This window comes from Quercus lobata, chromosome 10 (genome assembly GCF_001633185.2).
Source record: "Quercus lobata isolate SW786 chromosome 10, ValleyOak3.0 Primary Assembly, whole genome shotgun sequence".
NCBI classification, from domain to species: Eukaryota; Viridiplantae; Streptophyta; class Magnoliopsida; order Fagales; family Fagaceae; genus Quercus; species Quercus lobata.
The window spans coordinates 1,064,713-1,208,891 of NC_044913.1; the positions used below are offsets into that span (position 1 = coordinate 1,064,713).

Below are 144,179 nucleotides of genomic sequence, written 5' to 3' on the forward strand. Positions count from 1 at the left end.
TTTCCAAGGATACGCTCATGGGAAAATCAGAACCATAAGAACTTACTATTATGTTGGAAAACTCGAATTGTAGCTCCTGAGCCCCGAGCACCATTTACAATTGAGTTGTGGTTTAGCGAATCACTAATTATCAACCCTCCCTGTTGGATGAAAGCAGTTAACAAATACAGCTCCTATTTGAACCTTATACACGGTGCTCTCAAATGGTTAAGTGCAAACCTTTCCCATCAGGACTGGAAGAATAGCAGAGTTTGTGACATAGCCCATGCCAAATACTATGGCAGCTGGCTTTTGAACAAAGTTTGCGACGCACTCCTCCAGTTCAGTATGCAATGTTGTAGTCCCTGATGGAAAAATGCATTAGTACTTACTGATATACATAACCAGGTACACATTGCAAAGGCATTTGCATACCTCCATCCACACGAGCACTACAAGTACTTGGGGAGAACCTTTTTAAAGACTCGATTGCACGGGGTGTGCAATATTCATCAGATGCAGCAAAACCTAGATAATTGTACGATCCCAAATTGAGACACCTACTTTTCTTTGTGGTTCGCCTGCATGTGATGTCGTTAGTAGATTATTCCCCGGGGGGGGGGGGGGGACTAGCATCTTAATAAATAGTTCTCAAGAAATTTATTGACAGCTGTGTTCATTGTAAGATATCAAAAAGTATTAGATGCAAAAGGTTTAAAAACAAAAACCCAACACACACGTGTGTGTAATAAAACACAATAGGATGCACATAAGCTAACAACTAATAGAAACGTATAAGCTTTCCAAACACAACAACAGACTCACTTTAGTGTCTTATTGTTGTCATTGGAATAACGCTCGACCACGTCAAACCAAGCATCAGGTGCACTTGCTATGGGTCGTCCAAAACAGTCCTGCAATTTGTAGAATAGAAGGAATATTAAATCCGATATTAAACTCCTCAGATAAAACCTTTTATAACAACGTAACAAAAACCCACAATTCTTTTGAGGAGCTAGTACATCAAGGCCACAGTCACGCAATTGACCCTATCTTGTTGTAGTTCAGAACAACAGTATCAGAGATAATACTTTTTTGATAATTCAATAGTTGGGGGTGAAGGGATTTGAACCCTGAACATCTCTGTTGAAAATACCAGGAGATGCCAGTTGAACTACAAGGCTCTTGGTAGTACAAGAGACAATACTGAGAAGGACATACTAAATTTATTAATAACCCAACCCAAGTCTTCCAATTGTATCTAAGAAAAATTAAAACTTGTGAACTACAGCTATCCAACAAGAGATACAAATGCAATCCCCAAATAACCGAATCCGAAATTCCTCAAAGACCTAACTATTCCTTTTGGGTCCGTTTGGATACAATTTATTTTTGCTGAAACTAAAACTAAAAACTAAAAACACAGTAGTAAAATAATTTTTTAATTTATGAATAGTGCCGCGAGATCATGAACAGTACATAAACAGTTTACTTGGTCTCCTGTACAGTGAATCTCTGTGATATTACTGTTCACACGGAAAAAAAAGAAAAAAGAAAAAAGGCAAACGCGTATCCAAACCCTCACTTTTAATTTAGTTTCAAAATTTCTTAATGCCTAAGCTAAATTATGGTTAATTTACTTCACATTGCACATAACATACACGTAAAGCAGCTAAATTTATACGAATCATTTAAAAATTAACGGTTTTTAATAGCAGTTTCAAATCAAAATTTAAAATTTCTTATGCTTAATCCAAATAAATTTGATTCAATTCACATTGCACAAAAACAAACACGTAAAGAAGCTCGATTTACACGAATCATTAAGAATCCAAAAAAAAAAAAATTCAAAGTTATTGAAACGAAACAATTCCTAACCTGAATACGAAGATAGAGACGACGAATGTAGAAATCTTCGAGTCCCAAACAGATCGGCGCGTATCCCTAAACACAAAAAACAAAAAACAAAATTCAACATTTTCGAAACGAAAAACGAAATAAATCAAATCCGTACACGATTCAAAAAGCAAAAGAGAGAGAGAAGAGAAACCTGAAGATTGCTAGCGCGGCACCAATCGAAGATTTTTCTGAAGAAGTCACGGAGCTGACCGAAAGCGAAGAGCAAGCCGTAGCTGAAGTAGGTGGTCAACGCGGTCAAATACGGTATCGTTATCATTTTTTCTTTGGCTCAGAGCTCTGTACCAATGGCGTCTCTGGATCTGAGGAATTAGATTGGAAAATCTGAGAGAGAATGAGAATGAGAAAGAGAATTGAGAGAGATTGAAGAAAGGATTGGATTTTGTTGACCAATCCTCTCTCTTTTAGATTTTGAATTTTTTCGATTAAATTTTTTTGACTTTTGTGTATAAAATGGTTTTTAACTTAAGATTCGATGTTCTTGGAAAGGTGAAGGAAGGTGGGAGAGGAATTTGTTATTGTCTGTGTGGGTAAGTTAATGGGCTGGGCTGAGAGGCCCACTTGAAAATATCAACTTGTTTTGATGATGTGGTTGACTGTTTGGGCCCACCTACATTCCTTTTTTTTTTTTTTTTTTTTTTTTTTTTTTAACGAAACAATAGTAGATCTTATTTATTGAGTATCATGTTGTACAATTAGAAAGAGAAAATAATGATGTTTTTCTATCCAAACAATGCCCTCTTTATTCTCTTTTGCTGCGTTAGCAAGAGCTAAAGCAGCACGCTCATATTTCATAGGAATAGATATAAATGATATACTAACAAATTGATTATAATTCACAAATAAGCTTAATATCCTCCAAAATCCAAGCCACTTCTGATCCTAACTATATATGTAACTAGCATTATACCCGTGCGATGCACGCTTTAATCAAAATTTATATGTAAATAATTTTTTTATTAATTTACTTAAAATAAATAATAAAAATAAATGAATGTTTTACTTTTAAGTTATATAATGAATGCATGTTGTGTGAAATTGAGGTATTATAATATGCATATGCATATATATATATATATATAATTGAATGGAAGATGGTAGAGGTACCTAAAATATATATATATATATTTATATAAAATGATTTTCAATAATACATTTAACTTTAAGGCTCAATTAATCACATATATTTAAATGGAAAACTCTTGAATTTAATAATTAAAAACTATTCGAAACAATAATTGAAATAATGTTTAAGTAAAACTTCAATTCAATAATTAAGAATAATATAAATTATTAGACATTTAAAAATTTGAAGTAGAGAGAGACTCACATGAGAATTTATTTTTTGTCCTTGAAAGCATGGAAAAAGGCATTGAAACTCAAGTGAGTTTCACCATACCAAGTTTAAGTTTAAACTTAAAGTTTAAGTCTTGTGCGTTGCATGCTATACGTGTGTGTATATGCATGAAAAATGATCTAAATTTAATATTTATTGTAGAAAAGAGGTGGTGTAGTCTTACCCCTGTTTATTTAATTTTTATTATAATTCCTTTGTGTAGCGTGTGAATATGCGTGAAAAATGATCTGAATTTGACATATATTGTAGAAAGAGGTGGTGTACTCTTATCTCTATCTAGCTAATTCTTATTATAATTCCTTTGTGTAGCGTGTGAATATGCATGAAAAATGATTTGAATTTAACATATATTGTAGAAAAGAGGTGGTGTAGTCTTATCCCTATCTAGCTAATTCTTGTTATAGTCCATTTGTTTTGCAAGGAGGTAGAAAACCCCTCTTATATATATATATATATATATATATATATATATAAGTTAGCGTTAATATATAATAGCTAAGATATTAATCTTTGGAAATGGTATCTCATAGACTCATACGGATTAGTATTTCAATTGTGGGTTTTGGTAGTTAGAAGTTAGCGCATAGTAGTTAATAATTAGAAAATTACTTTGCAATTTTTTTAAACCAACCCCTTAAAAAAGTTTTAGAAGAGTTTAAATCACGTTAATAAATTATCTCTCTATTCATTTTTTTTTAAAGCATGTTAAAAAAAAGTTACTAATAAAATTATTATTAGTAAACATTTCTTAGCCTTATCTATTTAGCTCTGTTGCCAAATTTATATAAACTCTTTTATTTTATTTTATTTCTTTTTTTCAGAAGAATATAACACAACCAAAAACCTATAAACGATAATTTACATTCAATAGAAAGAATATAATCAAAATTATTCATAATTTAAAATTATGAAATTAACACAAATTATAAATTAAGATATAAATTTAGAAAAACAATAAAGAATAAACCTGTTTGTTTTCTCTATCACTTTGAGAGTTTTTTTTTTTTTTTTTTACATGTAGTAATATAATTAAAAAAAAAAAAGATTAGATGAAGAGTTTGAATTGTAATCAAATTAAAATTTCTTATCAACTTATAAATTATAATAATAAAAGGATTAAATGAAGAGTTTGGATTGTAAACAAATTAAGATTTTTATCAATTTAGAAATTATAGGAGAAAAAGATAAGTACAAAAAAAAATATATTAATTTTTTTAAAATTCTAAAACAATTTCTGTAATTTAGTGCAGTCACTTGACACAACTACAGCTTCTATGCCCAACTTTTATTATATAATATATGATGCCCTTTCAATTTTTCAATTTATTCCTCACAAATTGAATCAAGTATTAGTCACAGTCACAGTCTTAGTCTCAATCTCAATTGGTATTTCATTTTGCAATACCAACTAAAAGGTTAGAAAGAGATAGGGATGGCAACTGGGTGAGGAAGTAGAATTTAGATCAAGGATTTTTCGCTTTTTATTGTTGGTTTTCTTTTCTTTTTTTGGTGGGGGGGGGGGGGGGGAAGGAACTCAATTAGATTGGATTGGGTTCTGCAAGATGGGTGGGACGGAAGTAGTATGTCATTTCATCTCTAACGAAGTGACATAGACGATTATGAAGTTAGAAAAAAGATGAGAGAGAAAGGGGAAGCAACATTGAGAGAGAGAGAGAGAGAGAGAAGCATTTTGAAATTCACTTCTTCTAGACTTTATAATTTTATCACTTTCTCTTTCAGTTTTCACTGCTTTTGGTTGACATATAAACTTCTTTGGTTTCGAATGTTATTTTTAGTTATTTGATTTGCTTTTAATCTTCATATCATTATTTGCTTTTTAAAACATTTTGAAAATTTTGACTATAAATACACAACTTACGCTGTAATTTAGATTGTGCTAGATTAGTTTATAAAAAGAAAAAAATTGTGCTAGATTCTTTTGTTTTCTTATTTTTGTCTTGAGAATAAAGGTTTGCTATGAATATTTTGGATTTGTTGTGCTATGCTTTGCTCTTTTGCTTTGGATAATTTGATAGTTGAGAGAGTAAGGATTTGAACTCTAGATATATCCATTAAAGATATAAGAAGTGTCAGCTAAACTATAAGACTCTTGACAAATCATATCACTTAATAATTAGTAATTGGAAATTAACAGCTAATAAACAATCATTATTGCTCAAAGTGGCAGTGATATGCATATAGGAATTCTAAAAGGATTATAATAAAAAATTATAATGAATTTTTTTTACAATAGCAACAATATGTCTTATAATTATTATTGCAAATATATATAAAGTAACATAAAATTACTTTAAAAAAAAAAAGTCTCAAATGGACAATTAACAGCTAGGAGGATATGACAAGAAGATCATCAACAATAACAACATGATACTGATTCCAAATGTGCAAATAAAGCCAAAGAAAAATTAAAATCCTAATATGCAGATTGCCTTGACTACATTCTCATTCAACTTATTATGTCACATACCTTTCTTGTTTGTCAGACTCTCAGTCGATTGCCTATATGTATGTAATGGAAGATGAAGGTCTAGAATGAAAGATAAGAGCCAGTCAGGCTAGCCGAAGGAGCTTGCCTATAAACCACGTAAGGGCTTTATATTAGGCTAGTTATTCACATTCATTTTTTTTTTTGAAACCCTGCAATGAATGTAGGCAAGTCATCCTTGGCTATCAGACATGACTCTTTCATCTTCATACAAGACCTCTCTTCCTCTCAATGAGCTCGATGCTTCAATGCTTCATTCCAAGGCCTATATTTATAGACATCCAAAAGTGGAGGATAGGTTCGAATAGCTGCAAATTCGGCTCCCTAGCACCATGTATTTGACTTCCCTTATCTCGTTTTAAAAGATTCAACTATCAATGTACCTATTACAGAATATATTCTCCCATATACAGTATTAATGGGCCAACAGCGCCCATCAATGTTGATCCTAATAGCTACATGTTGTTTGCTGCATGGAGGAAAATGGAATTATGAAACTTGGAAAAAGAGAGAGGGGGTCAAAAAGGTGCAAAAGACTCACTCTTTTACCACCCACCTAGCATTTTGGTGAAGCCACTTGTAATGAATCAGTTCATTTGACCATGTTCATCAAGTCTAATCTACTTATCCGCATATTTGTACAGTTTTATAATGTTTGTTCCTCCATATCTGTAATCTACTGGTGTTTGTGCATTTACAATTTAGTGAATTCCAACACCCGTTAGATTTTAATAAAACATGATTTTCTCCATTTGACTTCTATTTTACAGTTAAGATAATTTCTTCACAAAAGGTCACAAAACTTCAGAATTTTAAATGACATAATACTAGATAAAGTTTTAAGTTTATAACATTTAATTTGAACCATGAAATCGTTCCATTTCAAAATTATCTAATATATATTGTTTCTAGAGGCCATTTTCTGGTCTCTTAATTTGTAACTAAAATGTTAATTCAGATTAGTAGGTTTTGCAAAAGTGGTCCATTGCATGTAGTGTTGGTCAACTAGAACCTATCCAAATCCAACATTTTCAAGCTGCCTCGCTGACATTCTCATAACCCTTAATGGAAGGAACTTGGTACCTCACCTGAATAATATTCACAAAATCTCTTTTCTTAAATAATTTCAATGAAGTCAATATTTAAGGTTGGGTCATGTTAATAGATGCCCTTAAGACAATTGTTAATAAACCATAATAGGAAAATTTTGACATAATTTTTATAGGAAATATAAAAAGTTGTCAACAATATTTATTGTTTTATCATTTTCCCAATTAAATGTTTCTAAAAATTGTTCCTAAACTATTAGACCTTTTATCATTTCCCTTTAAGGTTGAAGATAATAGAAAATAGTAAGATGGTTAAGATTAAGACACCTATAGACCTTTTATTTGATCCCTTTCTAATGAGATAATTTATTCCAATACTAAGATCAACCGATGTCAAATGTCCACGTGATTAAATGTCAATCAATGCTTTTTAGAGTTTTACCACACCATCACCTCTAAAATTTTGTTCTGTTTGACTTCAGATGTGTCACCCTCACAATATGTCTTCAATTGTTGGATTGTCAATCACAGTGCTGTGAGGATTCTATATATATGCATTATTCCAATCTTCTTCATTCAAAAAGTAGTCCCTTGAATACCTATTCTCCTTCACTTGCATTCAACTTTATTTCATTTTGGTTCTCCTATGAGCTGATAAGAAGTATACAGTGTATATGACATGGTGATTGTCTAGAGTGGTTTTAGTTGGCAACCCCATTTTCTATTTTTGCATTTAAGAAAAACAAAAAAAGCCCATCGTTTATTTTCCTGACTTTCTTGTGTAAGAAACTTCTTGACTTTAACGTTTTTTCCACCCTTTTAGGTGGCAATATCTTCTGGGTGCTAGCTTTTGATGTATACTGTTGTTTCTTCACATTTGATTTTACAGCTGCACAAATAATCTAATTGTAGAGAAGGAATTGAGATAACACTTGATCTAGGCCAGGCTGTCAGCAAACTTTTGAAGATTTTAGATCTTAGCAATATTAGTAAATAAAAACAAAATAACACAAAACTTTATGTAGTTCGGCAATGTACCTACATCTAAGGAAGAGTATTGTTCCCATTTTATCAGATATTGTAGGGAATTTAACCAAAATCCCAATTTGTGAGAAACAAAAAAAATAGAGAAAACACACGCCAAAGAAAACAATCACAACACAAGACAATATTTACGTGGTTCGCAATTTGCTTACATCTACGGAGTTGCAGAGACTTCACTATTATCAGGGAAAATACAAAAGTGCGGCTACATTTTTTTTTTTTTTTTCTCTCTCAAAAAACACCGTAACAACACACAATAAAACCCTAATCACAAAATTGCGCTTTTCTACACAAAAACAGGCCAAAAAAAATTTCCAGGGCCCATTGCCCTCGGACCCCCAAGAGGCTTGTCCATGAGCACTCCAGCTTGGGTTTATCGGCCCAAGTCTCCGCTCCATGAATCAAGCCTCAGTAAATCTCCCATTAAAAACCACGCAACATTATTGAGTTGAATCGGGTCGTCAACCTGACCAAACACAACTAGACTCCACAAAACCCAACAGATATCCCGAAGGGACTACATCCAAGGGAGCAAGCAATAGAAAAATTCACTTTTAGAAGATAAAGAGGTTTACAAATTTTACATTACCTAATACTTATAAAGAAACCTTAGCCCTATACATTGAAATTTATCAAATGCGAAATTACAATGACTTTTCGTGGCTCAGCTACTCTCCATATACTTCGTCCATGAAGCCCCTAAACTAGAAACCAGTGTTACTTCTCATTCATAATATAAGCCACTATCTCTATAACACCAAGGTAGGGAAAATAATCATGATTCAACTGCTATTCTCATCATATAAGAATGAAATATGTGAAAATTATTTTGTGCATAAGTGCACACCATGAATTCTAAGGGCACACAAGTCATGTTTTATAGAATTTTTTTCTTGTCAAGGTTAACAAATATAAATGTGAATATAATATCATGTCATTTAAAATAATTTGTCACTTCTTATTTAGTAGAAAATAATTTTAAATTACGCAGTATCATGTATACTTTTAAATTCTGAAAACTAAATCAAACCATGAAATGGACCCCTCCATTTTGAGCCAAATGGAGAGGATCCTAATCCTTTTTACGTAGAGGCACGTTGGACTGAACACACTCTGGAAGCAAACTATTAAATCATTCTAACCATGGGCTAGCCTGTCCCAATATGAGCTGCATGTGTTGGATTATATGTGAAGCATGTTTCTGTTTCCATCAAAAGTATAAAACATAATTTATGGGAAGGATAGACTTTTCTCTCAAATTGGTTTCAAGTAAATTCCTTCAACTTAATAAAAGGACAATTTAAATGACCATCCATCCATATTTGCAATATATATCAACCTTGGCTCAATTCTTCAAGTGTTGTACTGTATTCCCTTTACCTAAATTCAAAGAGTAGTTGCATTGCCACCATGAGATGAATATTCCATGAGGAATGGCTCAGAGAAAAAGGTAAAGCAAGAACACAAAATATAATGGTGGAGGCAGAATGAGGATTCCAGAAGTTTTGAACCCAAATCCAAGGTGACAGGAGAAGATTGATTATTGGTTCTTACATATCCCCCTTTGTGCCACTTAGCTCCCTCACCTATTTGAGACAATAAAAATTACCTATTTATATGCAAATGTTCAAGCGAGGTGGATAGTTTATTAGTAATAAACATTACAACTTGTATTACATGGCTAAGTTATTACCAAAACACTTTCTTACCTCAGACCAAGTTAAAGCATGAATCAATGCGTTAGTTCTTTGAATTAATGTCTGTCTCACTAGCTAGAGTAACCTTTATCTCAATCCCTCCAAGTCATTGTTTTCATGTCATTCCATAGGTATTAGAGTGTGGAATCAAGGAGGCAATATCTTCGAGCTGCCTTGATCCAATATGTTCCTGAAGTCTAGACTCTTGGTAAAGAACATATGGTACTTTTCCTATTGCTGGCAAGCCAAAAGCATATAAAGTGTGCATTTAGATTTACATATGGTACTTTCTTATTTTGCTAAAAATGGTTAAAATTATATTTGTACCAAAAAAGTTAATGTTTAAAATATTGAACTCAACAAATAACCTAAATAAGTTCTAGAAAAAACTAAACCAAATGCTCATATAGTTATTATATGAAAAGCCATTGCTTGGAAATTCGAAAAATGTTGCCTTTTGAAAGAACGGTAAAGTCACAAGCATAGCCTTGCTAAGCCAGCAGCCACAACCCTTGATGGGTTTCAAATATTGAGCTGAACGAGTCGATGGCCCAGTTAAGTTTTCACTTGGGCTGATTTGAAACTTGGGCTGGAATTTTCAAATACAGCCTCCATAATCATTCCTACAAAACAGCCCAAAGCTTCCTATTAGTTGATGGGCATTACCCCTGCAGTACCTTTATTTTATTTTATTATTTTATTTTTTTAAGAAAAAGGAAAAGTGAGCTGCAAGTGTAGTCATTGTCTTGAGTCACTTAAACGCGAATTTGACATGGTGAGGGACTATTTAAGCAATAGTAGAGCTTGTCACTATTCGAACTCACAACTTTATACTTGCAAGGTGATGGAACACAAAAACTTCTTATCACTAAGTCATTTTCTCAATGAGGTGGCCTTGTAATGTTTATTATATATATATATATATATAAAATAAATTTTACTTCCAAATCAATTTAAATGAAAAGTCATTTTATTCATAATATATGACGATTTATAAAACCATACGCATGAATTTTTAGTCACATGATATATATAATGAATTATACAATTTGTTTAAATAATTTAATAATTGAGATATGTGATTTGATAGATATTGATGGTTTTAATGAAGACCACATAATGGGTTTAAGGAGGTTGTACTTAATTATGAAAGGGTCAATTAATTAATTCTTTGTATATTTGATGCACTAAACCTTTTATTTGTTCCCATAAAAATAAAAATAAAATAAAATAAACTTTTATTTGTTTCCTTTTCAACTTTTGGGAATGAGCTGTGCAAGACTTCTTGGAGTAAACGTTTCTAAATTTTCCAAGTCATTCTCAAAGTCGTTGAACTAACAATAATTTGATGGGGCAAATTTGACATCTGCTTCCAGAGCAGAATAAAATTAATTTTCATGGACATGATAACTAAGACCCTCCTAACCCCATTTCCTTGATCTACATATGGCATTACGTTCGCATCGATGTTGACTCCATTAAAATAGTAAACTGATATATCAAGTTGATTTAATAATTGCATTTGCATAATATAACTGGGTTTCACTCCAAGATATTTTAAATATGAATTGTACGTAGAGACAGCTTATTTTGCATTGCATGACGCGTAGTTTTCACTCCAAAAAGGTGTTAAAATATGAATTCTAGTGACTTAGTCCTAAGAGTATTCGCATTTAGTATTGCAAATGTTATATGTAAGAGAATTTTAGCACTATTCTTAAAAAAAAAAAAAAAAACTACCATTTTATTCACTTTATCAATTCATCTCTCTCTCACTGGTTTTTGAATTTTTGTTTTTATTTGGGTTTTAGGATATATTAATTTATTGTGTAGAAATATTATTTTAATGTGTTGTATTGTAAAATAAAAGTTGTGATGCTAAGAGTATTATGAAATGATATAGTATAATTGATAAAGTAGTTTTTTGAGATAGTAAAATAGAATGAGATAGAATTTTGGAATGTAAATGCTCTAAGGAATTAATTACATCTAATGCTTCTTAAGTTTCATATAATTTCCTTTTAACGAGTTGCTCCATTTTTTATTATGAAAATTTGTGTGTTAAGATAATTTTTGGTGTTATCCAATATAAAATATGATTTATTTTTAAAGAGTATTTTTCATTCATTTTTTTTAAAATAACTCTATCTTATATTAAACTAAATAAAAGAATTTAAATAATTATTTTTGAACTCATTTATAATTGCTACAAAATATAAAAAAAATAAATTAATATTATAAAAAATATTTTTTTAAAAATTAAATGACTTATTTTTAAAAAATATTATCACCGAAACAATTACGAATCTAGAAAGTAGAGGGTTAGGAATCTTATAACCAATAACTAGTCACTATTTTTAAGGGTTTTGCTTTTTATTTTTTTGGTTTGTTTGGATAATAAGAAAGTACTGGGGTGGGACGGTGGGCAGGTAGAAAGTTAGAAACACTCATTTTTCTTTTTTCATATATTCTCAGGTGAAAATGAAAAGAATCTAGAAAAATCAACCTCTTTGACCGAGTCACCACGTGTGAATATTGATGAGACCTTTTTCTCGTAGCTTTATTGTGTGATTGGATCTTTTTCATGGCTAGAACTAGAAGGTAGAGAGGAGCAATTGGCTTGTTTCTCAGACAGAAAAGTCTAAAAAGCATGAACTTACGAGGAAACCCCAAGCCCTCTGAAAGAAGCTTTCTTCACCTTTTTGCATTAAAAAATGTGCCCATATAGTGTCCACCAGCTCTCGTTTTTGTTCACACAGACACAATGGGCTCCATTCCAACCTTTCATTGAAGGTTTTGATGATAATGATGGAATGACTAGTACTCTTTGTAATAATAAAGTTGTAAGAAGATTGTACCTTGGTACCTAAGTAATCAGATATGCCCCAAACCTATCTTGTAGTGACATATTTAGTACATCCTACGTTAAAATGGTCATACAATATTTTACAAATGTCAATACCCAGAACAAAATGCTATGAAAAGATGCTATAAAGTATAAAGTTATAACTTTCTCAAAAAAAAAAAGTATAAAGTTATAAACTATATCAAGTACCAAAACCTGTCTATCACACACATCCAGCTTTTTAATTGATCTTCTTTTTCTTTTTTTTTTCCTGAAAATTGTATAAAACTTAAGGGTTAAGTTAAACAGCAATTACGCTTGAGTGTTGATTTTAATAGTGACCTACTGTTCACAATAATTATCTTCTACATCTTAATTATATGCATATTTTGAGTGTAGTGTCCACTTGTGAGAATGATGTATATATTTAATATATATTAGATGTATGAGATATTTTTTAATAAAAGAACAAAATTACGTCAGTTTTTTAAATCCAAGTCGAGAAAAAAGAGCACATTTAATTGAGATTAAACTACTGTAATTTTTTTTTCTTCAAATTTTATATATATATATATATTATTCGCTCACATGCATACATATTCATTTCTTTGTTATCAATCAAAATTTCAAAACAAAAAACTGCGAGGATAATGGATTATTTGGTCGGAACTACTTTGACAGAGTGGTGTGCAATATTCAATTGCCAGCATTATTGCCTTTTTCCTTTAGAAAGGAAGCATGGTTTTTTTTTTCCTTTACTTTGTCTTTTTGCAACTTTGTTTCATTATTTTTATTTTAAAGATTTGAACCTAACCCTTTTTCTTAAACTTTCTATCCCACTTTACAACAAAGCGTCCTCATCCGCCGAAAATGAAAGCTTCCAAGAATTACTTTGCATTACTGAGATATAATAATCCAATTCCGATCCACACTTAAAATCTTTCTCAATGTTGCTTTTACACCGTGGAATAGGCAAGACTCGTGCGTTTAGCACCTTGCTAGGTTTACATTTTCATAACTTATTTGTTTATTTGTTTAAAGTAATTTTATATCTCACTTTTAAACAAACAAAAGATAAACTAACCTAGTATATGCTCGAAGTTATGCTTGTGCATTTGGCCAAATATTCAATTTAATTTTGCAAAACATACTACTAAATAAAAAACTTATGCTCGAAGTTATTTTATTATGTAACGCCTTTTAAACTCGAGTTTGTTAAACTTGAGTTCCAAGTACATGAGTGCTCCCGTGGATCTTTGATTGAAAATACCACATCAAATGATCCGCGTTTACTTGAAACTCAAGTTTAGTAAATCCAAATTCTAAAAAAGATTACATAAATAAATAATTTCAGATATAGACTTTTCAGTAATATTTTTTTGCAAAAACTAAAAATTTGGCAAAAAAGTTACCCAATATATGCACTCCAGCAAGTTGGTTGCAAATTTGATCAAACATGAGAATGTGACATTTTGTTTTTCTCAGCTCACATTCTAGAACGATATCTCATGTTCATTAATAAATAAAATATGGTCAATATATAATTAATCTATTTGAGGAATACAACAGCAAATACCTCAACTCAAAGCTACCTTTTCCAATATAAAAATGTCTCATTTGGTTTGAAACAAGTAATGATGACTCCTTCATCCATAGAGAAAGTCAACTATTTGAACTGCCTCACCAATTGCACGTATCATGAAGTTTTGGTTAAAAATTTTATAATATATACTAATTTCTACCCTACTAACTATCTATGTAATAATGCATGAACCATAAACGATAGCTATCTATGTAATAATTATCAAAGCTTCTTTTCGGTACGTAAATAGTCCATACCATGTGATTAACTAATTGATAATTACGTTAGGTATGCATGCTACTACCACATCATGTGCCTAGCTAGCTACGTATTGATGAAGAAAGCTATTGTCAACAAAAAGTAAATACAAATGTTAAAACATGAATTCTAGACAACTAGAAATCCACTACAAAAAAAACGTTCTATAGCCACGTTTTTAAAACATGGCTATCTTTTTTCACGCACACAAAAGATATCATTTCATTTGTTTTACAAGTGTATAAAACTATTTTGGAAGTTAAAATACTTATTTTGAGGTGGACTTAGAGGTTTATATTTATAAGGTCTTTATTTACGTACACTTCTCTTAAAAAAAAAAAAACACCTAACATTTATAATTATGTTGGATAGTATATATACACCTGTAGGGGTAAAGTCTCCAGATCAAACAATGGGCCTTGGGCCCCATATTGAATTCGACCACGTCCGAGTAGAAGGTGTGGGCGCCAAAAGGGATCCCGGCCCAATTCTTATGCGCCCAGACTTGTTTAAAAGGCAGTCCGAGGAGAAATGTCTCCTCGGACGTACCAAGTATGACTCAAACATGCATCCTACCAGTAATAAAGAATCACTCCAACGAGTATTAGTAGCAGGGATGAGTCCCACAAGCCTGTGAGAGGGAAGAGAGTATAGGATGTCAAGGGAGAGACCACAACTGCCACATTAAATGCATGGCAGCTACTTTTCTAACCGCATTAATGTGAAGAGGATTGGCGAACAGTGTTATCTTGGCTACTACAACTCATGGAAAGATGGGGGAGATGTCCGATGGGATGGGCACTCAAGTGAAGGTCCAGATGATCAACAAGTGTAAGGATCTGATGACTTCAAGGGGGCTATATAAGAGAAGGGAGTCCCCATGAAGAGGGGGACTGGAAAAAAGGAGGAACATAGAAGAAGAAGAAGAGAAAGACCATAACCTTTGAACAGAGACAAGGATACGCCTCATACATCTCCGCGGACCATATACCTAATGGATATGAAGGAGATTTTCTTACTTTTGATTGTTGTATGGCCCAAAGTTAACTAGCACACACTTCGTTAGGGCACAGTTCTGTAACCTACTCTCTACAAATTCATTGTCTATGGCTTTTTGGGCCAGAACCCCATAACTGTTGGGCCCAGGTCCTGAATTGAGACTAGGGATGGCAATGGGGCGGGGCGGGGCCGAAGGATGGGGTCTTCGTCCCCGCCCCGCATGGTTTTATCTTACCCCATCCCCGCCCCGCCCCGCATGACAGGGAATACTTTCTCACCCCATCCCCGCCCCTTGGGGCCCCACGAAGCCCCGCCCCACCCCGTAAAACTCTACTTTTTGTTAATTTGCCCTACAACTAGTACAATTTTTTTAATGAAACCTATTTCATTAATAAAAATATACTTGAAATTACAACTAAATTTATCCCATAAAATCAAATCAATTTTTAGAAAAATTGAATAATATATCCAAGTGTTTATCAAGACAATCATTAAAAAAAATAAATAAATAAAAATCTCATAGTATAACACAACAAAATAAAGGCAGAGAATCACATTGGGTAGAATAAAATATGCTAATATTAATATGTTTGTTTAAATAGTAGGGTTATAGGGTATGAAAATTTTACAATTATAACTTTTAGTAACGCGGGGCGGGGCGGGGATGGGGAGGGGCGGGGCGGGGTGGGTCTAAAAAGCCTAAACCCATCCCCGCCCCGCCCCGTGGTGCGGGGCTAAAATCTTGCTCCATCCCCGCCCCACCGCTTTTGCGGGGCGGGGAAAACCCGCGCGGGGCGAAGCGGGGAGGGGCGGGTTAAGCGGGGCGGGGAAAAATTGTCATCCCTAATTGAGACCCTACAACACCTATCTATTCCTATTATTAGTTTCAGGAATCAAATTGAATCCCATTATTTACATTTAGTAAAAAAAAAAAAAAAGATAAACCATCATCTTGGGCGTGTTTTGTTTATAAATTTATAATTTCCTCTAAAAAATAAATATATAATCCGAATTATTGTATCATCAATATATGTATAACTTTTAAATTTTTTATTTATTTATAAATATAATTAATTGTACTTTTACTTAATTTATCTTTTAAATAAAATAGGCTAATAAAAATATGTTATCCTAAACCGATCTTAAGTGACTCATCATTTAGTTTTGAATAATGATTGTATCTCTTTCTATAAATTTAGGTTCGAATATGTAAGGTTTCTAATGTATCACGATAATATTTTGTCTACCAATTAAATATATCATTTCTTTATCACCGAATGGAAAATTGATCAATTACTAATTCTTAAGTTATTCATATACGAAATTACAAGTTTTATAAATTGAAGAGAAGAAAATAAACTTGTACATAATATTTCTAAAACGGAAAAATTATATTTTAACCTTTAAAATAATGCAATTTTTTTTTGTTTTTATAAATACAATAGAATTTGAGTTTTTAGTGTCCATTTCATGTTTTATTATTATTATTATTATTATTATGCTACAATATTAATAAATTTCTTTTTAGAGTACGTGAGAGTTATTATCAATATGTTATTATATATATCCTTAACTGTCAAGATAATTTTCAATTGAGTTAAGGTAAATCAACAAGGATAAGATAAACTTAAGTAGAGATCAATAGTTCAATAAAAGTCGAAGATTAATCATTAAAGTCCTCCGAAATGATCAAAAGTAACAAAATAACCTCCAATTGAGTTAAAGTAAATCATTTTTTTTTTTGGGATAAATACTGCTAAGATAAACTTAAGCAGAGCTTAGTATAATTGGAAGATTAAAGTCCTTCTAATAATCAAAAGTAACAGAACCCCGAACCAAATCAAAAGGGTGAGAAAAAAAAATAAAGAGAATTATCCATTGGTAAAAATCAAATTCGAGTAGACTTTGATATCATTAAGGGGAAACCCAAAAATTAAAAAACAAAAATAGATACTAGTATATACTATATATGTATTTAATATGATAGAGCCCCCTGGATGAAGCAATTTACATAAATGTATGGGATTATTTATTGTTTAATACTAGTGAATACACGTATGTATGAAACTCATAATAATTATTGTATGACCACCATGCTTCTCCCGCCAATTCATTATTGCTGCCGGGAAAATTAATTTATTCTTTTTTTTTTTTTTGGTAAGAGAAAATTAATTTATTCGTACGTTGGTACTGTAATTATAACTTTAAATTAAAAAAAGTCAAGTCATCAAATTTTGACGGCATTTACTACGTTTGTGTAAAATGAAGATGATGGTGCTATTGCCACGTAACGTGTTACCCGGGTCATAACTCTTTGTGACAAAGTATAGGTCACAGACCAATGATTAACATCATTTATAGCAATCTGACGATTGAGGATGGGCTGTGAGGAAGTATGGGGTGTGAGGTTAGGAAGAGAATAGGTGAGCCTAGGAAGTTTCGCTATCTGATAATCTATCACCGAGGATGGGCCAGTGTGATTGGCAAAAAAGGCATGGACCCCATTTCCACCTCTTAACTTAATAACTGTGACCTCTCTGACTTGTCTCTCGGCTCAATTTCCGATTTGCTTAACAACTCTCTTACTCTCACTTGCATTCATGTGCGTTGCACCATCAAGATTGGGCAGCCAGAGTACCACGTGCACCATGAATTGAACCATATATTTGTACAAAAATTATGCCACATTTTCCATTAAGAAATAAACATGCAAAGAGTTTAGGATCGCATTGTCTCAATTTAAAGGCGTAGTAAGCGATTTTTGGATTACTTTTTTCTAAATATTAGTAGTGAACTCATGTGTAACCATTGGAGGAAAAAAAAAAAAAAATTATGCGCCGGGTGCATAAGCTATCTCTTTCATTGATAGGTGGCCTCACACTTGTGAGATCTACTTGTCAGTGAGAGAGATGTCTCATGCGCCGGGTGAATGAGATACTCTCTCACCACTAGTGAATGTGACTTAACGGTAAGAAACTCTCCAAATCTCCATTTGCTCGATGATTTGAGTCTCAGTTTATAAAAATATAAGACACAAGTAGTAGTATGCCCTGTTATAAACTGGTGGTATCCTCTAACTTACTTAACCTATTCCTTGGGGCGTGGGGCAATGATTACATGCGCGAACCCTCTCTTTTATGGTTCCTCAAAAAAAAAAAAAAAAAAATCATTTGTAAATAGTGTAATTCAATTACAAGTTAACACTTATATAAGTTGTAGAAAAGTATATAATCTTAGAAGAGTACATAAACATGAGATAAATAATAATAAGATGATTAATTAAAAAAAAAGGAAAAGAAAAGGAAATTGAAAGGTAGAGAACGTGAGAAAAATACGTTGACTTGTGTCCGGTTAGCTCTCTTTATTATCGAAGGGAATAAACCTTATGAAAATTATATAGAGTTTGATTGTGTATTTATTATTTTCTTCATGGATTTCATTGTTATGATATAAATTTCTATTATTGAAAGAAACTTATAGAATTTCATAACCCCTAAAAGCCCAACCCCATTTGTATCTTTCCTCAATTTTGATGCAATTGGCTTTATCTTATGTTGGTACTTTAGCGGATGATGATATAAAATAGGAAGCATGATTTTTCAAGAATATTTCTTTTTGTTTTGTTGCTAAAGGATTGCAACTCCACGGCACTTGCTTGAGCTGTTGCTACTCAGTTTAATTAGAGCAGGCACGATAGTATGGCTTGAGGATTGTTGTAATGTTTTATTTACCTTATACAATGAAGCACAAGATTTTAGTGGGCCACTCTTCCAAGAACTGCATTGGAATATCTGTAATCCACAAAGAACCACTCAATTGGAGTGGTATTGATGTGATGCCGGCTAAAACTTCTTCAACATTTAAGTATAAACTCACAAATCTTGAATATTCAGTTTATAACTAGTACTAGGATTTTTCTCTTATAACTTTAAAATGGGTGTGACTTGATGTTTATATAGAACTTAGGTTCAAACATGATCTTATAAAAAATCCTCTATTTTTCTTAATTGGGGTGTGTGCGATGTAATGGTCTTGATGATGGGCAAAAATTTCAAGATTAATGCTCATAATAGGAGATCATGGGTTGGTGGGCGAGGATCTTGCCCCTTTACTCAATGAATTGCACATTTTCTATATTGGGGAAATTCGTCATTCTCTCATTGCACATTTCATCATAAATGCAAATATGCTAGATGACTAAAAAATGTAGGAACAGGTCAAACTAGATGAGTGATTCCCATCTGCTCATGTATCACTAGGGGTATATATTTCCATTTGAATTAAATAATTATTAATTTTTTTAAGATGAAAAAATTTGTCCCTTTCTTTGGAATTTAATTTTGATGATTAAGTCTTAGTCTGATTTAGCTTTTATATTTTGGACTTTTTGAAAGAGTGGCGTTTTGGAATTGTGACTTCCAGGAAGCAACGTGAAAAAGTGAAAAACACGTTTCATGAATCCTTAAACATATGACTTTTTTGGGTCTAAAAAGTAAAAACAAATAAGCAATGAATCTTCTTGTACATATATAACAAAAATTAACACACTTGAACAAAGAAGGAAGTCTGAGACAATCTTATAACATAGTAATTTTTTCTAATCAATAAAAGAAAAATTAAGAAATGAAATCCCTTAACAATAGGTGGAACAAGAATCCCTTTCCACAAACTTATCAAAAACAAAAATATCGACTTATTAGGAGATAAATATCTGTCTCCCAAAAAATCAAAACAAAAACAATCAAAACTCCCTCCAACAAAAATCATATAGATACGGCGGCAACCAACGGACCAAGTCAAAGGTGTCAAACTCAACCTCAAAACTCAAACCTCTGCGACAGTGTCCACCACGCTCCAAAACTCGCGTCTGAACCCACCTCCTCTCTCTCTCTCTGTGTCATTGATATTGTATTTCTTCAATCTCTCTCTCTCTCTCTCTTTCTCTGTCATTGATAGTGTATTTCTTCAATCTCTCTCTCTCTCTCTAGTACACTACGGTCTCTCACACAAACCCATCTATCTCTCTTTATCGCTTTCTCTGTGAGTTTCTCTGTCTCTGTGTGTTTTGTTAGCGAAAAAAGCTATGAAGGCTTCAGATAACGACCCCATAACCCTCTCGACCCAACTCCTATCCACACTCCTAAACCAAATCTCACAGACACAAAGCTTCAAAGGCAAATGGGGTCTGATCAAAACCAAGCTAAACGACCTCCAAACCCAACTCACAGACTTCACCGACTTCCCAAACTCTCGTTCAAACCCACTCTCTCTCGACCTCCTTTACTCCATTTCCCACACTCTTAACGATGCTGTTTTGCTCTCCGCAAAGTGCCAGACTTTGAGCTTATCGGAAGGGAAGCTCAAAACCCAGAGCGAAATCGATGCTGTATTGGCTAAACTCGACCGCCATGTCAGAGACAGTGAGATCTTGATCAAGAGCGGTGTGCTATCTGACGGTGTCGTTTTTGAGTCGAAGAGAGAGGCTGTGAGAGCTGAGTCGAGGAGTTTGATAACTCGGTTGCAGATTGGGTCTGCTGAGTCGAAGAACTCGGCGTTGGATTTGCTTTTGGAGCTTTTACAAGGGGATGACAAGAATGTGATGATCGCTGTGGCTCAAGGCGTGGTGCCTGTGTTGGTGAAATTGCTTGATTCGAGCTCGTTCGAGATGAAAGAGAAAGCTGTGAGTTTGATTTCGAGGATTTCATTGGTGGATTCGAGCAAGCACGTGGTGATTGCGGAGGGTCTTTTGCTTTTGAACCATTTGTTGAGAGTTTTGGACTCTGGGAGTGCTTTTGCTAAAGAAAAAGCATGTGTGGCACTTCAAGTTCTGACCTTTAGCAAAGAAAACGCACGGGCTATTGGTTCTCGAGGTGGGATTTCATCGTTGTTGGAGATTTGTCAAGAGGGTACTCCTGGTTCTCAAGCTTTTGCAACTGGGGTTCTGAGAAATCTTGCTTTGTTTAGTGAAATTAAAGAGAATTTCGTTGAGGAAAATGGGGTTGGTGTTCTTTTGGGGGTTATGAATTCTGGGACTGCTTTGGCTCAAGAAAATGCAATTGGGTGTTTGTGTAATTTGGTTTCTGATGATGAAAGTTTGAAGCTTTTGGTTTTTAGGGAAGATGGGGTTCAGTGTTTGATGAATTTCTGGGACTCTAATAGTAATAACAATAGGGCTCTTGAAGTGGCGGTGGAATTGTTATGTCACTTGGCTTCTTGTCAAACTATTGCTGAAGTTTTTGTTTCAGAAGGGGTTATAGGTAGGCTTATGGGGGTCTTGAATTGTGGTGTGTTGGGTGTGAGAGTTGCGGCTGCTAAAGCTGTTTATGAGTTGGGGTTTAGTACTAGAACTCGAAAGGAGATTGGTGAATGTGGGTGTGTTGGTCCTTTAATCAGAATGTTGGATGGTAAGGCTGTGGAAGAGAAAGAAGCTGCTGCAAAGGCTTTGTCAATTTTAATGTTGTATGCTGGGAATAAGAAGATTTTTAAGAAGGATGAGAGGGGGATTGTGAGTGCAGTTCTGCTTTTGGACCCTTTGGTTCAGAATTTGGATAAGAAATACCCTGTCTCCATATTGGCCTCGCTTGTGCATTCAAAGAATTGTAGGAAACAAATGGTTGCTGCTGGTGCTTGTCTGTTCTTGCAGAAGCTTGTTGGGATGGATATTGAGGGGTCTAAGAAGCTTCTTGATAGCCTCGGTCGGAGTAAGATATTGGGGGTGTTTTCCAGACCTTAGCAATGGAAAGTGAGCTCGAATTGGAACAAGCATGGTTATAGGAACATGAGGATGATTCGTTGATCTGTATGTAAAATTAGTTGTGTTTATTTGTTTTCAGTTTTTGTTTATGGTTTTATCTGTTTTTATGTTTACAATCGCAGTTCGTTTGCTGTAGAGAGGAAAATGTTACGAGCTTCATTGTTGATGCATACTTCTTTGTAGAGACATAATCTTAGGTTTGGTTACCTAACTCGGTTGGAGATGATTGTTTTTTTTTTTACCCAAATACTCAATAATAAGTGTTGGTAGCTAAAATGTGAGCTTATACTTTGCCCTGATTGATAAGGGATTAAGGCTTAAGATGAATTCTTTCAAACTAACAACTCACAAGGTTGGTCTTCTTGCTCTTTCATTCTCGTTTGGCTGTATTTTATCTCTATGAGATGTTTGACTCCCGAAACAATTATCATGTTGAACATTGGATGAATTTTATTATTGATGCCAAATGTTAAGATATTTTGCTAAAACTAGATTTCTACAAGAAAATATTGTGCCTTTGGCTTTGATTGTTATGAGTATCTAAAATTTTCCTTGCTGACCCCTTATATTAATGTGTATTTCATTGTGGCTTCTAGTCATTGTAAAGCATATCATTTAACTTATCTGGGTGGATCGAGTAATTAGTGTTTTGCCGTGCTTCAGAAACTTCTGAGTTCAGGTCAAGGATTAAAAATTCTTGGAATTTGCTTTTAGGCCATTACCTTAAATTCATGTTTCATAAGCTTCCCTTATGTAATAATAAACAAGTCTTTCTAGCTTTGAAACCAGGTAGATGCCTCTCATTTTCTTATTTCGCATTATAGTCTGGCCTCTAAAAGTGACTAAATTGATGTCTTAATTGGTTTGCCATGTAAGTAATAATTCAGATTGTCACATTAAATATATACTAGTTTGGTACCTTGATACATCTCTTTTTTAATGTCCACCTAATTGTGGGTCTAATGCATGTGCATTTGTTCTACGCGTTGCCCGAAATTGCAATCTTGTGTTGGCAGCAGCCTAAACAAGTAGGAGTATGCCTGAATCTATTTGCACTTTTAAGCTAAGTTCTTGTGTTCTAAAAAAAACTATTTGGTTGAAACCTCCCTCTGCCTATGGCAAACGAGAATATTGAAGCCCTTTCTTAATGTCATTACCTTAGTTGAAAGTGAAGACAGCTCAACCATAGAATTTATTGGTCACTTCTGGATTTTTGTATGATTTTATATTTTAGTTTAAGCATCTACCTTTTTCGATGGAACTATATTAAATTCATTAATGCTGTCTTTGGTAAAAGTGAACCTAAAGTTTCTGTATATGTCTGAGAATTACCCCACAGTTTATCAAATATCAAAAGTATGTATCCGAATAGATGACCCTTTAGCTTTAAGACAAAGAATGAAGCAGTTCAGTTTTTGGTTTACTTTTTAGCCTTGGATTGTTCTGTGGGTTAAGCAAACATGAAAGAGAAGGTTAGTGAATAATGGTCAATTTGTATAATATTAAATCTGGTACCGGCATTCTTTCAGTCAATCTTAGAGTTTTCATTGACATGCAATTAACTAACTGCATGAATTCCAGGTTCAACTTGTAGATTTACTTTGAGCTCCCATTCATTACACATGGAAGCAAGAGAAACAATAATTTTGAATCCATTAGTGCCTCCACTTAAGCTACCACTTCAGAAGACAACAGGCCTAGCATGCACAATTCCTGTTGTGTTCTCTATTTTTGTAGGCAAAGTTAAAAATTTAGTTGGTTGTAGATTGTAGTCTCTCTTTCTCGTAATTTAATCTACATGTTGAACCTGGAATTCATGCAGTTAGTTAATTACCAACTGAACTTTCATTTTTGATTTCCAACTCTCAATTTGATCTTCTTGATTTTGCTTGTATTTTTTCAAGGTGCTTTATGTTCATCATTATGCGCATAGAGTAGTCATTTTCATCTTCAATAAATTTTTTTTTAAGGTGCTTTATGTTCATCATCATGAACATAGAGTAGTCCTTTTCATCTTCAATAAAATTCTATTACTTATAAAAAAAAATCGGAAGAATTGAGTATATTAGGATGTATTGTTGGGGCAAAAATCAAGAACCAAAATTACCGATCAAGAAAAGCAGGAAAGGAAAAACAAGAAAATTGCAACAGAGTCACAATCCAAACAAAAATATCATGTAAGAAAAAAGATTTAATATCTAGTAAGGACTGTTCACATCCCTCAAAATATCTAGCATTCCTTTCACTCAAAATACATTGCATCAAGCAATGCGGCACAAGTCTCCAAAAATCTATTAAATTTATTATTATTATTATTATATACACACATACATGTACATATACATATGTAATCCCTTCTTTGTATGTTTGTTGATATGGTATTTTCAAAGAAAAATAAGATTTGTATCATCTATGGGTATATTGGCAAGGCGTTTCATATAGTTGTAACTTGTGTGCCATTGCTATTCTAACTAAGCCCAAACTTGTTTTGATGCTTTGAATTCTAGCTTGTCTAGAGTAGAGTGGGCTATATCTACACAGATTTAACTCATTCATACATAATATTAATGTGGGACAAAACACATACCTGTGATTTTGTGAACGTACAATCTAATTCAATATGATCCAACACAATTTGGGAATTACAAACATACTGTGTTTCTCTCATTGCCTTTCTGTTCTCTATTTACTAGCCCTTAAGAGGGTGGACGTGGCAACATTGGGCTTAGAATGGCCAATCTGCTGTGCAAAAAGTTAAGAGACACTACAAATTTCACGTACTCTCTCTCTCTCTCTCTCTCTGCCTTTGTAATGTGATGGATCTAAACAAGATGAATTGTGAGAGTGAAATTTTCAGTATAAATTTCAGGTACTCTTGCTAAGTTTTTTTTTTTTTTTTTTGATAATGCACAATATCATTAAAAGTTAGAAACACAAACATCATTCCTCCCCTCCTTGAACACTGAAGGAGGGAGGGAAAACATTTTACAATAGATATACAACTTTTTTATAAAAGCAAACTTAGCAAGAGCATGTGTAACACAATTTGCATCCCTTCTAACCCAACCATATGCACAGGAAACAAATCTACGACTAAGCTTTACAACATTGATTAAAAGTGTAGATATAGACTACTCTACATTAGGCAAGCTAGAATTCAAAGCATCAAAACACGTTTAGGCTTAGTTAGAAAAGGAATGGCACACAAGTTACAACTATATGAAAAGCCTTGCCAATATACCCAAAGATGATACAAATCTTATTTTTCTTTTATAATACCAAATCAACAAATATACAAAGAAGGGATTATATATATAATAAATTTAATAACATAAAAATGTTTCATAATTATTGATGTGACCCATTATGATTGGTGCATCAATAGTAAATTTATGTAAATATGATGTTACTCCAAACACAACATATCTCCTTAACAAGTTATAAAAAAATTGTGTAAACTTTTGACTTTCTAACATTACTCTTAGGCATAAGAAAACAAAGCAAAAAACAGGAAAAAAAAAATAGCATAAAAAAATCAAGAATTAGAAGCCCGAAAAATATGAATGAAAGATAGAGGTACGTCTTGTTCATTAACATCTTGGAAATATTCTGCCATGGTTAGGGCAGTTAAACCAACTCTCATACGAGCTCCAGGCGGTTCATTCATCTAACCATATACGAGAGCTATTTTCGATTCTGCAATATTTTGTTCATTAATTACTCCAGATTCTTTCATTTCCATGTAAAGATCATTTCCTTCACTAGTATGTTCACCTACTCCGCCAAATATAGATACACCCCCATGAGCTTTGGCAATGTTGTTGATAAATTCCATAACGAGTACTGTTTTAACCACTCCAGCTCCCCCGAATAGTCCTATTTTTCCTCAACAGCGATAAGGGGCTAAAAGATCTACTGCTTTAATACTCTAATATGGAATTCTAATTTGAGTTTCTCTCAACTTCACCTATTATATATATATATATATATATATATATAGAGAGAGAGAGAGAGAGAGAGAGAGAGAGAGAGAGAGAGAGAGAGAGTAGCTTGTAACCCCATGCATATGCATGAATCCACTTAAAGATGTAATACCACATCAAATGATCTGCGTTTACTTGAAACTCAAGTTTAGTAAATCCAATTTCTAAAAAAGATTATATAAATAAATAACTTCAGATATAGACTTTTCAGTAATATTTTTTTGCAAAAACTATAAATTTGGTAAAAAAGTTACCCAATATATGCACTCCAGCAAGTTGGTTGCAAATTTGATCTAACATGAGAATGTGACATTTTGTTTTTCTCAGCTCACATTCTAGAACGATATCTCATGTTCATTATTGATTTCTTGAGCTTGTGCATGCATATATACCTCATCGATTTGTTAATATATATATATATATATATATATATATATATATATATAATATGGTCAATAATTAATCTATTTGGTGAATACAACAGCAAATGACTCAACTCAATCCTACCTTTTCCTATATAAAAAAAATACTTATTTGGTTTGAAACAAGTGATGATGACTCCTTCATCCATAGAGAAAGTCAACTATTTGAACTGCCTCACCAATTGTAAGTATCATGAAGTTTTGGTTAAAAGATTTATGGTAATATATAATTTCTACCCTACTAACTATCTGTGTAATGCATGAATCATAAACGAGTTGGAAATTTTCAAAGCTTCTTTTCGGTACGTAAATAGTCAATACCATGTGATTAACTTATTGATAATTACGTTAGGTATGCATGCTACCACATTTAATTTGATGAAGAAAGCTATTGTCTAAAACAATAAGTAAATAAAATAGCTAGGTTAGCTATGTTAATTTGATGAAGAAAGCTATTGTCTAAAACAATAGCTAGGTTAGCTAGCTATGTTAATTTGATGAAGAAAGCTATTGTCTAAAACAATAAGTAAATACAAATGTACGTTAAAGCATGAATTCTAGACAACTAGAAATCCTATCTTTTTCCCACACACAACAAGCTATCATTTCATTTGTTTTACAAGTGCATAAAACTATTTTGAAAGTTAAAATACTTATTTTGATGTGGACTTAGAGGTTAATATCTATAAGGTCTTTATTTACGTACACTTCTCTTAAAAAAAAAAAACACCTAACATCTATAATTATGTTGGATAGTATATATACACCTATCTATTTCTATTATTAGTTTCAGGAATCAAATTGAATCCCATTATTTACATTTAGTAAAAAAAATGATAAACCATCATCTTGGGCGTGTTTTGTTTATAAATTTATAATTTCCTCTAAAAATATATATATAATCCGAATTATTGTATCATCAATCTATGTATAACCTTTAATTTTTTTTTTATAAATATAATTAATTGTACTTTTACTTAATTTATCTTTTAAATAAAATAAGCTAATAAAAATATGTTATCCTAAACCGATCTTAAGTGACTCATCATTTTTTTTTTGAGAAGAAAGTGACTCATCATTTAGTTTTGAATAATGATTGTATCTCTTTCTATAAATTTAGGTTAGAATATGTAAGGCTTCTAATGTATATCACATTAATATTTTGTCTACCAAACATATAATTTCTTTATCCCCGAATGAAAAAAATGACTAATGATTGTATCTCTTTCTATAATTTTGTGTTTGGGGTTTATCACTTGCTCTGCGACACTAACTGTTGCATGCAGTTTTGGTGTTTATCACTCATTCCCCTTCCCCTATATGTATGTGTGTTTCTCAAAAAAAAAAAAAAAAAAAAACCATATCAACAAATATACAAAGAAGGGATTATATATATAATAAATTTAATAACATAAAAATGTTTCATAATTATTGATGTGACCCATTATGATTGGTGCATCAATAGTAAATTTATGTAAATATGATGTTACTCCAAACACAACATATCTCCTTAACAAGTTATAAAAAAAATTGTGTGAACTTTTGACTTTCTAACATTACTCTTAGGCATAAGAAAACAAAGCAAAAAACAGGGGAAAAAAAAGAGAATAAAAAATAGCATAAAAAATCAAGAATTAGAAGCCCGAAAAATATGAATGAAAGATAGAAGTACATCTTGTTCATTAACATCTCGGAAATATTCTGCCATGATTAGGGCAGTTAAACCAACTCTCATATGAGCTCCAGATGGATCATTCATCTGACCATATACTAAAGCTACTTTCGATTTTGCAATATTTTGTTCATTACTTACTCCAGATTCTTTCATTTCCATGTAAAGATCATTTCCTTCACGAGTACGTTCACTTACTCCGCCAAATACAGATACACCCCCATGAGCTTTGACAATGTTGTTGATCAATTCCATAATGAGTACTATTTTAACCACTCCAGCTCCCCCAAATAGTCCTATTTTTCCTCCACAGTGATAAGGGGCTAAAAGATCTACTACTTTAAAACTCTAATTTGGAATTCTAATTTGAGTTTCTCTCAGTTTTACCTATTATATATATATATATATATAGACTAGTTTGTAACCCCATTTATATGCATGGATCCACTTAAATATATACAATAAGATGCATAATATATTTCCTATATATATAATTTAAATACTATTTGTGGGGCCAAAGAAAGTGTAGCCCCGGCCCAGGCCCAGTTTGTCCTAAGGTCCGCGGCCTAAGCCGAGGAGAACCATTGCCGAGGACGATCTCCTCCTCGGCACTTCATTAAACGCCCAAAGAGAGGAACAAAATGGGTGTAGGGGCAGGGCCAGGAAAAAGGCAGCCAACACAGTAATACGTAATTCGGCATCTGACAGGCCCATGTCCATGCCCATGTGCCTTTCCAGCAACTCCCAACCACTCTAGGTATGGGTCGACTGGACAGGCCTGCACCCAAAAGGATAAAATCAACACGTGGACACAGAAAAAAGGGGGGAGCACCAGTATAAAAGGGGGGGGGGGGGATCCGCCCATGCAGGGTCCCGGAGGAACTACCACCAAGCAGATCATCTATGCCCCAGGGCCATACCTTTGGAGCCCACTCTCTACAAATGATATTGTGAGGGCCTCTTTGCGTACGAGCCCAACACTGTCTTGGGATCGCAACAAATTGGGCACCTACACTATTGATAGTCATTTTTATATTTTGTTAACTCTTTAAGAAATTTTGTAAGGATATTATTAGGTATTAAATTTAAATTGTCCACGTTTCTTTTTTAAATAATTGGAAAGCACTTTTTTTATTTTTTATTTTTTTTATTCTAGCTAGACTCTTTGGTTTTTGTACATAATAACTCACTTGAATGAATATTTATGATGTGGTCCCATATTTGATTATAAAATTAAGAAATAAAATTCTTTAAGAATAAATAACTTAGGACACATGGCGTAAAATTGGAACTCTAATTAGGAATTTTAATTTGAGTTTCTCTCAACTTCACCTATTATTATATATATAAATATATATATATATATATATTAAGAAAAAGAAATTTTGTATAATGGCTATTGCCCTTTAATATTAACAAATCAACTAATTGAATGATTATTTTTCTTTAAAAAGAAGTAAACTATTTTTTGGTAATCAATATGTACCTTGATCATGGTCTCCAAAATCTTTAGTAATGAGTTTTGATAATGACACTTTATGGATGATCGTTTTTCTAAATATTTGGTGTCGTGTTAAATATGGGGAAAGGTTTGGCTAGATTGAGTACATGAGGTGGACCATGTGTTTTTTTTTTTGAGAAAGAGGTGGACCATATGTTGACTATGTGTATAAGTCTTATTGCATTTTAATGGGTACATACTAAATTGAATAGTAAATAGTAAATTTTTAATTAGAGCCATTAAGGACAAATCACCTTAATTTTTAATGTTCTTTTTCTCTCTTTTCCGGTTTTTTTTTTTTTTTTTTCATTTATTTATTTTAATAGTGTGAATTAAAAATCAATAGCAATACTGATAAATGATATTCATATGAAGATTATATTATAATGATGTTCTTAATGGACAGAAAATTTAATATAAATCTCAATTATGTTTATTTTGTTGTTTGGGTGATGGTCTAGAAAGACACATGCTATAGGTTCATCAATAGCATAATATGTGGACTCCACAAGTATGTAGGACCCATATATTGTGACAAGAATAATACATTTGCTAGATGCATAAAATATTTTTCCCTTTGTTGATGATCATTTTGGGAAGCCCAGCAACATGGGCAAAAATGAGTTGGTAATTGGATAGAAAAGCCATTAAGCCCAAGTGGCAAGAATAATGGATTATAGAGCCATAGAATAAACAAATGGGCCTTGAGAAAGCAAACAGGCCTAAACGAGCTTGGAAAGAGAGAAATAACAAACCCATGGACAGTATGTGATGTAGAAAAGTGAGAATGAGCCACAGCAGACCCAAAGTAATGAAAGTAAAGAAAGTAAGGGGTTGATGGAAAGTCCATGAACCCCAAGAATGAAGGATAAAGTAATTGGGACAAGAAAGCCCAAAGAAATTAGTAAAAGCCCATGGGAACACATGATTAGAAAGAGCCAATGATGCCCAAGGAAAGTAAATGGGCCAAAAATGCCCAAAAGGAAAATGGAACACAGGAGCCTGCAAGCAATGTAACCAGAAAGCCCAAGTGACAATACTAAGTCATTTAGAGAAGAATAAGCAATAAGCCCAAAGAGGCCCGACAGGCTTGGGTCAAATAATACCACAGCAAGAATAGTAGAACAATATGACAGGAAATGCATAGACTACAGAAAAGAGTAAGAGAATGGGCTGAAGGAGGAAAAGCCCACAATCAAGCAAAAGCCCAGTCGCCGAAGGGAGCAGGCCTTAAAGAATGAGAAGCCAAAAAATGGCTCACGCCATAAGAAACCAAGGATGGGCGGCAAAATGTGCAGACAAGCCTCCAGACCACGTCGAACGCATGAGCAGCAAGCATATTTTGGACATACATGGAAGTGAAGCACACACAAGACCTAAACATCACCAGCCTGTACCCAACCAATACAGGAGGTGGTGAGGTCATAGGTCAGAGGTAAGAGGGCATGGTTTGGTGGTGGGGAAAAGGGAAAACCTATTCTAGGGTTCCTGCTCAGGCTCTTTTGGGGGAAATGTTCTGCTGGAATGACATACCACCTAAAGGAAGCACGGATGAGTTGGGACCACTAGGTGTATGCCATGAGGGATAGGAAGAGAGAGAGCACCCACACCGTAACAGATAAGAGTGTCACGGCAAGCAAACAAACAAAATAGTCTTCTTTGTCTGGTGGCACAACCAGCACAAGTAAGTGGTGGTGGCTGAGCGACTGGCAAACTAGTAAGTGGTCGGCAAAGCACCCAGACCAAACAAAAATTGTTAAAGGCTAAAATGGTAAAATCCGTTCATGACAGGCACTATTTAAAGGACCTTTACCATGCACAGTAGAGTGGGGGGCATCACGAACACGATAATGGCAACCTCTAGGAGAGAATTGCAACAAATAAGAAAACAATGAGATAGAAAAGGAAGAGAAAAGAAAGAAAGGAAAAACTAGAAAGAATAGAGAAAGGGGAGTATAGAATGACAGGCATGTGCCAATAGATTGTCGCCTCTCTCCCTCTAACAGTCCTGCTCTCTACGAAAAGCTAAGGATTCTTTTGGGCACAAGCCATTCAGACCCATTTCCCTTAAAGTTATTAATTTCCACAGCAGGATTTTTCCTGGGAGATTATTCGCATTGAGGAAAAATGGTTTTCCCTCTTTGGTCTTGGTCCTGTGACATAACTCAGCACATTAGATTAATCTTTTTTCCTTTCTTTTGCTAACTCGTGCCTCACTAATTTATTCCCACTATTTTCTTTACAAGGTGTTCCTTATTATTGTGATTATCATTTTAATTGGGGATTATTTGTTCACTTTATCTAAAGGCAAAAGCACTTTCTTTTATTATTATTATCATGTCTACTTGCTATAACCCGTCCGAAGCAACTCTGCCTACTATTGGCATGTTCTTGGCAAACGAGGCATAGTTTGTATACAAGCCGGACCAAAGTGAGTTGCAGTTGGACCGATTTCAACTCCCTAACCTAGAATACTTAGGCCCAGTACAGTAGGAGGCAGCCCAACCCAACATTACAAAAAGGCCCTCCACACTCTTCAATGGATAGGCTTCAAAGTTCCAATCCATTCCTAGTTGAGCAATATTTCCCAATGTAGAATGTGATATTTTGTAAGTAATGAACAATTTGTTTGGGTATTTTTTTTCTTCTATCACTTAGAATCAATCATTTTGATAAGTTATGGCAAAATTTATATTCCTTGACTTTCTCTTATTAGAAATACCATTGATTATTTTCAAAACTACCATAAAAGCAAGAAGTAATACAACTGCCATAAAAACAATGCCCTTTTCCTTTGTCAAAGATATGCATAATGCATGCACAAATGTACTTTGAAGGTTCCAACCATGGTAATTCAAATGATCCACGCTGCTTTTTTTTTTTTTTTGGTTGGTGTTTCTCATTGGCCCCATGTTTACTTTATAGCAGGCTCAAGAACATGCATATATTTGTAACTTAAAAAAAAAAAAAAAATCCCACTGTCAAATGTTCTTCAAAGAGACATGAACCTTATAAAGTTTCTTTTAAACATTATAGGATTTGTAACTTAATTACCATATCTTTCAGATAAAATCCTTGAAGTTGTGTCCATCAAATTCCTTCAAAAGACAGGTTAAGAAGAAGTTTATTGACAAGAGAAATGACAAAATAATGTTCAACAAGAAACAAATACAACCAGGTAAAGTAAATGACAAATTTTTTGCTTGGTAAATAAGGGAGGTGTTGGTGGGGGGTTCGAACCCAGACACCAACCACCATAAAGATGTCGGTAGATGACTACCAAAAATTACCAATCAAAGACTTGGACTTGCATCATGTTGAACTCATTTTTCATTGCATATGGGGGAAAAAAAAGAGAGTAGAAGAGTCAAGAAAATGTTTCATCTAAAATGGGGATTCTTTACTTTCACTAAAGCAGAATCATAGCATTACATAATTTTATATTATACAATCATCAATATCATCATCATAAATTACATATTCTTCTTCTTCTTAGGATACATCAGCTAAATTATTTAAGAGTCTTAAACTTGAATCAGTCTAAGACTTGCTAGCAGATAAGATAGTAAGCATCAATAAGCAAGCGAAAGACAAGTAAGAAAGTATCACAGAAGTTGTCATCTTGTTGCAGAATTTGCTCACATATTCACAAATTGGCATCCAACCACTATGAGTGTTCCCATGTCGTCCAATGTACCCTTCAGCAGTTGCGGCCGCGGATCCAGCAAGAACCAACGACGTCATAGACTGTCACAATCAAAACCAAAAAAATTACACCATATTCATCACCTAACAATGATATATATCTAACATCCATGACATTTATTTTTGTAATAAAGTATTAAACAATTATTCGCATTAGATATTTACAATAGGAGACTTGAAAACAGGCAAAAAGATTAAAGAAAGAAGAAGAAAAGAACTCATACCAAATCATGAAGGAACAAGTAGTAGAACTTGGCAGGGTTTGAGCCTTGATGACAAAGGAAGAAAACAAGGAGCAAAGATAGGATAGAGAGGACACAAACAATAGCATTTGCAAAAGCAAAGAACCTGCATATAAAAGGTTGAATAAACAAATATGAGGCCCAAATTCAAGTAATTCTTTTTATCTTTTAATAAATTTTTTTTTTTGTATGAAAATTTAATCTTACTTTAAAGTAGAGGAATAGCTATATCGAGCTTCAACGGGGACACCAAAAGCCTTCGTTGATTGCCGGCTAGTTAGCACCACCCATGTTGCAGCCAATGTTAAGGCAATTGTCATAATTCTCAGCCCAATTTGGGCTCCAAGGACAAGCTTTTGGGTTTTCAGAGGTGGGTTTTGTGGAACCTTGGCTTCAAGGCTAGACATTGTGAGAAAATTGGGTGAGAGAAGAAAAAAAGTTGTTGGAGGCAGAGCAAAAACAGAGCAAGAGAAGAGTAATAAGGAGGAAAAGAAGTGCTTAAGCTTAGGGAAAGTATAGATGGATAGAGTGTGAAATTAATGGGAGTATTTATAGAAGAGAGAAGTGAGGAACCTCTGTAGGCCACAATGATGATGTGAGTATTAATTTCAAGCACAGAAAGTGTTGTGGTCTCTATTCTCTTAACATTAAAACATTAGACCAGTCAAGTGGATCTCATATTGCTATAAGGTCTTTGTATGGACAACTCAACTTGGGTTTTTGGATTATTAGGTACACATTATTTTTTATAATTTCTTTCACAACTTCTTAAACCGGCAAGTTGTGATTTTAAATAGGGGTTTAGGGTTTGGGGATAATTATTGTATAGCATTAGATTGACTTTATTGATTAAGCTTAACACTGGAATAGAGTGGACTATAGTTATTGTTATAAATTGCTTTAAAGGGAAATGTAAAACTAACAAATAAAGAGAATAGAAAGTGAGATTAATTTTTCTTCTAGAGGGGAGGTTGACATTAATATTTTAACGGATTTCCTCATGCAATTAAATGCTGAATTTATTCAATGCCCTTTTTGTATTGCACTTTTCATTTAAGGTAAGAGTGGATCCAAGATTATTTCTATGAATTTCTCAATAAAATAAAATAAAATAAAATATTTCTATGAGCAATAATTTAGAGTCACAAAATATTTCATCTAGTAAAAATTGCAAAACTTTTGTATGTGCCGGGCACATGTGACACGTCTCAGGACTCACATGTCAGTGAGACATATGTCCCATGCGCCTTTTACTTGTCAATTTAACTGTTTTGAAAATTGTTGTGTTTGTAGCATTACTCTTATGGACGAGAGAAGAGAAGTGTAGTTCTTGTACAAAATTGTTAGTAGATCTGTCAGCTTCTTTGTAAATTGAATTCAATTTGCTGCAAATAATTGGTGAATTTAACCGAACTCTGACAGTCAGTAGTTGGGGTAACAGAAGGCTAAAATTCTCGCAGGAAACTCTTAGAATAGATATATGTACTGGTAACAGGTTGGTATTGTAGTAGGTGCAACGCTTATACATTGATTTGCATAACTTGATTAGATAATAGCTGTGTTCCAATAATTAGTCTGACTCAAGAACTGAACCCATCAATCCTGTGTTTGGTTACCAGATCACATGCTAAGGTGACCAGTTATCTGGGTGTGAAATTGCCCAAATTCAAGATTTATAACTTGCTTCTAAAATGAGTTTGTACTCGATGACATTGCTACGATTTTTTTTTTTTCATTATTTTTGTGCTACAAAGTCGAGGCTTAAGAATTTGGAGCTCAACTTTTGAATTATTATATTCTTATTTCTTACGCAAGGCCACACTAATCTTCAATTATTGTGGAGTCAATGTCAGTTTAGTCTAAGAAATTTAGCCGTTATTTGTTCATGACATCTGATTCTGCGTAATGTACAACAACTATGGCAACTATGGCAAGTGCATTCGCTCATCCATCTATATCCAGTGACAGAGTCAGACTTCTTTTTGAAAGGGAGCCGCAATTAGTAAAATTTTATATATAATATATGAAAATTATAAGAGAGGAGATGAAAGTTTTTAAAAGTCAGAGGGTTTTCCCCCTCTCCCAGGCCGTAAATATATCCTTTTGAGTTGGGAAATTTAGGGTTGTAAATGAATTAAGTTGTTTACGAACAACTTAAGTTCAATTCAGAAAAAAACTTGTTTATATATGATTGTTTAGCAAACAAGTCAAACTCAATTTCAAACCTAATTTTAGGTTTGACTATTAAACAAGTCAAATTCAAACATAATAATGTATTCGTGAATAAGTTTGTGAAGTTAAAATATTTTAGTTATAGTTTTACTATATATGGGAAAATAATAAGCTAATAATCAAGTAACTTGTGAACAAGCTTGAGCTTGTTCGACAAGAAAATGAACTAAACTTGAATATATAATCTTGTTTCGTGGTGAACTCAAACTCGCCTTGTATTCAAAATAATATCAGATGAACATGTCTAAACTTTTAATACTAAACTTGGTTAGGCTTGTTTACAGTTTTAGAAGAAGTATCTCTTACCAAGTCACACGAGTGAATGCCATGAAATTTTATTTTATACTCGTTGTTTCCACCAATTTCTTACATTTTATATACTCATTATATTGTTACATAAATAATTTGGCATAATGGTTATAAGTCTAGTCACAATGTTGTAAAATCTCTTAAAGTCAAATAATGGAGCTAAATTTAAATTCTACATGCATAAAAAATAATTATTGTCTTGGCTAGCAATAAAGAACAATCATATATACATTAAAAATTCAAATATTCTTCAAAAAAAAAAAAAAAAAACACAAAACACAAAACAAAAAGAAAAAACATATTTTGAAGTGTCCATATCATAGTCCATATTGCTATATCCATTGCCAGATTTCGACAGCCCTCCAATCTCGAAGATTTCCAATAAATTGGTCACATATATGAAACTTGTATTAAATATTTCCAAATTTCCAGACGAAGATGCTTTATTTCCAGTGGTTCTTTTCAGAGGTTGCAAATGAAAGGAAAGGAGTCTCTAGCTTCTAGGCAAGTCTATTGGGCTCTGAATTCAATCCTTAGCCACATTGATTGTGGAATTGTGGAAAGTAACAAAGCTTGTAGTTGTGGTGGCCCGCTTATTTCGTTAACATGTGCAAGTTCGGTCTAATTTGTGGTACACATCTTAGTCAAGCAAATTTTCTTGTCCTTTTCTGCAGCTACATTTATTTCCATATTCAATTTTATTTTATCTTGTTTCTGGTGCATGCATTAATGGTATGAAACACTCTTGTATGCATGGCCATGAGATATTTACATTTTAGGGGCTGTTTGGTGGATGAGTTTAAACTTATATTTTCACATTTTAAATAATATTTTTACATATTTTTTTATCTACACGTATTTTAAAAAACTCCAAATAACAATTCTCAAACTACTCTATCAAACACCTTTAGATCACTCACTCACACTTTCAAGAACAATCTTTCATCTTAGTGGTTTTGAAACAAAAAAAACAGGTTCATAACCTAATCCAACAATGACTGTTATAGCCAGCCAGCTAGATGCTACAAAGTATGGCAAGCAATCGAATATAATTATTAGTTAGTATTATCAATATAAGATAATATTGTTGAAACAATATTTAAAATACACCACATGGACTTGCAAATGCCATGAATATAGCTATTTCCCACTTGACACTTAAAGACAGTTTCTTTTCAATATTGCTGGGAAAGTGATGGAGCCTCAGCCGCCTAGCACCATTCTTTGCTTAGTGATGATGAATATATATCTCTAACAATGATGATGACAGTGGTTCCTTTCAGAGGTTGCAAATGAAAGGAAAGGAGGTTCTTGGCAAGTCTACTGGGCTCGGAATTCAATCCTTAGCCACATTGATTGTGGAATTGTGGAAAGTAAAAACAAAGCTTGTAGTTGTGGTGGCCCGCCTATTTCTTTATTATGTGCAAGTTCATTCTAATTTGTGGTACACATCTTTGTCAAGCAAATTTTCTTCTTTTCTACATCACAGAAATTTATCTTGTCCTTTTCTGCCGCTACATTTATTTCCATAGGGGTGGCGCCACCTTAAGGCAGGGTGGTCCTAGACCACCCTGACCTGAAATTTTTTTATTATTATTTTTTTATATATAATAATTTTAAAATTTTTATTTGTCTACCCTTTAAAAACAATTTGGAAACACCCTTAGTTTATTTTTTTTATGCCAATAAAATTAAAATTTTCTCCATAATTTATTCTAAATTCAGTGGATAAATGATTGCTTAGTTGTGTACATTGAAAAAATGTAGCTTGTAGCATTGATAATGCGACTATCATGCACCAATTTCAAAATATGAAAACTCGTAGAAAGCAATTGTAAACTCTATGTATTTGTGTATTTTTTTTTTGTTATTATTGTTAATATATGAATTTTTTTTTATTAGATCGTATAATTTATGCTTTTAAGAAACACTCTGAGAAAAATTCCTAGAATCGCCACTGTATTTCTATATTCAAATTTATTTTATCTTTTTCCTCGTGCATGCATTAATGGTATGAAACACTCTTGCATGCATGGCCATGGACTATTTACATTTTAGATCACTCACTCACACTTTCAAGAACAACCCTTCATCTTAATGGTTTTGAAACAAAAAAAAACAGGTTCATAACCTAATCCAACAATGACTGCTATAGCCAGCTAGATGCTATAAAATATGGCTAGCAATCGAATATACTTATTAGCTAGTATTATCTATATAAGATAATATTGTTGAAACAATATTTAAAATACACCACATGGACTTGCAAATTCCATGAATATAGCTATTTCCCTCTTGACACTCAAAGACAGTTTCTTTTCAACATTGCTGGGAAAGTAATGGAGCCTCAGCCGCCTAGCACCATTTTTTGCTTAGTGATGATGAAGATGATGATGATGACATAGGAGCAAATAAATCGTGTCAAATACTCATAACTTACCTTCCAATGCTGTTAATCCTATAGCTATAAGAATAATATTTTATGGCAATTGGGGTTCATTCTTGATGCATTTCATTCGGAATTTCTTGTTAAATATTAGGGTCCATCCCTTGATAAGAAAATCATATTAGTTCTCTTCTGGATGTAACTTTATTAACTGGCAGTGTAAAAAGAGTATAAAGTCTACAAATTTCCAAAGCAACTTGTGGTACAAGCAAAAAAATGCAAAGCAACAAAATGCCCTTAACAACATTCAATTTGTGGTGATTCTTGATAGTTCTCTTTTGGTGCTCCAATTAATCTTCCATCAAGCAAAATTTCCAATCAGCTGCCTGAAGTGGCTGTGGTTAAGCATGTGCCTAATTTTCTTGTGGAGGCAGTTCTTTCTTCCAAAAGATACCCATACAACAAAGAATCAGTTACGGACAAAGTTTAGCTACAAAATTTGTTGTAGCCTAAGATTACAAAATTGGTTGTAACTTAAAAGTACAACATTACTCAATATCTTTTTATTGGAGGTGAATTTTGACAAATCCACCATTGGATTACATCTTCTTTTTATGTCTTCTATGCTTGCAAAATTTATAAAAAATTAAAAATCAATAACTATGCCATCAACAAATTGTTTAAATTGCATGTTTTGTAGTTTAAAATTATGCATAAAATATAAGCTTATAAATTATATAGTAAATAATATCTAATTGACACAAAATTTGACATGTATATTAAGAGTATAAAGAACATATAATTTAATGGTTAGATTTTCAAAATATATAGTAATATTTATTTTATTGAGTAAGGTTCTGGTCTTAGGCTACAATTAATTTTGTAGTTAAACTTTGTCCATTAATCATTTAATAAACTTTAGATCCAATAAATTAGTTCAAATTGGTAAAACTTCTCCTTTACTAATAGGTTATGGTTTCAGAATTTGTACTAACTTTAAATTAATTTCAATATTTCCTTTTTGTTACTATTTTTTTTTTTTTATTGCCAATGAGATCTTATACTACTCAAAGCTTATTATGTTTTAGTGGGTGCACATGGTTAAGAGAGAGAGAGAGAAATAGGGGAAAGAATTCTTTTTATATTTCTATCTGTTTTTATGTACAAATAAAGTCCTATATTTATCAGCACACTTAAAAGCAATGAAGAAAAAATATGAGTGCTGTACAAATAATAATATTGGGTCTAGCCTTTGGGTCGACAATTAACCAAACTAATATTCTAATAACAAACACTAGATATAACCATGCAAAATGCTTAATTTAGCTGGCGCATATATAATAAATATACATATATATATACACACACACCATCGTCACAAGTAACTGCAAAATCTATTTTAAGGTTGCAGTATCATGTTAAGATATCAAATTGTAGCTTTGGATAATGGGATTCTCATATCTTGTGGTAGATCAAAATATTTAAACTGGAATAAAGAGGAAGATGAGAAGTCCCAAAGTGTTGTACTCCACCCTTAATTGGAGCATATTAGTAGTGTTTTCATTTCATTTTATTATGAGAATGGATCTTCTTGTTTTCTAAATGTGATTTATATATGTGCCTTGATTGCGTTAACTTCATTCTACAAATTAGATTAGTGAGTGCAAAACTGCCAAGGGAATATATATATATATATATATATATATATGTTAGACATGTTATACTCCAAGACTTTCATATTGTGGACGTAAGCCATCAGACCGAACTACGTAAACCTTTATATTCGTTCTATTTTTCATATTTTCGCTCATCATTCAATTGCCCACTATCACACACTTGAAGCTGGTAGCATGGGACCGTAATGGCTGAATTTTGATTCAATTCAGTGTCACATGAAATTGAATTGAATTTAACAACCTGTGTTGGGATATTTGGTTCTTGTATTGTGGTGGTTCAATACATTTATACACATTCGCATTGTATTCACACGAAATGAGAACGATCACTCTTTGAAGTCCCATTTGGGTATATCTTATTATGGCACAGTGTACAATGGATTTAAATCACAAGTGCTTCGAGCTTCCAAAAAAAAAAAAAATCATATGTGCATTCAGCTTATCTCTTTATTTGATTGAAAACAATGGCAATGAAAATTAATCGTGTTTTGGAAGAGATAATGATCATATTAGCATATATATATATATATATATATATATATATGGGAAATGTTAAACAATGCTCTAAGGGCATTGGTCTAGAAGCTATTTTTAGAAATATTTTATTGAGAGAATGATAAAACAATAAATGTTGTTAACAATTTTTTATATTTCCCATTAAGTAATGTTAAAATTTTTCTATTATGGTCTATTAACAATTATCTTAATGGCATTTTCGTTCATAGGACTCTATATGTATATAGATATCATATGGATAAATACTAAATGATACCATGAACCTTGGATTCCATTCCAAGGACTAATTAATCCCCTTAAAATATTATATACTACAACAAAAAAGAAAAAAAAGAAAAAAGAAAGAAAGACATGCATAAATGTCATGCATTGGAGATGGTATCTTATGACAAGAGCAGCTCAATATACTTTGAGACCTAAGACAATAAATTTAAGTGAATTTATTTAAATATTTAAATATTTTTTTTTCATTTAATAATCATTAGTCTTTCTTTTCTTTTCTTTTTTGCGATTCAAAGTTTTTTGTATTTAGGTTTTATTTAGTTAACCCACTTAAAATTATATTATGACAAGCAGATAATAAATTTTAAAGTTTAGAACGATAAAATCTAATTTAATAAAAGCATTGTAGCAACTTCAATTAATAATATAATCTACCATGTAAGAGAATGATTTACAAAATTTAAAACCTCAAGTTGTTAGGAAAAATAGATTGTCAATGATTATTAGGCACATTCATAACAATTTTTTTTTTCAATATTATTTTAGTGAAACTATTTAAGGTTTCAATTGGTTTGGATTTTTATTGACTCAATATTTTGAAGGTCTTCTTAGTGGTGGGGGAAAAATAAAAAACCCACCTATATCTTTTTTCTTTAAAAAAATGCAATTATTATTCTACAATTTTGAGATTTTTGAGTACAATTTTGAGGGTCTTTTTGTTTATGTGATAAGGGATCATAAGATCCTTTCTAAATTTTTGGGGAAAAGTGGGCCTTAGGCTAGGCCTTGAGCTGGCCCTGTCCCATGACACCACCCTTTTACAATATAAGAGACTCACATATATTATAAGAGAAAGATCTCGTGCAAGCATTTCATATATAATTTTCTAACAATGCAAAACGCACATTGTTTCATATATTAATCTAACCATGTAAAAGGCATATTGCTAAATTTCTTTTTAATGGGTGGTACATTGTTAATTAAAGGGTATAAACAACACACGTTGGATTGAAAGGCTGAAAATGACATGCCTTTGGTTAGACAAAGAAAAGTGTTGTTGAATGGATGGCAAAAACAACACGTCTTTGATCTAGTAAAATAAATTATAGGTCTTTTTTTTATTTTTTATTTTTTATAATTTGAATATGGTTATTTATTTATTTTGAACAGAAGATTTTATCAAAACAAACACAACAAATTACAGCCAAATGGCCAAATATCATTATTTAACAAAATACGTAGGGATCTACCATTGTTTGCGAAATAATTAGAGATTTATCACTTTTTTAAAACTCGTGTTTGTGTTCCATGAAAAATAACCACCAATTTTTTATGTAACTCAATTTCTAGAAACTCGAGTTCCATAAAACATAGCATGGCAAACTTGAAGGTTTTTTTTTTTTTCAAAAAACTCGAGTTATACGATAAACTCGAGTTTCAAAAGAGTGGTACATCTATATATATTTCCAAAACAATGATAAATCACTACATATTTTGTCAAATAGTGGCATTTGGCCATTTTCGCCAACAACTTACAACAGAAACGACAAACACAACAAAAGGACCAGCGTCCTTCTCAAGAGAGCAGCCTCCAAGCAAGGAGGACAAGAACCAACGCCAATAGACCCCACGAAATTATAGCTCAACGACCATTTTACAAAACAATGAGCCGCACCATTTGCAACTCTAGAGACCCCACTAAAAGATACATTTTGAGAACGAGAAACCATAAGGAAAATATCTTGAACAATATTCCTAATTCTCCAAGGAACAGTGGAATCTGAAAGGCATAAAGCCTGATAGCAAATGAGTGAGTCTCCTTCCAAAACAATTGAGCCAAAATCTTTACCGATTGACATGCAAACCGCCCATCTCATTGCTTCAACCTCCGCTTGGAGAGGAAGGGCGGTTTCCACTCTTTCGGAGCAAGCGAAAACCAACTCCCCTCTTTAATTTTTGGTCACAACAATAGCAACTATGTGATTTGAACCCACAGCAACATCTGCATTAATTTTAATCACGCCCCTACTTGGTTTAACCCAAGTGGATTGAGAGGACAAATTGAGTATGATTTTATGATTTGAAATCCCTTAACAATTCAAATCTTATAAAAAAAATTATAAGTTTATGGGATGAAGATCTAGATTGTTCTTGATTTCATGGGTTAAAATGGCCAAAAAAATAGAAGCCCACATGCCATGTCAATGTTAATTTAAAAAAAAAAAAAAAGACTTATTAAAAAAAAAAGCCCAAAAAAAAAAGCATGCTCTATCTAATAATTTATTGATGAAAATTTTGGCTTAAGCATCTAGGATCTCTAATTCGACTATAATAAATTTGATCAGTTAAGCTAATTAGATCCAATGACAATCATAAAATTTTGTACTACTCTTTCAAGTCTTAGTCACAACTCACAGGTGACAAAGTAAAACCATTTTTTTTTTTTTAGCAAAGTGACAAAGTAAAAACTATGGGAGTCTAATATACTTCATCTAGAACCGCAGCCTCAACAATGACATCGGAGCTAATTGGTTTACTTCTTTTTTTCTTTGTTGATAAAAAAGCTTTGGTTTTATTTATTTTATTATATATATATATATATAAGCTTTGGTTTTCAATAGCACGTAAGTGATTGACTAACTTCTTCTCAAAAAAAGAAAAAGAAAAAAAAAAAGAAAGTGATTGACTAACTAACAAATTAATATGCAATAATCATCACATTATTATAATCAAATATCAATATGCAATAAAAAAGACAATTATATTATAATATAATATTATATTAATAGCTCTCTCTCTTTGAATTTCAAGTAAATATGTGATCCGAATTGAATGCATAATCATCGCATTATTATCTATTGATTTTAGTCGAATGAAACATTGAAACTGACATTTTTATTCTTGTTTGTTGAGATTAATAATGGTACTTTTACTTGAGAAACAATTAATAGTGTATTTAAAAAGGGGAATCATGATGGAAAACATTTTTAATATTTTTTGTTGAGATTATTAATGTTAGATTTTTTCCTTTTATTTTTATTTATTTATTTATTTTTTAGATTTGAATATGTATTTAATTGTTTAATCCTGAACTTTTACTTCATGTTTCAAAATGACCCTCATCCATTGAAATGTTTCATTTTGGCCCTTATACTTTTAAGTTTGGGTCAAAGAGGTCCCAACCATTAACTCTTATTCTAAATTTCTCTATCTCCAAATAGATATAACAAAAAAAGAGTAAACAAGTATTTGAATAAGTAATCTCTTCCCTCCTTTGTGGATTTTGTTGAGCAATCTCAACTCAAAATCATAGCAAGAGTTAATAGCAAGGACCTTTTTGACAAAAATTTAAAAGTATAAGGACTGAAATAAAAAATTTTAAAAGAAGGGACCATTTTGAAACATGAAAAAAAAAGTATGCGGACTAAATATGTAATTAAACCTTCTAATTCTTTTTTTTTCTTTTTTTTTTTAAGAATTTAATATCGATTTATGCTTTTGGTTTTACTTATACGTATTTAAGGGGTCTAAAATGAAGGCTTTACCTTGTGAGGTGCATCCCATTCACTTTATGGTAATAAATGCGCTAAAAATGTAATTCTTAAGTTTTGATAGGGTGTCTTAACCTATATATATATATATATATATATATATATATACATACACCATTCATAACTAATTTTCATATACCATAAAATCTTATGATTCTCAATTCAATTTTGAAGACTTCTTTTCATTCGAAGTAAGATCCTGATTTTTAACAACCTTACTTTTATCTGATAATGAAATGAAATGCTACATGCATTTGATGCTGCAGAACACAAGTGCACCTCACACAATATTAAGCTCACCTCTGCTTTGGCCAACAAAAGAGACTCTTCCAGTCTTCCCACTAAAATTTTTACTCCCTTGGTTTTGGATGAAGAAACGCCAACAATGGACTCTAGAGTATGATTAAGAACATTGAATCAACTAATTAATGAAAAAAGAATCATTTACAGATTGAATGGGGGAATTTACTCAAGGATAAGATCACCTAATTATATGTACAAACTGTGTACATAGGCTTCTCATCCAAAAAAAGAAGAAGATGTATGTACAGGTACTACATATATCTAACCATCTGAAGAGGAGAAAATGAACAAAGCAAATTTAGTTGCTGGCATCAAAGTATTTTGGGTCTGAAGGAAAATGATATTCCACATGTAACTGCAATGTAAAAACAACAACAACAACAACAATGTCATAAGGACATGCTAAAAGAAACATTCAACCTGACATATTTGAATGTATAGTCAAGAGCATTTGCTGTAACTCTTTATTCATATTTAACTCTCAATAAATTTTTATTGAATTAATATTTTAAAAATTCCACTTATTTATTTATTTATTTATATATATATATATATATATATATATGGAGAATGCTTAACCAGCACCGCTCGGTGCTGGTTAAGGGCAGAAAAGACAAAAAAAAAAAATTTGTCTGAAAAAGTCAAAAAAAAAAATTCAAACAGTACCTACAAAACTGAAAACTTGACAAACTGAAAAAAAGACAAAACTTGTGTCAGAAAAAAGTAAAAAATTTTGTGCTTAACGGGTACCTAGTGGGGAAGAGGGAAGATGAGATTCAAACCACAGACATCAATCACCACAAAAGATGTTACTACCACCTGAACTTTGTTCTTCTTAATATGCATGACAAATTACATGTTAATCAGAAGTTGATTACTGTTCAACCCATAATTTCATGTTCTATGTATAATTTTAAAACACAAAAAACTTGAAATTTAAAAATTTTATAGATGAGATAACCATTCATCACTAATCATCTTAGAAATTTTCAAGAATAAAGTTCAATAGTGGATTTTAATATACACATCTAATAAAATATTAAGTGGTGTAGCATAACTAAAAGTTACACCAAGTATTTTTGAACCTAATCCTATATATAAATGTATATATTTATGTTTGTATGTATGTATGTATGCATGTATGTATATATAGTACCTTGCCCTCATCAGCATCTGTATGGCGTTGGGGGAAGACCACCCTCAAATCATTATACAAGTAGAAGCGTCGCTCTACTTCGACACTCATATTCTTCATTGGTGGTTCAGATAAGGAATTGGTTTGGCACTTTTGGACTGACCTTGAACATTTCTTAGGTAAAGGGCAACAAATACGGAGCTGCAGAGCATAACGCAGAACACCAGTACCAGTGGCATTGTCATTGATCTTTGGAGGGCTGTGTTCAGATTGGCTTTCAGTTATGTGATTTCTATTTGATGGAAAGTTGTCCTCCCTGCCAGTCTTTTTATTTTCACCACTGTTAAATCCACTACAATGCAAGGTCACAGCATCAAACCCATTTGAATTAGCATCACTGTTGCTAAGCTGCGTAGTATAACTAGTGTTTTGGATCAACGAGGGCTTGGCATCATTTTTCAAGTCAGGACCTTTAGGTCTTCCATTCGCAGACACAGATGTTGGTGCAGAAGGTGCTAGAGAGATCTTTTGCCGCAGGAATGTCTTTCATTTTAATCAATGTGAAGAAGGAAAGGATCATCATAAGAATGTTAAGTCACAAATAATAAATAAGTTTAGAAAGAAAAGGCATATTCCACATAAAATTTGACATGAAATTTTAGATTCAGGTTTTCACCCTTTGTTTTCCTTTGACAAAAGAAAAGAGAACTCCTCGATTCTGCAACCATGAGGATGCAGATCTATATTATAGTCTTAGCATAATTTTATGATTAATGGAAAAATGCAGAGAGTGGGCTACTTAGGGTATGGGAAATTTCAGGTAGAGATCAACTCAGGATCAATGATATTAGTGATACAGCATATATCCTTTGTTAAGTTACTGAAATATGACATGACTTTATTCAAATCCACGTAAAAATTCCAAATACCTGTCAATATAGTTGTTACTTAAACCATGTGAAGATAATGGAAAAATTCAATAGAACTGAGTAGAAATCACATTTTTTTTGGTATTGGAAACTACCTTGGTACCAGCTGGCATGTCACTCAAATCATAATTGCATAAGAAGGTGTGGATGGGTGTCTTTTCCGGGTTGCTGAGAACCTGCCATAAACAATTCAGTTCAACAGTTTATGATGGTTTTCTCTTAAGCTGTACTGTCATCAGATATCATCCATTCTATGCATTAATGCGCAAATAACATAAAGAAGTTGACATTATGGTAATCAATTCTCTTATATTTCATGAATCTCATGTAAGAATAGCCATTGTCTTTTATGACATACATGGACACAAGTAGCTTGGCAATATATCTTGCTGGCAGACAGTTTTGGCACCAATTCTTGCAAATTAAATCATTGTGTAAGAAACTTCAATTTGGTGGGACACAAACAAAATAAGTGAGTTGCATTTAATCATATAGAAGTTAAAGCATTGGCCACAAAGAAGCTGACAGCATACTCAATTCTTTTACAATCTATAGACAAAGAGCCATGCTAACCAACCAATGTATTGTAATCAAGCAGGTCCTGCATGTGTCAACCTCAATTAAAAATCTTCGAAACCTCTATGCCTAGGTATCCATGTTCTTTTCCTTTTGAGAGACTTTGTTCTTCATGCATGGTTTTTACATACCATCTCCATTTGATAGCTGTTTTTCACACATAGAAGTCAGAGCTCCATGCAGAATTGACAAAGGTTTTTTTTTTCAGGGGTGGGGGGGAGCAGAATTGGAGGGATGAGAAAGAAATTTTCATGTCATTAAACAATGAAATTTCAGATGTAACCTAGGATTATGGTGGGACTTAATACCAACCTAAACCCAATGTTTCCAACACCGAGACTAAAAGTTCCCCGTCCTCTCTGCTGCAAATTATAAATATGATTGTAACTTTCTGCTAGATTAGGAACATATAGCTCAAAACAAAGAGATCAAAACTCTCTATGCCACATTGTCAACTATTGCCAATTTCCTAATAAATCATAGAGTATCAAAACTCTCTTAATGATAAGGAGCAATTCAACCTAAATTCAATGCATTGCTCTAGATACAAGTTCATATGTATAACTCGGTAATTATAACATTTTGAGGGCTAGCCACTTACTAGCTGTATACATCCTCTCATTGGTATACGTAGGCGGCTCTTTTCTGCTTGTGGTTCATCAATGTTAGGGCTCCTTTTCATTTTTGTGCTTCTGCACTTGTTTGCTGCTTTATTAGCAGCAAGATCAATTGTTGAACAATACAACAAATAGTTATCTCCTTCCACACTTGTTACTGCAAATGGAAGTTTTTGTGATTTTGGTGAGAAGTTCCCTCCAGTAACATTCAGAACAGCAAGGAAACCATCGATCTTCTGAAATTATAAATGAAAAACAAGGAACTAAAATTATAAACAGATAATGCTAAGTTATAAAGTATAGTAAGTCTAATATGAATCAAATGCAGATATAAGGCCCTATATTACAAGACTGAAGGTACAAAAGCCAACCTGACTAATTTTTCCAGATAATAACCGACCAGACAACAGAGACTCCTCGAATGAACCAACCAAAGACCTTCTAACTGGCTGTCCACTCAGAGATTTAACCAATTTCACATGGGAAGTAAATTCAGAATCCTGACCCCAATGCTGTCCCATGCCAGTGGTGTTCTGAGGAATAAACAGGTCAAACTTCTTCTGCAAATTATCAAAATCTTGTGATGATTTACTTGGCACCCTAAAATTGTTTTTCTCGGAAGATAAATGGCCTAAGACAGTTCCATCAAGTGACTGTTCCATGTCCTTGAAAGTTATAATGCCATCATCTATCTCTGTTGTATTAACCTTACATCCTCCTGCAGATTTCACTCTTTCATGGAATTTTGGACCAAGGGGAGACAAAGACAAGGGAGGTGATATCCCCTTTTTTGTATTTGGAACTATGGCTATTGCCCCAGTTTTGGACTGGACCTTGGTTGATTCTACCAAGTAATTAAGCTCAGGAGATGGTGTAAATTTATTACGATATTGTGGCTCCTGATTTTCTAGCAATGGGCCATCAGTGAGTAAAGTGGAGTTTGCTCCACAATTATCATCCAGTGAATTCTTCCACTGGGGGAAGCACGACAGAGACCAGATTGGAGAACTGAAATAATCGGAGTCGCCTTTATGAGCTCTCTTATGCTCTTGTAACATGGAAAAATTATAAGGATCATTATCACTACTGAAATTACTTTGATAAACACCACTGCCAATGTCTGGAGAATCACCATTGAATTGATCAGGTAGAAGCATTCCATTCAGAGGTGACAATAACCGCTTCCTGACCACTGACCCAGTGGTCTCACTTGGATTATTATTGACACTAGCGACAGTAGAACATTGGTTTCCACCAAGCGCATTAATAGGAGAATTTACAGCCCTTGATTCAAAACCAACAATCCTAGGAACAGGTTTCTGAATTTTCCTTTCACTTTTACCAGGAAACCAGCCATGTTGTTCCATAGAGTTAATCTTCAAATTATGCATGCTGCTTCTACCATCTTTATGCATGTTTAAACAATCCAGTTCCTTTGGAAGGTCTGCAATAGTTCTCCTTTGAGCCTCTCCAGAAGAGGTGCACGGAATATCCACTTGCATTCGATTTCCTCCATGCATCCCACTCAAGTCACAACTTCTCGTGCCAACAATTCTAGGTTGACTTTGCACAAATGTGCTCAGTGATGCTGCCACTTCCTCAGCAATACTGCCAGAGGACACTTGAGGAAAGCCCATTCTACAGTTGAGTAGATTTTTCTTCTAAATATTCAAGATGGTCTTCTTTTACTTACCCTTCCTACTTCTACACTCGTGTATCAACTTCTACTTTCAAGTTCCAGTGAACAGCTACAATCAAGTTGCCTGAAGCTACCGATGCCAACAAAGAAAATAAAACTTCACATTTTTTTTATCCCCACTAATAAAATAAGCAAACTTTGACAAATTTGATTTCATTTCCAGGATACCAGTGATGGAGACTATGAAATCTATTTACCAAATGCATCTGATTTCAATCATAGCACTTTGATCAGATTGTATAGATAAACTTGGTCAAAAAATCAGGAATCCCAAAAGTACACCTGGGAATCTACATTTTGCCTCCATGCCAGGAAGCAGAGCAAAGTTTTGTTCATGGCTTTCCAAATATCAATGCACCATCCTGCAATAATAGTCAAGGAAATCAAGTCCGTAAGTTTATACTGATAGACAAAACAAAGACAGCATGAGAAAAACTTAAGCAACTTCATTATCTATTTTTAAAAGATGGATACAGAAACTGACATCTTCTTTTACCTTATATCCATGATTATAAAGATAATTTAATAGAACTACAATAGTAATCACATAATTTAAAATAAAGGTTAAATGATAATATTTATTAGAAACGACTGTTCATCATGCATTTACTAACAATAGAAATCATCAAATTTGATCAGTTTGGATTCATAAAATGCAACACCCATCTACTATCTCTAAACCAACAACAAATTATGAAACACTTTAAAATAGTGGCTGTTCAACAACAATGTGACTATCTGAAAACACATTTCATGGCAACCTCAACAAACGAAACCCAGATCCCAACAATGTTCCTCGACACAAACACCAACCGCAAAGAAAATTAATTGAATTATGCAATTAAAGAACCTGATCCTCCACTTTTCAAGGTACCTTTAAACCAATGTAAATAACAAATACCCAACCAACTCCAGCCAGAATCTCCTTTAGGTCCTTTTGATTGGTTAGAAACTGTAAGAAACAACAAAAAATAAATGTTTATTTTTTCAAACTAACACCCTCCCCCCAACTTAACTAAGGTTATTACAACTATTAGTTTTCACTTTGAGTTGTTCATTTCTCTGAAACCAGAACAAGAAGAAGGATAAGACCCAGTTTCCATTTCCCTTCTTTTCTTATATTTCTCCCCAACCAAACAGATTGCAACATTAAACAAACCATATCCATAAAATTGCTACTTAAACAAATAATGTCCATGACATCAAAGCTGCCCAATTTTCATTCACAAATTAACAAAAACAACAAAAGGGGGAGTATTTGTAAAAAAAAAAATACGCACCAGTAAAGCTCGCGATCATACATAAACATAAACAATTATCAAGAAAAATCAAAAACCCATTTCTCTCTCTTTGTTGTTATTCTAAAGTTTTCAACTTTTCTTCTTCTTTCTTCTCTTTCCAGTCTCTACTGTTCCCTTTGAAGTTCCTCTCATTTCCATATATCTCTATCTCTATCTTTATCTAAAACTGTGCGTGTTTGTTTCTTTATATGCAACGAATGTTCAATGTTTTATTGGCATTGGGGTATTGGTGGATGCATGATTTGTTAGTATAATATAAGCCTTCCAAAATTGAAAATTTAAAAGAAAGAAAAATGGTGGGTCATGGTTGTTTTTGCTTAGCTAAAATTTTCTGGCTGGCTGCGTTCGAAGTTTGATTGAGTACCACACTTTGCAATGGGAAACATACATGTCCACATATGACAACATGCGTTTCTGTTTGTTGTCCCAAGTTGCGGCTCTCTTTACTTCTTTTTACATTTTCCCTGTCCACGTCAATTTCTTTTATATGCCATTATTTCACTTGCCCTTGCCTTCACCTAAAAACAACATGTAGTAATGCTAATGTACCCCTCTCTACCTGTCCTATATAGCTTTTACTTTTTTTACTTGTTGGAGAATCAAGAAAGGGAAAAAATTACTTTGTGGGTGAAGATTGCACTAACATGAATGATAAGGGTATCTACTAGGTATGATTGTTTTTAGTTTAAAATGACAGTTTGTTTTTACTGTCAATTTTTTATGTACCATTTTTTGTTTTTTTTGTAAGGATCATTTAAAAAAAAATTATTTTTATACTTTTTGACAGATTATTGTTAAATATAACGAACTTATCTAATGTTAGCATATATGGAATTTCACGAGTTTAAGATGTGAACAACTAAAATTGACACAGGTTTTAGTTGACTCAATTTGAAAAAACCAAAAATCAATTGGTATTTTAATTAAAGATATCATTATAGAAGGGGTAAGTTTATATCTTATTATATTATTTTAAGGGTGGCAATTTATCTTCATAAAAAAAAAAATTAGCAATTTATCCCATATGAATAAGGCTAAACCCTAAGTTAAAGAATATAAAAAATAAAGTATATTCAATTTCTTTTGAAGGCCATTACTTCACTTGCCCTTACCTTCACCTAAAAACAACAACGTGTGGTAATGTTAATGTACCCCTCTCTACCTGTCCTATATAACTTTTACTTTTTTTACTTGTTGGAGAATTAAGTAAAAGAAAAAATTACTTTGTGGGTGAAAATTGTACTAACATGAATGTTAAGGGTATGTTTTTAGTTTAAAATGACAGTTTGTTTTTACTATCAATTTTTTATGTACCATTTTTCGCTTTTTTGTAAGGATCATTTAAAAAAAAAAAAAGTATTTTTATACTTTTTGACAAATTATTGTTAAATAAAACAAACTTATCCAATATAAGTATATATGGAATTTCAAGAGTTTAAGGTGTGAACAACTAAAGGTGATAGGGTTTTTAGTAGACTCAATTTGTAAAAACCAAAAATCAATTGGTATCTTGGATAAAAATATCATTATAAAAAGGAAAAGGTTATATCTTATCATATTATTTTAAGGGTGGCAATTTATCTTCATAAAAAAAAATGTAGCAATTTATCCCATATGAATAAGGCTAAACCCAAAGTTAAAGAATATAAAAAATAAAGTATATTCAATTTTTAGTCGGTATAAATATTCAGTTAAACAAGAAATAAACAAGTGTCTTGTAATTTATTTAATTTTTTTTTTGTTAAGAAAAAAGTCTTGTAACTTGGTAGCATTATTTCGTCTTTCTTATAAGGAGAACAAAAGTTCGAATCCCCCTTTCCTACTCATTGTAAATTGAGGGAGGAAAGAAAGACGGAGTAATAACTAATGACTAGTTATTATTTTAAATTCGAAAACAAGAATTGTTATATACTATAATTAATATTGAAAAGCAATCGTTCTCTATATATATATAAATATATATATATATATATATATATGTTTCTTTTTCTTTTTTTGTATAAGCAACATAAATGTGTTGAAAAGCAATCCATCAATTCAGACCAATTCGTCGTTCAACTTGCAGGGTATACCATTAATACCCGAAAGTAAGCGATCCACCAACCCAGTGCGACCTTTGGTTCAGCCACCTTTTTTCTTGGTGGAGTTTAATGAAAAAGTACAACTTAATGGACATAGAGACTTGAACTATTAAACTATTTAGGTTCGACAACATTGAACTAAGTTCTTTTTAATCATGTGTTCGAGTTTTCCTTTAGGTATAAGTAAAACATCTGAATGATTGTGATTTTTCCACAGTTGATGGGATAAGGCTTAGCGTGTTGCTAATGAAAGAATTAATTACATTAATTTCGAATTAAAATCATAAAATACAAGTCAAATTATAAGGTTCCACAACATTGAACCTAGAGACTTGAACTATTAAACTATTTAGGTTCCACAACATTGAACCAAGTTCTTTTTAATCATGTGTTCGAGTTTTCCTTTAGGTATAAGTAAAACAACTGAATGATTGTGGTTTTTCCACAGTTGATGGGATAGGGATTAGCATGTTGCTAATGAAAGAATTAATTACATTCATTTCGAATTAAAATCATAAAATACAAGTCAAATTATAAGGTTACTTGTACAGTACTAAGTAATTGAGTCCATCTTTATTAAGCAGGGTTGTAATGCATCGATTAAATACATCATCCCTCTTATATGTGTAAGCCCCAGAATCATATGAGATCCGCGTGCTAAGAGGGAGGATCCATATATGTAATACATGAGATAATTTCCCTCCTAAAGGCAAACTCCCAAAGTTAGGTACTTATCTAGCTTATCATCAAATCATTAGTTTATTAAAACAAGATGCTGAACATAAAACTTTCTTCTTGAATTTTGAACACTTCAATTGCACTGATAGTTATGGCAACTTACAGCAAAAGTTGCTCGACAATAAGTGAGTGTCACATGGATTGCTTTACATCAGAAGATAGATATGGTTGCAAAAACATAGTCTGCAAGGAATTAAAAGACATTAAAAAAAAAAAAAAAAAAAAAAGTCCTAGGCTAGATGAGGCAACTTAGAGATCCAAACTAAACCTTTGTATTTGTATAAATTCCAGCAATCATGGTCGGTGGAGCATAAAAGGTTGAGGAGCACAACACTCAGCACCGGGTGCACACACTAGCTAGAGCACAGCTTTTCAAGAGCCAAGTTTTCATCACCACCAACAGCTTCCAGAGCACTTCTCACATGAGGTTCAGCAAAGCCCATCTCCACAAGTCTTTGCACCTGCAGCTTATCAGGTTGCCATTGATTAAGACAAATTACAAGTTGCAAATGCATTGATTCAATTCAAAAGAAAACTACAGATAACAGTACCAACATGTATGATACTGAAAGCGAAATTCCACATCCAAAACCTTTTTCACTCATGAATATACTGACAGAAACTCACACAAGTATATGCCTTCTCTATCCCATAAAAATATTTAGAGAGAGAGAGAGAGAGAGAGAGAGAGAGAGCACCACACCTTTTCCTCAACTCCAAGAGATGATGCCTTTGCAAAAGATTCTGTCCAGTAACGAGCTGTGCCAAGAAAGGTTTGATATTCCCTAATGTACTGCATTGTCCACATACAGACTAATTTAGAATGGGACAAGAACCTAGCAAAAGAAAGAAGCATTAAGGCAAGACTGACAACAACGAATTAGCCACTGAATATTAGAGACCTGTTGTGCTACCACGGCATCTTGAGGGTCATCAGGTTCAGGGGCAGAGAGCAGTGCTTGTACTGAAAGAAGTGCTGTCTTCAGAGTTAATGCTGGACTCCATTGGTCCTTCAAAATGTCAAGGCAAATTGCTCCACTTTGACTGCTGATATTGGGGTGCCTTAACAGGTAAACATCATGGAGAAGTTATCCAAGCATTAATCATCTTGGATATGCACTGGGGAGCTGGATAATACACTCAAAGAAAGATAGAAAAGGAAATAGAAAGTTGCAGTAGATAACATCAGCTAGCATCAAGGATTCAAGTTTCACTTGAAATTGATGATTATCAAGTTCGACACCAGCCTAACCAGAGATTTAGATACTAAACTACAACAGATACAGAGTTTTACATCTTTTTTTCTTGTTTTGAACATGTATTAGCAACAATTAACTGCAAATTTGCAGAGATGCACCGTACACCATCTTAGTATTAGCATTAGTTTAAAATTTTTGATAGCTGAGTTTTTTTAAAAACACACACACAAAATGCATGGATGCATTTGAGATCCACACTGACTGGCACAAAGCAATGGATCATAAACCAATTTACGGATCATTCACAGAGAGGGAGAGAGATGCTCTATATTGGGAGTGGTTCTACATAGCCCATCTAAGAACTACATGTGCCAATTCTTAAAACTTGTATTATCTTGGGTAAACCTTAGATACAGTACTTTAATGCAGTACATTAGGTTACTCAATTAGATTCAAACGCCCTTCTCAAAAAAAAAAAAAAAGATTCAAACGCATAGCTGCATTGAATTGTCGTTGAAAAAGATAAACATTATTTGTCTTTTATAGGTCAATGCAACCATATGTTTGGATTTAATTGGAGAACCGAATGTAATGCACCTAAGGCACTATACCTAAGTTTTATACATAACCAAAATTGTACTCTCCTTTCATAAGTAATAAAAATTCTAAACTAAACAAACAAAAATTTGTACAATAGGGTGTGAGTATCACATCCTTCCAGGAGATTACAAATGAAAATTTATTGGAGCAGTAAATTCCAAGAAAGAATTACAATGGACGCTGCCCAAAGCATGTAAGACAGTTGAAAACAAAGAGAGCAGGAAAATGGATAAAAGAGTTCCTATTAAGATTTTTGTAATTAAAGGTGCACAACCAACATGCAGTTTGTTTTGGTGCTTTCTTGGTTCTTCTTCCATATCAATGGTAGATCTAGATGTCTAAAACTAACTTACAGAAAATGGAAAAACCCACACACTTACTAAATGGAATAACTTGACAATTTTCTTCAACCTCTGAAAGCTCCATGAAGATATTGAAGCAGAAATATAAGAATTAAAAGCTGACATTCCGATCAAATGTTTTGCTCTATTTATTAATCTCATTCAGTTTATTATGTATTCATGTTAAACCATAGCATAAATAAAATTTTCAACATCTAAATCCTAGGGTTTCCACTTTTCTTTAGCTTGTTGTAGAACAATTTCCAAAAGCACCATTCACTTCATTTACTCAAATAACCATCATTGTAACATTCCATAACATTACATGGACAAGCTTGTTTGAGAAAAAAAAAATTGCATATAAAACCTAGTGCCACCAAATGAATCAAGAAAAAAACTATAAATATTGAACAGAGAAGATCAAAACACATAATAATTTCCTACCAAACTTTTGTTGCAAACTGCATTTTTGGAGGCTCAAAAGGGTACCCATCTGCGAAAAGAAACCCACCATCGACACAATGCAAAGTTAATAAGCAAGTCCCACATCCTCCTCCATCATTAAAACACAACTAACAAATAGTCAAACATTATCTTAAAAATAATCAAAAATCCCAAACTTTAAAAACTTGTACCCTACACTTGTACTTTTGTATGAGCTTATTTGGTGTTTATAGTGTAAAAGTATACCTGAACCTTGAAACATGTGATGCTTCAACAAGCTGCACATTCATTCGTTTCTAGGTGAAAAATAACCTCATCCATATGAACCCACACACACACACCAATTACAGAATTCAAAACCACTTTAAAAGCCAAAAACTAAAAACCCCACAAAGCAACCTCAAAATTCTGTCTTTACCCTCGACACACTTCAAACCACAGAGACCAAAAAAAACCCATTAGACAAATTTACACCTTTTTTTTTACAATTACCCCCAAATCACACACTAATTACACAATCCACAGACAAATTAAAGCTTCAACCTTTACAAACCCCCCAAACCCAGGTCAAAATTTCTCACTTTACCCACTAACCTAACCTGAACAACAAACAAAAAAAACGACACCGTTTATGAAAACAAACCCTAAAAAAATTACATCACAAAATTGACAAAAAATTGAAAATTACACAGAACCAAAAAAAAAAAATGAAAAATTGGGAAATTGGGACCTGGCAAAGAGATATCGATTTGGAAGGTACCCCCTTCATAGGGAGTACCAATGGGTCCAGGAATGGTTCCAACGAGACGAGCAAGATTGTCGCTTTTTGGGCTCACTTTGATTCCTGATGCCGCCATGTCTCTGCTACATTCTTGTAGCTCCTTTTGCACTCTGCCAAAGTCTATCATCTTCAACCAAAAAATCAATCTCTCTCTCTCTTTCTCTTTCTTTCTAGCTTTTTCTCTCGCTCTAGCAGTACTTATAAACACACGCCCACACACAGAGAGCAACACAGAGACTCACAGTTTTTAACTTTTTTTGAAAATAATAAAAAACTAAAAAAGATAAAAACTTTTTTTTTTTGGTGCTATAATCTCAGTCTCACTGTGATGCTTTTGCTTTTGGATTGGAGAGAGAGTGGGTGTGAAGGAATTTCGTTTTCAATAGGTGGGAGAAAGAGATACGGTGGAGTAAGGAACATGGTGGGGTTGCTTTTTTTGGGTGAATCTGAACCGTTCGTGCCATTTCAGGAGAGAAAAAAATAAAAAAGTTGAATCATTTTTTGATCATCAACCGCGAATTGGCGCGAGATTATTATTTTTATATTAATATTATACTGATAGCTACGTTGTACGTGACATCCTCGTCCATCCAGCAATGGAGTAATCTTCATGAATTATGCTAGTATCACATCATTGGACCTAATTTTGTGTTACAATTCATTACATGACAAGTTTTGATTAGTAAAGTTGTGTCCCTACATGACCCGTTGACACACTTTTATCAATCACAACTCACCATACGATAAGTTGTGATACAATTTTGTCGTACTAGCACAACTTGATTGTTTTAGTTTATTAACTATACTTTAGTTTACCACTCAGCCAGGTTTCACATTCATCTAATACATTTTAGTTAGGAATTATATATGAGGTGTTTGTTACTGACAATTATAAAAAAAGCGCGGTGGGTTCAATGTCCAATTATGAAACTCTTAGAAAAAAAAAATGATGAATTGAAATATATATAGCTGACTTAGTGGATAAACTAGGAATAAAAGAAAAAAAAAAAAAAAAAAAGGCAATTGGAGCAGAGAATGTCATTGTATTATAAGGTCGCAATTGTCGAGCATCAAATTGACATAATATTAAACCTATTAAAGAAGAATAGCTTTAGTACAACTTAATTTTTTTTTTTTAATTATCTTATGTGGCGGATTACAATTAGTTGTAAGTTATTTTCACATTGATCTACTATTTTTTTTTTTTCCATTACTTAATGTTTGTCAAGTGATAAGTTGTGTTTTTTTATGTGGTTTTAGAATTTTTGTTTAAATATTATAAATTTATAAATAAATTTTTTATTATCACCTTACATTTTTTGCTGAATAATTATCACCTTATTTAAAATTTTGAATATTGTGTATACACACACATATATATATATATATATCCAATTAAAAATACAAGAAAGAAAACATTAACAACTAAATGTGCTATCTTTATTTCAATTGAAATTGAGGGATTTTATGTGAAATAGGAATTTTCCAAACCACCTTTTAGTAGAGCCAGTAGATGGAGAGGGATCTCATCCTCCTTTAATCTTTATAATAAAATAAAATTCCAATTATACTCATTATAAATAAATAAGAAGTTGAGGGATTTTATTTCCATTCGTTTTGTCTTCAAACAACAATCACTTTACTCTATAAATTTCATGACTTTGAAGTTTCTTTAATAGCCAAAACTTCGTTTCTTTTCTTATTTGGAGGCTTTGTATTTTGTCTATAAGTTATTGATTGTGGTAATTTAGATTATGGAACTGTCAAAATCACCAATTGTATTTTCTTTGGATTGTAAACTCCTGTATTAATAATTATTAAAGTTAGTTATAGGATGAATAACTCAATCTATAAAGCAATTCAAAGAAAACAAAACTGTCTTAAAAGTGAAGCATGAAACAACCCCTTTATCATAACTTTGAACATTATTAAAAATTATATGGACTAAATTGACACAATTGATAGTTTATAAATGAAATTAAAAATTTCTTATGAAAGGAAAAAAAAAAAAAAAATTTTAGATTTAAGTGTATGACTTTCTTTCTTCTTTTTTCAGATTTGATCTTTCCATACAAAAGCTTAAGCAATAAGCCCTCATTGCAGACCTTTTTTGTGTATCCATTGAAAGAAGCTTCTTGTTATTGGAGTAGAATAGGGTTAGGATTATGCATCCTTTTGATGCACTGCAGCAAATATTGTTATGAATGTTTGATGTGATGAGATTTTTTGTTTTTCTTAGAACTTGTAGTCACAGTTTTCTAGAGCAAATAACTTCGTTCTACACCAAGTTCCAATTAATTGATGAAATGCACACTAATACGAATGTTTTTGTTGCATGATTATTAGTTTGTTTTGTTTGAGTCAAGTCATTTTATGATCTTTGTTTGACATTTGATTATTCTGGATAGTAGGTTTGGAGTGATTTAGATTGACCTTCAATGGCTGACAAGGATTTTGCAGAATAGAATAGATTTCACCTGCTCTGCATTAATGATTTAAATTTTTATTCCTATTTCTAGATAAAGTAATGTATGCTTAAAAAATAGATTATTATGCTGCCTTAGTGCTCACAGGGTCACAATCACAGTGCACCCGCTTGGACCATTCTACAAGGCTAAAAGTCAATACGTGTGGAAAATACCCAATCTTTGCGCATCATATTGCATGCTTTTGGGTCTTTACAGATCAGACATTTAATAGCTTTGGCCACATTACCTTGCCGACATTAATAGACCATTGTAAAACATGACTCAAACCATTTATTTATTAAACAAAAAATACAAAAGGGTGCATCAAATAAAAGGGTATTGACAACCCTCTTTAAATTTATTATTAAAAAAAAAAAATCCATGATCACATTGAGCACTCAACTACACACACACACACACACACACACACACAAAAAAAAAAACACGATTTAGCAAGGGCATGCGCAACAATGATACAAGAGGTCCAACCCAACTTAACTCTAATCGATGTATGAGTTTAAACGAAGAAGATGCTGAGTGTTTGAGATATTTTAGCAACTTCCCAATCCACACATCAATGCTCTTCTCCTCCTTCACTTTTTTTCTCAACCATCTTGCATATTGAACAACCAAAGGTGAAAAAAAGAAAATGAAAGAAAGAACTGTGATGGACAGCTCCATTTTATTAACTGATGAAAGTCTCAAATTTCTAAGAAATGAATATACAAGAAAATAGATATAGGGATAACTATAGCAGAAGTAATAGTACAAACTATTTCACACTCTAAATAGCATAGTTTGTTGAAAGGAATGCAATTTAAAAGGAAAAATAATAACAATTAAGAACAATGGTACATAGTAACTCTCCTTGAAGGAGGGGGCTGACAGATTACAAAGAAGACCATTGCTAAGACCAAAATCAACACCAACCCTAGCAGCGTTTCATCATTAGAGTGTGAGCAGCAACCCATTTTAACTTTTGGATGTCCTGACACAATCTCTCTCAAATTCTATGTTTAATGACCAAAAGTGAAGGAAGCTATGAAGAACAATGGAGTCCAATAATTCAAGAGCCTTAAGTGGTTATTAAGACTTGGACTCTCCTATCCACAGAGCTGTTAACAACCAATGGGAAGCTGACACTTCAATTCCAACTTTGGTTTTTTTTTTTTTTTAGCTGATTTTGGTCCGTCTAATTGCTTGTGGCTATGATTTGACAGTAAATGTTCATAAGTTATATATGTACTTATTAGAACAATAGATTATGCATATATATTCCTCCTCAGAAAACAAAGAAAAAAAAAAAGACTTTACATGTATTTTGAGGCCCAACCTACTTTTTTATTTTTATTATATACATAGGCCCAACCCACCTGGTCCAGAGGGCCTTAATTTCATGTGCCGAAAGACTTATAGAATCTGTGTAGAGGACCATTAATAAATGACAATTTTGCCGTGCAAACACAACTTGGTCTATAATAGTCCAAAATAGAAGCAACCAACACAGAATTGGGACCATACAATTGAGGTACTTTGGTATTGGACTTGTTTGAAGTTGAACCACTTGTCAAGAGTGATCTAGTGCAAATCAAGAGCAAGTCAGAAGGGCCTAAAATTTGTAGCATTGCAACTTATATGAATCTATTTACTAACATTTATGAAATAAAATCTACCACTCATTCTTTTAGGACATGTTGGTCCTATAGGGCAGGTCATAATAGTGGTGGGCATTTTATTTTGGAAGAGAGAATAAAAATGAATAATTACCCTACCTATTAAGGGAATTGAATCGTGTGACAACATTCCTCTAATATTAGGGGGGCTTGAGCTCTCTTAAAAGCTGGGGCTTGTTTTAGAAACTCCACCTACTGTGAACAGCATTAATCCCTAACTTTATAACAACGAAAAGTTGAGGTACCTCTTGCTTAATTACTAATCGACTTGCAAGTAACTTTAACTTTGCAAATGATTGCATGGGGTCACTGGGGTGAACATAATTTGCTTATGGGTGTAGGGTTGTGGGGGACTCGTAGACCCAATAAAAAAAAAAATTATCTTATGAAGCGACTACGCGAAGATACTTTCTTACAGAGAGCGAAATTTACATATTTGTAGATACAAATACAATTATCTTATGAAGCGCTTTTGTAAAATCACCGTCTCATAATCCGTAGAACCTACACATTTATAGATTTTAGGTACCATCAAATGATGGTAATGGTATTATGAAACTGTTCCATAAGATGCTGCCTTGGAGACAAGGGAAGTAATTGATTAGTATGGGGGTAAGTTGACAAGTTATCTGTATGTCAAGCTTTTGGTACGGGGAAATAGACATGCATTTAAGAGAGAGAGAGAGAGGTCAGAACATTAAAGAAGAGCATGCGACAGACAGGTGAGAGTAGTAATAGCAATGGAATCGTAGTATTAAATTTCAAAGCATTCAAACTATATAAACGTGTTGTGAAGTTTTGACATACTAGAAAAAATTGACTAGTGTTTGTTGAATTGAATCTTCTATTGCTTTTCCCCCAAAAATCAAACCCAAGTCATAATAATGGCTTTCACATTTCTTCAACCGTTAATTCATGCAAAGTCATTCTTATTGCCTTTTAAATCACGCCATCAAAAAATCACGCCATTTAGTAGCTTTACTTTGACATTTGGATTATCTTGTCACCTATTATATTCTTCATGCTCTTTATTGGGTGCCTTTATAACTAGGCTTGACTTTTGCTTAAAACTTCAAATAAGCCACAGGGAAAGTTGGGAAAGCAAATATTTTATAATAGAAACGGTCCTCTAAATCTAATCCCACATTCAAACTATTTTTTAAGGGGAAAAAATGGTGTATCACTTAATAAATTATAGCAATAAAAACTTTAAAAAAAAAAAAAAGTTACCTTCTCTTTTTATAATTGTCCACTAATGACTCCATCCGTGTGAAAGAATATAAGCATCCTTACAATAAAAGAGCCAAGTAAAGGATCAAAGTACCTTTTTTTTGGGGAGAGAGGATCAATGTACTTTTATTTTAAGGTTTTATTTTTAAAAATTATGTTTGGAGTCTTGAAAATTTTTTCTCCATTCAATAAGTAAGAGAGAAAACTTTGAACATAAGTTTCTCCTATGAAAAACTCTAGACAATATCACTAAATCAGAAGGACTTCAATGAGAATTTTTTGATGATTGAATAAAAGATTAGGAGTTCAATCCTTGTTTATATAAAAAACTAATTGGTATCTTGACCTAATAATAAAGAGTTATCAATAGAAGCAGATACAATAAGTTGAAAATCTCTTTAAAAAAAAAACTACAGGATGCAAATGCTATGCATATAGTGCCCAAAGAAAGAAAAAGGTTAAATCACAGATTATATTATCTAAGTTAGACTTTTTTTCATATTTGTCACTAGAGTTTCAATATTTTACAATATAGCCTTTTAGCTTTGGTTTTGTTTTTAGTGTTGTCCTTTTGTCTATCTCCATCCAAACTTTGCTATTAAGTCCACCAAAACTACATCCTTTTGCTAAAACAGATAATTTCTTTTATATAATAAATCATTGACTTATTTATGGCCAAATATGAAAAATGATGTCGCCTAAAACTGGCCTTCAACCGCTAAATACCGCCACCCACCATTACCCACTGAAACTTATCATCCTCGCTGGGCCAAAAGCTAGTGCCACACCATCCTCTTTGGAGGGGTTAAACATATATGGAAGTTGAAGAATTTAATTGAGAAAATTGAAGTTATAGATATGGAAATTAATGAAAACATATAAAACTTAGAGAGTGTGATTTAAAAAAAAAAAATTTAATTATATAAAATCTAAAATAGTTTTTATGTTCTTAGTGATGAGTATATTACGGGAAAAAAAAGTATTGCATGTGTGGTCACCGACCCTATCTACTTAAACCTGAATTCAACATGGCATGGGACACCTTGAATGTTTTAAGGTTATCTCCTATCAGTTAACGCACCATGTCCTAGCACACCTATAAAAGCATCGTGTGATGCAAATCCGAAACTTCCCACCAATATATCAATGCACCACGCCCAGAGGTCGTACCAGTTTGAATATATTGTCAATAGTCATCATGACAATGATTAAATGCTCATATGCTCATAGTCATTATTTTTTTTTTTCCACAAGTCAACAAAGACTCAACAAAGCCAAAATGAAAACCCAAGCATAAGCTGCACTACCTAATGAAAACCTATGGCATTTAGGATGTGACAAACCCATTATTTTAGCTTTTTTTTTAGGGTGTTACGTTAATGCAAGAATCTGAAACTGTGTTCAGCTTAATTTATCTCATATTCCTTCACCCACCCCCATCATAGCATAGCTAGTTAACTCTAGTATTTATTCTTGTCCTTCTCGTTTCACCTTTCACGTTGGTTTACTTTGAATATGACAGAGGAAAAGTTTCACGTAAATATGGCTCAATCAACAATCAAAATTGACGTCTTATTTTTGTTCAAAGATTGTATTTTTATGGTCTAAATAAAACAACTAAAAGCCTTTTTTTATTTTTACTTTCAATATATCATATGAGGCAAATACAATGACCATTGACGGCAAAAAAGGGCGTTGGAAGTTTCAAAGGTGTGCGTTGAAATGCGACAGACTAGTAAACTCTGTGTGATTAGCAAGTCAATCACGGAGATGAAAAAGATGATAGTTGCTCCTTTAATCAATATTAATTTATTGTCTGTGTTGAAAAAACACGAAGCATTGTTGAATGAGGCAAGGGACATAAAGGTGACAAAGAAAAATATATATAATGACAAAATATAGGCTTGATTCATTAGATTGCGTCTTCATTAAAATTTCAATGTTGTATTAAAAAAAAAAAAAACTTTTATAGATATAAAACAGTTCAAATTTCTTAATTCACGTTACCTTAATTTATTAAGAAACTGCAATCAAATATGTTGACGTGACCTCAATTTATCATAAAATAATCTATTTTTTAATTATTATTCTTACCATTTTTTATTATTAAATATGGTAGAATTTTAGTCAATAACATTCATTTTATAATGATTGAAGTTAACAAATACACTAATTAAACCCCAATCTTCTATTCTACTAGAAATAATTTTGCAAATTGATTATTTTTATGTTCTAGTTATATAAAAATTAAAACTTGTTGCTCCCTTGTTTTAATACACCCAATAAATGTGCAAGTCAGATCCTTTTCTGAGTTTTTGCAATAAATGAAAACCATGCCCTTTTATTAGGTTCGGCGGGGGTAGTTGTTAGATTGATATGATCTGCCTGACAGTTTATTTTTTCACCATTTTGTATACCCACTACTTTCCTGGGAAAAAGGACCATACAATGTTCCAATTGCACGTGGAATCCAAGAAACTTCAGTCCTAATTAGTGAAGAGTTAAAACAAGTAATAAAGGTCACTTGGTTTTGCTTTTTATAATTAGCATTTAATTCCAATAAGTCTAGTAGTGATACAAAATTATTATGGGTGTTCTTATGGCATTTTTAATGAACTATTTTAAGAAAATTTCAATACCACACTTTTAAAAGAAATAGAATAAAGTTAAACAGTTAAAAATTAATTTTTTTTGTTATGATTCTAAAGTTAACAAATGCTATAAGAGAATTGGTTTAAGAAACATTTTTAAAAACTTTTTATAGGAAAATAAAAAAAAAAACTGATTTTTTGACAAGTTTTTATATTTCTCATAAAAATTTTCATAAAAATGGTAGTTTAAGGACGCTAGATAATAGGATCTTGATAATATAATATGTTGCGATTGATTTGATTTCAAATTTATAATTATAGCAACATTTTTCTAATATGAAAATATAGCAATAATAAGTATGCATTCTCATAAATGGGATTGATTTTACATGTTTTTTTATTTGATATGGTTTGAATATTGACTCAATTGTGATCCTCTTTTGTCCTATCTAACCAATCTTCCTCTCTAAATAACAAATTAAAATAGGTGAGTTTCTACTTTAAAAACTCAATTCAATTGCATGGGAGGTTAGGAATCCTAGAACCAACAATTGGTTCTGAGAAAAAGAAAAAAAATAAAGACAAAAGGTATTCCTGAAAATTTTACCAATTAAATACTGTGCAGGAAAGTCATTGTACGGTACAACCAAATTGAAAATATCACAGAGATTGGACTGGATGAGTCAAATGCTATGTGTAAAAGCTTTACAAAAAAATTGACCCCGGCGGCATCAAAAAAAAGTTAAAAACCTTTCTTTCTTTCTTTCTTCATCCACTTTTGACTTTTTATTAGTTTCTACTTTCTAGGTCCATACCTTTTCTCAAAAATAAAAAAAATAAAAAAGTCCTACACAAAAAATTCATGACGTCATGTGTCATGTGGGTTTAGATTTAACCACATTTATTTTTGGGTGAAAAAGAACCAATGTAATTTTAGCAAGGTTTGGTTAAGCCATTTATTTTTGGAAAATTTTTTTCAAAAATTGAAAAAGTTGTTAATATTTTTTCAATTCTCAAGAATTTTTTTTTTCAAAAATGAAAATTATTATGTGTCTTTAGAGCACACATTAGTAAAATTCTTTTAGTAAATTTTAAATAGTTATTTGACTTTTAACCTATTGCTATTGATCTATAATTTGAAAAAATTGGAAAATTGCTTCTTTTGCTCTCTTTTGTCAGTTAGTTATGGATGGAAAATAATCATATGCACCCATTATTTCTTATTTCTTATTTCTCTCTTAATAAACTAATTCTCACTGCCTCAATTTTAACTCACTTCCTCTCTTTCTATCTCAAAGAGCCACAACTAATGTAATGTTGCATTATTGGGGATTGTGGGAAAAACAATAATAGTTAGTTTTGTTAGAGATATATATTTTAATAAATACAGTGAATTTAAATTAATTGCATTTGTTGTATGATAATTGTTCTTTACAATCAAGCGATATCAAACTTAAATCCATTATTTGACAACAAAAACCAACTAAAGTGATTTTACTAGAAGTTTGAATCGTGATGTAGTTTGTGATATCTCACATAATTTGTTTAGGGACAATAACTCATGATACACTTTGCACCAACCATTAATTCATGTTAAACTTTAATTTTTCATTTAAGATAATGGCAAAGTGCTAACATATATTCTGAGAATTCAGAGTGTAAAATGTAATTTGAAGTATATTTTTGAATAGTAAAATATAATTACTCTAAAATTTAAACTATTTTTTTTTTTTTTGTAAAAATTTGAAAAGAAAAAAAAGAAATAAATATAGAATAAAAAGTGGTAGATTGAGATTCGGTCACATGCAAAAGACAGGGCTTGAACTCTTCTCTCTCTCTCTCTCTCCCTCCCGCGGGTAAATACATACACTAACCACTACTGCACTGCCCACCATTTCTCTGACAAACCGCCACGTCACTAAAAATGGTGGCAATTTCCCGTAATTAAAACCAAAAACCACGTCCCATTTCTCCTGCTTCTTATATTGAAAACTCTCTTCAGTGTTATCACTCTTCAAACTCACTCTCTCTCTCTCTCAAACTCAGCTACCTTACTCTCCTTCTCTGCTTTCTCTCTCTCTCTAAGAAACCGCCATCTCTGGCCGCGGTTTCTAAGCACGACGTCGTTTTGGTGTCAACCATAAAGAGCAATCACAACTCGCGGTTTGTTTGTTTGTTTGTTTTTTTTTTCCGGTAACCGGAAAACGCAACTCATTCTCTGTGAAAGTCTCCGATGCGCCGCCGAATTCGGTGACCTATTATGGGTTGCGTTTTCAGCTCACCGTCGACGAGCGAGTCGCGCCGCAAGAAGCCGTCGTCCTCCTCCGATAACAGCGGCCGCCGGAGACGGCGCCGGAGCGCCGAGGAGCGTGCCGCGACCGACGTCGGGGTTAGGAATGGGGCGGCCGAGAAAGAGAGGCGGAATGTTAACATCAGGTTGAGTCACTCCGCCGGAGCTGACTTTCCGGCGAGTTCTACTCCGGCGGCGGGGATTGATCGCCGGAAGCCGAGAGTCGAGCCTTGCATGCTTAGGAACCAGCAGGGATGGCCGGCGTGGCTCGTGGAGGTCGCCGGCGACGTCATCAAAGACTGGACTCCTCGCCGGGCCAACACATTTGAGAAGCTCTCTAAGGTTCTTAAATCTGCGTTTTTTTCTCTTCAAAACCGAGCTTTCAATTCACGGTTTCAAAAAAAAAAAGATCATATTTTTATTGTTGGGTTTTGTTTGGTTTTTTTTGTTCAGATTGGGCAAGGGACTTATAGCAATGTATATAAAGCTAAAGATCTAATAAGTGGGAAAATAGTGGCTTTGAAAAAAGTTAGATTCGATAATTTAGAGCCAGAGAGTGTTAAATTCATGGCCAGAGAGATTCTAGTTCTGCGAAAACTTGACCACCCCAATGTGGTAAAGCTTGAAGGCTTGGTCACTTCAAGAATGTCTTGTAGTCTTTACTTGGTTTTTGAATACATGGAGCATGATCTCGCCGGCCTAGTCGCGTGCCAAGGCCTCAAATTCACTGAATCCCAGGTGTGTTTTTTAGTGTTTTTTTACACTCTTAGTTATGAATTTTATTAATATGGAACTAATTGGATCTTGGGTGTGTATGCATTTCAGGTTTGGTTTTTTTTATGTTTTTGGGTGTATTGTAGATTTTTCTATTTCCATGATTGGTTAGTTTGAGGGGTTTATGGGAGTTATGTGGCTGTGTTTGTCTTTTCAGTTTTGATTGATTGTCGTGAGCTTTTGATGTTACTGATAGAGCTTTTCATGGGGCTGTTTATGGGTCCCTTTGTCTCGTAGGTGATACATCCAAATTTTTGGTGTTTCATATGATTTTATAATGCTTGAAATTTACATATCGTGTGATGGCTCGTTTGTATTATTTCGGGCGTGAAAAATCTTCGAAATTTCCTTATTCGTATAGCTTTAAATTTTATATTGAGAATTTTGTTTTCTTTTATTGAAGAAAATAAAAATGTACTCTTCAGGTTGGCTCAATTGGCTGGGAATCATGTCTCATGAAGTAGAGGTCGTTAGTCCAAACTTAGTTATTTAAAAGAAAAAGTAATTGTTGCGTGAAGAAAAGAAATTAACCATTAGTTTTTCATTATTTGTGCCCTTAGAACCCTCTCTCAATTAGCATAATCAACTATTTAGCTTAATCAAATCGGGCTTATATGTGATTTTAATTGCAATACTTGTCCTGTTTTTTATTTCCTCAGAGAGTAGAGTTTGTGGCTGATAACTAGTAGTAATTGGATGATGCAAAATTAAGAAATTGCTCACAAAGTTTCTGCATGACCATTGGTGTGTTCTTATGTCTTGGTTTATAATTTGCCACTCCCTGCATATCACTATCAGTTTGAATCCTCCTAGTTAAAATTATTGATTGAATTATTGAACTCTTTAGTGCTGCTTTAGTTGCTGAAACCCATTGTTTCTTGCTCAAATTTAACTCAATATTCTAACAAATATAAAACAATAGGCACTTGCCAAGGAACAGAACCTCAATTATTAATGTGAAGACTTGGCAGCGAGTGGAAGCTAATTCGAAAATGGTTTTACAGATTTTTTTTGTTTGTTTTGTTTTTTGGTTTTTAAAAGGTAACACAAGACAAGCACCTATACTGGGTTAAAAATATCTTATGAAAAATGATTTAAAAAATTAATGTTGATGCTTTATACAAAATTGTCTCACCTCAGTTTTTATTGGGGTAAAAAGAACTGCCAAATTTATAAAAATGAAGAAAATGACCGCATTTTGGGAAAGGGTCATGTTTATTGTCAAACAGGAGATAGTCGTGTTAACTCCGATGCTTCTGAGGGCTGATTAATTTTTTCAAGAAAATTTCATTTTTGATGTGAGAAGTTAACAGTGATGCTGTGCTATTTATGTGTACTTACTAGTAAGACTGACTAGTGAATATTATATATTAGATAGGTCATCATGAAAGGAACTTAAGATAAATGGATTATGAGCTTAAAATTGCACCTCACAAAAGGTAATATTGCATATTCCATAGTAGGCTCTTTACCGTTTGCCTCCCTCTTCTTCTCATGATCGTCTGGCTCTTCATTCTACATAGCAGAAATATCACAGTAAGAGGCTGAAGTTTTTCCCCTGCTTGCAATTTATTTCCTATGATAGGTCAAGTGCTACATGAAGCAATTACTGTCTGGACTTGAGCATTGCCACAGCCGTGGTGTCTTACACCGTGATATCAAGGGTTCCAATCTTCTCATTGACAATGAAGGAGTTTTGAAAATAGCTGATTTTGGACTGGCGACTTTCTATGATCCAGGGAAGAAGCAACCTATGACTAGTCGAGTTGTCACACTCTGGTACCGGCCCCCTGAACTTCTTCTTGGGGCTGTGATCTATGGTGTTGGTGTGGACCTCTGGAGTGCTGGCTGCATCTTGGCAGAGTTACTTTCTGGGAAGCCAATCATGCCAGGGCGAACAGAGGTATTGGTTTTATATTATTTTTTAGGTTTCTCTACTCTAAGTATACCAGTTTCAAATGCATTTTCTGTTCTATCCATTCTTCTGGAACAATAATGTAATGCTAATAGATTATTTGCCAACAATTCAGGGTTTGTGTCCATGGTTCTCATTTTCATCCAAATGGGCTTAAAATCATTTGACCCTGTTCATCTCAAGATTTGTGTGTTGAATTTTAATAATTAGGATACTGTTTAAAAGGAATGTACATATCGATTAAGTCACTCGGGTTAATTATTAGTAGATGTTAAAAAACACAATGCTCAAATATGGATACTTCAATATGCAAAAATGCACATAAATACGATGTATCTTTTCCCCAACTGAAAAAAAAAAAAAAAAAAAAAAAAAAAAAGCAGCAAAGATAAGTGAAGCAGAGAGTGACCCACCCTTATATGGTAGACATTGGGTGGAAGCTCAAATCTTTTTTTTTTTTTTTTTTTTTATAAGTAAAATATGTGAAAGCAGAGAAAGTTCAGATTTTGTTTGGTGGCATTTTATTTACTCTTGGTTTTGCTCAATTTTGGCATTCTTAATTGTTCATTTGTATTTCAGGTGAAGGTTTCTAGCCATCTTAGTGACCAGCTGTGGGAACTTATTTTAATCATAAAACCCACATGTAGGAGTATGTATTGTATGCATGTGCATAAAATACAATTTCTTAAATCTTGTGATAGTAGATTCTTGTATTAATTTTGGGCTATGGTCACTTTTGTTGACTTGACAGCGTACTTCTATTTGTTTATAATCTTTGTTGATGATATTGTTGTTTTTAGCTCTAAGCTTCTAACATTCATGGTCAGATTGACATTTGACTCTTGGATTCTTTTTCTGCTTAGGTTGAACAGCTGCATAAAATATTTAAATTATGTGGTTCCCCATCAGAGGAATATTGGAAGAAATATAAATTGCCAAATGCAACACTTTTTAAGCCACAGCAGCCTTACAAACGTTGCTTAGCAGAAACCTTCAAGGATTTCCCACCTTCTTCTCTACCTTTAGTTGAATCTCTTCTCTCGATAGATCCCGATGGGCGACACTCTGCCACCGATGCTCTAAACAGTGAAGTGAGTATTTATTTCTCTGTTTTTGCTTAGCATACATATATTTTTTTGTATCAAGTGAAAATTTTTCATATAACTTACTAGTGTACCCTGAGGCTTTCATGAGATGTGCTCTCTTCTGAAAATGGTCCTGCCACCCTACCCATCTCTTTATCTTTTTATTTTTAAATCATATAAGAACAAAGATGGTCCTCTGGTATTTAACAAATAACAACTGAACTCTTCCAAGTTCTGATTTGGAAGACAAATTCAATGCACGTCAGATAATTTTTATTGGGAACACATTGACTTCATATAGTGGACTGTAATCATACATTTGGTTTCTGGATACAGTTCTTTGCCTCTGAACCTTTTGCTTGTGAGCCATCAAGTTTACCAAAGTATCCACCAAGCAAAGAAATGGACGTCAAATTAAGAGATGAAGAAGCGAGAAGGTTAATTATCATTTTTCTTCATGTCTGATAGATCCTGGACTGGTCTTAGGTAAATGCTGACAGATAATGTCTCATTTCCTCTGCAGGCAAAGAGGTCTAAGTGGAAAATCTAATGCTGTTGATGGTGGTAGAAGAGTTAGAGCTCGTGACCGTGTTGGTCGGGCAGTTCCGGCTCCAGAAGCCAATGCAGAGATTCAAGCAAACTTAGATGTATGTGAGATGAGTTTTCTGCTTTTACTTGTCCTTTATTATTATTATTATTATTATTATTTGGGGGGGGGGGGGGATGATAGAAAATCCTTGAGTCAACCTTGAATCCCACCTAACCTTTCACCTCAGGCAGTTGCTGCGGTGTTAAACCCCTCTGAACCAAAAATTGCCAATATGCCTACTTTGTATAATTGTATTTACCAGACCAAGCTGTGAATTGCTAACTTCCCCTTGTTTTAATTTTCTTTTGGATAGCTAATAAAATTCATTAAAATAGCACCAAAGAGGTGCAATCCTATTATAGAGGATGTATACAAATTATTTATTTAGTTTTTGATAATCCTAGAGAATGTATACAAGAGAAGAAGTAAATTCCACTATTTTACTTTTCGGTTGTTAAGTTTATCTCTCTTTGTTCCTTTTTGCTTTTCTCTCCTATTCTTTTTTTTTATACATTCTGTGTACTAGGATAGTGCTTTCTTTTATACTTTTTAAAAATGAATATCTTTTAAAAAGTTTCATCAAGATTATGCTAGCTGAGTTTGTCAAATACTATTGTTATATATATTCAACTCATGCGATCAATAAAGATTCTCTCTCTCTCTCTCTCTCTCTCTCTGGGCATCTACTCCCATTGATTGGAATAATAATGCTTGTGATGATCTTTCTGGGCTGTCACATGTCACATAGCTTTTATTGTTTTTGAAAGAACATGGACTGTCTGATGGTCACTATCATCTAATAAAGTCATCTTTAACCTATAGATCTCTTTAGTGAAAAGTTGTCGGAATTTTCAATTATCCCCTAGCATCATTAGTAGCCTTTACTTTTATCTGTGGCTGCTTCGTGTGGTGGCAATCAGAACTTTTGGTAATTTTGGCCCCTTCAAGATGCATTTTTTTACTGTCCACCTGGTTTGTGAGTTTAACTTTTGACATTGGTGATCATTTGTTTACTGCAGAGGTGGAGAATTGTGACCCAGGCAAATGCCAAGAGCAAGAGTGAAAAATTCCCGCCTCCCCATCAAGATGGAGCAGTTGGATACCCACTAGATACATCACATAAAGGCCCAGTATCATTTGGGGCACCTGATACTTCTTTTGGCTCATCAATATTCAATTCGAAGACATCAGGACCGGTCAAAAGTACTGGGGTTACGGGAGGGCCTTCTAGAAGGAAGAGAACGAATAAAGAAGACCCTCACATAGCTTCATCTCGGAAGTTTATCCGTGGTTTCAAGCCATCCTCAATAGGGCTTTCAATGGATCTACTATTCAGGGCTAAATAATCCATTCTAAGGTTTTTGGAAGCTGAAAGTAGAGGTAAAGTATCATAGGATAATATCAATTTTTGCAATTAGGTTTTCTGTCAAGCTTAGCTTGGTTTTGCAATATGCTTCCCCTCATTGTTTCCATTTTTTGCACTTCAATCATTATAAGCGTTTGGTGTATAATCCGCAGAACAGCAACCTGAAAACTTGTATATTCAGAGGAAAAGAAAAGAAGAAGAAGTGGAATCCCACTTCTGTTGTACAGTTTTTGGAAGCAAGTTCTAGCTCTACAATCATTGAAAGTGGTATTCCTCAGAAATATATATAATCTTGGAAAATCATAGCATTACCGAATTGTCTTTGTATTAAGGTCTTAAATCCTGGACTCTTTTAACTCCAAGGCAATACAAACCGGGAAAACACTACAAAACAAAAGGGCAAATAGGCATTTACAAGGAGTTCATGTTATAGGACACTACTTTTGGAATGGTCAGCTGGCTGGTGTAAAAGTAGAGGGGTGAAAAGAAAAAGTTGGGATGAAGTACATGAATTATAGTTATTATATAGCGCACTTTCCATCCTGGATATGATTAAAGCATATCTGGATATGCCAAATTGCTAACTGATGAAGATAAATACAGCTCCCTCGGATGCCTATCGTTTACTACTTGACTCTATGATTCTTCGGCTCAAGGACGGTAATAATTAAGACTGTGTTTGGTAATGGTGTGTAAACAACGAAACTTATTGTTTAAACATAAAACGTATTTTTACACATATTTTCATCCACACGTATTTTCACAAGACTTAAACAAAGTTACTAAAAATTTCTTACCAAATGGGTCCTAACTTATGCTTTTGATTATTGATATATGTATCTCCCTATGATACTTTTGGGATTCACAATGTTCAGAGAAATAATACATATATAAAATGCATGGGATATCTTCTCTAAGGATGTATATAGGGATGGACCTAGGATTTTAACCTAGTGGAGGACGTAGTATAAAGAAAAAAAAAAAAAAAAACCCCAAATAAACATCTATATATTATTTAAAAAAATTATAAACTCACAAAATTGTTGTTTTTAAATACATTAAGATAGATACCATCATTTACAAGTAAAGAAAAAAATAAAAACAATATAATTTTTTTTAATACTAAGCTGGTTAGGATTTTATTTTTTTGGAAATTAGAGTATTCATAGTGGTAGTGATAAAAATTTTAGTTTTTAGTATTTCAAAAAGTTACTTTATATATTTTACTATCTCACTTTACAGTACACCCAATATTAAATGTCATATTTTTTTTATTACTTCATTTAAAATAATATAAACAACTTATTAAAATAATAAGGAAGAGAGAATTTGAGTTTTTTAATTGAAGAAAGAAATATAATTTTAATAAAATATTGTATTTTATTTTTAATAACTTGCTACAGTTAACTAATATTCATACCAGTTTACTATAGTTGTAAAAAATTTAACTTTAACTTCTCTAATAACACCTGAATTTTTTGTTTTTGGTGGTAAAATAGTTTTTTTTTTTTTTTTGGGGGGGGGTCTAAAATACAATCACCATTGTAAATATTTTTATTATTTTTGTTAAGTTTTTGGGTTTGATGGTTGTTATTTGAAGTAGGCTAACTAGATTGATTAGGAAAAAAGGGGTAACTATAAAAATGAAATATAAAATAAAAAAAAAAAATTTTGGACTTAGGGGGCCAGGCCCCCTTGGGCCCCACCTGGATCCATTCGTGAGGGTATATATTACGTTCTGTGTGAATAGGATGAGACAGGATGAGATATATACCCAATATACAAGATAATCTCTCTTTCTCTAGACTGGCATTCCAAATTCTATCTTCCTAACAAGTTTATGAGGATACATGGAGAAACATACTTTCAAACTCAATGCAGGTTACTTGCATATCAAGAAAGTTTTCATTTTGTTTTGAGAAACAAACCTCCAAATTTGACATAGGTCACTTGCATATCAAGAAAGTGATCTGTTTTTTTGGTAGGGAGATATGAATTAAGAAAATTAAACTCTTGGTGTGCAATGCAAAGAGCATTGTTTTTATCCATCGATTTGTTTATTTATTAAAAGTTGGTTAAAGTAAAGACATATTTAGAAAAAGTAAAGATTTAAAAACTGGTAAAGAAAAAACTATTCGAAAACATACAAGTACATGTTAGTGGTATGTTTCCTATAGTGTGATTTTAAATTATGAAAAATTCTGGTGCCACACATTAGTGTACAACTTTGCCCACAATTCGCCCATGTGGTGAGTTGTGGTTGGTGGGTCTATGTGGGGACATCCCTCAATCAACCACAACTCACCACATGGACGAGTTGTGGGCAAAGTTATAAACTAGTGTGTCGCACCAGAACTTCTCTAAGATTATTTTTTCAACTAGGTAAAAGGACAGGTGAAGAAAATGAGTTATGGGTTTGAAAATGCAAAGAAACAAGCACCTTGGATACTAATTGACAAGACCATCTCGGGGGCCTCGGTGTTAGCGAGGGTGACCTACCACATCCCACAATTGAAACTGGCACTGCAGCAGCAGAGGACAGTGGAGACCACCGTAAACCAAACCAAACCGCTGTGATTGCTATTAAATTTTTCAAGACTTTCTTATGCTATCAAACTCTATTTATTATACACAACCACCATATCTCTTTGTCCTACTCATACTCCGACTTGAAAATTGAAACAGAGTCAGTGCACCATGCTGGTGTGGTGTGCCATATCATATATAGAGTTGTATGGGAGAGATCTATATCATATCAATTTATCCCATGATTTATAATATTATACTAAATCCTAAGTTCTAAAGTTACCAAACTATTCCATTCTTTGCTTATGAGACACCTTGGAAATCTTATAGAACGATAGTTAGATTATTGATTTTTTAATTAACGGAGGCATATATATGTATCCATGGCTTAGTTTTTTAGATGGAGTCTTCTTAAATCTCATGAAACGATAGTTAAATTATCAATTTCTTGATTACTTGTAGCATATGTATCCATGGCTTAGTTTTTTTTGATGGAGTCAGCTAGTAGTGTAGAACAAAACAAAGTAGTTTTACTTTTCTGAAATGCACAAATACATTATAGGGTTAGTTAATTTACAACCTTTATATTGGTATGCATTTCGCCATGGCTCCAAGGGTAGGAAATAAGGTCTTCTTTTCTTCTGGCCTTCAAAAGCCTTGCCTCCTCTAATCCTAAAGCACGTATGCATGCTCATTATTGCAACACAAGTTAACTCTACCTATATGCCACCAGGGGCAGAACTAGGAATTTTTGTTTGGAGGGGCTGAGACCGAACTATCGTATTAGTTTCTAATTCAAGAAAAACTCAAAGTGCCACATTCGTACATACATATACACATACATACATATGTATGCATGTATATATCTTAGTACATTAGTTTTTATATTTTTAAGTCATAAATTTTTTAATTCCAAAGTGATATATATATTTATTGTATACAAAATTTATATGTCTACAAGATTATCTTATTTGAAAACTTTACATCTTTCTAAACTTTACATAATATACACAAATTTTCTAATTTGTTATAAACATGTATTACAAATATTCAAGATTGGTTTTTTCCAAATGTCAATTACAAAGACAATTTGAGTAGAAGCCAATATGGAATTCAAAATAGTGAATAAAACCTATCAATTGGGTAAAATAAATTAAAGGAAAGAAAATAAAATCATAAACCATAAGATAAATAAATAGAAATGAGAAATGAGAGGAAGAGTTTTATACCTCTCAAAAAAATCTATGGTGACTAGCCTGTTAATTTTGCTAGAGAACACTATGTTACCTATACCATTTTTATTTTTGGCCTTTTTTTAAAGGGTATTGAAGAGAGCTTAAGCTAATGATGAGAGATTTTTTGGGAGGCTAGTAAGGAAAATGAAGTTGAAAAAAGTGGTAGTGAAGGTGATGAAGTTTATAAAGGAACCTATTACTAAAAAATAAAACTAACCACTGACTAACGTGTTGGGACTCAGGAGGGGCATGGAGAAAGTTTTACAAAATTTAGTCTAATTAGGAGGGCGACAAGGACAAGTCATAGGTGGGCGGCCCAATATTTTTGGTTTGGGGGGCCTAAGTCTTACAAAACTAAATTTTATCTCAAATTTTACCTATTAAAAATCATATTTTAGTAATTTTGGGGGCCTTGGCCCCACTACGTTGCACTTAGTTCCGCCCATGCCACAAGATTAGCCCCCTTCAAATTGAATTGAAAAAAGTCAATATGTATGTAGAAATATCATGAGTATTTGGTAGGAGTATTTAAATAACTGTTTTTGTTATTTAATCAATAAAACACGTATTTTTATAACACATATTTATTTATATGTATTTTCATAATATTTAAACAAAGTTATTAGGATAATATTATCAAATGGGCCATTGCATTGGATTTTAAAAGAAAGTTTGTCAACTCAAACCATTAATGAACAATTTCAAATTGACTTAGCAAAGGGAAAATGACCATAAGATTTGTGGGTTTGAAACGGAACTGTAGCTGACGAATTACATACATGGATATGGCTGCGTGTGTATATATGTATATTGTGAAATTCAAGCATCTCTTCCACGAGGCAAGATGAGGTATGAGGTGGTCAAAAGAAACATTCTCTTTTGTTTTCTCGTACTCACCACCCTATTTCTTGCATGGAGCTTGTTTTTCACCGGTAAGATCGAGCAGAAGCTTTTCTTTTTTCTGTAAATTTTTATATTGTTTGGCATGTATTTAAAGCTATAGCTTGAAGTTTTGTGTTTTTAGTTTATTTGTGTGTACGTGTGTGAAGGATAAAGAGAGAGATATGGAGAGCCTTTTCATTCAATAGCTTTGTATACACCTCCATATTAGATGCAAATCAATACCTAACATGTGTACAGAAAATACTAGCAGCAAAACATTTTTTTTACCACACCTCTCCAATATTCAATAGGAATTAAGCCTTTTAACCTTTTAAATAGGACGAAGAATGGAGATAGAGTTCTAATTTAGATTACTTGTTCTAATACTATAATAAATTATTATTTGTTTTAAAATTTTAAATTATTATAAAATCATGAATTTAATCATATAGCTGTTATTTTTAACAAGTTTAATTTCCATAAGATGATACGGTGATGAACGTTTGTGATGCATGATTTCTAAATTTTAACTGAACTATGAGGCAGACTAGCCTTAGAACCAAAAATGGTAATGGAATATTACAAAGTACAATACAAGGCTACTACAAATGGATGTCCTTTTTACTTCCAAATTGACCGTGATGAAATTGCAATTGACAACAGTTTCAGCTTATTTTATTTTATTTTATCAGCTTGTTTGTTTTCTGAATATGTTGTGGTGATTTGTTTTCTTTGATGCAAGAACCAGGTGAGAAGATGGAGAAGTTAATTTACGCAAGAGAAGGGGAAAAGTTGTATGCATCTATCAGTACTATAAAACAAAACAAAGGTCGAGCTTTTGACTTGGCAAAGCTAATGGCATCAGTAGTTCCTGAACCACCACCACCGGCTCCTGCAGGGAACATAGGGTCGCAACCCTAATAGACTACGTTTTTTTTAAAAATAAATTTTTTATGAATCAATTCATTATGGAAATTCCTTGTATTTTATGTCTATGTCATCTCATAATGTGATGTAAATGTCATCAATAGGCAAATTACGACCCCAAAATAATACAATTTACTGTAAATGTCATTTTAGAATTAACCATTTAATAAAATAGGGAGTTCCACTTAATTAAAAGAAATCTTCTAAATCAAAACCAATGAAAAAAAAAATTATAAAAATAACCGTTAATTTTTTTTGGTACTGCCAAATAAAATCACATCCAAGAGAGAATTGTAAAATTTGTTGTCAGTTTGTCAACATGTTTAACCATTAAAATTTTCAATTCTTCCATATCTATATCTATATATATACTATATAATAGCCAAAATGTTTAACTTTTAGCTTGTATTTAGACTCCATTAGGAATTGTTTTTCTTAGAGTGGCGTGTAGTTAAGTTTTTGACTTGCTTCCAAAGCATGTTTGTATGCAATGCAAATTTCTTCACATTAAAGGATGTGTAGCAGACTTACTTTCCTAAAACTCCTATACGATTAAAAGAATTAGGCTAAGCTTGACTCATATATCTATATAAGAAGCAAGAACCCAAGGACGGAGTTAGGATTTTGAGTGAGGGGGGCGAGATACACTCAAAAGCAAATGCTTAAAAAATTTGTTATATATAGCCTAAACCTTCATATTGTAGCTCTAGATTAACCCAATGACAACCATTTTTTTTAATTTTTATCCAAACTACTTATAAAAAAATATATGTGTATGCGTGTGTTTCTATCCCAAGCTTCTTTGGGGAACTTCGTCTAACACTTAAGCTGCAATTATCCTATACTAATACTTTAAGATAAATTTCATAAATCATTTAGAACCCAGATAGAAACTCACAAAAAGAATCAAAACTTAATGAAAATTTGAATAAAGAAAGTGTATTTTTTGTGAAAGCATGGAAATATTGAACAAAAATAGAGCATGAAAATTCAAAACCAAGTAGAGGAAGATCATTCAATTTTCATATGAAAAATATGCGTAGAGCCCATGCTATCAAACCAGAAATTCAACCACAATAACAACTATGTGCACCATTTTTTATGATGACAAATACATCAAAACTCAAATTGACATTAAGTTGCCAAACATTGAATGTCCTATATTTATTTATGATGCATGACTTGTATGTTTAAATAAGAATTAATTAATAAAACTTAATATCATATATATTCTATTTATGTATTTACTACCTCACTTTGAAGGCTTCATAACATCATTTTTTTATATATTTGATTTGTAAACTAAATTTTACCACTACAAACTTGTTTCCCTTATATTTATGTTGTGTACTTTGGCCCAATTTGGTCCATTCAGTTCTAATTGGTCTCATTCGATCCATTTGGTCATATTTGGTCCATTCTGTCTACTTTGGTCCTATTCAGTCTCATTCTATCCACTTTGGTCTTATTCGGTCTACATTGGTCCTATTCGGTCCATTTTTCTGCTCTTCGGTCCATTTTGTCCACTTTAGTCTTATTTGGTCTAATTTAGTCCCATTCAGTCCATTTTATCCACTTTGGTCTTTTTCGGTTCATTCGTTCTTATTCCGTCCACTTTTCATTTAGTCCTAATCGATCCTCTTCGGTTAGTTTTGGTTCATTCAGTTATATTCAATCCAAATCAGTCGACTTTGGTCCTTTTAGTCCATCTTTGATGTATTCAGTCCATTTTTGTGCACTCACTTAATAGGAAAAGATAGGTTAAATTGAGAGCACCTATTCTAAATCCAAATTTATTAAAAAAAAAATACTCGAGATATTATCATGTTTGATTCATTATTTGTGTAACACATTATGAGAATGAATATTATATTATAATATAAAGAGAATTACATTACCATAGTTTATAGTAACTGGCTTGTAACCCCATGCATATACATGGATACACTTAAAGATATACAATAAGATGCATAATATAATTCCTATATATATAATTTAAATACTATTGATAGTCATTTTTATATTTTGTTAACTTTTTAAAAAATTTTGTAAGGATATTATTAGGAATAAAATGTAAATTGTCTATTTTTTTTAAAATTATTGTGAAGCACTTATTTATTTATTTTTTATGATTGATTTATTCTAGACTCTTTGGTTTTTGTACTTAATAACTCATTTGGATGAATATTTATGATGTGGTCCCACATTTGATTCTAAAATTAAAACTCTTTAAGAATAAATAATTTAGAACACATGGCACAAAATTGAAATTCTAATTTAAATTTCTCTCAGCTTCATTTATTATATATATATATATATATATATATAGACTAGACGATGTCCCGTGTGATGCATGTATACTGTTTTCTATTATTGGTATCGAGGTTATTGATGTCTATTGAGTCATAATTTTGTTTTTAGACAAAACTATGGATTCATAAATTGGCTACGGCATTGGGTGTGAAATATGTATTTCTAACTAGATATTATTTGATGCCTGTTCAAGTTTGTGGCATAAATGAGATCTCAGCCTCTCCTTACATGTATTTTTCTCCTGCCTAGTATATTCTGGTTGAGTCTGAGCTTAACTCTAGCGGAATTATTCATATTCAATCAGAATTCTTATGAGTTAGAGCATCAACTGGTCAAATATGTATAGGTTTGATTGCATATTTCTCAATTTCATATCTAGCATAACATACTGGATCTAAAATGTATGTTTAAAAATGATTCCATTATTGGTGTCACTAATGAGGAACAAACATGCTAATTCTCTTTAATTTGTCCTTCTGGCGACAAAATTTTATATATATAAATTTTTTCGTATATGAGATCAGATGTGTAGGAATATTGGATTAGCCCCTTCATACCATTACTAATTCTATGGTTGGCAGTGAGGCTTTGAACGATCTTTGGAGTCGTAAAGTGACTATGGGAGTGGAAGCACTAGAAGAAAAGTTCCAACTAAACCATGATCAATTGAACTCTGGTTCCTTTTAAATAGAGTCCATAAACTAGAGTCCCCAAATTATATCATGTAAAGAAAATAAACTTATAATGAGATTATATTATATTTTGAAATAGAATTCAAATGGCAAGTAAATCTCTCTAAGTGTTATAGCATCAATGAATGTCAATCAACATCAATCATGATCAATTAGGTTCAACAAAATTAATTAACATTAATAGGTCAAATTTGGTGTCCAAGCTAAAAGTATGATTTCTGCAGTTGGATTTTAGATGATTTTAGTTGATAGAGTAAAAGGAAGAAAATGAGGGATGTTATGAAAATACAAAGAAACGACCGCCTTAGATGTGTGTTGCGATTTTCTACTTCTCAATTTACATTGTTGAGCACCATCGAAACATAGACGATAGATTTCTTTACTAATGCATATATGCAGCCATATATGGTTTGGTTTTGATGGACTGAGTGTATAGTGCAGAACAAAACAATTAAACAAACTAGTTTTGTTTTCTGAAATTGACAAATAAACTAGTTTTGGATTGTGTAACTAAAACTTTTAGTTTCATAATCCTGTTGGTGGTTTCTTTGTATCGACTTTAAGAAGTCTTACCTTCTCCAATTTTTAATTAAACACGCATTCATGATCAAATACCACAAGTTTGGCCACCATCAAATTGAAAGGAAATCTCTTGGACTGACCATATCTTAGTGGGATGTATATGTTATGTGACAATTTAGTGTCAAAAGTCAATACTTAGAAATATTATTGGATTTTAAATGAAATTTTTGTCAACTTCGCCAGCTAAAAGGCAAAGTCTAGGACTAAAGATGCTACAATGATAAGCACTTTAATATTCCTGTGCTAGGTGCCTGGGTTTTGGTGGCATGTGTTTGTAGCCTTTTGAACTTGGACGCACTAATAAAAGAAAAGGACTAAAGAGACTACAGAGAAATTCAGAGACAAACACATATATGGCTGCGTATATATTGTGATATTCACTCACAGATCTCTTCCACAAGGCAAGTCTGGCAAGATGAGGTTTGACGTCAAGAGAGGCCTCCTCCCTGTTTTTCTTATACTTACCATCCTATTTGTTGCATCAAGCTTGTTTTTCACCGGTAAGAAAAATACTATTTTTTCCACTCACATCTCCATAATAATAGGCATTAAAAACTTTTAATTAACAAGCAAACACTTTATGAAGTACAATAGATGGGTACTAAAGATCGATGTCTCTTTTACTTCCAAATCAATTGTGATGAACTTCACACCTTTATTTTATATCTACTTTCAAACTATTTATTATATATTTTAAACTTTGTATCTATTTCTTCTTTATTTTCTGAATATGTTGTGGTAATTTATTTGATGCAACAATCAGATGACAAGATGGAGAAGTTAACTTACGCAAGAGAGAGCCAAAAATTGTCTCGAGTTGTCATTGTAAAACAAAGGAACAGCCCACCTATCCGCTTTGCAAAACTAGAGAAAGGACGAATTTTTGAATCACCGCCACCACCCCCGGGAGGGAACAGAGGATCACACCCCTAATATGTATTCCTTGTACTTCATGTTTTAGTCATCTCTCTCTCTCTTAATAATTCAACAGTCAGAGAAGAGAGAGGATTTGAATCCTAAATGTTTTCATTAAGAACATCAAAAGTTGTTATATAGTTGAATAATGAGACTCTTGATCTTAGTCATCCCTTAAATATAATGTAAATTTCACCAACATGCAAATTCTGACATCTTTTTTCGCGATATATGCATATACTAACATCAAAATATTGTAAATTTAATTTTGACATGAACAATCTATACTATATAATAATAATATGGAGTCTTTCCATTTATTTTTGCATAGTTCTTGTTGCATCACGACATCATCAGCTGTTAGCAATTTTCCACATTTTTTCTTCTTTATTGACAATGAATGACTTAATTCTCAATTTTGTTTCCTTTAATACTTTATTTAATTCTCTCCTTCATCAATACAATATTTAAAAGCTAAAGAATAGCATTAATTGTTGCTACATTTCTGTTTAGCCACATTAGCGTAGCGTTTCAGTCCAGTTCAATCTATTAGGTCTATTTTGGTCCACTTAGGTCCAGTTCAATCCATTCAGGCTAGTTTGATCCACTTTGGCCCATTTCTGTCTAGTTTGGTTTGTTAGGTCCAATTTAGTCTATTCTGGTCCACTTTAATCCAATCGGTCCACTTCAGGCCATCCACTCCAGTCGGGCCAGTTTGATCCACTTCAGCCCATTTCTGTCCATTTGGTTCAATTCGATTAATTTAGTCCACCTCAGTCTATTTTGGTCAATTCTGGTCTACTTTGGTCTAATTGGTCCATTTTAGTCCATTTGGTCCACTTTGACCCATTCTATCCATTTGGGCCAATTCGATCTACTTCAGCCCATTTCCGTCCATTTGGTCCAATCTAGTCAATGCTGTCAATTTCAATGTGCTTACTTAAGAAGGAAAAAAGAAGTTTGGGTTGAAAGTTCCTATTCTAAATTCGAATTTATTAACAAATATAGATCTCAAATTCATTCTAAATTCTATTAAATTTTAACAATTTAATTTCAAATTTGTTTCACATATATTTAATGAAGAAAATGTTTTGGCTGCATACATGTTTAGAGCCAATTAATGGTCCAACTACAAATAAAAAGTAGCACGTGTTTTATTATGTGCATTGCACATGACTCACTTAGTTAGTTGGGTTAAGTGAGTTGTGCATTGCGCATGATAAAAATACATGTCATTTTCCTATTGGTGGTTGGAACCAAAAATTATAAACATATTTGAAGCCAAACTTTATAGTAAATTTACGTTATTAAATTGTGGGAATGACTAAACTGTGGGAATTTATCTTCATCACATAAATGATACGATCTAGGAACTTGGTTTAGGCCCAAATTTATTATTAATCAGTTGCATACAATAGTGTTCAAAAAAGAAGAAGCATACAATACCTTTTAAGAGTCCCCAAATTACATCAAACATATAGAAAGAAAATAAACTCATAATAAGATTAAATGAATGTGATTGATGGTCTCAAATCGCACTAGTATTCTGCAGTTGGATGATGATTTTCAAGTTGATTGGAAAAAGGAAAAGGAAGAAAAATGAGGGATGTTAGGAAAAAGCAAATAAACCACCACCTTAATTGGATACTGGTGGAAAAAGACCAATATCTCTGGTCTTCAGTGTTATAAAGTGAGTGTGACCTACCACTTCTCATCATGTATTATTCACAAACAACCCCACCTATTTGTCTCACTCATCATAAAAAATTGCAACGGAGCTAGTGTCAGTGCACTATGCTGGGGGAGTGCCATAATAAACTAATCAAGAGTGGTAAAGAAGGAAATTTCTTTATCATAATATTGAATTTCTGTCTCAATCTCTCAATCTATATTCATGCATGATGCGCTCTCTCCAGAGTAATGATGAGCATATTAGTGGGATATGTTTTGCGTAGTCGATACGTAAAAATATTATTGTATCTTAAAATGAAAGTTTGTCAATTTTGTTCTACTGGCCTTTGGTGGCATGTGTTTGTGGCCTTCGAACTACCCACTAAAGGCTTTGTGGCCTTTTGAACTCTGACCACGCAGTAATGGAAAATGACCGAAGAAACTACAGAGAAACATACAAACATGTCTGGGTATATATCATGACATTCTTGTGACCAATTCTCTTCCACAAGGCAACATGAGGTTTGAGCTGAAGAGAGGCAAACTCCTTGGTTTTCTTGTACTTACCGCCCTATTTATTGCATGGAGCTTGTTTTTCACTGGTAAGACTAAGAGTAGCACTTTTTTAGTTTTTAATAAATTTTATTTTGATTGGCATGTATTGAGTGCTATAGCTTCAAATTTTGTGTTCTTTATTAATTCCTGTGTCTTGTTAGGGTTAAATTCTATTAGTGTTGGCAAGTCGTTTTCATAATGTTGTCTAAATGTGATTTACGATCTACATTGAAAGACACAAGCTCATGAATTGCTCAGTTAATTTGCTGCCTCAACTACAAGCTTGACTCTATTAATTTAACCGATCAAACCATAAGATTACTGAATTCTCAAATTTAGGCCCATGCATGATGACCCAAGCCCTGGGTTTCGTGCCATAAAGTTCCAGAACATATTAAAGCATTCTTAGGTCATTTTCTCTGTAAATGTATTGAAGATTCGGGGGTGTTCCAAGTGAAGCTGCTACCAAGACCTACTTTAATCAAGTTGTTACTTTAGGATTAGACATGAATTGTTGTATTTAAGCATTGAAGAAATTCACAAGTAAAACAGTATGTTAGAGATGTGTATGGTCACGTGAGTAAGTTCTACTATAAGTAGCAACACTAGGATTGAAGTATATATAATAAGTTCTTACAACCAAAAGTTGTAGTGGAATATTATGAAGTATAATAAGATTATGTCTTTTTTACTTCCCAAATAATTGTATTTATGCTCTTTTTCACTTGGTATCTATATTCTCCAGATGAGAACATGAAGAAGTTAACTGAAGCAAGAGATGAGAAAGAATTGTCTGGAGTTGCCATTATAAATCAAATCAACAACCCACCTTTACCTTGGGTAAAAGACTCATTCAAGCGCAGTCTAAGTACGTCTGTAGTACCAAAATCACCACCACCGCCTCCTCAAGGAAACCAATCCCCCCATCCACTCCCCTAGTAGGCAAATGCCAATGTCAAAATAGTATATATGTGTATTTGTTATTTTGGTTCACTTGGAAGATTACAACCTACTCTAGGGAATGTGAGGTGTTACTATGTTTGGTTTTTTATTTATGCAACACAATATGAGAATGTAAGATTATAATTAAGGGCATATTTGGTACATTGAATGCTAATCATGATATGAATGATAATCTTCAAACTTAAGTACAGTATTTTGGTTGCGGTTCTTTAAATTCTCCAATTACATCAATACATGTTGTGAATTTATCCATGTAAGCATTAACGCGTTAACCTCACTTTTAACGCTAACAAAGTTTCAGTCTTATATTAAACAAAAAACCAATCAGCCATTGCCGTCTCTCTTAAATCTCAACCTCCTCCCCTCACAATCTCTCCAAGCTCCACCACATTACCACTAATATCGATCCTTTACCTTGCCAGAAATGTCTCCAGCATCCCTTTGAAGACCAAAACTGGCATAACCCCAAAATTTCCAACACTAGAAAAATCCAATCCAATACACACAAAAGGAAAAATCCATAAATAAATCAATCCACTGAGATCCAACATAAAAAGCAAAACCCAGAAGTGGAGTATTTTTGTTAGAAGTATGTGGTTAAATGATTAAATTTACCATATCTCATTAGCTTAAACTTTTGGGACAATCAATAATTTAACATGGTATCAGAGCATGAGATTTTGCGTTCGATCCTTGTCTCCTCCACTCTACCTCCCATTTAAATTTCCACATATTGGACCTCACCTATTAGAAGGTAGTTTCTGTCCACACGTGAGGGGTAGTGTTAGAAGTATGTGGTTAAATAATTAAATTTACCATATCCCATTAGCTTAAGCTTTTGGGATAATTGGTAATTTAACATGGTATTAGAGTTGGGTTTCGTTCTTGCCATCAAACAAACATCTCTACAGCAAGTAAAGAAGATTCTCATGTGCACACCACCATCTAAAGTCACATATGCTTGTTTGCTAGATCTAGACTTCATGGCATCTCACAGCCATTGTGGCTCAGTGCTATGTTAAAATCCAACAACTAAGAAAACCGTAACTTAACTTCTCAGATTTGTGCACATCAAGCCATCGCCTAATAAAACCAACCACACAAATGTGCCCCTTGGCCTCCCGCGAGAAAAACCCGGAAGTCTGGCCTCCACTGACCACTGCACACGCCTCTACGTGCCGCCACCATTTCGGCCAACTTCTCCATGCGCCGATGCAGATTTCTCAAGTTCAAATCCTCCCATGGTTACACATGCTGCCCTGACGACCTTGTAGCCTGTTGATCTGCCAAGCTGTGAAATCCGGAGGTCATCCAGTGTGGCACGTGCTTTCAGGTGCTAAACGTCGATTACACTCGCCTCTTGGGTCTTGCACGCACCACATGCATTGGAAGACTGTTGCTGATGTCTTCATGACATCATCTGATGACATTATTTAGCCACGTCAGTCCTACCTACGTTAGTAGCTACGCAGCTCGCCATGCTAGTAGTATTGCCTCGTCAACACCATGTCACTTAGCTGACCGTTGACCTGACTCGGACCACCCGGATTTGACCCGTGAGCACTGACTCGTTGACTTTGACCTTTGTTGAGTTTGACTTTTGTATTGACCTTTGACCAAAAGTTAAAATTTCCAAAAAGGCCTATTTTGCTTAGTTTTTTGCATAGATTCCAATTTTGGATTTCGTTTCTTCATTTGAAACTCCGAAATTGGTCAATTAGCACATTCTTCATTGTGGTTTCTGCAAAGGGATTCTTCAAGGCATCTCCAAGGGGTCTTCTTATGCTTATCCAACCTCAAACTTTCATCGAACTTCCACCTTGAGTTTGAGGGAGGGTGTTAGAGATATATTAGGAATATTAGCCCAATGTAATATGCCTAATATATCTCTAACGATTTTAACACAGTAAGAGGAGTGGTGTTGGTGAGTGATGGAGGAGAGAGAAGAATGATCCATCCTAGCGGGTGGTGGGTCAATGATTCCTTCGCGCCATGGGAGGACCAAGGCCAAGGTTTGCAATTGTCTCCAGCTATAGTGTCGATGTGGCGGATGGTAATCTCAAGATCTTGTAGGATGATCTCTCTCTCTCTCTCAAGATCTTCTCCAACTTCTGAGAACTCGTTGGTGAGGAAGATGATGTCGGCGGCAGAGTGGTGGAGCTCGAAAAGGTTGTGGTCCTAAGTTCCTAGCATTAATTGGTCAGGTCCTAAGTTTCTAGCATGCAAAGTCTATGTAAATACACATATATCAGTCTATGTATCATTGTACAAAAATGCATTTGTGCTACAGTAATTGTGTAAATTTACATAACTATTTTAACACAAATGTATTTTTGCATAGTGATACATAGACTGATGTGGGTGCATTTTGGGATTGATTAGACAAATTTGGGAGCTTATGATATTTTACAACTAATGCAAATGCTATTACAATGAAATCGATGTAACATTATAGGGGAAGGGGCCCAAAATTTTTGAAAGAGGGGGCCCAAATATAAAATTGTAAAAAATATACCTCTCTCTCTCTCTCTCTCTCTCTCTCTCTCTCTCTCTCTATATATATATATATATATATTTTTTTTTTTCTCAAGACTAGGGGGCCTCAGGCACAGGCCCCACCTAGTTCCATCCTTGCACCTCTAACCCTGGCTAGAGATTTAGCCACATATAATGATGCGGAAAAAAAAAAAAAAAAACCCATAAAAATAATGCTAAATGTTTTAAAAAATAAAACAAAAGATGAGAGAAGTTACAGGATTTTTCCTTCTCTATAACCTCAACCTCCTCCAAAAGAAAAAAAGAAAATCCCTCAAATTTAGGATGTGAATCCCTAAATTTTTGGAATTATTTTTACTGTCAGCTTCCAGCCCACTTTTGACATCGAAATTTTTTTTTTCTTAATTTGTGGTAAACTAAAAGGTTTTAGATATTCGAGTTTTCTTTCTGTGATTTCAAGAATTAGGTCAATTGGACATCTATGCAAGAAGTTATGGCAAAAATACTAAAATAGTGCAGGATGTTTCTATATCAAGATTTTTCCAATTTTGGCTTGAACAAATTTCTTTCTTCCATTTTTTTATTCTCACAAGTTTTTGACTTATTTTTTTTTTAGATAAACGATAGAAATTTTATTAGATAAAGTATGAGAAACATTACATAAGAATCTTGTAACATCAATACAGGGGAAATCAGACCTATTCTGCAGAAAACAACCAATTATGCAGAAAACAACAGTCTGCACAAACAACACTGTAAAGAAAACACATTGTGCGGAAAAAGAACACAACAGAAACTAACCAATTATGCAGAAAACAACACTGTACAGAAACAAACATTGTGTAGAAGAACAACACTGTACAGAAACAAACATTGTGCAGAAGAACAACACTGTACAGAAAACAACACTGTGCAGAAGAACAACACTGTACAGAAAACAACACTATGTAGAAAACACTACTGTGTAGAAAAACAACAGATATGCAGAACAATTAGAACCCGTGGACATACAATACTAAATCAACATAAATATACAGAACAAATCACTGAGCAGCTACCAACCTCTGACACTCCTGCAGAAAACCGATTGCTCCATCAAGAATAACCTTTGGATGGGTTTGGATATGCTCAAAATAAAATTTATTTCAAGCATTCCAAATTGCCCAAACAGTCAATGCCCATCTTTCTAACTCTTGCTGTGGAAGTTTATCCAATAGACATCGAAAGAGCATGAAAATATCTTGAGCTTTATTAGGACATTTCTAAAGCTTCCCTCGACAAAGGGCCCAAACATTTCTTGCAAAAAGACATTCCCAAAGTAGATGAGTAGATTCCGTTTTGACTTATTCAATGCTCCAATTGATATTGACCATTGGATTCTCTTTGCTACATGTTTGAATCATTAACTGACTGGTTTTAATCTCATACAAGAGAAAAATATATGTAATGAGTATATTAAATATTTCAAACTCATAAATTTTACATGTAATTAAACATGAAATTAATGTGATATTGCTTACCAAAACTAAGATAATAGTGTAATTTTAAGCAATCAACATTGATTCCAAAACTAATGTCAGACAATAAATTCTAGGGGGGTGGGGATTGTATTTGAGAAACTAAGGAAGAATAAAAGAAAGGGATATATGAACTAGGAAACCGCACTTGGACATGATCAATTGAGCTTTGGTTTCTTTTAAATGGAGTCCTCTAAAAATTGTCCCCAAATTACATCATGTAAAGAAAATAAACTTATAATGGGATTATAATTATATTATATTTTGAAGGGTTTTACTAACGTATCCCTTAGGACACATTATTATACCATTTTAGGATAATCAATTTTCCATAAAATATTTCTAAAAATAGATAATTAATATATGCCGACCATACATTAAGCTAACCCTATTTTGAAATAGAATTCAAATAGCAATCAAATCTCTCTCTAGATCTAATAGCATCAATCAATTAATGTCAATCAACATCAATCACAATCAATTAGGTTCAACAAGATAATTACAATCAATAGGTCAAATTTGGTGTCCAATATTATAAGTATGTTAGATGAACTTACTTGATAGAGTAAAGGACAAAAAGAAAGAAAATGAGAGATGTTAGAAAATATAGAGAAGCAACCACGTTGGATACTCGTTGACAAGACCATCGATCAGGAAGTTTTGTTTTGCTACTTTCTACTTTTGAATTTACATCCTCAAGCACTACCAAAACTTAGACGCCTTAGATGATCGATTTCTTAACTTAGGCATATATGAAGCCATAGCTTGGTTTTGATGGGAGTCAGTCTATAGTGTGCAGAATATGTTGGATTGTGTGGCCAAATAGTCCACAACGCGCGCAACAGTTAGAGATTATATGAAAAAGAACATTGCACAATATTGTATATTATAAATAAGATAATTATGAATAATGAGGGTGGCATGTTTGGCCTTGATTGGCTGTGTGGGGTTTGACTTAGTCAAACACGAAGTTGAGAACAGAGGATGATGAAGGGAAGGTGCACTTTTCCCCTAGCTAAAAACCCGGTTTGAACAGAGGATGGAGACTAGAGAGTATGTAATCATAGTGGACGACCAAGACTTAATATGGGAAAGTACTAAAGAAACTGCAGAGAAAAACACAAAACAAACGTGGCTGGGTATATATATAATATATATTGTGATATTCACTCACGCATCTCTTCCACAAGGTATCATGAATTCTGAGGTCAAGAGAGGTCTACTCCTCGGTCTTCTTCTACTTGCATGGAGCTTGCTTTTCATAGGTAAGTCTGTTTCAGAGTAGCACTTTTTTCTATAAATTTTATATTGTTTGGCATGTGTATATAGCTATAGCTACAAATTTTCTGTTCTTTATTTGTGTGTGTACGATAAAGAGAGAGGCATGGTATGGTGAACCTTTCATTCAAACTGAATAGCAAACATGTCTTCAAAAACAAAAACTAAAAGCGTCATTTTTTTAAAAGGGTAAATACTTACACATTAGATGGCTGCAAAATGAAAAATCTATTTAGGTTCATTTGTGCTCTAAATGTTCTGATACAGATTGAAAAAACTAGTTTAGAAGTCTTGTTAAGTTTTAACTAGAGTTATTAATTAATTAATTATCAACTTATTTCAATTATGTAATCCATAATATAATTATATTTTATCATAGTTCAAGATGCACATAATCATAAAACAAGAAAATATAAAAGTAATACAACAAGATTTGGTGATAAAATGGAAAATCGGTAAAATAACTCTTCAAAGGAAATCTCAATATGGGAACAAAGACAGTCCTATAGAAAATTTAAGATGAAGAAACAATTACAAATAGTCAAGAGACTTACACAAAATCTTTGTAGCCTAGACCCTTTATGCAACCTTACCCACTTGTTTTCCTACAGTAGTCTCAAAACCGCTGAAAAGCTTCTATGGTGAAGCTTACTTTACTCCGTCCCTGACTCCCTGTTAATGATAGAAAGACATGTAGGGAGGGGAGGGAGAGCTTACTTTCTGGAAAAAAAAGGAGATCTTTACTTTCAAATTTTAATATGATATTAATTTTCACTTGTCAGTATCAATATTTCATAAACTTCACTATCTTCAATTGAAAAACTCGCTACGTAGATTAGTCTTGCAATAATTTAATTTAATAAATATATTTATGAAATATGGAAAATTATGATGAAGAGACTACCAGATATTTTTCTTGTTGTTAAATATTAGCATTGATACAGTATGTTGAATATGCTAGTATAGATGCAGAAGCGAAAGCATAATGTATAAAACACAACAACACACGAGGGTTACGTGGTTCAGCCTAACGGCCTACATCCACGGAGAAAACCCTAAAGGGCTACATCAATAATATATTATAGTGTAATACAAATCCTATGTTACAATGAATTATAAATGTGTATATATAGTAGACTAAACCTTAGACTAATAGACTTCTAGTACAAGTAGGAGACTTGACTTGCACACAAAGTAGAATTAGGCTTGGATCTATACTAATGGGCTAATATATCTTTAACACCCCCTCTCAAATTCAAGATGGAAATTTGATGAAATCTTGAGATTTGATAAGGCTGAGAAGATCCCTTGAATGAAGTTTGGCTCTGTGACGGTAGTTTAAGGAAGGCAATGGTCTTGCAGTATTGATGCGACTTCTAACAGTGGCTTGACTATATCGGAGAGTTTTGACGGCAGTAGTAGGAAATCAAAGAAGATGAACATAGCGAAAAAAAAAAATACCGATGAAGACAAAGATTGCTCTTAAGTATACCGTAAGGACAGAAAATCATAGTCACAGAAAGGTGGCTCTGATACTATGTTAAATATTAGTATTGATACACTATGTTAAATATGCTAGTATAGATGCGGAAGCGAAAGCGAAAGCATAAAGTATAAAACACAATAACACACGAGGGTTACGTGGTTCAGCCTAACGGCCTACATCCATGGAGGAAACCCTAAATGGCTACATCAATAATATAGTATAGTGTAATACAAATCCTGTGTTATAATGAATTATAACATGTGTATATATAGTAGACTAAACCTTAGACTAATAGACTTCTAGTACAAGTAGGAGACTTAGTTTGCACATAAAGTAGAATTAGACTTGGGTCTATGCTAATGGGCTAATATATCTTTAACACTTGTCATTTAAGCCATATTTATTTTCAGTTGTACTTTGTTTATGATCTTTCAAATTGTTTTGTCTAAATATGTTTCGGTAATTCCTTTGATGACAATCAGGTGGCCCACCTTTCAAATGCCCAAAAGGAACTAAATGTTATGCTGTTCCTCGATCACCGCCACCAGCTCCTGGGGTGAGCCACGGGCATACACCGTAAAAGTCCTTCCTATATTTCATGTATTAGACATCTCTTATACAATATATGGGGAATTTATATAAATGAATGCAGTGGAATGATATGTAGTACGATGTATACATTTTCTGTGGAGTGTCTAGGGTTTATAAGAAAAAAAAAAAGAAAAAAAAGAATATAGAGACAAATATAAAAAATTTGATGTAGAACAAGTGTCTCTAGACTTTCTTAGAAATTTGAATATTCAAAAAGTGAAGGCGTATAGCTGTGTCTGTGTAATTAAACTAAATAATTTATGTTATTTTGAGACCTAAATTTTATTTTATTTTATCTTGGCTATTTTATTTGGGTAATTTGGTCCTTAGTGATTGCGAATGAAATTTAAGGGTATTTTTGTAAATTTTATTTTTAGAGAACTATCAAAAACTCTAACAGCTTCTATATAAATATGTATTTTTCTAAACTGAATTCTCTGAAAATTTCTTTAATTTTTGGTTGACTCCAGGTTTTTTTTTTTAAATCAAAGATTTCATTAAGTTAGAATGATATTTAATTTCCTCTTGTGTTTCTGTTCTGCATTATAGGGTGAACATGAATAATGAATTGCTATATCTTTATTGGACAGCTATGCCAAGAGCATTCCCAAGGCTTATTTGTTTTGCAATTCAATTTAGAAATTTGGCCTCCATATATATCTTTAAGGGATAAATAAGTTAATTTGTACTACTCCACATTGGGTCTTTGCAACCTTACAACGTGTAGATATTTGATTGACTTGTCTTTCAAACCCATGTACAAGTTGAAAAGTCAGAAAAGTCAAATCGCATACTAACATTAGCCAAGTTAGAACAGTCAAATGGGATACTAGCTAGCATTAGCCTTGGAGGCAATTACACTTAATAATTAAGTTGATATTTTACGTAATGGAGGCTACTAGGCATCCTGAAAATTATATCCAAATAAGAAATTAGCAAAAGCCAAAATGAACAAATGTAAGAGTAAACCAATGGTAAATGATAATAATTTACATTAATGGCAGCAAATGAGAGAAAATTAGGGATATGTGAGGAGAGAGAAAGAAGTCATTCTGTATGTACTACTAAATACAAATAAAAGTGACCAAGGAAAAATTAACATTTACAAAATTAATGAGGGATGGGTTAGTGTGTGCTAATGCTAGGGTTTTCTAGTTCTTATGGCAATTTGGAAGTGAAAAAAGAAATCCTCCAACAGAAGACATCATCAATTGTAGAAAATCAGGGTTTTCTAGTACTTATGCCAAATACATTGTGTGAGGTTGGATGCTTACATCTGTTGAATGTATTTAGATCCATAAACCTCAAATCCACATCAATTGTAAGAATCTAATGTAGATTTGAGGTTTATAGATCTAAACACATTCAACAGATGTAAGCATCCAATCTCACACAATGTATTTGGCAGTTTGCACAATACTCTATCTATGATCTATGTAATTTGCTATCGTCCACAAAGTCAATTAAAGTTTTGGGCTTGTGGGCTATGGGCTAGTTAAATTTGGTAGATCTCCTAGGAAAATATTACCTTTCACATCTAATGCTTCTAATAACTTTTAATACCAAATAAGTTGAATCTTCATTCCCCGAATGTTATAAACTTAATTCTATCACAGTTGATACTAATCCTCTATTATCAATGCAACTTGCAAGTCTTGCATAGGTGAGAAAGCATATCACACTGTTATATAAACTTGTTTTTAACTTCTGGTAAGATCGAGTTTTAAACTTTTTCTCTCAAATTTTGTATTGTTCCACACACGCATATAAGTTGTATCTTCACATTTATTGTTTTACAATAATTTAATTTAATAAATATAAATATGATGAAAATTATGAAGTTCAATACAAGACTACCAGAGATTTTTGTTGTTATATAAGCCATATTTATTTCAATTGTACTTTGTTTATGATATTTCAAACCTGGTATCTATTTGTAGTTTGTATTGTCTAAATATGTTTTGGTAATTCCTTTGATGTAACAATCAGGTGAGAAGATGGAGAAGCTAATTTATGCAAGAGATGGAAAAGAATTGTATAGAGTTGTTGTTATAAAACAAAGAAAAGGCCGACCTTTCAGCTGGGCAAAACTATCCGCTAAGATACTTCCTCAACAACCGCCACCAGCTCTTGGGGTGAACTATGGGCAAATACCGTAATAGTCCTTCCTATATTTCATGTATTAGACATCTCTTGTACTATATATGGGGAGTACGATATATAGTACAATACATGTTTCTCAAAAAAGAAAAAGAAAAAAAGAATGCAGTGGAATGATATGTAGTACGATGTATATATTTTTTGTTGATTGTCTAAGGTTTATAAGGGAAAAAAAATGAATAGAGAGAAATATAAAAATTTGATATAGAACAGGTGTCTCTAGACTTTCTTAAGAATTTGGATATTCAAAAGTCAAGGCTATTTAGTAATTTTTTTTTTTGGTAATTTGGTCTTTTAGCGAAGGTGATTGAAATTTAAGGGTATTTTTGAAAATTTTATTTTCAGAGAACTATCAGAAGCCCTAAATGGCTTCTATATAAATATGTATTTTTCTAGACTAAATTCTTAGAGAATTTCTTTTATTTTTGGGGGATAATATTCCAGGTTTTGTTTTTTCTTGATTCATCAGATTAAGTTAAAACAATATTAAGCCTCATGCGTTTCCCTTCTACATTATAAGGTGAACATGAATAATGAATTGCTATATCTTTATTGGACTACTATTAGAAGTGCATTCCCAAGGCCGATATGTTTTGCAATTCAATTTAGAAATTTGAAGCCTTCCATATATATACCCTATTTGTGGGCTCATGGGTTTTGCAAAGACACCAAGCTTACTTCCAAAATTTCCCATTGAATTCAAAATAGGTAATAAAAATCCTTTCTTGCCCTCCCAACCTGCACTTGTATGTGTTTGGATTGGGCTATACTTGCTCATCAATGTCTAGTCCAGTATTGGGGATTAGGCCTTCATTAACTTCTGGGTGATGCTTGCCGCGTTGGGCTTTATTGTAGTAGGCCTAAAAAATAAATAGGCCTCCAACACCTCCCCAATGAAGAACATTTAACTTTCACTGTTCAACAATTGCACTCTGTTTATGGTCTATGTAATGTGCTATCATCCAGAAAGTCAATTAAAGTTTTGGGCTTGTGGGTTATGTGCAAGTTAAATCCGGTAGATTTCCTTGGAAAATATTACCTAACAAATCTAATGCTTCTATTAATAGGTTGTAATATCAAATAAGTTGAATCTTCCTTCCACGAAAGTTAAAAACTTAATTCTATCACAGTTCATACTTAATCCTCTATGATCAATGCAACTAGCACAGGTGACAAAGCACATCACACTCTTATATAAATAACAGTTTCATTTTGATTAACCAAACAATATTTTTGTTTAACTAGCTAGTTTCTCTTTGGAGGAAAGCAGAGGGCAGTGGAGACCACTGGAAATCAAATCACAGTGATTGCTATCTAATTTATTATTCACAACAACCCCACCTGTTTCAAGAATCCCACATATTAAATATAGAGGGGCCTGTAGCCGACATTTTTGTGTCAAAATTAAGTACCTTTTCAACCATGGCGTGCTAAAAGGCAAAGTCCTAACACAAGAACAGGAATAAATTGCTATTCCTGGGCATGTGCTTGTAGCCTTTTGAACTTTGACGCTCTAATATAGGAAAAGGACTAAAGAAACTGTAGAGAAACATACAAACATGAAGCATGGCTGGGTATATATAATGATATTTCTGTAACCAGTTTTCTTCCACAAGGCAACATGAGGCTTGAGCTGAAGAGAGGCCTCTTCCTAGCTTTTCTTGTACTTATCACCTTATTTCTTTCATGGAGCTTGTTTTTCACCGGTAAGACTAATAGCAGCACCTTTTTCGTTAAATTTATATTGTTTGGCATGTATGTATAGCTATCAAAGATCAAAGCTTATGTTATTTATTTATGTGTGTGTGTGTGTGAGCGAAACAGAGAGAGGAATGGAGAGCTTTTCTATTTTTCACTCCCCTGTTGTGTGTAGACCTCCATATTTAGATGCAAATGTCTATTAAATATGTCTCCAAAAAGTACTAGAGCTACAATCCTTTTCTTTAATTTGCTAGCTAAATATTCATGCATCATACAGTGACGGAGAAAACATGACATGCATGCAACTATAGAATTCATACCCTATGCGGTTTATACGTTGTGAAAGGAATGATGCATGTTAGATGTATGAGATAATTATTGCAATCAATTAGATGGATTCAAACTAACTTTTAAGTCTCCAGCCTCCCTATAGACAATTAGATTGAGATCAATGATTAATGAATAGTGTATAATGAAGCAAACATTTATAAATTGCACCATTCCAATATTCATTAAGAATATTTCTTCTTGATGAATAAAATTCCGGTGTTCCCATTTTGGATTTTCCATTTTATACTTCATCCAACATAACTTGGCACAACATATTTATTTCTTTATAAAAAAACCGGTGTTTAAAATTGAAGGGAAAAAAAACCACAAACACATGACAACTTGTAATTGTTTGGAGTATAAAATGAAATAACTAATATGGGACAGAAAATTTCTATTTCTTTTGGATATATCAATTTAACCTCTATAATTTGTTATGATTGATGTATGATGATATATCGTGGGATTCATAAATCTTAACTCATCAACCAACTAGGTCGAGAACAACCTTACAACCACAAATGTAGTGGAATATTATGAATACAATAAGATGGATGTCTTTTTTACTTCCTAACTAACTGTATGTACGATCGTTTAAGTTTGGTATCAATTTATTTTTTATTTTCTGAATATGTTGTGAAAGTTCTTTGATGTAACATTCATGTGATCAAAATATGTAGAATATTTTTAGTTTGGTATCAATTTCTTCTTTATTTTGAATATGTTATGATAAGTTCTTTGATGTAATAATCAGGTGAAAAAATAGAGAAGTTAACTTACGTAAGAGATGAGGAAAAATTATATGAAGCGGTCATTGTAAAACAAATCAATAGCCCACCTTTACCATGGGCAAAAGACCCACATGAGCGAGGGCTAAGACAGGAACTCAAGAGGAAAAGACCTCAACCACCATCACCACGTCGTCCAGGGAACCCAGGGCCAAACCCCTAGCTAGCATGCAAATACCAATGTCAAAAGAGAATTAATATTGCACATTGGTATTTTGGTTCACTTGGAAGATTACAATCATCTCTAGAAAATGCGAGATATATATTATCATGTTTGACTTGTTATTTGTGTAATATATAACACATTATTAGAATGAAAATTAGGGCTGGTTGAACCCTAGGCCACTTAGTCAATGGCCTAAGATCCTAAATAGAAGAAGGCCACCTATGTAATAAATTATATTTTATCTATCTTTCTAATAGTGTGGCAAAAAAAAAAAAAAGAAGTAATTAAGGCCCCTCCCCTAGTGGGGAAAAAAAGCATCCCCTCTATTGGCCAATAGAATGTACTTTTTATTTATTTTATAGTGTAAAAATTTTAATAGATAAAAATTATTTTTAAATAATTCCCCCTCTCTTTGAATGTTGTGAACCTTGTTTATATGTTTTACTCTATTTTGCGGTAGCTTAAGATTGTAAATATTTTTGGTTCTTCTCACAAGGAAGGTGAATAGACTTTTCCTTTCTCTCTATTAAAATTAAAATAAGAATTAATAGTGTGGGACCCAACAATTCGTGGACCAGGCCCATTTGCCCTTAGAGAGTCCGAAGGCCCAATCCGAGGAGAGCTGTGGCCCAAACTCTACAATGCAAAGCACAAAAGAATTTTGGGAGGCAGCCGAGGACAGTGTAGTCCTCGGCAGATCCATAGTCCCACTAGAACAAAGGGGTGAAACTGGTATAGGGACGAATTCCTAAGGAGATCCAAGATACCTTGGGGAGGTTATCCTTACTACTCTTCCGGATAAGACCCAGCGCCTGACAGAGTCGTACTCTGCAGCTTTATCGAACCATCCCCAACAATTTCGGGATTGGATTGATGGGACAAATGTCAGTGATTGTAAAGATTGACCCTACACGTGGACGAAGGATAGCGAATGCAAGTTAGTATAAAATAAGGAAGTAAGTAAATCACTAAAGGGAGGATCCCACCTCCAAAGAAAGGGAGACGATCTGGGTGAGAACATCTCAACAACTCCTGAGATTACAGAAAAAACCCATCGTCGGGTAACCGGGGTAAGACCCCAACGGTCTTCGGATGAAGTCCTCGGAGGCCCATCCCATGGGATGCGATGCCGTAGGGCTTAAACGTTCAAGCCCAAATCCTTTTTTCTACACGAATTCCTCTAAAATCAGGACCGGGCACCGCCCCGCGACCAACGGCTAGTTTTTCAAGCCCACTCTCTACAAATCATATTGTGAGGGATCTTTCATGCGCGAGCCCAACATCCTTATTGGGCCGCTAGAGAATTGTGTCCTTACAATTGGCGCCGTCTGTGGGAAAGCTTGCGCGCTGGCGCAGGTGGCGGTGGAATCAACTCACGCGCCAAGCAGAAATTTCTGGGATCTTCTCCGTCTCCGGCGACATATAGTTGTTGCTCCGACGTAAGCTTCTGCTAGGGGCTACGCCTCGAAGTGCTAAGGGCGCGGGCGTCTCTAGGGGCTTCCAGCCTCAGGCCGACTTTCCCCGCCCTGGCGTGGGGGCTCGTGGTCGAAAAACAAAACAAGTACATAAAAAGATCGTAAGTTTTGGACAGAACCAAGGCCTTGCATGGTCCGCGGACTCAAGCTTATGGGGAAACCAAGTACATAAAAAAAATCTTCCAAGTTTTGGACAGAACCAAGGCCTTGCATGGTCCTCGGACTCAAGCCTATGGGGAAACCAAGTACATAAAAAGATCGTAGGTTTTGGACAGAACCAAGGCATTGCATGGTCCTCGGACTCAAGCCTATGGGGAAACCAACTACCTGGATGAGGAAAACTAGGTTTTGGACAGAACCAAGGCATTGCATAGTCCTCGGACTCAAGCCTATGGGAAACCAACTACCTGGATGAGGAAAACTAGGTTTTGGACAGAACCAAGGCATTGCATGGTCCACGGACTCAAGCCTATGGGGAAACCAACTACCTGGATAAGGAACCAACTATCTAAAAAAAAAAAAAAAAACTATGGCACATAAAGCTCGAAATCCGTCCAAAGAGAACTCCGCGTTAACAGATGGGTTAATACCTTGATTGCGTGGATTCCTCGGTCTACCCTCAGATCCCCAGTATCAAAGGGGTTGATGCGACACGGTGCAACATATTACCCAAAAGCGCAACCAAAGTCCTTCGCTACTCAACTACCGTCTCGGACGAATTGTTTAAAGTTTACCGTTCTCGGGAATTGGTTTAGCGTGCATCGCGTAGCACTCAACAGCTATCTCGGTTAGTTCCATGAATTTAATCTATTGAGGATTACCATTATTATACTTGATAATATTTGCGAGTTTAAACTAAAGGATTTGTGTTAAAGTATTCTTCTGCCTAGAATATTGTTAAGGCAAGCTTAGATTTAATATTCAGGCCCAAAGTGGTTGTTGCAAAAAAGTATGTATAAAGAAAGAAACGCATTTTTTATTAAGAGAAAAGAACAAAGGAGTGAAGATGATGCCGAGCAGATATCTCAGAGGAGAGGTTGGCTACTGTTCCAAAATGTCATCTGAGGAAACTATTCCTCGACGCTTCTACATGCCCATAACTCAAGCAGCCAAAGAACCTGACCTCAGGCTAACACCATCTACAGAAAAGATGCAGGGAGCCGGAAGTTGGGAAGCCCCCGCAGAAATTTGCCTGCTACAAGGCAGACGGCGCTGATGGTGGAAATTCCTTCTTCGGACATACCAAAAATCTGGCATGACCAGAACCTGCTTCGGATTTTGACTAAAAGAGGGAGAAACATCCTTTCCCCTCTCTCGAACTGAAATATTCTCTTGAGTCTACGCCTCCTTGGCCCGTACCTCACTATCTGGAGTCTCAGGAAGACACGGCGCTTTTGTGGCGGAGAGAGCTCCTTTGCCCCAATCCTCGCCTCAAACATGATGTACTAGGAGAGGAGACTGAAGAATTTGTGCGAAGGCAAAGCAACTCTCTCTCCTATTTATTTAAAAGATGAGGTGATGATATTTAATTCACGCAGCGTCCCAAGGAACGCTACAGACAAAATGTCTCCGGCTCGATTTCCAATGCCGTCTGTAACCCTGAGATTAAAGGAGCCTCGTGAAGGCGCACCTCGAACACTGGGACGCCAAAAAGTACCGCGTGACCAAAGACTACGGAAATGCCTCTAGAATCTGTGGGCCTAATAAATTCGCGGCCCAGGCCCGTTCTGCATGGAAGCCCACGGACTATGGCCCACACCAAGGAATAATCTTTGCCGAGGACAACTTCCTGCTCGGCAGCTTATGAGACACCTAAGGAAAGAGCATAAAGTTTTGGACAGAACCAAGGCCTTGTATGGTCCTCGGACTCAAGCCTGTGGGGAAACCAAGTACAAAAATTATTAGTATTACAAGTTTTGGACAGAACCAAGGCCTTGTATGGTCCTCGGACTCAAGCCTATAGGGAAACCAAGTACAAAAATTTTAATTATTACAAGCTCTGGGCAGAACCAGGGCGTTGTACTTTCCTCGGACCCAAGCCTACGGGGAAACTGATTGCTCGGATAAAAAAAAAAAAGGGGTTTGGACTTCGCAATATGGGCTACTGGATAAAAAGGTCAGGTCATTTCATCCACGGCTTAAACACCCTAAAGGGTTAGGCCCGACGAAGGAGCAAGGAAGGTGGTGGAACGCCCCAGTATACAACGACCTAAGAGGTCTGTTCATTTAGTGGGTGGTATGTTTTGAAATGGTTATTCCTCACACGGCATCAAGCCTTCGTTTCTCTCCTCGGCTAGCAGGGGGTAAGTATTACTTTTTACTGGTCTGCTCTATTATGCCGAGCACTTCTATTGAAATTATGGCAACACCTTTTTATTATTAAGTATTTTGGTCTTAGTCGTCATTGATTTAAATGCGATATTATTGAGCCGAACAGCATTTGCAAATTTATAAAAACAAAAAGACAGAAAATGCAAAGTGAAATAGAGACGACTTTTATTAATATGAAAAATTGTTACAACGTACAAAAATGGGCTTCAATAAGCCTATACAAAAGAGGGGCTGCTGAAGCAGCACTAACATCCACAGTACAGATAAGCAAACGGTCAAGCGCCTTTTAAACTTGTCTTCGAAGTCTCTCCAATTTTTGCCACATTGTTGCTCATGCTAAGAGAAGAACTCACTTTAAAAAAAAAAAAAAAACGAAGAAGAAGGAAATAGTAAGGAAGAAATCAATGAAGAAGATGGAGGAGATGAATGAAGAAAATGGAGGACATGAGTAAGGAAGGAGGAGAAGAAGAGAGAAGAGATAAAAAGAAAGAAAAGGAGCAAAAGAGGGAAAAGAGAAAGCAAAGAGAAAAGAAAAGGAGCAAAAGAGGGAGAAGCAGAAGCACTTAGCCCCTGCCTCAGCCCTGACTCCTAACACGCTGGTGCCATATTAGGTACGCTCGTGAGGAGCCGGGTGGTGCTGGTCTTGGTTGTTCTCGACTCAGTCACGCCGAGAAGTCGACATGACGAGCCCCTGCTTCGGATTTTGGCTAAAAGAGAGGCGGGACAGATCTTAAGTCTGCGCCACCCTTGCCCTGACCGAGCCATTTCAAGTTTTGTCAGAATATGGTGTTTTGAGGAGGAGCGTGTTTCCTTCATCATTCGTTATGGAGGGCGTATGCGGATATGATGTATAACAAACGGGCTAAGTGGACGCTAAAGGGGGATGCGGATTTCAGATTTCAGAAGGAAGGAGAGGAGTCTGTACGAAAGTCACTGCCACCTGCTTGCCTTCTTATAGGAAGGGCAAAACGGATGGAATTAAATGCGTTCAAAGTTTCCAAAAGAATCTGAAGAGGAAAGAGGCGCCCGTTCCGTTTCCCCACCTTATCAGATGAGCCGCCGGACATAAATGTGCCTCGTAAAGGGAATTCATTTAAGGGCGCGTCTGGGACATCCAAGCGGCAGGAGTAGATCACGAGCGAATTAAACGGAATCCCTTGAAAACCGGCTGACTTCCTGGGAAACCGCTCACATAAATGCGGGGTCAAACTAAATGGGCCATATTGAGGGCCCGGGTTTGCCAAAACCCTCCTTTCCAACCCGGAAGTCGGACAGAAGGGTTTTGAGGGGCTATTGTGGGGCCCAACAATTCGTGGACCAGGCCCATTTGCCCTTAGAAAGTCCGAAGGCCCAATCCGAGGAGAGCTGTGGCCCAAGCTCTACAACGCAGAGCACAAAAGAATTTTGGGAGGCAGCCGAGGACAGTGTAGTCCTCGGCAGATCCATAGTCCCACCAGAACAAAGGGGTGAAACTGGTATAGGGACGAATTCGTAAGGAGATCCAAGATACCTTGGGGAGGTTATCCTTACTACCCTTCCAGATAAGACCCAGCGCCTGACAGAGCCGTACTCTGCAACTTTATCAAACCATCCCCAACAATTCCGGGATTGGACTGATGGGACAAATGTCAGTATTTGTAAAGACTAACCCTACACGTGGACGAAGGATAGCGAATGCAAGCTAGTATAAAATAAGGAAGTAAGTAAATCACGGGGGGGGAGCCCAACCCCAAAGAAAAAAGAAAGACTACGTGGGGAAACATCTCAACCAGACTGGACTTCACGGAAGAAATCCCGCCGTTGGGTAACCGGGATAAGATCTCAAAAGGTCCTCGGATCGAACCATCCCCAACAATTCCGGGATTGGATTGATGGGACAAATGTCAGTGATTGTAAAGATTGACCCTACACGTGGACGAAGGATAGCGAATGCAAGCTAGTATAAAATAAGGAAGTAAGTAAATCACTAAAGGGAGGATCCCACCTCCAAAGAAAGGGAGACGATCTGGGTGAGAACATCTCAACAACTCCTGAGATTACAGAAAAAACCCATCGTCGGGTAACCGGGGTAAGACCCCAACGGTCCTCGGATGAAGTCCTCGGAGGCCCATCCCATGGGATGCGATGCCGTAGGGCTTAAACGTTCAAGCCCAAATCCTTTTTTCTACACGAATTCCTCTAAAATCAGGACCGGGCACCGCTCCGCGACCAACGGCTAGTTTTTCAAGCCCACTCTCTACAAATCATATTGTGAGGGATCTTTCATGCGCGAGCCCAACATCCTTATTGGGCCGCTAGAGAATTGTGTCCTTACAAATAGTTTTCCAAATAAATTTATTATTGAAATCCAGTATTAATGCCAAGAGAGATATAAGGATCATTTCAAACATGTTATTTATTCTAAAATTGATAATTTAGATTTATTTATAAATTTTTTTTTTTTTTTTTTTTTTTTTTTTTTTTTACAAATAGATAAAAATATTTTAATTAGCATACTAAATTTTATAAAAAGACTACATTATTTTCCAAATGCATATATCATTTACATAATACTATTAACAATACTTGTCACAATTGTGTTTGCATAAAGGAGTTTTTCAAAAATAAATTGAATATATCGTATATAAGGTTGACTATGTGACTAGAAAGATTAAGGGATTAGCTACATTACCAATTGAAAAGGAAATGTTAGCAATTTTTCAATAGAATGTAGGCTATTTGGTCCGGTTATTTTTGGGTTTGGATTTGGGTTTGACAAAATTTTGATGATCTTGTTGTTGTTGATATTATGAGTGTGAGAATTTAGATTGATTTTGGGGTGGGGTGTTCATGAAGTAATTTGCTGGCCATTGAACACAGTATCTGTCCTTAGTCTATTTCTCGTGTTTCTAGATCTATAACGTGGTAGTATACTTGTCTGTGGCAGTTTTTTTTTTTTTTAGTCAGGTCCACTTTATTTCGTTTCAGTCTATTCAATCCATTTTGGTCCATTCATGTCATCTTGGTTTAGTGGTCCATGCGGTCTATTTTGGTTCACTGTTTTCCATATCGGTCCATGTGGTTCAATATGGGTTCATTTTTGGTCCAATTCAGTCTATGGGTCCATGTTGGTCCATTGGTTCATTTTGGTTCCACTTCGGTCCACTTCTTTTTAAAGATTTTATTGTTAATACTTGGGATTTTTAAAAATATTTTATTATCTAAAGCTTGGGATTTTTTTTTTTTAATAGATTTTGTTGATCGATAATTGGGACATTCCTTCACCCTAGTTGACTCTATTCATTTTTTAGAACTGCATGTTCATCAATTTTTACTAGACCAAACAATACAAATTAATGAGACTATAAGTTTTATAATAATAATAATAATAATAATAATAATAATAATAATAATAATAATAATAAAACAATCAGGACTATTGGGATGTTTCTACTTTATAACTGGTAGAAATCATGGTTTTTTTTTTTTTTTGGTCGTTATCATCTAGATTATCCAATATATATATATATATATATATATATAATATCAACTATATGATATGACAAGTGATTCTCCTTCCGTGAAATTAATTTATTCTTCTGTTTTCTGTGCCTTTACCTCTCCAAATTAACCTTTCGAAAGAGAAAAAGTACCTAATTTTAGTCAATCAAGTCCAAAATTCACATATATTAGATTATGCAAAGTTGTGTGAAAAACTAAAAATACATGATTGTTACAGTAACTGTGTAAATTTACATTGTCACTTTTCATTTTGCATTTAGGTTTTTATTCTTTCTATACATATCTCAAGGATGAAGGAAGATAGGAGATGATGGTTGTTGTGTGTGAAGAAAGAGAAACTGTTTAAAAAAAAATCATATTTTAAAGAAATATAATATATAAAATAGATAATCTGATATGTGATGTTTAAAAAAGTGAGTTAATAATTTTTTTATTATTATTTTAAAGTAGGTTCTTATACTAAAATAGACAAAAAATTTTACACGAACTAATGTGAAATCTCTAATGAATTCAAGCTTGGTGTCTTAATTTTATTCCTTTGATACTAACAAGTGTGTCAATTTGATGTTTACAATCCACGCTCGGTACGTTCAACACTAAGAATTCAAAATTTCAAACAAAATCACCAATGAACATCGGCTTTCAGAACATGTATGTACTCAAATCAATCCCTTTTTAGTATAGTAAGGAAAATTCATATTATTGACAATTGAATTAAGAGAAATAATTAGAAATGTCTCCAAAAAAAATACTATTAACAGGGTAAGATTTGTGATCCAATAAAGCAGAAGAAAAGTTGAAACTTTTTTCTAAGAAAGAAGAAAAGAAAATTCATATTATTAATAATTGAATTAAGATAAATGCTAACGGATGCTCTTAAAGTAATGGTTAATAATTCATTTAAAAAAAATTTTATGGGAAAAGAAAAGAAAAAGTAATTAATGTTTTGATAGTTTTTTCTATTTTTTATAAAAGTTGTATTAAAACTTTCTTAAAATAGATTGTTACTATTTACTTAAAGACATTCATTAGCATGACTCTTAAATTAACATTATACTTTGGTATAATATGGATGACAATAGACCATGTCTTAAGGCAGTGGAAGTGAATAGAAATCTCATAGACTATCTTATTAATATTGGATATTAATGAAAATTTGTCAAAGTTAATTAATTAAAGTGGAGAAAAAAAGTGAGATTTAGAGTGAAATATATAACAAATTTTGATTGATAAAATATAAAGTAGAACAGAAAAAATAGAATAGGACAGAAGTCGTTGTGGCCTTTTGAACTGTAACGTACGCACTCTTAATAATGGAAAAGGACTTAAGAAACTGCACAGAAAAAGACAAAACAAACCTGGCTGGGTAGAGTGAAGTAGCGTGTTGACTAAGCTTACTTCTCGAGGAAGTAGAAAAAAGATGAGAGAGACTGATTCGACCGCTTTAGAGATTTCGTCGCTGTTTCATTTTTCCCGAGGAGACTAGAGAGTTTGTAATCATATATATATATATTATATAGTGGACGACCAAGACTTAATATGGGAAATTACTAAAGAAACATGGCTGGGTATATATATAATATTATATTGTGATATTCACTCACACATCTCTTCCACAAGGTATCATGAGTTCTATGGTCAATAGAGGTCTACTCCTTGGTCTTCTTCTAGAGCATTAGGGGAATGCTAATGCTATATCTAAGAAGAATTTGATATTTTAAAGCTAAAAACCTCCTGCATCAGTGAATGTCAAATAGCAGTATTGCAAATTTTTTTGTAATACTGCTACAGTACAATTCTAAACATAGAATTGTACTGTTCACGAATTGCAAAAAAAAAAAAAAAATTTTATTCTCCTATTTATCCCGGATTTTCTCTCTCATCCCTTTCATTTTTCTGTGCTCTTCTCACTCTTCCTTCTCTTTCTCCATCTGCTCTCTCCTCTTTGAAACTTCATCGTCGAAATTTCTCACCCATCTCCGAAATTTCTCACCCATCTCACACGGCCACTCTCTCATCTCTCATCGCACGGCCTCTCATCTCTCGTCGCACGGCTTCTCTCCCATTGCACCGGTGCTGGGTTTTGGATTTTTGAGGTTGGAGTTTGGATCAGCGTGGATCGGCGAGCTGGGTTTGGATCGTTGGGCTGGGATCGGTTGATGGTGGGTTTGGATCGGTTGATCGGTGGGTTTGAAATGGTGGATCAGTTGATCGGTGGGTGGATCGTTTGGGTTGATCATCGATAGCTCTGGTGATGATTTTTGGGTATTTTTGACGGCCTAGGTTTCAAATCGGCGGCATGGGTTTGCTGATCGGTGGCTTGGGTTTGCTGATCGGTGGCTTGGGTGGTGGGTGTGGTGGCCGTTGTTGGCTCCAACTGGTCTGATGGTTTGTGTGTGTGTTTGTGTGTGGCTCTGTTGATGGTTTGTGTTTGTGTGTGTGTGGCTTTGTTGTGGTTGGGTTATGGCTGAAGTGGCTGGTTATTCTGGTTTTCCGATGGGGTTTTTTTTTTTTTTTTTTTAATATGGGTTTTTGTTCTGGTGGGATTTTGGTGAGCAGTGGGCAGTGGTGGCTTGAGTTTTTCTGGGTTTTTGTTCCGATGGGTCTGTGTGTGTCACACAGGTGTTGAGGGAGAAAGAGAGGACGGCTTTGTGTGTTGAACCGGTGTTGAGGGAGAAATAGAGGAAAAAAAAGATTGTTGGAAAGCCTAGGAAAACAAAAGTTTCGGTTAGAAAAAAAATAATAAAGAAAGATTAAAAGATAATATTTTAATAAAAATAGAAGTTTGGGATGTGGAGGTATTGTAAAATAAGATGGTATAAATGATAAAGTGGTTTTTAGAATTGTAAAATAGAATAGCATTAGCATTTTCCAATGCTAATGCTCTTACCGCCCTATCTCTTACATGGAGCTTGTGTTTCACAGGTAAGACTGTCTCGGACTCAGAGTAGCACTTTTTTCTTTTAAATTTTATATTGTTCGGCAATGTATATACTGCTATTGCTTCAAATTTTGTGTTTTTTATTTGGGTATACGATAAAGAGAAAGGTATGGTATGGTGAGCCTCTCATTCTGCTGCTCTGTGTATACCCGCAATATTAGATACAAATGAATATTAAACATGTCATTTTCTAAGGGTAAATACTTACACATCTGATGGCTGTAAAACGAAAAGTTAATTTAGACTCGTATCTGTTCTACATATTCTGATACCAAATGAAAAATCTAGTTTAGAAGTCTTGTTAAGTATGCACTAGACTTTTTAATTAATTATCTACTTATAACACAAGATTTGGTTATGAATTGGAAAATCGATAAAATAATTTTTCAAAGTAAATACTACTATAGGGACAAAAGCAGTCCTATAAAAAATCCACTATGAAGAAACAATTGTAAATGGTCAGGACTTAGTAAATTTTTGTAGCCTAGACTCTATGCAACCTTTGCAAGCGACCCAATTGTCTTTCTAACGCAGTAATCCTAGAAACTCTGGAATTCTTCTATAGTGATTTTCTTCATACGAACCAGGTCCTCTGGTGTATTTTAAGGTACCTTCTTAAGGATCTCTTTACAATGAACTCGTTGAAATAATATTACGTGGTTTCAACGAAGATTTAAAAGGTATATAAAAGCACAATATAGTCTTTCTTGTTACTACTCTGGGCACAAGGACTTATATATATATATATATATATATATATATAAAGCTTATTTCACTCCTTTCAAATCAAAATTTGCTCAAATTGGTGTCTGTTTTGATGCCCCATATATCTACTTTCGATCAAAGAAAATTTCACTTGAAAATTCATTATGGTAAGAACAACCACCTCTCAACTTTAAGCATATCAAAACTCTATCATTTTTAGCACCTTCTGACTTGAATTTAGCCCTAATACAAATTAATGAATACCACCAATTTTGACATGTTTTAGTACTATGTTTTTCCAATACATCTATGAATACTGTAAGACAAACTAACTGAAGTCTAAAGCCTCCATACGCACAATTAGATTTCGATAAAGGAATAGTGTATAATGAGGCAAACATTTAAAAGGGTAATTATAGAATACTCCGAGAGTATAATAAATGTATACTCCTTTCATTCCTAAGATAATGGATTCTACTAATTAATTAAATTCATGGTGGACCCATTATTCATTTTTTTAATTTTTTTTATATGTTATAGTAGTAAGTACACATTTATTTCAATCCTAAAGTATTTTATAATTTTTCTACTTATAAACCACACCACTCCAATATTCATTTAGAAGTTAACCTCCATAAGTTAATACAATCAATGTGTGGTGATATGTTATGGGATTCCTAAATCTTAACTGAACAATTAGGCTTCAAGCAAAAAAAAAAAAAAAAAAAAAAAAAAAAAAAAAAACCCAACCTGAGCAACCATGTGGAATAGCCTTACAACCAAAAGTTGTAGTGGAATATTATAAAATATAATAAGAGCGTTGTCTTTTTCACTTCCCAAATAACTGTGTTTATGATCTTTTTAACTTGGTATCTATATTCTCTAGATGAAAACGTGAAGAAGTTAACTGAAGCAAGAGATGTGAAAGAATTGTCTGGAGTAGTCATTATAAAACAAATTAATAGCCCAACTTTACCTTGGGCAAGAGACCCATCCAAGCGCAGGCTAATAGTGATGAAACAACCTCGAGCACCATCACCACCACCACCACGTTCTCCTGGAAACCCAGGCCACACTCCACTCCCCTAGTAGGCAAATGCCAATGTCAAAATAGTATGTGCAATTGATATTTTGGTTCACTTGGAAGATTACAACCACCTCTAGGGAATGTGAGGTATTACCATGTTTGGTTTGTTATTTATACAGCACAATATGGGAATGTATGATTATAAGGACATATTTGGTATATTGAATACTAATTATGATAGAAATGGTAATCTTTAATATTAGTGGGAATACAAAATGTTGTAATGGAATAATTATTTATAGTCACACACGTGGTTGTAAAATATGAATAAAACTCAAGATTTGTATTTATGAATTATCTTATTTATACAGGTATATTCTAAAATGGAATGGTTTTAAATTTGACTTCATTGCTCATTAAGGAATTGCGATGGAAACAATATTTTTTTTTAATGATTTTTTAAAAATTTTATTTGTATAATTGTATGTATATATGGAAAGTTTATATTTTTGGAAATATATTAAATTTCAAAGTTATTGCATATACTAAGGAATAACTATATTAGGAATTGTAAAGGCACGAAAGTTAGGGGCCCAAACCCACTTAAAATTGTGAGGCCTGTACTTCCCAATTAGGCCCAAATAAATAAATATTTGTTAAGAGAGTGGGAAAAAACAAGTCGGGTTCAGGTTCGAAGATTCGATCAAGAAGGAAATGAATGGAAGTGTAAATTAAATAGAGTATTGATGGTTTTCTCAGGTCCACCCGAGGACAATTTTCTTACATAGGGATGTGCACTCCATTCTATCTTTCTTTCTACTTTTCTTGATCTAATCTCTTTTTCTTGATTTTTTCCGGATCCCATCATCTAGAAATTTTCTTCCTTTATATACTCCTATGCTTCTTGCATCCTAGTCCTCTATCTGCAGTTCTCTAGGTTCTCCTTAGGACACTTGTCCCTTTAGTCTCTTGTTGAAGGTGGTAGAAGGGGCTGCTTAGATGTGAATTTACTGTTCGGGTATTATTTCCTCATTAATGTAGTTGATAAAGCTGTTGTCAGTCATTTAATGCGGAGGTAGTTGGTGAGCTTTCACAGGAAACTTCTTTCACCTACCTTGACTCTCTCTTTGAATGCCATTCCCTCCACTCGGGTTTCTAGGAGATATTTTGTTCATTCCCCCCTTCTCTGCAGGCAAACCTACTCCTTCGGTTTAAAGTGTTTCCACCTAAGGAACGGATGATGGTCATAGTTGTCTTAGTCTTCCTTGGTTCTCGGGTCCCCATAAGAATAATTATTATCAAGGCTATCTTCGTTGGGACAAAAAAAAAAAAAAATCCAAAGTATGGACATGTGATTAATGATGTTCTTGTGTTAGCTGATGGTTTTTGTGTTTGTAATTTCTCTCATGTTAAACGCACAAGAAACTCAGTTGCCCATTTTCGAGCCTGAAAATCTATTTCTAGTAATGAGCTTCAGGTATGGATTAAATCCACTCCTAATGATATAGTTCCACTAGTCACATGTGACTCTGTAATTGCGTTTTTCATTTTTATTAAATTTGACCCTAGGGCCTGGCTTCTCCAAAAAAAAAAAAAAAAAGTCTTAAGAAATAACTATTCTCTATAATGAAGATGCAATCAAATGATCAAATAGCTATTCTACATTAATAACCATTCCACTATAGGATTTATTACAACATATTGAACATGCCCAAGGAGAATAGAAAAATGCTATGTCCACAATATTTCGCAATAAATTCTAAGTGACACATTGTTATTGGTTGTTATAAATGGACCAAAAAAAAAAAGTTTAAGTAATGAATTTAAATTAAAACTAGAGTAAGAACTTATCACCTATGATTTGTTATGAAAGTGTCGTAAAAATGTTGTAGATGTATTTCTCAAGAGAATAGCATTATCATTTATAGGCTATGGATGGAGCCAGGATTTTAATTGAGAGGGGTCAAAGTATGATTTTATTATTATTATTATTTTTTTTTTTTTTAATAATGAAAATCCAAACTAGTATCCATTTAATATAAGCAAACTATCAATAAATGAAAAAAAAATACATAAGAATTGTTTCTTATGCAATGAAATTATCCATCAAAAGACTCTAATTTAAATATCTAAAATTATCTATGATTTATTGCAAATAAATGTCACGACAATTTCCCTTTCAAAATATAGAATCAAAGAATTTACCAAAAATTTATATTATGTTTTGTTGTGAAGCTTAGTTTTGATGATATTCATAACTGAAAATACTTGTTATAGTTGCAGAGAAACTAAAGGAGTAAGCATAAGTATATATAACTATTATATAAACAAGCTTTGTAGCTAGGCTTTTTTTTTTTTTTTTTTTTTGAGAACTAGGCTCTTGGTTTTTGAGTGCCCAAACCATTAGCACAATTTAGAAATACTTATTTTTTAAAGTCTGGATGCCGAATTACATTATGCTCACAATGAAGTTGCTTTTCCAGCATTTCTTTTTCATATTTTTAAATTCTTGTGGATAAAATAAGCCTCCACAAATTGCATACAATAATTAACTTTGGTTCCTTTCAAAGAGATTCCCCAAATTACAACAAACATGGAAAGAAAATAAACTCATAATGAGATTATATCATATCTAAAAATAGAATTAAGGTAACAATTAAATCCCTCTATGTCTAGTTGTATCAATCAGTATTGTCAATCAACATCAATCACAACCGATTAGGTTCAACAAAATTAATTAACATTAATAGGTCAAATTTGGCTTCCACACTAGATATATGTTCAGCAGTTGGATTTTTAGGTGATTTTCAACTCGATAGAGTAAAGCACAAGGAAAGGAAGAAAAATGAGGGATGTTAGGAAAATGCAAAGTAACAACCAATTTGGATACTCGTGGGATCGAATTATTGTGGAAAAAAGGGATCGGATTATTGTGGAAGGGGATGCAAAAATTTGTATTGACTCGCTAGTGGCTATGAGTTCGAAAGGAAAGCAAGTACACTGGTCCATCTCTACCTTAATCAGAAATAGTTTAGAAATTAGTAAGAATTTTTGAGTTGTAGATTTTGTTGGATTAGTAGAGACTGTAATGGTGTAGCTCATGCTTCTGTTAAGCTGGCTGGTAGTCTTAGAAGGTCCTTTTCCTGTAATAAGTATAACCTCTGTGCTGGTAATGCTGATATTTGCAGGGTCGATTTTTCTTAAATTGTTTCTTAGTTTTTTCTTTTTTTTTTCTTTAATGAAAGTCCGGATTATCAAAAAAGAAAAAAAAGGATACTCGTGGAGAAAGCCACATCGCACAACCCCACCTCCTTGTTCTACTCCAACATAAAATTTACAATGGCGCCAGTGCTCTATGCTGGAGTGCCATAAACTAATCAAGAATTAATCCCACATATTAAATATAAAGTGGTATAGAAGAAAAATCTTGATTATATTATTGAACATCTGTCTCAATCTATAGCATTAATGCATGCTGTCCCCGACATTTTGGTGCCAAAAGTAAATACGTGTAGAATATTATTAGAGTTTCGAATGAAAATTTTTCAACCATGACTTGCTAAAATGGCAAAGTACAGATCATTATAAAAAAAAAGAAAAAAAGAAAAAAGAAAAAAAAAGGGCAAAGTAGAGCATTAGTATTGGTAGGGGCATTTTGCTAAAATGCTAAATTTACCATCAAAATATAACAAAAGTGGACTGCATCAGTGGAGCAAAAGACAGATTTTTTGCTGCTGAGAGAGACCTCCTCCTAGGTTTTCTTGTACTTACTGCCCTATTTCTTTCAAGGAGTTTGTTTTTCACCGGTAAGACTAATTAATCCAGCACCGATTTTGTTAAATTTATATTGTTTGGCATATATGTATAGCTATGGCTTCAAAGTTCAAGAAGTTTGTGTTGTTTATTTCTGTGAGTGTGAGTGTGAGTGTGAGTGTGTGTGTGTGTGTGAACGATAAAGAGAAAGATGGAGAGAGCCTTTTCTATTTTTCACTCCCCTGTTGTGTGTAGACCTCCATATTTAGATTCAAATGTATATTAAATGACTCTACAAAAAATGAACACATCCACATATATACGTAAATAATTGTTTTGATGTTCATTTTTTGGTGCTAGTCTCATCATTATTTTGGTTATATCAGTATTTACAAATGTATAACGTCAACAAATGTGTAAACTTTAAATTGGGATGAATGAAAATTTTTGACATCTAAAAAAAAAATGGAAAAGAAAAAGAAAAACCCTTTGAGAACAGGCATAGCGCATGCGAATAGGATAGTATTAATAATACAAATAGATTGAAGTAGCCATGTAATAATAATACAAAGAGATTTCTCTTAGTATTTTGTTGCTAAGATAGTTTAAGGTACCTATTCAATAATTGGAGTAAATTCCATATTTTTTAGCCAATATAAATTAGGTTAAGATTATATAATTTATGAATCTTTTTTTTTTTTGTTGAGAAATATATAATTTATGAATCTAGCAAATTGTTCTTGAGATGAGACCAAACCTATAAATATAAGAATTTTGTGTCTGATGCACCTTTTTAGCCTAAGCCAATAAATTGGGATTGTGAAGAAATAATTGGCAAAATAAACTCATCATGGGATTATATTATATTTTGATAGAGAATTCGAATAGCAATCAAAGTCTAAGTCTAATAGCATCAATCAATGTCAATCAACATGAATCACAACCAATTAGCAAGTTGAACAGAATAAGTTAATTAATATTAATAGGTCAAATTTGGTGTCCAAGCTAAGTATATTTTATGCAATTAGATTTAGATGATTTTACTTGATAGCTAGAGTAAAGGACGAGGGAAGGAAGAAAAAGAGAGAGGTTATAAAAATACAAGGAAACAACCGCGTTGGATACATGTTGGCAAAACCATCGATATAGGGGCCTCCCGTGTTAGACAAGGGTGACCTACCACGTTGCAAAATTCAAACCTTCTTTATATCAGGAGGATGTGTTTTTGCTACTTTCTACTTCTCAATTTACATCCTCGAGCTCTACCGAAACTTAGACAATCGATTTCTTAACTTGGGCATATATGAAGCCATAGCTTGGTTTTGATGGAGTCAGTGTATAGTGTAGAACAAAACAAACTAGTTTTGTTTTCTGAAATTGACAAATGAACTTTTTTTGTCTTCGGAGAAACTAAGTGACAAATAAACTAGTTTTTGATTATGTTACCAAAACTTTAGCTTCATAATCTTGTTGGTGGTCTTCTTTGTTTTGGCTTAAGAAGTCTTCTAAGGCCAATTACCACAAGCTTGGCCCCCCATTAAATTGAATAGAAATCTCTTAGTGAGATTTAATTTGTGACATTTTAGTGTCAAAAGTCAATAAGTAGAAATATTATTGATTTTTAAATGAAAGTTTGTCAACATGTTCAGCAAAAAGGTAAAATCCAGCACTAAAGATGCTCCTAACACATAAGGAAGCACTTGATTTTCCTGGCCTGGGTTTGGCGGGTTGTGTTTGTGGCCTTTTGAACTTTGAAGCGCTAATACAAGAAAAGGACTAAAGAAACTGCAGAGAAATTAAGAGACAAACATGGCTGCGTATATATTGTGATATATATATATATATATATATATATATTCACCCACACATCTCTTCCAAAAGACAAGGCAAGTCTGGAAAGATGAGGTTTGAGGTCAAGAGATCCCTTCTCCTTGGTTTTCTTATACTTATTACCACCCTATTTGTTGCATCGAGCTTGTTTTTCACCGGTAAGAAAAATACTTTTAAAAAAAAAATTTATCTTGTTTGTCATATTATATACAAAGGAAGGAGATTATCCTTCTTTCTCATGTAGATTCTACATTCAACTTTAATTATTGTACAATAATTAAAGCTGAATAACCTTACAAATTACAACCAAAAATTGTAGTAGAAATTATGAAGAATATATTACAAGGCTACTAGTTATAGATTGATTTCCATTTTTCTTCCAAATCATCCATGAAATTGAGTTTATTGCCTATAACTCGATTTCATGGATATCAAGTTACAAAACGCCACTATAAGTCCTTAAAAACGTTACTATAGGTCCTTAAAAATGTCACTAAAGGACTTAACTCGATTTTAAAAAAGTCGAGTTTCAAAAAAGGGGTATTTCCCCATTTAGTTTGAAAAGAAGGGCAAAAGGTTAATTAATTTGCCCGAAAAGGGCAGAAGCCCATTTTGTCCCAAGGGAAGGAAGAAAATGAGAGATGTTATGAAATATGTATTGTTTGATTGCATATTTCTCATTTTTATATCTAACATAACATACTGGATCTAAATGTATAAAAATGTTTCCATTATTGGTGTCACCAATGAGGAACAAACATGCTAATTCTCTTTAATTTGTTCTTTTGACGACAAAATGGTTACGCATCTAGTTTGATTTTATTTGTTTACTTATTCCATAAAATTTTATATATATAAAATTGTTCGTATATGAGATCAGATGTGTAGGAATATTGGATTGGCCCCTTCATACCATTACTAATTCTATGGTTGGAGGTGAGGCTTTGAACTCTTTGGAGTCGTAAAGTGACTATGGGAGTGTGGAAGAAGCACTAGAAGAAAAGTTCCAACTAAACCATGATCAATTGAACTCTGGTTCCTTTTAAATAGAGTCCTCAAACTAAAGTCTTCAAATTATATCATGTAAAGAAAATAATAATATAATGAGATTATATTATATTTTGAAATAGAATTCAAATAGCAATTAAATCTCTCTAAGCGGCGGCTCTAGGAATTTTTTTTAAGTGGTCATTAAGAAACTTAAATTATACAAAATCTAATAAAATGATAATTTCATTTATTGACCAAAAACACACACACACACATGCAAACACATAACATCTTATAATTTCCTTCTACAAATTTTCTTATTTTCAAATTGTTAGCAATAGTCTTATTATTTGCAAGTTACATCTCTTCAAAAGTTTAGTTAAATAAATATTTTATTGGATTTTTTCTTTTTTATTTTCATGGACCTAATATATTATTAAGGAGACTAAAGTTTAAGAACAAAGTTTGGTTACAAACTTAGTTGTAGCCTTGTAGCCTAAGGCTACAACTCTCACTAAATATATTAACATTGCTATATATTTTGAAAATCAAACCGATGGATTGCATGTTCTTTATCTTCTTAAAATACTTCAAAAGTTCATACCAATCGGATGTTGTTTACTATTCGATCCATAAACTTATTTTTTAAGTATAATTTTAGATTACAAATATTCAAAATTTAAATATTTGATTAACGAGGCAATTAAATGGTGGATTTGTTAAAATTCTTATCCAATCAAAAAATATTAAATGGAGCTGTAGCCTTAGCTTACAATCAAGTTTGTTGCCAAATTTTGTTCAAAATTTAATTATGTTGGGTCTAAAAAAAATTTAAGGTGGTCACAAAGTTTCTTTAAGAATAAAAAGATCATAAATTATTAAAATTTATATATAATAAATGTTTTTTATTTTTCCAGCCAGAGCGGTCATTGAATCAATGTTGAGTCGCCCCTCTCTAAGTGTAATAGCATCAATGCATGTCAATCAACATCAATCATGATCAATTTGGTTCAATAAAGTTAATTAACATTAATAGGTCAAATTTGGTGTCAAAGCTAAAAGTATGCTTTCTGCAGTTGGCTTTTTGATGATTTTAGTTGATAGAGTAAAAGGAAGAAAGTGAGGGATGTTATGAAAATACAAAGAAACGACCGCCTTAGATGTGTGTTGCGATTTTCTACTTCTCAATTTAAGAAGTCTTACCTTCTCCAATTTTTAATTAAGCACGCATTCATGATCAAATGCCACAAGTTTGGCCACCATCAAATTGAATGGAAATCTCTTGCACTGAGCATATCTTAGAGGGATATGTACATGTAATGTGACAATTTATTGTCGAAAGTCAGTACTTAGAAATATTATTGGACTTTAAATGAAATTTTGTAAACTTCGCCAGCTAAAAGGCAAAGTCTAGGACTAAAGATGCTCCTAACACAGAAAGATAAGCACTTTAATATTCCTGTGCTAGGTGCCTGGGTTTTGATGGCATGTGTTTGTAGCCTTTTGAACTTTGACGCACCAATAAAAGAAGAGAACTAAAGAAACTACAGAGAAATTAATAGACAAACATATATGTTGATATTCACTCACAGATCTGTTCCACAAGGCAAGTGGCCGTTCAGTTGGAAATTTATAATATCGTTGTTTAAAATGATGTGAAAATTATAATTTAAAAAGTGTTGTGAAAACATGTGTTTACTGTCTTCATAAAGCAAAAAAATGTGTTTGTTACTATATTTCAAATAACATGTTTCGGTATGTGGAAAAACATATTGTGTGTTTGATATATGTGTGTGTGTGTGTTTTTTTTAAAAAAAGTTGACAAGAGTGCCCCTTGGTTAGAATTGAAGAACGAAGCTTTATGTATTATCTAATCAAGTGGGTCTCATGTTTTTCAAAATATTTACAAAAGTGCCGTAAAATTGTTTGAAGTCTGAAAACTTGTAAGAAGAATTTTTCAAATTCAATGTTTAAATACCCTAAAATGAGCAATGTAATTCAAACACTCCTAAAAAAAACCCTTATTGAACACGTTTTTTTTAGAACCACAATTTTCGTTGTTTAAAAATTAAAACTGTTGTTTGGAAAGATGAGGTTTGACGTCAAGAGAGGCCTCCTCCTTGTTTTTCTTATACTTACCATCCTATTTGTTGCCTGAAGCTTGTTTTTCACTAGTAGGAAAAATACTAAAGATCGATGTCTTTTTTACTTCAAAATCAATTTTGATGAACTTGACACCTTTATTTTATATCTACTTTCAAACTATTTATTATATATTTTAAACGTAACTGTTTGGTTCTAAGAATTTAGGTTTAAATGTATTAGAACTTCAATTTGTAATGTTGGCAAATCATGATCAAAACGTTTAGTCTTGTTTTAGACTTGCTCAAAGTGTGTTTAAGTGTAAAGTTGGAATCGAGTGTTCTACAGGGTTTACTGTGTAAACCTGCTTGGCTCGATTGATTGAGAATTAGACTCAATTTATTGAAGTTCGTATAGATTGTGTTTCTGCAGAATTTTCCAACTCAGCCTAACCCCGTTTGAAGTGTAGGGTTTTATGTTTTGCCTTAAGTATAAAAGGGAAAAACCTAGCCACGTTTTTAGATTGCTCTTTATGCTGTGTGTGTGAATCTTTTGTGAGATCTAGAGGTGTTTGCCTTCACATACCCTTAGGGTTTCCAATCTCAAGATTGATGTCAAGAGTTTGGTGATCAATTTAGTTGCAGATTGAAGAGCTTAAAGATACATAAGCGGGAGTGCTTGTACTTGCTGTGAATTCAAGAAAGAAGTAATCCGTGGACTCAAAACTGTCACGTGGTCGTCGTAGTAAGTTTTCTACTCGAGGTAGCAATAGAATGTTAGTGGTCCAAGTTGTTATTGAGTAAACTTTAATTCTTTCATAGTGGATTCATTTTACCTTGAGGATAGTTAGGTTAAATCCTCCTTAGGTTTTTTACTAGTTTGGTTTTCCTTGGTTATTATATTGTTGTGTTCTTCATTTTCCGTACTTTACAATAATATGATATGATGAATATAAGGAAATCAGTAGGCTGAATGTCTCGGGCGTTGATGATCTCAAGGTTACTTGTAATGTCTTGAAAAAGTAAACATAAAATCAAAGGAGACTAGGGAAGACCAGCCAAGAATCCTCCTATGGTAAAGTCAGTATTTTTTGGAATTCCAATTTGTCTGGAAATGTCTGAATACTTTACCTTCCTGTAGAAGAGCCCTTATATAGTGCTTGTCTGAGGCAGTTGTTTCTCCTACCGTTGTGGAGTTCGGAGGATTCGAAGGTAATTTCCATAACCACCATGGAAGTTACATTATTTGGGGTCTGTTTTCCACAATTGTTTATTAGGGGAACAATTTGTAGCCTGATAAGAAAACCGAGGTTGCTTCAAGGAACATGTTCAGGATGCAAGGTGCTCGTCCAACCGACTTTACGAACGGGCAGGCTTACCCTTGGACAAATATGCCCTATGCCATCCAACTTTTTCTTAGGACGAGCCATATGGATGAGTTTAGAAGTTAGTCTATTTTATAACACCATCAGTTGCCCCCTCGTCCACATGGATCATCTAAAGGAATGTGTAGCTTGGCATCATTTCCTAGATGTACATATTTAATGTCTACAGTTAGATGTGCCATGTGTCATAATTTCATCGGTGACCAGTCTCGTCGATTTATTTTTTCGAGGGGTAAGTCATGTGTCATTTCTTAGTTGGCTGTGTCGTTTTAAATGCCTAGGTCAGTTGTCTATAAATAGTGGAATTCCTCCTCTACCCTTCACACTTCTAAAACTTTCCTTCCAGACACTTCTCGTCTAGATCACCATCTAGAAGTTCCTTCGTGTCCATAGCTTTCTTCCGTCTTAGAGCCAGGTATTCTTCCCTTTCTCGTCTTTAGGTTTTCCTTCATTTTTTCCAAAAAAACTGTTTGTTTCTTCGTCTAGTAATAGTACAGACGAGTACTATAGACGAGTACCATGACTCAATTGGCTATAGTAGTTTTAACAATAGCACTAGCCATAGCAGTAGTGCGGGGAGTTCGACGGACGAAGGGTACACTTCTGGTGTCCCCAAGTTTCCTTTAGAAGTCATACAGGAACAACTTAGGAAGGCTTTAGGGTCCCAGGCTGGTACTTCATCCAATGTCCCTCCATCTAGTTCTTTGGACGAGACGGAAATCACCATCTATAGCTGTGCGATAGACATCCCTTCTAAAACGGATGAACAAAGGCTTAACAATATTAGGACGTGGTACCAAATTCTGGACAAGCTTAACCCTAGGTTGCCCGTCTATGGAGAATGGTGCTGCAACCCCCACTTAGGAATAGGCATCTATGAGACTTATTTTTTGGGGGGCTTAAGGTTGCCTTTGAACACTTTCGCTAGAGAATTGTTAGTGAGGTTAGGTTTAGGAGTATGTTAATTCAATCCCAATGCGTGGAGATTAATTGTCTCCATGCAAATTTTGTGGAGGGAAGTATTTGGAGGGGACCGTCCTCTTATTGTGGACGAGTATCTCTATTGTTACAAACCCTCCGAAATATATCAGCCCCTTGGCTTCTAACAATTCACAGCTAGGAGTACAGATTGTAAATTGATTAAGTCTTTGGCCTCGTCTAATAGAAACTAGAAGAAGGAATTTTTCTTCGTCTCTGGTTTCTGGGCTAGGAATCCTGTGGACGTTGGCCGGGACACCTATGGTCGTTACACCGGGGATCTAGGGAACCTTCGTCCTGAAGGTAAGTCCCTCCCCTTTTTCTTCACTTTGTTCTCTTTCATTCGCCTCTAACTTCTTCTTACTTGTTTACTTACAGCTGTTGAACGACCGTCTTTGACCAAGTTTTATCGAGACAGTGTCCACAGGGCTCGTTTACATGTGGATAGGAGCTTCCACTCTTTGGTCATGCTTAGATGACTTGCCAAGTGGGGATTAGGCCCTAATCAATCCGACGAAGCACTTGCTCACAAAATCATAGAATGAAGAAGTAAGTTCTTAAACTTTAGATAAACATTACATTTTTTATGTTTTGCTATAGTTCTAAATTTTTTTTATTTTTTTATTTTTAGGAATGACAACAATGAAAGAAAACAAAGGAGAAGAGATTATTGGTGAGGAGGGTCATCCTGAGGCCCAACTCTAGACTCGTCTGTCAATTGGGGAAAAAAGGAAATCATTGTCAAAGAATATTGATCTGGGAAGTCTTCCTAACCAACGAGATAGCCGACGAGATAAGAGGGTTAAACATGGGTCATCCCAAGTAGTCAAGCCTAAGCTTCCTCAATCCCAGCCTCCCGTCCACATAGTTGATGTTGACTTGTCCACTCCAGTTAAGACTACCCCGTCCAAGACTTCTCCGCCAAGGACAACTGCACCTGTTTCGTCCAAACCTCCTAGGGTTCCCACAAACATTATTGAAAATGAGGACTTGGCTTGGGAGCATTTTGGGGAAGCTGTGAAGGACAAGGACATAAATGTTTGTTATGACATGTTCCTAAAGGATTTTGAGCACTCAAGTGTTCATGATCTTTTTAAGGTGCGTAATTGTACTTTTTGTCTCGTCTTTATTATCCCATAATTTTTTCCTCATCTAACCAGCATTTTTTAGATCCATCTTTTTATAGGGCATGTCAAAATTTATCACAGCGTCCAGGCAAGCCACTGAATTGGATAAGATGAGGATCTTGCTGGAGATAAGAATTCAAGACATAAGGGATGAATGCAAGAAATGGGCTGAGGTGGCTGCCAAAGCTAAGAAGGAAGTGACGGAGCAACAAAACTTGATTGTAGAGTTGAGAGCTAATATAGCGGAGAAAGATACTCGTCTTGATCAGTTACAGAAAAAGAATGACAAGTTGAGTACCCTTATCTCCAAGGCAAAAGAAAATGCAATTGTTGAGTTCAAGGCATCCAAACAATATACTAATTTTTTGGACAAACATTACATAGCAGGTTTTGAAGATTTCATAATGGATGCTATGGAAAACTTCCCTGGAGTGGACTTTAGCTCCATTAAGCTTAACATTGCTACTGCTACAAGTTCTCTTCTTCAGGCCAGCTCTGAATGTTAATATGGAGGATGATGCTACTACCTAGCTGTCCCAGGACGACCCCAACATTAGTGCCTCCCTGTTTAAATCTTTTGACTATCCTTGTATTTTTTCTTTTTCTTTTGATTTTTATTTGGTCCTTTGTTTTGGGACCTTTTAAGTAACTTAAGTACACTAAGCTCGTCCATAATTTTAGGACAAGTTATCAACAATTTGTTTTACTTTCGTAAGGGTGTTTGGACATTGGTTGTCCACCCTTAAGCAACTGAATGAATGTTATTTTCTTTTATCATGATATGAACGAGAATTTTATTTCTATAAATAATAGATTTCAAGCTGAGCTTGTCCATTCTTCATTTATATATATTTTTTATCACTCTAAATTTCACCAAGTATAATTCGTTTATGTGAAATGGTAATTATCAGCTTTACTTGTCCTTAGACTTAGCTAGTTTTCACGCTTTATGAAGGCCCAACTTTTCTCTCGTCCATAGATTGGATTGTTTTAGTAGGCATCTTGATCAATAGATTAAGCATTTGCTCATGTATTTCCTCGTCCATGGATTGGACTAGGGTATTATGGGCTTTACTTCGTCCATTGTTAGGACGTTTTCATACTTCACCTAAGTTTAAGGCTTCTGCTTGTTCATGATTTGGACTAATATGCCTTTGTTACCCATAGGTGAGTTTACAGACGTTACATCTCTGCATCCAAAGAATTTACTCGTCTTAGGCTCTTAGCCTTCTTGTAGACTAATTTGAACGAAAATAGCATGAAAACTAGGAATTCACACAACATTATGTACATGGCATAAATATTGTTCACAAACGAGGCATATGCTTAGAAGCAAATGCCTTCCAAGGAGTTTAATAAGTACAAACAAACCCATAATTTCGTTCATAATCACAACATAGTAATAATAAAGTAGCATTAAAAATATGTAGATAAACAAGCTCCAAGCTTGTCCATAGTAACACTCATCCAAGCTAGCATTTTTACTGATAGTTGATGGTTCCTTGGATATCAGTGGGTTGATAAGACTCGAGCGATGATCTTTGGGCTATCTCCTGTAATACAAGGAACACTGAATCAGAGGAGACCGGTGGGGACCGGCCAAAAATCCTCCGATGATGAAGTTAGTTACTCTTGAACTCTCTGTAAGGAAGAAGTATTCTCTCAAAATGAAATTGTCTGAATCCGTTACCCTTCATCGAATAAGCCTTATATAGTGTGTGTGGAAGGGTTATCTGTTTAGTAACCGTTCCCAATGTCGAGGAGTTCGGAGAATTGGGGTAACTTCCATAACCGCTGTGGAAGTTACCTGGGTTGGACGGGCCGGTAAACTTGTCCATCCTTAGTAAAGATGGACGAGACTTCCACGATGAACTCGTCCATCTTTAGTGAAAGATGGACGAGACCATCTTGGAAGGCTTGCCCTGCGTAAATGGTGTAGATTCCATGAGGTATTCCTCGTCCATATATGGACGAGGTTCGCCAGAATGCTTGGAACTTTCTCTTCGCCTACTGTAGCTTCTTTCGTTGGACGAGACATATGGACGAGTTATGGACTTGGATGATTTGTGACACCATCAATAGTACCTCCTTAAGTGCTCAACATTCCAAGGATGCTCCAATTTTCTCCCGTCCAGGGCCTCAAAGTAGTAGGATCCTTGCTTTTTACAGTTGATAACTCTATAGGTTCCTTCCCAATTAGGTCCCAATTTCCCATGAGCCGGATTCTTGGTTGCCAAAGAAACCTTTTTCAGGACGAGGTCTCCTATGTTGAACCGCCTTGGCTTCACCATTGCATCATACTACCTAGCCATGAGGTTTTTGTACCTCGTCGTCCTATGTTCTGTGTTCGTCCTTACCTCGTCTATTAGATCGAGGTTTAAACGGAGTTGCTCCTCGTTATCCTTATCCTAATACATCGTCACCTTGTGGTTGGCCATGTGCACTTCTATAGGTATGACTGCCTCGCTTCCCTAGGCTAGCTTGAAAGGAGTTTCCCTTGTAGGGGTTTTCACCTTCGTCCTGTACACCCATAGAACACCTGGTAGCTCATCTAGCCATACTCCCTTTGCCCCCTCAAGCCGAGTCTTGATGATTTTCAACAAGGATCGGTTTACAACTTCGGCCTGACTGTTTGCTTGGGGGTGGGCGGGCAAGGAATAATGATTTTGAATTCCAAAGTGTTCACAGAAGTCCCTGAAAAGTGCATTATCAAATTTTCGTCCGTTGTCGGACACTAATACTCTGGGCACCCCAAACCTACACATAATGTTCTTCCAGACAAAGTTCTTGACATTTTGTTGTGTGATACTCGCTAAGGGTTCCGCTTCTACTCACTTAATGAAATAATCAATACCCACTACCAAAAACTTCATCTGCCTTGTTCCAAGTGGAAAAGGGCCCAAGATGTCCAGTCCCCATTGTGCGAAAGGCCGTGGGGCCATCATTGGTGTGAGATACTTTGATGGTTGTCTAGGGACGTTGTTAAACCATTGACATTGGTTACATACTTTAACATAAGCTTTTGCATCTGCTTGGATAGTTGGCCAGCAGTACCATGCATGGACAACCTTGTGGATGAGTGATCTAGCCCTTGAATGGTTTCCACAAGCTCCTTCATGAACCTCTCTCAACACATAGTTTGCCCTGTCCAAAGCTAAACACCTGAGATAAGGTTGAGAGAAGCCTCTCTTGTATAGTACTTCGTCCAAAAGGACATACTTGGCTGCCTTAACCCTAAGCTTTCTGGCCTCGTCCTTCCCTTCCGGGAGCTTTCCATCCTTCAGGTATAACATTATAGGGGTCATCCAGTTTTCTTCATTCTCTTTTAGTCATCTCTCTCTCTTTTTTAATAATTCAATAGTCGGAATAGAGATGATTTGAATCTTAAATGTTTCTATTAAGAACATCAAGAGTTGTTATATAGTTGAATTACAAGGCTCTTGATCTTAAATGTAATATAAATGTCACCAATATGCAAATGTTGACATCTTTTTCTACTATATACACAAAAACTAATATCAAATTATTGTAAATTTAATTTTGGCATGAACAATCTATACTATATATAATAATATGCAATCTTTCCATTTAGTTTGCAAAGTTCTTGTTGCGTCACATCATCATCGACATGTTTTCTTCGCAATTTTCCACATCTTTTTTCTTTATTGACAATGAATGACTTAATTCTCAAAATTGTTTCCTTTAATACTTTCTTCAATTCTCTCTATCATCAATGTAATATTTAAAAGTTAAGGAATTGCATTAGTTGTTGCTACACTTTTGTTTAGTCTCATTAGCGTAGCATTTCAGTCTAGTTCAGCCTATTAGGTCCATTTTGGTCTACTTAGGTCTAGTTCAGTCCATTCAAGCCTAGGGACTGTTCATGGGCCATTATTGTCAGTTCCAACCTAAGCCCAATGCATAAAATATAGTGGATTTCTTAGATCTTCACCAATAGCCTTTGGGCCGTGCATCAAAGCCCATCGTCGAGTTTCAATTTAGACCTCTAACCCAATATAAATCTCATTTGTCGGAAGAAAAACTTCCCTATTCTTTCTCCCTCTAATAAGCTTCTAAAGCTCTTAATAAAGTACTGAGCTTCTGAGTTTTTAGTTTCCAAATTAGGAACTAAAGCCCTTAGCTCATAGATGCCTTTATAAGCTCTCATACATCCTTTAGTAGTAAATCCCAGCAGTTTTGCTAAACACACTACAACATCATTACTCTCTTATACTCATTCTCTCATTCTCTATATCTAGAAAATACGTCTATCTTACTACTCCTATCTCCAAATATCTAAACACATCTCCATACTCTTCTCTTACAAAATCTCTCCTCTTGAAAAGCAATCTCTATAACTTCTCCAGCAATTATAATCTCATATTTTTACTATCATTAACCACCATATTTATTATACTTCCATATATCATACATACTACATCCCACAAAACAGTTATGTCTTTACCATCTTCACACTTCTTAAGAGATGCCAAACACTCATACTAAAAGCCCTTTCTCATGGAAGGCATGAACTTCTATTATTAAAACCCTTCTCTTAGAAGGCACAGCTACTTCTTACAAAAGCCCTTCTCTTAGAAGGCACAACTACTTCTTACATAAACCCCTTCTCTTAGAAGGTACAAATAATCCATGCAAAAGTCCTTCTTATGGAAAGCAACACTATTCATAACTTTACAACAACTAAAAGAGCATTGTCAATAGGAAAACTCATTTAAGTGCATGATAAGAGAAGCAAGCTTAATTAGCCCCTACATATAGCTGGGCATATTATCTCTCCCTCCAGTTGCACCCATTTTCCCCCTTTAATCTTAAAGTTATCATGGCAAATTGCCTTTCTACCGCTGGCAATCTGCTGGAATCCCATAAGCTCACTAATGCTACACAACTAGGCTACAAACCATTAGAAATAAGTGACTTTACTTTCTTATCTTTAAATTTACATAATTGAGTATATGATTATTTCACATTTAAATACATATTACTTTATTCCAACTATTGGAAAATTTAGACCCCGGTTGACAGAATTAACAAGTTTTAAACTCAAGTTGTTAATTAGATTTATTATGAATAAAACTTGTAAAAACAAACAAACATCAGTATCATATCAAAATCATGCAGCGGAAAAATAAATAAGACAAGATATGAAGACCCAGGAAAACCAATGAAACAAACTAGTTTCACAGTAAAAAACCTGGGGGGAAACCTTCCCGAAAAACAATTCACTATAGTAAAGAAAAGTTTCAGATCTAGTACAAAACCTTTATTCCTATACTCTACAATCCCCGTAGATGAACTCATAGTAGAAACCTTCTACAGCTTTAGAACCTCTGAACTCTTTAATATATGAATGCCACCCTTTTTGTTGCACGGATCCCAATACGTGACTAACTCCTTTGCACGAATCCCAGTATGTGACTCACTCACCAACTTGAGGAAGAAGAATGTTGGCTGCAAAGTTCTTCACTTTATCAACAATGAAGATCAAAAAGCACTTGGTTACAAAACCCTAAGGCGCAAAGACGCAGTAGCTTCTTTCAGAGAGAATAAGGCATCGGTCACCTTTTGCATTCGTTCTCTATGTATTCTCTTATGTGACGGCCTTTAAAATAAGTCTTATATAGGTCTAGGGTTGTGAGAAAAGAAACCCTACACATACATGTCATCATGGGCCGAAAATCAGATCTGAAAATCTGAATTCCCGTAACCTCAATCGATCGGGAGGTGTTGAGCTTTAAACTTCGATAGATACAACTATCGATAAGCTATTGAGGAGTTGTCGAGGAGACAGGAGCTTTCTTGATCGGTCCACCAGCTATTGAGAGGTGTCGAGATTGCGATAACAATCAACTGAAGAGCTCGATAGATAGCCTAGTTGTCCAGAGGTGTCAAGTAGCTGTCGAGCTATCTGTCCGCAGGTGTCGAGCTATCTATCCAATTTTAGTGAACAACTTTTCTTCACTTGTTTCTTAGTCCAATCTTCATGGCTTTAATACTAGATTTAAACAACATATTTCTTGAAGTATTAAACACATCCTAGATCTATTCAATTATAAGTAAAGTGCGTTTCGTCAAAGGATTAGCCAATTACACAAAATATACAAAATATGTCCTTAACACCAACTACTATTACAACTATTAACCACAGCTTAAACTCATTTAAATGCATGATAAGAGGGGCAAACTTAACTAGCCTTTACTGCTGGCATTCTGCTGGAATCCTATCAGCTCACTGATGCTACATAGCTGGGCTACAAACCATCAGAGATAAGTGACTTTGCTTCCATATCTTTAAATTTATATCATTAAGTACATGATTACTTTACTTCTGAATAAATACTATATTTCAACTACTATTACAATTACTAATCAAAGCTATCATATCAAACACATATTACATATTTATTCAACCATTATCGCGACTCTTAGACTTTGGCTTTAATGATTTTATAGGCTTAAAAAAATACGTCGGTAGCCGTTGGACCACGTGGTCTAATGTTGAGTTTCGGACGCAACTCCCTTAAAAGAACCCGAGCCTAGTAAGGTCATCCCTCCAATGGACCACATGTGGCTGGGCATCTGAAAAAGGCCCCCGAACAATAAGTTAATAACTAAATAAGAAATCAACTTAAGTTTATTTTTATTTGAATTTTTTTAACATGTGTTTCGGTGGATTTTAGCCAGTTTTGGCCAGAATCAACACCAAATCGGAGAATCAAAAATAAAAAAAGAAGTGGCGAATCAATGTGTCGATGGCAAATCGGCGCGTCGACATAAGTTAAGGGTGAGTGCCGCGGCTCTGGAGCTGCACCCATCCTTCCCAAATGATTTTCAAGTTGATTAGAAAAAGGAAAAATAAAGAAAAATGAGGGATGTTCAGAAAATGCAAAGAAACGACCACCTTAATTGGATACTGGTGGAAACCATCTCTGGTCTTCAATGTCATAAAGTGAGGTTGACCTACCACTTCTCATCATGTATTATTCACAAACAACCCCACCTATTTGTCTTGCTCATCATAAAAAATTGCAACAGAGCTAGTGCGCACTCAGCATAGTACACTGGTATGCTAGTGCACTATGCTGGAGGAGTGCCATAATAAACTAAGAGTTTTTTTAGATATTGTTTATTGCTAAAAACTGAAAACTTATTGTTGAAAAAACTGTAACAAAATAATTTTTAAATGATAAATAGTGCTCGCAGGTCCCATAAACAGTTTTTAAATGATGAATAATTTGTGTTATGTATAGCTGGGTCCCATGAATAGTGCATGGGACTCAGCTGCTGAATGCAAACACCAGATGTGATGAGTTTGGAACGCAATCCAACTTCACACTAATCAAGAGTGGTAAAGAAGGAAATTTCTTTATCATAATATTGAATTTCTATCTCAATCTATATTCATGCATGATGCGTTCTCTCCAGAGTAATGATGAGCATATTAGTGGGATATGTTTTGCATAGTCGATATGTAAAAATATTATTGGATCTTAGGCCAAAAAGGGTGTAGGGATAAGGGCCAAAAATTGTATGTTGGACCTCAGGCTTTGGCCGAGGACATTGATTGGTCCGATGACAAATAAACAAATAGTGAGGATGTTAAGTTCAGAATTTTATAAGTAACATGCAAGTGGAGAGGTGGTTCGAGGAGGATTGTCTCCTTAGATAAGAGAAGTACAGATCAAATGCATATTCTATCACTTAAAGTGACCTTCCAGGAAATTCCACTGAGAATGACGTGCATTAAGAATGTACTGGGAGAATGGGAGCTAGGAAATATCTAAGGAAAAGCTACTGTCATCACATTAAATGCCCTGCAGCTAACTTTCTGGTCGCATTTATGTGGAGAAGACCCCTGAACAGCGCTGGCTTGGCTATCACAACTCACAGAAGGCTTGAAAGAGTGTCTGATGGGACAAACACTCAAGTGATAGCTCAAATGATCAACAAGTGTAGGATCAAGATCGTCCAAAGGGAACTATATAATGTAAGAGGTCCCCCATGAAGGAGGGAGGAGAAAAAGAGGAAAAGAAAAGGACTGTAACAATCAAAATTGTATTTGTAACCTGTTCAATTGATTTATATTAGAACTCACCTCCTCGAACCATGCCGAGAGCGAATTTATTTGGATCAATCTCTCTTGCTTTTGTTTGATTATCTTTCAAACCCATTCTATCCGTTGTCCAACTCATTAGGGCTTAGTTCTCTAACCTGCTTTCTATAGATTTATTGTATTGGGCTCATTGGGCCAAATATCACTTTACATTTTGGGTTTGGGCCCCAAAATGTGTCCCTACAATGGGCATTTTCCCATTTCGCCCCAAACAAGTAGCAAAATACCATTGTTTTGAAACTATCTAGCAAAATGCCCATGTTTTGAAACTCGATTTTGAAAATCGAGTTACTTGCAAAATATTACATAGAACTCATGTTCCTTGAATGGAACTCGAGCTCCATGTAATTTTTTTTTAAAAAAAGTTTTTTGCCTATAACTCGATTTTCTAAAAATCCAGTTTTTCATCGAAACTCAATTTTTAGAAAATCGAGTTTAAAACATGGGAATATGCCTAAATAGTTTTAGAATAAGGGTATTTTGCTACTTGTTTTGGACGAAAGGGGCAAATGTCCATTTTGGCCTTAGATCTTAAAATGAAAGCCTGTCAAATTTGTTCTACTAACCTTTGGTGGCATGTGTTGGTGGCCTTAGAACTACCCACTAAATGCTTTGTGGCCTTTTGAACTTTGACCCTGTAGTAATGGAAAATGACCGAAGGAACTGCAAGGAAACATACAAACATGTCTAGGCATATCTATATCATTGCATTCTTGTGACCAATTCTCTTCCACATAGGGTCAGTCCTAGACATTTTGGAGCCTTAGGCGAGAACTAAAATAGGACTTTCCCTAGCCCCACTTAAAATACCTATAAAATAGGACACTCTTTTACTAATTATGTCTTCAAAACAAACTTATCCATTAAAAAAAAAAAAAAGGAAAATTATGACATTAGACTAAAAAAAAAAAAAAAAAAGGCCTTATCGTAAAGGCAAAAAAATTGTGATGAGACTTGTGTGTGCGCATGTATATATATATATATATATATATATTAAAGTAATTAATATTACTTAGCAAAAGAAAAGGAGACAAAGGAATGTCATGGAAAAGATAAGAACGAAGAGAATTAAAAAGAAAAAGAAAAAGTGGCGTTTTAAAAGAGGAGATGATAGTCAGGTAGGGGAATTGAGTTTTGCTACCTTAGCAACTTTTAAGCGAAAAGGCAACTTCTTGGATGGTACACGTAAGAAAAGCTAAGAATTAAAAAGAAAAAGAAAAAGTGGCGTTGTAAAAGAGGAGATGATAGTCAGGTGGGGAAGTTGAGTTTTGCTACCTTAGCAACTTTTAAGCAAAAAGGCAACTTCTTGGAAAGTACATGTAAAATACCACTCCATCCTTATTTTTATTATTTTATACCAAAATATAAATACTAAATTTGTTTCATCTTTCACTTGGGCTTTGGTTTCCAACTATTTCCCAAATAGTGTTATTAAAATATTTGTGTTACGTGACTCTATCGATTAGATCTACACAGTTTCCCTTTAAATTGTATGGGCATATAATATACTACAAAAGCTAGAGTAATGCTTAGACGTGTATACTGTATAGATTTTTGTACATTGCTAATTCAGTATTAATCACAAAAATTTTAAAAGAATAAATGATAATTTAAAGATTTATTTATTCAGTTAGTTTTTTAGGCCTAAATTTATTATGTTCTTGATATCAATTAATTACTTTCTATAAAAAAAATTTCCAATTAACTATGAATATATATTTGAAATATCAAGTCATTTTCTTATGTCCTTTTATTTTCTTTTAGTTATATAGTGTTATTTATTACCTATTTATGATTACATTTTTTTTTTTTTTAATGATTCCAATGCCTGTTGTGGATAGATATAGCCATCTACCCATCTCCTCTCAAGCATTTCATGCATCTATGCTACGTTGTCAACTATTTTTCTTTTTAAAGTCTTAATAGTAGCCAATGTTTCCAATTTTTTTTTTCTTTTTCAAACTCATTTAGTAATTTAACCCGTGTGCGATGCACGGGTTAAATGACTAGTAATAATATGAAAGGAAAATATTTAACTTTTTATTGACCACTCCTCATTATGCCACGTAGTTATATAAATTTGTGTCATATATACATTTAAAAACGCCGAATAGTTGTATCTTTTCATTTTTCAATAGTTACCTTTTCGATTAGTTGACACCTTTTGGTATATCTAATATGAAGAATTATGACATTTTAATAGGCACCTTTTGGTATATTGAATTTGAAGGGTTATAATCTTTTAATAGGCACCTTTTGGTATATATATTACAGATTATCTTATATATACCTATATATACAATACAAACTAAATTAGAGATGCAATATTCTATCTCTTATTCTTTTTCACAAAAAATTAATAAACAAAACAACATTTTTTTTTTGCCTAACTAATAAAACTTTGTGTTATTTCTTTAAGTATGTGCTTAGCAAAAATTAAAAAGCTAGCTTATTTTACTATTTAGCTTATTTTTGCTACTATTCATGAGTTCCACTGCACTTTTTGATACTATTCATGGGTCCTAATGTATTATTTCGGTTAACTTGTACCTTTATCTACAATACTTTTAGCAAAAAATTTTCAATTTCAACAAAATAAGCCGATCCCAAACAAACCCTTAATATCATTGTAAAAAAAATTTCATGCATTTTTGCTTACTATTCCAACTCAAAAATTATGATTTTTTTTTTCTTGAAACTTATTTAGTAATTATTCTTGTACATTACACGAGTTAACGACTAGTATACATATGTGTATATATATATATATATATATATATATAGAAAAGGTTCACAATTAGGAAAAATAGCCTTACGACCAAAAATTGCAGTAGAAAATTATGAAGTACAATACAAGGCTACTAACTAGAGATAGATTTCTGTTTTATCTCCCAACCAACTCTATATTTGATATTTTAAACTTCGTATACATCTCTTTTTCATTGTCTGAATTGTAGTGATAATTTTCTAAACTGGAGAATTTAATTTCTACAAAAGATGGAGAAGAATTATCCGAAGCTATCATTATAAAACAAAGCAACAACCCACCTTTAACATATGCAAGAGTCCTACGAGAAAAGACAACCAAGCGACTACCTATACCTCAATCACTGCCACCATTTCCTACAGGGAACCCAGTGCCACACAACTAGTAGTCAAAAAATATTGATGTCAAAATATTAGGGGCATCGGTACATATGCATGGTTCGCTCACTTTTTTTCTTTTTCATTTTGTTAACAAGAGTGTTCAGAGTTTGCCCAATACCCTGTATTTTGGTATTTTGGTTCATTTAAAAGAATACAGCGACTCTAAAAAATGTGAGATATTATTATTATTATTATTATTTTGGAGTAATTACATTCTCTTTCCTTTTGAGTTTTTAGAAAATGACACTTCTTCAATTCTTTTTATATGCCTTATGTGGTCTCTAATAAGCATCACTTTATTGCAAAACCCAATCAAAATGGACAAAAATTTTTTTAGAAAAAAACATTTGAGAGGGAATTAGAGAGAAAAATCCGCCGATTGCAACTACTTAAAACCAACCCAGAAAACTCATTAATTTGGTTCCCCAATTCATCAGTTAAATTCTCCTCAAAGTCAAATTATCAAGTATCCCAATTGGGTAGAGGATTTGAGAATATACCAGGAGAGCAAATAATGGAAAAAAATTTGAAAACTAAAAATTAAGTATAGATTCAAAACGCTACCTGTTGTGGATTATAGCTTGGCAAATAATCCCAACTAGGTCGGTAATTGGAAAAAGGATTAATATTGAGAAGGAAAAAAAAAGAGTTTATGCTTTGTGAGACACAGGAAGCAACACTTGAACATATCATTATCCATTGTTTAATTGCAAAATCATTTGAAATGCATTTTAACTCCATTTGTGATCCAATAAAGCAGAAGAAAAGTTGAAACTTTTTTCTAAGAAAGAAGAAAGAAAATTCATATTATTGACACTTGAATTAATAGTATGCTTTGATATAATATGGATGACAATAAACCACGTCTTATAATTGGATGTCAAATGAAAGCTTGTCAAACTCAAACTTAATTAATTAACCACGTAAGCACTATTAATATTGGAAAAGGACTAAAGAAAGTGCAGAGAAAAAGACAAGCATGGCTGAATATATAATGTGATATTCACTCACACATCTCTTCCACAAGGTATCATGAGTTCTAAGGTCAATAGAGGTCTACTCCTTGGTCTTCTTCTACTTACTGCCCTATCTCTTGCATGGAGCTTGTTTTTCACAGGTAAGATTGTCTCAGACTCAGAGTAGCACTTTTTTCTTTAAATTTTATATTGTTTGGCATGTATATATAGCTATAGCTTCAAATTTTGTGTTCTTTATTTCCGTAACTTGGTATCTATATCCTCCAGATGAGAACATGAAGAAGTTAACTGAAGCAAGAGATGGAAAAGAATTGTCTGGAGTAGACTCATCCAAGCGCAGTTTCGGTCCCTATAAAGTACCTCAACCACCACCACCACATTCTCATGGAAGGCCAGGCCCCAATCCACTCCCCTAGTGGGCAAATCACAACGTCAAAATAGTATGTGTAATTGTCATTTTGGTTCACTTTGAAGATTACAACCAACTCTAGGGAATGTGAGGTATTACCATGTTTGGTTTGTTATTTATGCAACACAAACACAGTATGGGAATGTAAGATTATAACTAAGTACACATTTGGTACATTTTTGAGATAAAAGACATTGAAACTTTATTAATGAAGAAAATTAGCCATGATCGGCTACAAGAATATCTTAAAGATGAGATGAGGCATCCTCCATCCACACTGATAAACTTTTAACATGTCTTGCATATTTATATAGCTAGATTGTGATCTACATTATTACCTACCCTACAAACATGTAAAAAAGAAACACAATGAAATGTTACTAAAGTAGGTAATAATGAGGAATGATAGTTTCAAGGCGAAACTTAAGAAAAGTATTTTAGTTGCGGTTCTTTAAATTCTCCAATTACATCATTGCATGAGGTGAATTTATCCATGTAAGCATTAACATGTTAACCTTGCCATGGGAGGACCAAAGCCAAGGTTTGCGACTGTGAGAGAAGGAGGTTGACCAGAAACATAGTCTCGAACTCCAACATTAGTGTGGCGGATGGTAATATCAAGATCTTGTAGGATGATCTCTCTCTCTCTCCCTCAAGATCTTCTCCAACTCTTGGGAACTCGCTGGTGAGGAAGATGATGTTGGTAGAGGTGTGGTGGAGCTTGGAGAGGTTGTGAGGGAAGGAGGAGGAGGAGTAGTGAACGTCGAGGTTTGAGAGAGACAAACTGTGGCCAAGTTTTATTTTTTATTTTTTGAAACTTAAAAGTGAGGTTAACACTGTTGACTAATATTGCAAACTACAATACAAGGCTACTACAGATCGAAGTTCATTTTGTTTTGAACAATACTAAAGATACAAATTATTTTACAAATTTTTTTACAAACTATTGATGTGGTGAGCAATTATTGATAAATGAAAAAGTAATATTAATATTAAGTCTAAATGAAAACTAATAAGAAGTTGACCACATCAACATTTTGTAAAATTGTTGTAAAATAGTTTGTACTTGTAGCATTACTCATTTTGTTTTTACTTTGAAATTGACCATAATGAAGTTGTAATTGACACAAGCTTCAGCTTTTTTATTTGGGTAAAATTTATTATGTTTAAAAAGAAGTGGGATTTAAAAAAAAAATTATACATAAGCAAATGAGTTGAAAGAATCGAATTTTAAATAAGCAATATAGAAGCCTTTTTACTTCCTAATTAACCAAACTGTCTATATTAATGTTGTTGTTGTTGTTGTTCTTTTTTTTTTTTTTTTTTTTTTTTTTTTTTTTTTTTTTTTTGGGGATAAAAATACCATAACTATATTAAGAAGAAGATAGTCTTAATGTTCTTCTTAATTAGGGACGTACTCAATATCACTAGTTAGGGGGGCCAAAGTATAAGAAAAAAAATCATAAAATTTTAAATAAGCATTTATTTAGTATTAAAAAACTTAACAAAGACAAATACACAAAATCATTATTTCGTATTACATTAAGCAATCAACATTGATACCAAAATTAATGTCGGACAATAAATTCTAGGGTGAGGGGTGTTTGGGAAACTAAGGAAGAATAAAAGAAAGGGATATATGAATGAGGAAACTGCACTTGGACATGATCAATTGAGCCTTGGTTCCTCTTAAATTGAGTCCTCTAAAAAAGGTCCCCAAATCACATCATGTAAAGAAAATAAACTCATAATGGGATTATATTATATTTTGAAATAGAATTCAAATAGCAATCAAATCTCTCTCTAAGTCTAATAGTCTCAATCAATTAATGTCAATCAACATCAATCACAATCATTTTTTTTTGTGGGTAATTGTTTATTGTGGGGGATAGAAACCCACGCTAAAGGTTACATGGTGAACCGGGTACCACTTGGGCTAAAAGGCCCGGTGGTCAATCACAATCAATTAGGTTCAACAAGATAATTACAATTAATAGGTCAAATTTGGTGTCTAATCTAAATATGTTTTCTACTGTTGGAATTTAGATGATTTTACTTGATAGAGTAAAGGACAATGAAAGTAAGAAAATAAGAGATGTTGGAAAATAGAAAGAAGCTGATAGTTTTTAGACCCCTTAAAAACACAATTGGATTAACCTATGTAATTAGCCAAGTTGTTACTTAGTTCAAATTAACAAATCTAGGTTATCACAATCAAAACAATCATATCATGCAAAACAGCGAAAAGATAAAAAGAAAAAGATATGATCACCTAGGAAACCAAACTGGTAAAAATCTGGGAATGATTTAACCTAGTTATCCTCAAGGTAAACCTGAATCCACTATGAAAGAATTGAAGTTGTTCAATAGGACTTAGACCACTAACATCCTATTGCTACCCACTAGTAGAAACTTACTAACACGACCACGTGCAAGCTCCGAAACCACAGACTCATTCTTTCTTGGATTCTCCAGCAAGTACAAGCATACCCACTTGTGTTTCTTTAAGTTCTTATTGGAGCAACTGAATGATCATCAAGCTCTTGAAGAAATCTCCTTCTTGATAATCCTAAGCTTGTGTAAAGGAAAAATCCTCACAGATCTCACAAGAGATTTACACAAATAGCAATATGAGCAACACTAAAACATGGCTAGGGTTTGCCTTTTATACCTAGGACAAATTAGAAAACTTTAAATGTTTTAAAACAAACTAGGACTGAGTTGGAATTCTACAGAAAACGCATCTGGCTCGATTTTCTATTGATCGAGTCTAAACTTCAATTGATCGAACCAGACCGAGAAGCATAATTAAATTCTACATCAGCTTATTCCAACTTTACATAAATGAACCAACTTTGAGCAAGTCTAAACACGACTAAACATCTTGTTTTGATCATGGTTTGCCAACAATACATATTAGAGTTCTAAATATATAAAATCTTAAGTCTTTAGAACCTAACAGAATCAACCATGTTGGATACTTGTTGACCAAACCATCAATCAGGAAGTTTTGTTTTGCTACCTTTTACTTTTCAATTTACATCCTCGAACTCTACCAAAACTTATATGATCAATTTCTTAACTTAGGCATATATGAAGCCATGGCTTGGTTTTGATGGGAGTCAATGTATAGTGTGTAGAACATGTTGAATTATGTGGCCAAATAGTCCACAATGTGTGCAATGGTTAAAGACCATATGAAAAAGAACATTGCATAATATTGTACATTATAAATAAGATAATTATGAATAATGAGAATTGCATGTTTGGCCTTGATTGGTTGTGTGGGATTTGACTTGGTCAAACATGCAGTTAAGATATCTCAAAGATGTATAGTTGTGAATAAGGGTAGTGAGGTGGATAAAAAATTCAATTATCTTAAAGTTCATCTCCTAATTTGTAGGAGCATAATGAACTTTGAAATTGTTTAACGTTCATCTCCTCCCTATTTCACAAATGGAGGGTGTCCATTTTATGGACAGGAACAATTTGAAATAAATCTAAGGTTTAAAATGTTCCACCTCAATTAAAATCTAATAACAGGACAGGAAGTATTGTGTGATCAAGATACAGAGGCTGATGAAGGGAAGGTGCACTTTTCCCTCAGCTAAAACCCCGGTTTGAAATCTATACTGTGACTCTTTGCCTAAAATCGCTGAACCAAAAGGGGACGTAACGTGTTTTACTTCTCGAGGAAGTAGAAGAAAGCTGAGAGAGACTGATTTGACCGCTCTCGAGCTTTCGTCCCAGTTTCATTTTTCCAATGGAGACTAGAGAGTGTGTAATCATAGTGGACGACCAAGACTTAATATGGGAAAGTACTAAAGAAACTGTAGAGAAAAACACAACATATATATATATATATATATATATATACTTAATATGGGAAAGTACTAAAGAAACTGTAGAGAAAAACACAACATATATATATATATATATATATATATATATATAATATTGTGATATTTGAAGGAAATATACACGAAATTTACAGATCTATTAGATGCAAAAATAGACAAAAATATGTACAATATATATATATATATATATACAAGACAATATTTATGTGGTTCGGCAATTTATATATGTCCACGGAGTTACAGAGATTTTACTATTTTCAATAAAAAATACAAGATGTGGCAGTACAGTTTTTTCTCTTAAAACAACATAAAACCCTAATATCTCTAAAACAACAATTTTTTTGATAATGTGCACAGGATTCACAATGAGTTACAAAATAGGCCTATTGGCCCAGGGATTTCACTATTCTCAATGAAAAATACAAGATGTGGCAGTACAGTTTTTTCTCTTAATACAACATAAAACCCTAATATCTCCAAAACAACAATTTTTTTTGATAATGTGCACAGGATTCACAATGAGTTACAAAATAGACCTATTGGCCCAAACCTTCGCTCCTTGAACTAAGTCTCAGAAAATTTCTCATTAAAAACTGTAACAGTATTATTTCGGGTTGGGTCAAAATTTAGATCAAATACAACTAAACTCCACAAAACCCAATAATATTCACTCACGCATCTCTTCCACAAGGCATCATGAATTCATAGGTCAAGAGAGGTCTACTCCTTGGTCTTCTTCTACTTGCATGGAGCTTGCTTTTCACAGGTAAGACTGTTTCAGAGTAGCACTTTTTTCTATAAATTTTATATTGTTTGGCATATATATATAGCTATAGCTACAAATTTTGTGTTCTTTATTTGTGTGTGGACGATAAAGAGAGTGGCATGGTATGGTAAGCCTTTCATTCAAACTGCTCTATGTATACCACCATATTAGATGCAAATCAATGGCAAACTTGTCTTCCAAAAAAAAAAAAAAGAACAAAAACAAAAACAAAAAAGCGTCATTTTTTTAAAAGGATAAATACTTTGTAGAACTATTGTACCTCAAAGTTTGGGACGACGTATGTAGAACTAAATGTGTAGGAAGTACATTAGAAATATAATTTTGTAGAGTGCTCTCATGCCCTCACGCATGTAGAAGCAGTGCTGGTCCTTGCGGCTTAGTCTTGCAGGAGTTTTGTGACCTCCAGGTGTGGTGAGGCCAGTCTTGGTAACCTCTCTCTAGGGAAGGGAGAGTGGGTGTTATAGCAGTATGGTGGATGAACTGGAAGCTCTATGGAGCAAGCTAACTTTTACAGAAGAAGAAGGCGAAGATATTGCCTTAGGAAGTAATAGTACAAAGGCAACTAGGGAGATCGGAAAAAACTGTGTGGTTATGAAGATTCTCACTAAACGAATCATTTTTTTGGAAGGTTTGAGAAAGAACATGAAAATGCTGTGGAAACCAAACAAGGGACTTCAAATCTCTAAAATTGAAGATGATATGTTTCTTGTGGAGTTTGGCTATGGAAGAGATAAGAAACGGATAATGGAGATGTGCCCTTGGAGTTTTGAAAAGCAACTTATTCTTCTGCAGGACTTTGAAGGTGAGCTAGTCCCAAAAGAGATAGTCCTGAAATGGACCCCTTTTTGGGTTCAAATCCACAAACTTCCCCTAAAGAGCATGACACACGAAACTGGGATGGAAATTGGTGCGAAGGTTGGAATCGTCCTAGACATTGATGAAAGTTCAAAAACGTGTAAAAACACCTTTGAACGTTTAGACCCCCAAATTACAACTTAACCAATTCAAGCAATATGTCAAATAACTAGTGTGCGGAAACTTAACATATGCTATAATATGAAATTGGTTAAAAACTATCTAAGTCATAACAAAATAAAACCACAGCAGATAATAAAAAGGCAAAGATAGAGAGGAAGGAAGATGCAAACACAAAGACAACACGCGATGTGTTATCGAAGAGGAAACCGAAGCCCTCGGCGTAAAACCTCTCCGCCACCCTCCAAGCGGTAAACAATCCACTAGAAAATACAAGTAAAAGGCAAAGCTCCTAGCAATTGATTGAATCCTTGTATGCCCAATGCAAGATGTTGTGGTTGGTCTGTGGGGATTTTAATCAAATCATGCATCCAGATGAGAAGATAGGGTGGAAAGAAAGAGATGCTGATCAAATGGAGGAGTTTAGGGAGTCTCTTAGCAGGTGTGGCTTGTTTGGTTTAGGCTTTGTCGGCCTGAGGTTTACATGGTGTAATCGAAGGTTTAGCGATCAACGTATGCTACTTTTTTTACATAGAATGGTAGCAAATGATGAATGGATAAAGATGTTCCCTGAGGCAAAGGTACACAATTGTCAATGTCGACATCAGATCATTGTTTGCTGGTTCTGCTACTTAAAAAGAATCATTATAGCAAACGAGGGAAGAAGCATTTCTTTTTTGAAGTAATGTGGACAAGGGAGGAAGAGTGTAAGGAAGTCATTGAGATGGCTTGGGATCCATATAAGGATCATTTTGCCCGACCTATCCAGGAGAGATTAGAGAGATGCCAGCATCAACTCCAATGTTGGAACTAGAATAGTTTCGAGAATGTCTACAAGTGTCTAAAGCAGAAACAAATGTGCCTTCAGCTACTTGAGTCACTCAACCTGCTACATGAGACGGCAGAAGAGATATAAGCAGTCCGAAAGGAAATCAATGAGCTACACACAAAGGAGGAAATCATGTGGAACCAAAGGTTGCAAGTGTGCTGGCTGCAAAATGGAGACAAAAACACAAAGTTTTTCCATGCCATAGCTAGCCAAAGGCAACGAAAGAACAAAGTTGGGGGAATTATGGATGATGAAGGTGTGTGGCAAGAAGAGCCCGAGGCAGTAGAGAATAACATTTTGGACTATTTCAAGTCAATCTTTAGTTCAGACCAACCTTCCAATTTCGATGCAAGCCTAGAGGCTATGGATAGAAGGGTAACCCAAGAGATGAACAAGGCAATTCTAAAGGAGTTCAGGGCAAAGGAATTCTGGAGTGCACTCAAACAAATGCACCCAACAAAATCACCGGGCACCGATGGTATGTCTCCTATCTTTTACCAAAAATATTGGGATATTGTTGGCCTTAGTGTATCAAATTGCATTTTACAGGCCCTTGTCACAGGTATAATGCCAAGGGATATCAATGATACTTATATCTGCATGATTCCCAAGACTAAAAACCCCCCAAAAGATAACCGATTACTGCCCCATTAGCCTCTGCAATGTGATTTACAAGTTAATATCAAAGGTCCTAGCGAATAGACTGAAGAAAATTTTGCATAATGTGATCAATGAAGCATAGAGCGCCTTTGTACTGAAAAGGCTTATAACAGACAATGTAGTTGTGGCATTCAAAACCATGCACTCTATTGCTAAAAGAAAAAAGGGGAAGGTTGGGTCCATGGCCATCAAGTTGAATATGTCTAAAGCCTATGACCATGTGGAATGGGCCTATCTTGGGTCAATGATGTGGAAAATGGGCTTCGAAGAAAAATGGATCTCGCTAATTATGATATGTGTGACCACAGCATCTTTTTCGATACTCATTAATGGGGAACCAAGAGGCACAATTGCTTCATCTAGGGGGCTGTGCCAAGGGGATCCGATTTCCCCATATTTGTTCTTACTATGCACTGAGGAGTTGATAGCTCTGCTAAGGTAAAAGGAAGTCATGGGGTTGATAAGAGGGGTGGCTGTGAGCAGACTTGCGCCTTCAATTTCATACCTATGTTTTGCGGGTAATTGCATCATTTTTTGTAGAGCAACTATGGAGGAGTGCAGATAAGTGGCCTTGATACTAGAAGTCTATGAAAAAGAGTCGGGGCAAAAGCTGAATAGGGAAAAAACCTCGCTATTTTTTAGCAAGAACACAAAGGAAGATATTCAGAATTTTGTGAAGGATACCTTCGGAGCCCAGATTGTCAAACAACACAAAAAGTACTTGGGATTACCCCCAATGGTTAGAAGAGGCAAGAAAAAGGCTTTTAATCGTATTAAAGACCAAGTGGGAAGGAAGATAGCGGGTTGAAAAGGGAGATTGTTGTCTAATGCAAGTAGGGAAATCCTTATAAAGGCGGTTGTGCAAGCCACACCAACATATACCATGAACTATTTCAAGCTTCCGGATTCTCTTTGCTATGAAATAGCTTCAATGGAGAGTGGTTTTTGGTGGGGAAAGAAAGACAAAGCAAGAAAGATTGCTTGGGTGTCGTGGCAAAAGCTGTGCAAACCAAGGGTAGATAGGGGATTGGGTTTTAAGGACTTGAGAGCCTTCAACCTTGCCCTTCTAGCCAAGTAAGGCTGGAGGATACAGTAAAGCCCAAACTCTTTGACTCATAGAGTTCTTAAAGAAAAGTATTTGACGAACTCTACTTTCATGGATGCTCAAATGGGGAAAAATCCTTCCTACATATGGAGAAGCATGGTGGCTATTATACCAATGATTAAGAAGGGGACTAAGTGAGTTGTTGATGATGGGAGAAGCATTAAGATATAGGGTGAGAAATGGATTCCCTCCACGGATCAGGCAGAATAATAACTCCAAGAACTTTAATGGATAGTGAGGCGAATCTGTCAACTGTGAATGTGTAGGAGTAA

At 34.0% G+C, this 144,179-nt stretch overlaps 6 protein-coding genes and 2 long non-coding RNA genes across 11 annotated transcripts in view; 4 read left to right on the forward strand and 4 right to left on the reverse strand.

Moving 5' to 3' along the window:
• LOC115965369 (long chain base biosynthesis protein 2a) overlaps positions 1-2,380 on the reverse strand; it is a 4,845-nt gene extending 2,465 nt beyond the window's left edge. Inside the window, exons 1-6 of the mRNA XM_031084568.1 lie at positions 2,030-2,380; positions 1,858-1,923; positions 805-893; positions 415-560; positions 220-344; positions 47-140 (exon numbers count right to left, since the gene is read on the reverse strand). Of these exons, the coding sequence (XP_030940428.1) occupies positions 47-140; positions 220-344; positions 415-560; positions 805-893; positions 1,858-1,923; positions 2,030-2,155 (646 nt within the window). The 5' untranslated portion in view covers positions 2,156-2,380. The remainder of the gene's footprint in view (positions 1-46; positions 141-219; positions 345-414; positions 561-804; positions 894-1,857; positions 1,924-2,029) is intronic.
• Positions 2,381-20,172: 17,792 nt separating this feature from the next.
• On the forward strand, positions 20,173-22,222 carry LOC115964129 (ARM REPEAT PROTEIN INTERACTING WITH ABF2). The gene has a single exon (XM_031083464.1). The coding sequence runs from the start codon at positions 20,317-20,319 to the stop codon at positions 21,964-21,966; it is 1,650 nt and encodes a 549-aa protein (XP_030939324.1). The 5' UTR covers positions 20,173-20,316; the 3' UTR covers positions 21,967-22,222.
• A 10,717-nt stretch (positions 22,223-32,939) lies between these two features.
• Positions 32,940-34,086, reverse strand: LOC115964059 (CASP-like protein 1F1). The gene is made up of 3 exons (XM_031083352.1): positions 33,720-34,086; positions 33,495-33,618; positions 32,940-33,312 (listed from the first exon to the last, which is right to left on the reverse strand). Exons 1-3 carry the CDS (start codon positions 33,917-33,919, stop codon positions 33,106-33,108), a joined length of 531 nt encoding a protein of 176 aa, XP_030939212.1. The 5' UTR covers positions 33,920-34,086; the 3' UTR covers positions 32,940-33,105.
• Positions 34,087-44,804: 10,718 nt separating this feature from the next.
• On the reverse strand, positions 44,805-51,267 carry LOC115963932. 2 transcript variants are annotated; one of them, XM_031083180.1, is made up of 7 exons: positions 50,944-50,958; positions 50,538-50,615; positions 48,336-50,025; positions 47,949-48,200; positions 46,867-46,947; positions 45,864-46,385; positions 44,805-45,062 (listed from the first exon to the last, which is right to left on the reverse strand). In XM_031083180.1, exons 3-7 carry the CDS (start codon positions 49,599-49,601, stop codon positions 45,006-45,008), a joined length of 2,178 nt encoding a protein of 725 aa, XP_030939040.1. In that variant the 5' UTR covers positions 49,602-50,025; positions 50,538-50,615; positions 50,944-50,958; the 3' UTR covers positions 44,805-45,005. The 2 variants fall into 2 exon arrangements, with proteins under 2 accessions (XP_030939040.1, XP_030939039.1); XM_031083179.1 differs by lacking the exon at positions 50,538-50,615 and having other exon boundaries at positions 50,944-51,267.
• Positions 51,268-53,820: 2,553 nt separating this feature from the next.
• On the reverse strand, positions 53,821-57,492 carry LOC115963428 (ubiquitin-conjugating enzyme E2 27). 2 transcript variants are annotated; one of them, XR_004085827.1, is made up of 6 exons: positions 57,098-57,492; positions 56,368-56,416; positions 54,686-54,845; positions 54,487-54,576; positions 54,052-54,244; positions 53,821-53,966 (listed from the first exon to the last, which is right to left on the reverse strand). XR_004085827.1 is itself a non-coding variant. In XM_031082423.1 (5 exons), the coding sequence occupies exons 1-5, from the start codon at positions 57,273-57,275 to the stop codon at positions 54,137-54,139; spliced, it is 585 nt and encodes a 194-aa protein (XP_030938283.1). In that variant the 5' UTR covers positions 57,276-57,492; the 3' UTR covers positions 53,821-54,136. The 2 variants fall into 2 exon arrangements, 1 of the variants encoding a protein (XP_030938283.1); XM_031082423.1 differs by having other exon boundaries at positions 53,821-54,244.
• Positions 57,493-66,997: 9,505 nt separating this feature from the next.
• LOC115963521 (probable serine/threonine-protein kinase At1g54610) lies at positions 66,998-73,826 on the forward strand. Of its 2 annotated transcripts, XM_031082545.1 has the most exons (8): positions 66,998-67,742; positions 67,854-68,138; positions 69,760-70,077; positions 70,953-71,180; positions 71,511-71,611; positions 71,698-71,821; positions 72,783-73,143; positions 73,282-73,826. In XM_031082545.1, the coding sequence occupies exons 1-7, from the start codon at positions 67,371-67,373 to the stop codon at positions 73,107-73,109; spliced, it is 1,755 nt and encodes a 584-aa protein (XP_030938405.1). In that variant the 5' UTR covers positions 66,998-67,370; the 3' UTR covers positions 73,110-73,143; positions 73,282-73,826. The 2 variants fall into 2 exon arrangements, with proteins under 2 accessions (XP_030938405.1, XP_030938404.1); XM_031082544.1 differs by having other exon boundaries at positions 72,783-73,826.
• A 17,674-nt stretch (positions 73,827-91,500) lies between these two features.
• On the forward strand, positions 91,501-94,048 carry LOC115963114. Its single transcript, XR_004085700.1, has 2 exons — positions 91,501-91,668; positions 93,650-94,048. It is a non-coding gene; the product is annotated as an uncharacterized LOC115963114 (long non-coding RNA).
• Positions 94,049-97,412: 3,364 nt separating this feature from the next.
• LOC115965753 lies at positions 97,413-99,180 on the forward strand. The gene is made up of 2 exons (XR_004086150.1): positions 97,413-97,624; positions 98,704-99,180. It is a non-coding gene; the product is annotated as an uncharacterized LOC115965753 (long non-coding RNA).
• The last annotated feature ends 44,999 nt before the right edge of the window (positions 99,181-144,179 follow it).

Bases quoted from the DNA above. Each gene is read 5' to 3' on its own strand.
- LOC115964059 (XM_031083352.1), bottom strand. From the start codon at position 33,919: ATGTCTAGCCTTGAAGCCAAGGTTCCACAAAACCCACCTCTGAAAACC. The intron at 33,619-33,719 runs GTAAGATTAAAT...TTTTATATGCAG, and splicing joins AGCTATTCCTCTACTTTAAA to GTTCTTTGCTTTTGCAAATG. The intron at 33,313-33,494 runs GTATGAGTTCTT...TGATTGTGACAG, and splicing joins ACTTGTTCCTTCATGATTTG to TCTATGACGTCGTTGGTTCT.
- LOC115963932 (XM_031083179.1), bottom strand. From the start codon at position 49,601: ATGGGCTTTCCTCAAGTGTCCTCTGGCAGTATTGCTGAGGAAGTGGCA. The intron at 46,948-47,948 runs GTAAGTGGCTAG...TGTTTATGGCAG, and splicing joins TGAGAGGATGTATACAGCTA to GTTCTCAGCAACCCGGAAAA. The intron at 46,386-46,866 runs GTAGTTTCCAAT...TTAAAATGAAAG, and splicing joins ACATGCCAGCTGGTACCAAG to ACATTCCTGCGGCAAAAGAT.
- LOC115963428 (XM_031082423.1), bottom strand. From the start codon at position 57,275: ATGATAGACTTTGGCAGAGTGCAAAAGGAGCTACAAGAATGTAGCAGA. The intron at 54,846-56,367 runs GTAGGAAATTAT...TTACCTGTTAAG, and splicing joins CAGTTTGCAACAAAAGTTTG to GCACCCCAATATCAGCAGTC. The intron at 54,577-54,685 runs GTCTCTAATATT...TGGACAATGCAG, and splicing joins ATGCCGTGGTAGCACAACAG to TACATTAGGGAATATCAAAC.
- LOC115963521 (XM_031082544.1), top strand. From the start codon at position 67,371: ATGGGTTGCGTTTTCAGCTCACCGTCGACGAGCGAGTCGCGCCGCAAG. The intron at 67,743-67,853 runs GTTCTTAAATCT...TTTTTTGTTCAG, and splicing joins CATTTGAGAAGCTCTCTAAG to ATTGGGCAAGGGACTTATAG. The intron at 68,139-69,759 runs GTGTGTTTTTTA...TTCCTATGATAG, and splicing joins TCAAATTCACTGAATCCCAG to GTCAAGTGCTACATGAAGCA.
- LOC115964129 (XM_031083464.1), top strand. From the start codon at position 20,317: ATGAAGGCTTCAGATAACGACCCCATAACCCTCTCGACCCAACTCCTA.